The sequence below is a fragment of the Microtus pennsylvanicus genome, chromosome 20 (genome assembly GCF_037038515.1).
Source record: "Microtus pennsylvanicus isolate mMicPen1 chromosome 20, mMicPen1.hap1, whole genome shotgun sequence".
Lineage (NCBI taxonomy): Eukaryota > Metazoa > Chordata > Mammalia > Rodentia > Cricetidae > Microtus > Microtus pennsylvanicus.
Window position 1 is genome coordinate 18,415,501 of NC_134598.1, and position 144,179 is coordinate 18,559,679.

The 144,179-nt window shown below is 38.2% G+C and overlaps 1 pseudogene; it reads right to left on the minus strand.

Annotated features, from left to right (window-relative positions):
- Positions 1-46,965: 46,965 nt before the first annotated feature.
- On the minus strand, positions 46,966-97,685 carry LOC142839039 (centrosomal protein of 70 kDa-like; annotated as a pseudogene).
- Between the last annotated feature and the right edge of the window lie 46,494 nt (positions 97,686-144,179).

A 144,179-nucleotide genomic window follows, 5' to 3' on the forward strand; every position in this document is an offset into this window, starting at 1 on the left:
AATCCAGGCAAGAGACTGAAGTTTGGGCCAGGCTCATAAATGGAGTGGATGAGGTCAGGCGATTGTTGGATTCCAAGTCAATAGTCAAGGATGACTGACTGTTGTAATTGTTAATTTTATATTAACTTACTGAACTGTGAAGATTAATTAACTGATCAATACTACCATGAAAGTTATAAATGTGTGTGTGCGGGCTGGAGAGATGGCTCAGTGGTTAAGAGCATTGCCTGCTCTTCCAAAGGTCCTGAGTTCAATTCCCAGCAACCACATGGTGGCTCACAACCATCTGTAATGAGGTCTGGTGCCCTCTTCTGGCGTGTAGACATACACACAGACAGAATATTGTATACATAATAAATAAATAAATATAAAAAAATAAATGTGTGTGTGCATGCTCGTGCACATGTGTGTGTGTGTTTAAGACAAGATCAACATTTACAATCACATAAATACCTTTCGTATTATATGGAGTGGTTTTTATCCAGTCATAAGCTCTTAAGAGTAAGGATTAAAGTTAAAGGAAAAAGAAGGACTTTTTAACTTCTGAGTGGACTACAATGCCAAAAATAATGGAAGTCAGAGAATAGGTTCAGTCTGGAGGTAATGTTTGCTATGTTGAGTTTAAAATACGCAAGCAGACAGGTTGCATGAGCTGTATTAGGGAAAGGTCTCATCTGGACAACATGAAGTCAGGCTTTCTCTAGTCAAGGGGATCCGTAAAGCCAACTCTCAAAGGAAAGATAATGTCAAGTAATGAAAGATCCTCTATTGCATTATCTTTTTATCTCTGCCTCCAGCCTCATCTCATAGCTTGATTTTATAAACGAAAAGGTGAATTAAAATAAACAAAGAGTCGTCCTTGTTCCTCTGTCCTTTACTATGAAATATTGTGTCATCTTGGGAAAAAGGAAATTGGAAATAGCACCCCCATGGATTTGTCTAACCAAATTCTCCAAAAACCCAACCTAAGTGATTTTCCCAGGTAAGATTTCTGTTGTTTATTATTTGAAAATTTTGTTTCGTAACCAACATGTTAAGTGTTAAATAAATGACGCTACAGACACACTCTCAAGACACCAGATTTACTAAAGGCCATATGCATGGAGAAAACTTCTCAGACAGAGATGGAGAGCAAAGAAAGAGACATCTTGATTGAGAGAGCCATTTTGGAGCTAGCAAGAAACCTGGTACTAGGGAAATTCCTAGGAATCCACAAGGATGATCCCCAGCTAAGACCCTAAGCAACAGTGGAGAGGGTGCCTGGACTGGCCTTGCCCTGTTGTCACATTGAGGACTATCTTAAATGTGATCATAGAACCTTCATCCAGCAACTGCTGGAAGCAGGTACAGAGAGCCACAGCAGAGCACTGGGCTGAGTTCCCGAAGTCCAGTCTCAAAAAAAAGTGGGAGAAGTAAGAATATGAGAAAGAAGTCAAGTCCATGATGAATACCCACTGAAACAGCTTACCTGAGATAATGAGACCACACCAACTCCGGCCTGACAGCAAGGGAACCACCATAGGACCAAACTAGGCTAGGCCCTTTAAATGTGGCTGAGGCAGACTGTGGGGCCACTGGCAGTGAGACCAGGATTTGTCCCTATTGCTGTTCTGGCATTTTTGAACCCATTCCCTTTGGAGGGATGCCTTGCCCAACCTAGATATAGTTTGGAGGGCCTTGTTTCTGCCTCAAAGCAATGTGCTAGATTTTGTTGACTCCCCATGGGAAACCTTTTCTCTCTGAGGATGGATGGGAGGTGGGATGTTTGGGGGGGATGTGGAGGGAGCAGGAGAAGGGGAGGGAGTAAGAACTGGGATTGGTATGCAAAATGAGAAAAGATAGTTTTTCTAAATAAATGAATAAATAAATTGTAAAGCACTATGCCTGTTTTGTGCTCTATGCTCTGCAGTATGCTTTGCGAGTCTCAGGCAAGGGTGAGGAAACACAAACACACGGCGGGGGGGGGGGGGACAGAGAGAGACGTAGAGACAGAGACACAGGGACATGAGTCATCCTTGTACAAGAATGCCAACGTTATTGTGTTCAGGGGCAGCTTATATAACCCTCTGGTTACACCCCCAGCTCTTAGGATCTTTCAGCTGTGGCCATCAGAAACCACTCCCCTGCCCTGTCTCGTGCTCAGAGCAGGTGCAAACACAGGAAAACAAGTTGTTTTGCTCAGAGCAGCTGCAAGCAAGTTGTTTACAGGAAATTCAGGGTCTGGGAGTTCACAGCCCCCAACAAAGAATTTAAAAAATAAAAGAAATATAGGAAAGGACTAGAAGAAAGAAATAAATTAGCAAGCTCATATTGAAGATACACCATGAGAAGCAAGAAGTTAGCTAGTATGTCCACCCCTCCCACTCTATAGGGTGGTTTCTCAGATTTAAATAACATAGGACACACAGGAAGTTGATTTATAGCATATTAAAATTAAAAGCAGAAAAACGTATCATGGGTTAATGCTCTTGTGCCTATGCCCACTTCTTCTGTCTATATCCTTTATATTTATACTTAAGAATTGTTTAAATTTTACTTTTATTTTCAACTTTACAAAAAGAACACAGACTATACAAAATGCTGTTTGTGTTATTTTCTTGCAGTAATTTTCCACTTGAATTATAAGCCCCGGAAAACACAAAACCTTGAACACAGTTGAGAACTCTAACTTGTGAGCTAGCCAATAGCAGCTGTGTTTCTTTGATTGTTTATACACAATGTCTAACTTTGATCCTTTGAGCCTCAAACATGGTTATTGAGTAGCAATAGGAGAGAGATTAAGGCACACAAAGGAAAATCTGAACTAGGAGCATTCTTACAGGGTAGATGGGAGGGAAGTTCCAAGGAGAAATGGTTTGATTATGCCAGACACAATTCTGCTGTATAATTGGGAAGACTCCATCGTTTTTTTCTTTTGAAATTTGAAGTACTTGTAGATGTCCAGACAATCTCCATAGCTAGCAAAGAGAATTTATTTGTAGCCTTTATTTACAGCCCATAGCCATATTGTAATTATCAAAACCTAGAAATGAAAATTCCAGTGTGTTATTTCCCTTGGTTACGGCTATTCAAGGCATGTGATATAACCCAAAAATTTTTTCCACACAAATTATTCCCACATTGGCCCTGACTCAGATTTTGCCAGTAATAGATCCCAAAAATGCCACCTGGTATTCCACTTCCAATTTCATTACCATTTATCCATAGTATTTGTCTATATGTGACACTTCCTCTGTCCTGTGTGTCTCATGGAATGGTTCCCATAACATATGATTTTGATAATTTTTAATATTATCAATCTGCTCTTTTGTCGAGTGTTCTTTAACTTGTGGTTAACTGGAGTTTACTTAGGACTGAATTATATCAGGAGTTTCTGATTATGATGTTCACAGAAATGATGCAGTGTGTCCCATCATGAGTTTTTTTTCAATCTGTTCCATTAAGGATCCATGATGCTCATATGCTTTGTACCAGTGAGGTTGGCCGGGACCAATCGCTATGAGCAGTTTATGTTGACCCCCCTACTGTTAATTTGATTCCAGTCCCTCTGTAATTAATACACAGTGTTGGCAGCAATTTGTGAGATTGTGTCAGTCCATTTTCTCTGGAAGCATTCATCTACTGAATTCAGCATCTCTCTGTTGATTTTATCAGCTACGAAGTTTTCCAAGGAATCAGCTAATGGTAATTTGGTGTTTTCCTCTACCTTATTAACTAGAGTCTTGTACAGCAGAGCTGTTTCTTTTCCCTTATTCATTTGTTCAGCTGCTTATACAGAAAAGCATGAGTTTGTGGTTATTTATTATTTATGGATTACAAACTAATGCTATTTTTTCCCTCTCAATCCTAGCTCTTGTCATTATAAAGTCCTCTATGTTAGTGCCTGTGATTTTTGACAAAGTCTCTTCTATTTTATTTATTTATTTGTGTGTGTGTGTGCCTAATACCATATAATGGCCAAGTTTAGATTGCATTTCCACTGCTCCGGTCCTGCAATCAATTATTTCTCCAAGGATCCTTCCTCCTCTTTATTGGAGAATAGTGTTTAAAATCCAATATTTGGCTGCTGTTTGTGCTCAGTGCTACTGGGATGTCATTACACTGATCCCATTTTTATGAGTATATTGACCTTGTTAGTTTCAGGGTACACGGCAGTCAGGCCACGCCCACCTGCAGCAGCATCTTCCTTACAGCCATGGGATAGGAAATGACAATCACGCTCTAAGATTTGTTTAAATCTCTAACCCACTCCAGAAAGGCCTAGACTCTTCAGACTTCCCAATGGAGTTTATAGGCTCAGATCACCAGACCCAAGACATCAGAAAGATTCAGGTAGAAAAGGTGTTGTGGAATATTACTTTAACTTAAAAGATGTGTTAACATTTGTTTATGTTGCGGAATATTACATTAACTCTGCAAAGGTGTGTTGCACTTGTTAATGCTGCGTTTGTTTAACTATGTAAAGATGAGTTACATTTGTTTCAACTTGCATGCCTAGCACTCCTGGTTGGTCTCATTAAAAACTGAACGGCCAATAGGCAGGCAATAGAGGGATAGACAGGACTGGTGGGTAGAGAGAATAAGTAGGAGGAGGAATCCAGGCTTGGGAGGAAAGAATGTTGGAGAAAGAGGAGGAGACATCTTGGGTCAGCCAGCCAGGAAGACATGGAGTAGGACATAGAAAATATAAAAGAGATAAAAAGCCAGGAGGCAAAGTGTAGATGAAGAGAAGCAGTTTAGTTTACGTTGTAAGAATGAATGGGACAAGCATAAGATAAGGCCAAGTATTTACAATGAATAAGGAGTCTCCGTGTCAAGATGGGAGCTGTCTGGTGGTCCACAAAACGCCACTCAAACCCTCCGTTGGATGGGATCCTCTTTTCTCACTTCCCCCATATGCTGGAGTCTCATGCACCTGCTTTAGAATGCAGGAGCCTCTCCATGTGCGACCCAGGAATGAGGAGGGGCAGCCTGGCTGCAATCCAGTGCCCTGGACGGCTCGTTACCAGAGCAGACTAGAGCTCTCCCTTCTTCCAAAAGTGCCATTCTCTCTTACAAGCCTGGCCTCATCAGAGCCCCTATCCTGTTGCTGTCTACAGCAGACCTATCTGTCTGCAAAGTTAATAACCAATACCTCTATTTCCTAAAATGAAAGTTATTCTCAGTGTCTCCCTTGAATCTCAAAGTGGAAATCTTTCCATTTTTGATTTCTTTATACTCTCTATCTTAAATGAAAATTCTTGCTGAAAATTTTAATTAGAAATTTTCTTTTTCTTTCCAGTATTCTGGAATGCTTTATGTAAAACTGGAATTATTCTGTTTTTGGCAGTTAATAGAATTTTGTCATGAAACATCTACATCTGGCACCCTTTGTCTTTCTAATTTTTTAGATCAAGTCTCACTAGGAAGTCTTGGCTGGCCTGAAATTCACAATTTGGACCAGACTGGATTTGAACTCATAGAAACCCCCCTGCCTCTTCCTACTGAGTGCTGGGATTTAGGGTATGCTCAACCATGCCTAGTCCTTGGCACTATAAAATAATAATTTTTAGCTGAGATTGACTAGGAATTCTTTTATCCTAACACTCAGAAGGCAGAGGAAGCAGTATTGCCACAAATTCCAGATCAGTTATAGCTGCATGGCAAGACCCTGCCCTGAACATGTAAGTTTAAAAATAACTTTTTTCTGTTCTGTTTTAAAGAAATTTGTCATGAGTAGGGTTGGGAATTGTTTTATAAACTAAATCAAAATAGTATTTCTTTTTTTTCCAAAATAGTATTTCTAATAGATAAATGCTATGCTATTGTGTTTTCTCAAATAAACAAACACAATTAAAATTCTACCATACACCCACATTTCTACCCTCAGTGTAGTACTTAGACCCTGACTATATATAAAAAAAAGTCCTTTTTGCAGGATCATTAAACGACAGAAGGCCAGTGTTGGGACCATTTGAAGTCCTGGCCTCCAGCTGCTCTTCCCTGCTAGACATCTTTACTTTCCTTCTGATTTGAGTTACTGAAAGCTGTGTCCAAGTTGTTTACCAGCGCTGCTTCACGAGCACGTGTTGCCTTGGCCTTGAGGATCAGAGGATAAGGTTTTCACCTGTTGGCCCACCTGACTGTTGGGTATATAAGCCTCCAGGGTGCTATTGAATAAAGGGCTTCTTACCAGTGACTAGAGGTCTGTGTCTCTGTGTCTCTGTCTCTGTGTGTATTTGTGTGTTTCAACCCCCAGCCCCTTGCCTGAAGCTCAGACAGGTGTGTGCTGCAGGCCGATACTGTGGGTGTCACCCAATCTGACTGTATCATCCTTAGAAGAGAAGATCTGGACACACAGTGAGCCACAGGGGTGTGTGTGTGTGTGTGTGTGTGTGTGTGTGTGTGTGTGTGTGTGTGTGTGTGTGTGTGTGTGTGTGTGTGTGTCGTGTGTGTGTGTGTCGTGTGTGTGTCTGTGTCTGTGTGTCGTGTGTGTGTGTGTGTGTCGTGTGTGTGTGTGTGTGTGTGTGTGTGTGTAAAGGAAAACCAGTCTGTCTGGAGAGAGAAAAGTAATCTATGAGCCACACAGAGAAGCCTCAGGAAACATGACACACAGTGAGCCACAGGTGTGTGTGTGTGTGTGTGTGTGTGTGTGTGTGTGTGTGTGTAAAGGAAAACCAGTCTGTCTGGAGAGAGAAAAGTAATCTATGAGCCACACAGAGAAGCCTCAGGAAACATGAAACAGTGCTGATGCCTTAATCTTAGCTATCTAGCCTGTCAACTATTACTAATTGGTGGCATAACAATGTGGCCACTATAGCTAAAGCAGTGGACCTTGCAGGCGACCTGTGTCTATGCTATTTTTGGGGGGATAGGGGTGGGTGGGGGCTGTACTTCTTTATGTCACTTTCTTCCTCATAGCCATTCTTTTGCCTTTTTGAAGGACACTTAGGATCCTTTCATTTGTTTTTATTTTTGTTTTATCCGTCTGGGACATGTGCCCACTGTTGACATTATTGGACTTATTCTTTACAGGCTCTTGGCTATCAACGCACCCACAGTTTACTTACGCATTAGAATCTAAGCATTGAGGAGGCTTTCTTAAGAGAGATTCACAAAGTGGAATGTGCGATTCCTCACTCCCGGGGAACAGAAAAACTACACACCAACATGCCATCCTTCCTGTTTGTGTAAAAAAACAAGCATAGTGCAATCAGTGCCTGTGGGTAGAGAAGCACTAGAATGTACCAGTCAACCTGGTAGAAGTGTGCATTGTAGTAGGTGCAGAAAAATATTGATTCAGTAATAAATGGCTCATACACGGGCTGCAACTGAGAAACATCTTACCTTTGGGAAACCAACGAACAGAGTGAGATGCCAGGTCAGTTGCTACTGAGGTGGCTGGGGACTGCCACCATTAGAAGCACTTCCTGGATTTGCTACTCTGCCCATTCCTCTTTCTTATTTCTGCTCAATGTCCATGTGTTGTCCCCAAATGTCCCCTTGCAAATGGCAACCAAAGCTCTATAGATAAAAATCTAAGGTAAAGCCCAAGATTACTAAGCACGTAAGTGACTTGGGTTTAACCCACCTGGATTGTGCTGAATACCCGTTAGACACAGAATAAAACCTCATCAGCTGCTAAGGACTACAGTGTAGGATATCTTATAGATTTATTTATACCCCAAGGAAGGTAGAACAAATATCTCAGGAGAAAGGGGAGGAAGCAACCAAATCATTGCGAATTTTAAAGTCTATAGATTTCCTACTTTGTTTCTATAAAAGTATAACCACTTTCCAGTTTTAAATTTTCTCCTTCCAAATTGTTTGCTTACTTTATCCACTGCCTCCTGAGAAATAATGTATTTTTGGATATGTAACTGCTCTGTGCACCGAGATAATACATTGAAATATTGAACCCGAACTCCTTTGCATGTGATCTTCCCCCCTTAGAGAGTCGGGGGATGAACGTTACCTGGAGAATTAGACTGTTGTGGCAGAAACGCAAAGAGAAACAGACAAGGTTCATTTTTTGCCTTCCAAATTGGCTCTGCAAGCCTCCATCAGAAACAATGGCCAGTGCCAGGAGACTGTTGAATGTTGTCAGACCCTCTGCCAGGGAGAAGCACGGGAGACAAGCCAAGCCTGCAGCCCGTCCATGCCATTTGTGCAAGCTCATTGTGTTTCTCATGCTAGGGAGCCTCATTAGCAGCTCTTGTTATTGCCAGGTAATTTCCCTATTAAAACTTGCCTGAACGTGCCCAGGTAAGTCCCACCTGTGCTTGGAGCCCATACTGACACCCATTTCATTGCCCTTCTACCGAGCTTTTCTCCCCGCTGGTCTCCCCTCCCTTCTCACCCCCCCCCCCCGCTTTGAATCACCGTCAATCTTTAAAGGAAAATATTCAAAACAGAAAGCAGAGTGCAAGGAAATTGGAAAGAGTGAACCTTGCAAAGAGATTTAAGGGAATCCAGGATTGTATTATTTTTAATTTGTTTAGAGTGTACATGTGTGTGTGTTTGTAGTACATACGTATGCTTTTACCAGAGAGTATGTGCAAGTGTGTAAGTGCATGTGAACATGAATGTAAAAGTGTGTAGAAGCTGGAGACCACTATCAGGTCTTATTTGATCCTTCTCCACCTCATTATTATTATTAATATTGTCATTATTATTTATAATTACTAAGACTGCGTCTCACTGAACCTGGGCCTCACTGATTGTCTAGGCTGGCACTATAATGAACTTCAAGGATCTCCTTGTCTTCCCGTTATGAGGGATAGAGATGCATCCCACCCAACCTGAGTTTTGCATGAATGTCACAGATCAGAACGCAGATCACCATGTGTTCATGGTGGGCATGTTCTTGACCAAGCCATATCTCCGGCCTTGTCATCATTCTTAATAGGTTCACCAGAGTGGCTCTTCACATTCTCTTGTTTCTCAGAATAGAATCCAAAACCTTTACAATGAACTTCAGAGTGATCACCGAAAATGCTGCCCAACAGTACATAGCTTAGGAAAGGGATAAAATTCTCAACTTTTATATTGGAGGCACTCTTAATATTTTGCGGGTTGGGGGAGGGCCTTACAAACAATTAGTAGTGACACTTTTGAGTATAGATACATGATGGAAAGAAGGTGTAAGTATATAGATTGTCATAAACTTTTGTCAATGGATGGAAGAGGAGCAGTTTCATGAATTCTATACATCAGCAGTCTCTCGACTCAGACTAGGAGCTATAATCTTTCTACTAGTTTTTGTAGGCATAAACTGTGTGGCTACATGACTCTACTTGTGGGCCTTCATCTTAATATATCTGATCCCTTTTGCTCCTCCCTTCTCCTTTCTTCATTCCAGTCATGCTGACGTTCTCAGAACCCATCATTTGTCTCGTGTCACAAATTAGGAAAATGACTTGACACACACACACATACATGTGAATAGTTTGCTCTTTAGCTATTGGTTTCAGGCTCACAGCACTTCAAACACATCCAGGTTCTAGTCTTTGGAACCCGGAGTAATCAAAACAACAAAAGACGTTTGTAAGATGTAACTACATTTAAGATCTGCTCTGGGCATTGGTGGCTCATGTCTTTAACCCCAGCTCTTGGGAGGCAGAGGCAGGTGAATCTCTGTGAGTTTGAGGCGAGCCTGGTCTACAAAGCAAGTTTCAGGACAGCTATACAGAGAAACCCTGTCTCGAGATTTAAAAAGATTCTGAGACAAAGACATGTCACAGATTTTCCAGGTGGGCCCAGAAGATAGCCATTACTGTCCCTTTGCCTGGAAGACAGGGGATGATTTGATGCAGAAAGGTAGTAAGGTGACCAAAGAGGCACAAGGTCTACTGCTGTCTTTGAAAATGGAGGAAGGGACCAAAGAAGGTACTTCCCATGAAAACATCAATCTCCCTCAATTTCCAGAGCAAGAGCAGCCCAGCCTCCCTCTGCACAAGCTCCCAGTGAAACTCTCCTGACTTCTGCGATACTGGGCTCTAAAGGAGTAAACATTTGTTGTTTGAAGCCAACAAACTTCTGATAGTTTGTTGTTAATGCAGACACAGGAAATAAGCACAGCCATATTTGTTTTCAGTATGACTTGGTGATCTCGTCTCTCCCCACTACATGTAAAATCCCAACTCTCTCCACTCTCTGTCTTGCTTCTCTGTATCCAACCTTCTTCGCCACTCTTCAGTCACACAAAGTGATGACTTTTGCTCATTTCTGTCTCCACAAGAAAAGAGTTTGTTGAGTGAGGCTGTGTCTGTTTCCTTAGTGGATTGCAGGACACATAATTCAGTAACAAATTAGAGAAATGGATACCTTAACATGGGAAATACAGAAAAGAAAGTGTTTCTGATATGAACTCAAGAGTTTGGGAGTTTTGAATAGCCTGGGATTAATGGGTATGCCTGGAAGAGGAAGAAACAAACCTGCTGGCTGTGCTGAGTTGTGGTGCGGTGTGGGAAGATGCCAACAGCTCTGAACTGAAATTTTCTGCTGTTCCCTTTAATCTATTTTGTTGAGACTTCTGAAAGGAATAGGAGTTCAAGGACAAGGGAGATGAGGATGAATCCTTTGGGGCCAGAAGCCCTGAAGTAAAAATAACAAATCTTGATGTCCTCACTGTTTTCTTTCCATGAGAGTATAACAACGTAAACACATAATTTCCCGCATGGAGGGCCAAGCATACAAGCTTTATTGTGAAGTAGCAGAAGGAGGAAAAAATATATTACTTTAAGAGCTGGCACAGAATTCCTCCTAGGGAGAGAAGAGTCATGTTTGGTCATAAATATGAGAATGAGGCCCTTTGGGCATGAACAGATGGTTGATGATCAAACAAAGGACTAGCTAGCACTGTGCAGCAAAAATGATGTAAAACCTTGGGTGGGAGCTACGGGCACATGAGCTCAGTCTATTGAGACAGGCAGGGAGCATCATGCTACAAAGTTGGAATTCCTGTAGATTTAAGAAGAAAATCCAGAGAAGTTTTAAAAGCCAAGGATTTAAAACTTTAAGATATAAATATAAAACTAAATATAAGATCTTTTTTCTTGCTGTGCGGATAAGTGACTATATCTGTCCACCTCTGGTCTCCAAATGATTAAATAAAATATGAAACACGTATCAGTTACAGAGGCTTAAGACCTGCGAGTCTGAGACTTGGGGACAACTTGGCAGTACAGAAGAGCTCAGGAGTAGGACATGGTGTGGGGTGAAGAAGCTAAAGACGTGTAAATATGCCTGCCACATCGTGACTCAAATAGTCATAAAATATTCAACAAATTCAAGTCAAGTCCACGCAAGTATTGTGGATGTAACCACCAAGGCCAGCTGGAGAGACTAGGAATGTCAAAGAAGCAGATGTTTGGATTACAAGCTTAACTAGAAACATTCTGATCATATTTTTCAGGCTTCACAGAAGAAAAAGAGCCTATAGAGGAAGGCTCAAGCAGGGTGATAAAATGCTCATGAAATTTTTCCTTGACTACTCTGATTCCCATTTCCTTTGGATCTTTTTTTGCTGAAAAACCCCGTTCTGCTGCTTTTGTTCCAGAATATTCCCTTTGTCCTTCCTTTCTGCACCTACGTGTGTGTACCATGTGGTGTGCTCCCCAACACCTATGTCCATCCCAAACATCCTTTCCAAACAGTACAGAGCTGGGATGTGCTCCGGAGGTCCACACCACATCTTCCATTTGAGTTGGACTTGGGAATCAAACACGTGCAGACCATAGTGTTAATCAGAGCAGGCTCAAAGGAGATTTGCCTGGGAGCAGTGCAGAGAGCAGTAATGAAATTAAATAAATGCCTGGAGCTAGTTACTCGGGGAAAAAGAGGTTTCTTTTCTTGTAAGATGACAGATAAATGGAAAAGCACATTAGGCTTGAGAGCCTGTCTCAGAAAATCGCCAGCAGAGTGGCCATTTTCATGCTCTTTGCCAATGTGTCCTGTGCATCGGTGGCTCTTCTCCCAGGTCTGCCAGAGTCTGTCACTCAGAAACCACAAGATAAGCCAAGGCTCGACATCTCTTCTTTGTTTCAAGTTGCATATTAATTTTTTAAAGAAGAATTGTTTCACGAGCAGTAGTGCATTTCCCGTGGGATTTGGAATGGGCGGTCTTAAGTCTTTGAGTGTTCAACTGGGTCATTCATTTGTCCAACAAATTCCTGGTAGGGACATGCTACAGCACAAGATATACATGACATAGGTACATATCCCCACATAAAGAAACCTTTAATATAGCAGGGTCAAAAACATATGTCTACATGCTGATTCAAACCCAGAGAATTAATGCTGTAAGACTATTAGAGTCAGTATTGGGTTTTTTGTTTGTTTTTTGTTTTTTGACTGCTTCATTTCCATCATTGTTCTTCAGGGGCTATGACAGATCAGACTATAAATAAGAGGAAAGGTCTTCTTGCTTCCAAATTTTCACTACTTACTCTTTAACCCCTTGTAATCTGTTGCTCACTCTTGCCTGCCTATAGAAGGCCCTTTGGAAACAAGCTGGGCAGTGGTGGCACACACCTTTAATCCCTGTACTTGGAAGGCAGAGGCAGGTGGATCTCTGAGTTCGAGACTGGTCTGGTCTACAAAGTAATTTTCCAGGGATACACAGAAATACTCTGTTTTGAAAAAAATATTAATAATTATGATAATAATAAACATTTAGCATGAAGTTAGATTTTAAAGCTATAAAGAACTTAAAATTATTATATACATATAATCAAAATATCTCCCTAAATTTATATAAATGGGCTCATAAATAATTTTCCATAAATTCTCCAAAAAACAAACATATGACATAAAAATATAAATATCATATTCAGTTCCTTGACTCATGCTTTCTTGTTCTTACTATGAGAGCCTCATGGAAAGTAAGAGCTGCTGAGAGCTCACAGCCTCATCTTTTGTCACACATCCTGGTTACATCCGATTGCTAAAGGGAATGATGAGTGGGGACCCTTGAAATGTTCAAACCATTCTCTCTCTCTCTTCTTTGCCTCTGAAGGAATATCTAAAATTCTTTAGGGCCTCGGAGTATATCTCTTTTTAGAGTATTTAAGTAGCATGTAAAAGGGCCTGGGTTTATTTCCCAGAACTACACACACACACACACACACACACACACACACACACGTTTCCAAACATTTTAATATACATAGAATATAATCAGGCAAGATCATAACATTTCTGTTGAAATGAGTATTCAGAAAAGGTTGAAGGAAAAGACAGATAAATAGATGGATGGGTGAGAATGAATCTGTTCACTTATAGAGAAATACACAGTAGAAAGCCCCCTGAGTTTTGACTCTGTTTTATAGACCTGGAGTGTAGTCTCAGGTTTCGCATCACTTAAGATCAGTAGAACTCTCGAATCTCTTAAATATAAGTGTCTCTAAAGTGGAAAGAACACACTCTCACTCTAAGAGACATTGACTGGCACATACTAAGTCCCACCTGTGGGAACCATAGCTGTTTATACCCATATTGCTCAGCGATTCTGCCGGGAACATTGTTTATGCTTTGCTAATCCTTTTATGTTTCCACAGGAGAAAAGGGAAGTTCTTCGTGGGTAGAGATCGTTATGGACTGGGCTTTCTTGGTGTTGGGAAAGAGCTGCTTACTGAGCTCATGAATCATCAAAGGGGATTTGCTGTCTCTCCCCATTTTAGTTTCACAGGATAAAAATTCAACACGGAATTTATTTGTAAATGATTTGCAGGACTGGGGAACTAAGGGGTGTAAATGGTCTCCTAAAAGAAAGGATGACATCCCAACTGATGAAACAAGAAGTGAAATATATATATATATATATATATATATATATATATATATACACACATAATGTGTGTGTGTGTGTGTGTGTGTGTGTGTGTATTGAACCTACTGCCAACTTGGGTTGTGGATTTTAAAATGAGCTAAATTTTGTTCACATTTCCATGTAATTCCTGGCTAAATTCCACATGTTTTGACAGTATACATTACTTAATACAGATTTTAATTCAACTAATACACATCTTAAAGCTTCTCAACGTACTCTCCGAAAGTAACTGAAGGGTGTCATGTCTGTGATCTATTGAACATGTGTAAAAATATTGAACAAATGAATATGTGTGCATTTTTCCAAGTTTAGCTCTTCTGCATTAGTCTCATTCTATCAGTCAGTGCAAAATCATTTAAGAAACTTTTTTTTTTTTTGAGAGGGAGAGAGAGAGGCATGAAAACGTCTGTCAAGATATGTCAGTGCCTTGGGAAAAGGACTATGAGGCATAAAAACACCATATGTGCATTCAGAGGCCCCCTAATGAGTGGGAACATTCATTTCAAATGGTCAGGCATGTAGTAAACACAGCCACACTAGTTAGACTAAAGGTGCATTAGCTAAAATAACATTGCATGAATTACCTGATAAGGCTTGGGTTATTCTACCTGGAGAATGATGAATAATGGAGACATAACATCAAGCTACAAAATACAAACAAACAAAAACCTAGAGAGATGGTAAGTCAGTTCTGAGTTAGCACAAACGATGGAGGGCTGTGGGTAAATATCACAGTTCATCACACAAAGTATATGACCGTGCATGCTTTTGACGACGAGCCACGAGAAAAGTCTTTAGACAATTTGATTACCAGGAAAGAAAATTTCCACAAAAGATGAAAACCAAGCATTACATGTTTGTTGTAGGGTCTTTTGTTTACTTTCATCTATGTAAGAAATTCTTACTGGTTTGTAGTATGGTGAAACACTTGGTATTTATCATAAAACAATGTTATTTTCTTTTTAATATTTATTTATTTATTATGTGTACAGCATTTCTTCCATGTGTGCCCGCAAGCCAGAAGGGGGCACCAGGTCTCATTAGATATGGCTGTGAGCCATCATGTGGTTGCGGGGAATTGAACTCAGGACCTCTGGAAGAGCAGTCAGTGCTCTTTTTTTTATTTTTTGGTTTTTTGAGACAGGGTTTCTCTGTGGCTTTGGAGCCTGTCCTGGAACTTGCTCTGTAGACCAGGCTGGTCTTGAACTCACAGAGATCCGCCTGCCTCTGCCTCCCGAATGCTGGGATTAAAGGCATGCGCCACCATCACCCCGCAGTCAGTGCTCTTAACCATTGAGCCATCTCTCCAGCCCCAATGTTATTTTCTTAACAATATTCAGTAGGTAGCAGAAACTTTGTGAAATTTTTGTATCTGGTCCATCATTGCCATTGTGGTTATCAGATCTCTATTTATGAGCTCCATGTTCCTCACCAGGTTGTGAAATTTATGTACATCAAAATGCAAATTTATATGCAATGGCAATATATTAGCAGATTTAAATCTCAAGCAAAGTCTCTGTATAATATTTGCCACTAGAATGCTAGTGTTAGGGAAAAACTATTGAAGCTGGAAACAAATAATTTGCTTGCCTATTGCCTAATATGGCACACACTTAGCTCTGTGTGCTGGTGAACCCCAACTATCATGTTTCTAAAAGTGAATTTCCATTTCAGTTGTGAAAGATCACTAAGATAAAGAGACCGAAGAGAATCTCCTGCATTGATTCCTGCCTGAAAGCAGTAATTTCAGATGGTGTTTGTGCTGACTGGTTTTGTGTGTCAACTTGACACAAGCTGAGGTTATTCAAGAGAAAGGAGCCTCAGTTGAGCAAATGCCTCCATGAGGTACAACTGTAAGGCATTTACTTGGTGATCAATGGGGGAGGGTCCAGCCCATGGTAGATGGCATTATCTGGAAGTTGGATAGAAGTTTCTGTCCTGCCATTCAGTCTCAAAGAAACACAGAGGCTTATATTAATTATATCAGTTATAAACTGTTTGGTCTATTAGCTCAGGCTTATTATTAACTAGCTCTTACAACTTAAATTAACCCATAATTCTTGTCTATGTTTAGCCATGTGGCTTGGTATCTTTTCTCAGTAAGGCATTTTTGTCTTGCTTCCTCTGTATCTGGCTACTGACTGACTGACTTTTCTCTTCCCAGAATTATTTTAGTCTGGTCACCCTGCCTATACTTCCGGTCTGGCTACTGGCAAATCAGCATTTTATTAAACTAATAAAAGTGGCAAATCTTCATAGTGAACAAGAGCATTATCCCACAGCAGTCATCCCTGGGCTGGTGATTCTTGGTTCTATAAGAAAGTAGACTGAGCAAGCCAGGAGAAACAAATGGGTAAGCAGCAACCCTCTTTGGCTCTCTGCATTAGCTCCTGCTTCCAGGTTTCTGCCCTGTTTGAGTTACTGTCCTGACTTCCTTCATTGACGAACAGCAATGTGGAAATGTAAGCCAAATAAACCCTTTCCTCCCCAACTTCCTTTTTGGTCATAGTACTTTGTCACATCAATAGAAGCCTTAAGATAGTGTACACTATAAAAAACATATTAAAAATAACAATATTAAAATAACATTGTAATTCCACCCAATCTGGAAAACGTACATTGTAGCTTATCAGAACATCCTCAGAGAAAAAGATACAGGGAAAGGCATGGGAAACTGAGAGGTAGAGACTAAAAGGAAAAATGATGAAGAAAAAGACTGGGAAAAATAGAAAGAGGCAAGTCAGAGAACAGATGAAGTGCTCCACAGAACAGGAAGCCTTTTCTCCATCACCCTCCACCTACACACACACTGGTACAGAATGATGTGAAAATCTGTGGGGTGTTGAGAGCGTGCCCACGTTTGCTAATCATCTCTTCTGAGCTGCTTATTCAGAATTGTTCCAAGATTCAAGAAAATCATCGTCCTCCTGCGTACTTGTAGTTGTCGGCAGTTTCTTGTCTGTGGATTTCCATTTCCTACAAATTAAATCTCCATTTATTCATAAATTCTCCCAAATATAATTTGAAACTACAGTCTTGAGTTTTTGTTCTTATGTATTTTATCAATCTCGTGTCTGATTGATTATCTTGAAAGTGTATTCAAAGATGATCATGATGGTGCACACCTACAATTAATTGCACACTTTCCAGGAGGAGACAGGAGAATCAGGAGTTCAAGGTCATCCCCACATACACAGAGAGTTTGTGCACAGCCTCGGCTATATGAATTTTTTTTTATCTCAAAACCAAAATAAAACATAAATTACCAGTTTCAAATAAAAAAGAATTTGCATAGCTCAAAATGATAAATTGTTGATAATGTGATCATGTTTTCTTTTTTTTTCCCCTTTTAACACATGCAGAACTTTTACTATGCAGAACTGGCTCACCTGGAGCTTGGTATACAGACAGGCCTGGTCTTGAACTCAGAGAACCACCTGCCTCTGCCACCTTCCAAGTGCTGGGATTAAAGGAGTCTATTATTACCGAGATAATCTTATTTATTTATTTATTTTGTATACAGTTAGCCAGAAGAGGGCACCAGACCTCATTACAGATGGTTGTGGGCCACCATGTGGTTGCTGGGACTTGAACTCAGGACCTTTGAAAGTACAAGCACTGCTCTTAACCACTGAGTAATCTCTCCAGCCCCTAATCTTGTATTTTTAATTTAATTAAAAATTTAATTCTTAATGTTAGTAAGGAAAACCTTGAATTATTTTTTTTAAAAAATGCAAAGCATGACGCCTAGCTATTAGTAGCTGTGGTAGCCTCTCGGTTCTGATGCTTCCTGAGTCACTGTGCTAAGAATTTTAGGATATAATAAATTTCTCTCCTTTCCAAGCTAAGTGGACCAGTGGTCCCAGCTAAGGCGAACCATGTCTTCCACAGTCAGGCAGAGTTGATCGAAGTCTGCATTTAACAGTTGAGACCACAGCAGAGTCAGACAAGGGGGGTTCAGTTTTCCGATGTGAAACATACATACTTCAGCTTCGAGGGTAAAGTCTGAAGTATGCAGAATGAACAAAAAGGCTTTAGACAGCATGCAGTTCTATTAAGTGTGCTTTCTTACTCACATGGCCTGCTCACCTTCTGTTTAGTGCTTCAAGTCCAGAAAAACCTTTGAGAAACATCTACCATTTTCCTTCCAAATCTGTTGGTGCCTGCTGTTTTGGTGAAGTGTTGAGTGAAATTTCATATACAAGTCTACAAGCAAAGTCAGAATCAATTTCTCTTTTATGCTGCTCAGAAAGTGCCTTGCACAACCATGTTGCCCAGTATAAATGCATAACAAGTCGATTTGATGACCTGACAAAAAGACCTAGTTGTCTTAGCCCTCGAGGCAACTTCCTGTCTTAGCCACAGCTAGACGCAGTGATATGGTTTTCCATTTAAGCACCCAATAAATTAGTACAGTTATTACTGTAATCATAGCCTCACCTTTCACTTTTAGTTTGACTGAATATATTTCAGGTCCTTGGAAACAAAGGGAACATAATTAGAATACGCGTGAATTAGATGGGATGGGCAAGCAGAGAAAAGAGAGGTCAAAGGTTTAGGAAAAGGGAAATTGCATTTTGTGAAATAATAATAGATGTTCAATTCATTCATTGCTACATCTTCTTAAAACTAAATATAATTGTGATTCTGATGATAACACTTTAGCAAACTTATTATTTTGACCGGGATTGTTATAAGAATATCCATGGACACAATCTCCTTTTTAATAAATAGGAAAGTTCAAGTCAAAGAATGACAGTTTTTTTTTTTGCATTGTTATTTTTTTTCCAAACAAGAAATTTAAGGCTTTGTGAGGAATAGGTAAAGAAAGCCTTTATGAAATTATGTCATCGTGAAAAGTCCATTTGGATGACTGGCACACCCATAAGTACCTCCTGATAGAGGAAAATAATGGTTTGAAACTCTCTGTTCAGCCCATCAGCTCAAATGCAAATCTCCACTATAGTTGGTGAATTCATTTAGATGTAAATTACAAACAATAAAAATCATAAACAACTCACAGTGACAGACAGGGAATAAACAGGCTCCTGTCTAGCACTTTGAAAGCCGTGGTTGCCTAGGACAATTTAAGCTAAGAGATTGCCACATCATTGAGATCAGGCTTCACAGGTGACAGATGGCACAAAATCAATAGCTGATCAGAGAATAGCACTTGGCACTTTGTCCTGTGGGTGGGAGGAGATAAATATTTAAATTTTAGGGGGAAAAAAACAATTGCGCAAACAGTATCTGCATACAGACTGAAGCGAATGCCTAGCAAATGTTTAGCTTGTGTTGGTAAATCTGTAGAGAATGCTCGCTCTCCTAGCAAAGTTATATAATCTCCCCTGTTAGCAGGGCTCCTAGGAACTGCCTTAATTGTAAAACTTTACCCTATGTCTTGTTAAGATGGGAAACAGAAATCCCCTAAAGTTATCTAGAATTGTACAATATTTGGGATAAGGCCCTAAAGATGGAATTTAAAGTGAAATTCTCATGTATTTACATGTGGCCAAAAGTATCCTGGGTTCCTATGCCCATCAACTTTGCCCCCGTTGTCCTTCCCCAGATTTCAGTAGCTTCACCACAAAGGGTATGACTTCTTTACATTAAGAAGCTGGCTAGATTGAAGCACCAAAAATCTGCCAATCATCTTTGATAGCTCCTTATTCCTTATCATGTCATTTTATCTATCTTCCCTCTGCCAATTAACCTATGTATTCATCTCCATCATAGGCGCTTTGGTGTCCAGAGATCCTCTCCTAGTTGGAAGAGAGCAAACAATGACGCTTGGTAGACTTCCTCCAGTTCTGCCCTCAAATGATGTCTCCGCAATGCCCCAGAAGGGTTTATTAGAGGCAAATCCTCAATGATACCGCTGTTTCAAACCCACTGCTGTTGGGAGCTGTGAACCCCCCAGATCCTGAATTTCTTGTAAACAACTTGTTTTCCTCTGCTCTGAGACAGCCCGCAGCTGCTCTGAGCACGAGGCGACCCTCAGGAGTTCCTGATGGCAGGGGAGTGGTTTCTGGTGTGTTTGGCTGGGGCGTGGCTATCTCTATATAAGCTGCTCCTGAGCCCAACAAAGGGGGCATTCTTCCCGCATTCCTGTTTCAAGGAAGACTCATGTCTCTGTGAGTCTTTGTGTGTTTCAATCTCCAGCGCCTCGCCTGGTTCACGAACTGTATGGTGGCGCATAGAGCGCGGTGTGAACTGCAGTCTTTTCCTTCCCATAGGTCCTATCCATCAGCCGGTCCAGACTGACTTAGCATCATATGAAAAGTCAGGTTCTCACCTTCATTCCATTACACTGTGTGCTGCGTAGGACTTATTCCTGTGGCATATTAAACAAACACATGCATTGACTTTTGAAATTTACCGGCTGTATGACTGTGTCTTTCCTTTTTTCTCCTTGCCATGAATTCTATAATTTCCTTATAGGCAAGGAGTCCACCTTGAAACCTTTTGCACTTTATAAGGCATGTCTTAAAATCCCTACAGAGTCTGAACTGTATATTAGTGGGCTCTTCAAGCCAGACAGATATTTAGTGACATCACCAGCATAAAGCTAGACCATTGTATTTAGTGTGAAATAAATTTTCTTGAAGAGCAGTTTGGTAAGAATTAAGACATAATGGTAAGCACAAATAATGTATCAATAGGCATCTTTTCCTCTTCTGATAGCTCTTTTCTACTTAGTAACAGGGGACAAATTAAAACAGATTTAGCTTAGTAGAATCCAGCATCTCCTGGGCTTGCCACTGGATTGTGAAAGCAACCACTTGGGAACATTCAGAACTGTATGAGGAATCAAGCAGAAAATAGCCTCGTCTGAGAGGTTTTAGGTACACAGCTATATTAAACTCCTTTACCAATAACAGGAAAGTTTATTTTTTAAAAAATATGCTTCTTGTAAGGGCTATAGTAATATTGATCAAAGTTCATTAAAGCAGGTTATGAACATTTTCTGTGCCTGCATTTTGACACACAAATGATAGCTTTCTCCTCAAGATGAACAGTTAGCTAAAGCAAAATTTAAAGTATCTATCATCCATCAATCATCCATCTATCTGTCTATGTGTATGGATATTTTATGTGAGTGTTTGTCTGTATACATGTGTGTTTTGGTGCCTGCAGAGACCAGAAGAGGGCATTGATCCCATGTAACTGGAGTTACAGACAGTTCTGAGCAGCGATGTTGATGCTGGGAATTGAACCTGGGTCCTCTGGAAGAACAGCTGATGCTCTTAGCTACTGAACCATCTTTCTAGCCCCCGTCTAAATTTTTTCAAACAGGAAAGACATTAGAAATTTATTCTGCAATAGTTCTGGGGGACAGAAGTTTGAAATACTTCTTAAATGAAACCAATGACAATACTAGAATTGTTATGTCAAATGGCATGGATTAATGTGCTCATTTTCCTATACCCTCTCATTTTTGGTTTTTATTTGACTACCAGAGACATCAAGAAATACTATGTTTTCCATTCTGTCCCCACTGATTTATTTCCATTATTGTTATTACTATTAATATTTATGATTATATTGTGGGTACATGTGTCATGGTGCCCTTGTGAGGTCAGAGGACACCTTTTCAGAGTCTATTCTCTCCTTTTCCCTCTACACGAGGAGCTGGCTAATTTTATGTAAACTTGACACAAGGTAGAGGATGGAGGAGAGAGCCTAAATTGAGGAAATACATCTGTACAGTCAGGTTTCAGGCAAGCCTGTGAAGCGTTTCTTAATGAGTGATTGATAGGGGAGGGCCCAACCGATTGTGGGTGGTGCCACCCCGCGGTTGATGGTCTATACGGAAAAAAAGCAAGCTGAACAAACCAGTTATCAACATCCCTCACAGCCTCTCTGCCAAGTCCTGCCTCCAGCTTCCTGCCCTGACTTCCTTCAGTGACGAACACTGACGTGGAAACGTAAGTCAGATAAATTCTTTCTTCTCCAACTTCCTTTTGTTCACGGGTGCTTCATCACAGCAATAATAATCATAACTAAAGTCATTTAGAGTTCAGAAATCCAACTCGGGTCATCACGCTTGCAGAAGAAGCATCTTTAACTGCTAAGTCATCACACTGGCCCCGGTTTTCTTTTTCCCAGTATAAACATAGCAGAAACAGGAAGAAATCTTTAACTTCTGAGAACTTGTATGTGCTAAGACATGGCTAGGTAAAGATGCTTGCCAGAAAAGCATGCCTTTAACACGTGAACCTTGCATTCTCATGTTCAGCTGGAAGGTGATGAGTTAGACATTTAGGGGCATAAGCGACTCACAACTGGCAAAGAGTTTTCCATTCACTCCTATGCTGACAATTCCCTTGACAGTTACTTCCTGCAACATTTGCTTCTATGCTACATGACTGCATTTTTTTTTTCATGGTAAGCTGAATATGCCGTTGACTAGTTTTTCTGAGCACAAACCAGAAGAAGGTTCTTCTGCAAAAAAGTGTCTAAAGGCAGCAAAATCGTTAATTGGTGCTTATATTCAAGCAGCTGTCTCTGAAGCTAGGCTGGGCCCCAGAGAACCTGCCTAATGTTGTACTCTGATTCCTTAGAAGCAGCTCCCTGCTACCCTCCCTCTAGGGGTAAGAGTTGTATGTTTCCTTCAATTAACCTCCTCCTTTAAGCAAAACCGTGTGAAAAGCTCCTCATGTAGAATGCCATCTTGCTTGCAGAGCTGAAGGAGGGGCCTGGCTTAAATTCTCGCTCTTGCTTCTTAACCTGCAAGCTAATGGCAGACAGAGTTCAGCCCTTAAACCCAGCAGATTGCCGAGTGCACTGTGTTATTATCCCAGCCCCTATTTTCCCCGAAGAATGCTTTCAAAAAAAAAAAAAAAAGCTTTTACAGAATGCACTCCTTTTCTCTGCCTTTTGACAGGTAAAGAACACTCTGAGTAGTCTGTAAATCATGTCTCTGGGTGCTAAAGCACACCGATTTAGAAAAGGGTTTCAGGGAGTCAGCGGATTTGAAGAGTCCCTTCCATTCTCCTGTTCTAAAGTGCAATATTATTACTGCAGAGGCCTGATAAACCCTGTCTTGTTTTAAAGATAATTAGCAGAAGATTTGCTTCCAAACTGTCCTCCTCCTCTCTCACACAGCCTCTAGCAATGTACAATCTGGGGAGTAGCTCGGTGGGCATCACCTGAGAGATCTTTAGAGCCAGATTCTCTGACCCTGGACTGGAACACAGATTGCTTGAACCTCCCAGGCGAGTCTTATGTTGGCTGAAGCTTGCAAGGGGCTGATTTTTGCAAAAGAAGCTACTCGCCAGAGTGGGCTGTAAAGACTATCGACTATGGAGTCAGACTGGCCTGAGTTCAGATGTGTTGGGGAGACTGTCTTTGAGTAAGTTGCCCGTCTGGCTGAAGTTTTCTAAGAGCACTGGTAGACTTCAATATGGTACCAAATAAGGCAGTACACATGAAATACTGACAGTTACATTTTGTACCTAAGTTCTAATTTATGTTACCCTCTAGTATTTGAAGCTCCTGTTGAAAATATCTAGCAATATATCTGTGACCATGAGAATTTGTAAGTTATTTCAAGTACTAGCTTTCTAAGTACACAGCCAGAAGACGGTTCTTGTGCAAGAAAGTGTCTAAAAGCAGAAAAATCTTTAATTGGTGCTTAAATTCAAGCAGCTGTCTTTCTTTTGCTAGGCTGGGCCCCAGAGAACCTACCTAATGTAGAAAAATCAGAGGAAAGAACATTTCAAAGAAAATACAGTCTTTGAAAAATTCATTCGTATGTAGAATTCTTTGATTCCCCTCACCCTATCCTCACATTGCCGTCTCAACTCTGTCAACCCACTCCCCTTCCCTACAAGTCCCCGCCCCACGTTATATTCCTTGTTTTGTGTCCTACTGAGTGTTAATAAGGTCTGTCTGTATAATCATGGAGGTGGAACTAGCCATTGGATAATGGTAGGCTCACACATGGCTAGCTACACAAATGAAGACAAAGATTCCCTTGCCCCAGTATCCATCGGTAACCAATATCTAGAACAGGCATTATGAGATTTTTCCTTATCCATGACTGACTGTTGGCAGGTCCAGCATTGTGCAGGCCTATGCAGCCACCCATAGCTGCCGCGAGACGCTGATTGTAGTGTTTGTCCCTTGTCCAGAAGATACCATTTCCCAGCCCTCCTTCCTGTCATCTTAGCTCTTATATTTTCTCAGCCACCTCTCCTCTGATGTCCCCTGAGTCTAGAGGGAGGGATAAAAGGCTCTTACAGTCTCTCAGGCACCTCTTCTCTGAGCCTAGAGGGAGGGATAAGAGATGTCAGAGAACTCTTTGAAATACAAGTAATGTTCTGTCATTGTTTATTCTAACCAATAATTGCTTTGTGTCAGGATTTCTTAAAATACATATGGATTAAAAAAAGATCAGAAAATGAATGGGAGAGAAAACAAGTTAATGTTTTGGGCATTGCTCTAGGGGCCAGAGTAAGTTTGAATATGAATTTTGAAGCTACTACCATGTCCCTCTTTTCCCTTCATTCAGAGTCCTCTTTGTGTTCTTAGAAATATTATATGTGCTTACTTATTGTCTACATGGCAGAAATTTTCTTCTGTGTGTTCAAATAACATCAGTCATAGCCTCGTTTAGCTCTACAATCCACTTTGAGCCTAGTATTTGGCAGGAGATCATGCGGACTATGGTTCCTCTTTTTTCTCATGAGCATATAGTACTTTACCACACTCTTTCAATTTATCACAAAGTATCTTTTTCCCATTGAATATTTTACCTTAAGCCAACTATAGATGCTTCTTGGTCTCTGAATTTGTCTTCTGATCTTGTATATATTTACTCTTATAGGAGAGTTGTCCAGTCTTGATTATGTTGGCACATAGAGAACTCTAAAGTCTAGAAGCATGACTTCTCTAAGATTGTTCTTACTTTAATATGATTTTTGATGACCTATATACTTGATACTTTCCTATGAATTTTACAAACAACTTGTTATTTTTTTTCAAAAATAAGCAAAATTGAATCAGTTTTTTGTTGACGTTTTATTGTTTGTGGGCTCTCTGTGTTTGAAGCCAACCAGGTCTACAGATCTAGCTCCAGGACATCTAGGGCTGTTATACAGAGACACCCTGTCTCAAAAACAAACAGACAAGATATTAATTTGCTCCACATTGATCCTAGGTTGAAAATAAACCTGATTGAGCCAGTCAGTGGTGGCACATGCCTTTAATCCCAGCACCTGGGAGCAAATTAATATCTTATAAATATTACTTTTTTAATCTATAAGCATGGTGGAGAATACCAGACATATAGGCATTTTCTTAAATAATTTTAGTAATGTTGGTATTTATTAGTGCCTCTCACATATTTTATAAGTCTCCAAATATATAATATTTGAGCACTATATAAATGTAACTTGACATTTTTATTTTTTAGTTGTTTTTTTCCGATTTTACAAAAACAAAGCAAAAAACCAAACAAAACAAAAACAACAAACCAACCAGAAAAAAGTTGAATTCTTTTTAAATTTTTACTTTTAAAATTTTCCAATAAATATTTTTTCATTGTTCACTGGATTTTTCAAGACTTTTAGTACAGTGATCAGTAACAAAAAGCTATTCTGACTTTTCAGCATCCTTAGATTTAAGAAAAAGTCCACTATTAAGCAGAACATTAGATATAAATGTTGATTTATTTACTTTTAAAATATGTAATAGCATTTATTTATGCTGAATTTATTCTTCTGCCATAGGGCTTTGTTTCTTCATCTTGTTCTGGGGTATTTTTTCTTCTGGGAAGCTTGTTCTGTTGGTTTATGAACAACGTGTCCCTTCCCAGGAAGGATTACCTCTTTGCCGCAGGGGAGTTCATGCACGGGTTAATCTGACCATGAGCTCTGTAAATTTCACAGTGCACCTTAGCTCCTCAGGGGCTCTGTTCACCTGGATGTGTTGAATGACTAGAGAGAGACCCAGCACTTAAACCCTTAAGTTCATTGTGGCTTTCTACATTTTGAGCGGGTGCCATAAAAATTCAGCCTTTTGGGGACACTGAGCTTGTATCCTGCCCCATTGTAGCTTGCTTATCAAAGACTTAACAGTTAACACACACATATAACTGAATATTTAGCACATAATGTCTTTGTGGGTCGGGGGTACCTCACCTTTAGGTTCTTTCTAGCTTCTGGCTACTGTGAAAAGAGGGACATGGTTGAGCAAGTGCCTCTGTGGTGGGATGGCACATTCGGTTTCTGCCCGACAGTGGTGCAGCTGGGTCTTAAAGCAGATTCCTCAGTTCTGATCTTCCTGAGGAGCTGTCATGTTGAGTTCCGTAGCAGCAATACAAGTTTGTACCCGACCAGTAATGGATGAATGCTTCCCTCACTCTGTATCTTTGCCAGCGAGGTCTGTCCTTTGTTTTATCAATCTTAGCTATTCTGGTGGGTATAAAATAGATTCTCAAAGTCGTTTTGATTTGCATTTCTCTGATAGTTAAGGATACTGAACATTTTATAAAGTGTTTGTCAGCCCTTTGAGTTCCCTCTTTTAATAATGCTCTTTTTAGATCTGTACTTCATTTTAAAATTGGGTAGTTTGTTTTTTGATATCTAGTGATTTTTAATGGGTTTTGGATAATACACCTATCAGAGGTATAGCTGGTACGAATCTTCTCCCATTCTGTAGACTGCTATTTTGTCTAGATGATGGTGTCCTTTGTTATGCAGAAGTTTTTCGGTTTCATAAGATCGTTTTTCCTGGTATTCTGTTCAGAAAGACTTTTCCTGTACCAATAAGTTCAAGGCTATTACCCATCTCCTCTTCTGTCAGAGTCAGTGTCTCTGACCTTATGTTCAGGTCTTTGGATCATTTGTAGTTTTGTACAGGGTGAAATGTGGATCTATTTGGATTGTTCTACATGCAGCATTCCTGTTTGACGAGGACCATTTTTTTTTTTTGGAAGAGGCTGTCTTTTTCTCCTGTGTGTATTTCTGGCTTCTTTATTAGAAACCAGGTGTCATAGATTTGTGAACTATATTAATACCGCCGATTCATGAGGTTGGGAATCTTTTCATCTTCTCATATCTTCTTCAATTTCTCACTTCAGTATGAAGGCTACCAATTTTCCCATATTAATTTTGTACCTTTCTTTTTTGCTGAATGTGCTTGTTAGCTGTATGAGTTTCCTGGTAGAATTTTAGGATCAGTTACATATACAATCATATCATATTTATGTTGGATGGTTTTATGTCAACTTGACACAGGCTACAGTTATTTGAGAGGAGGGAGATTTGATTAAGAAAATGCCTTATGAATTATCAAGCTGTAAGAAGGCCTGCGGATCATTTTTTAAGGTGAATATTGATCATGAGACCTGAGTTCCATCTCTATAAAATCTTGTATTGACTTTTTGTTTTGTTTTGTTTTTTCCAAGACAGGGTTTCTCTATAGCGTTGGAGCCTGTCCTGGAACTAGCTCTTGTAGACCAGGTTGGCCTCAAACTTGCAGAGATCTTGCCTGTCTCTGCCTCCCAAGTGCTGGGATTAAAGGCATGAGCCACCACCGCCAGGCTGGATTGACTTTTTATTTTCCCTCCCTTCCTTCTTCCCATTTGCAATAGGGTCTCCAGTTTTATACGTTTACCTAAAACTAGTATAGAGGAAAAATAAGCTTGAATCTTGGACGTCTAATCTTCCTGTCTCTACTTCCCTAGTGCTGTGTTGACAGGCTTGTACCACCATATCTGGGCCTCAATGCGCACGAGGCACTCACTCTATAAAATGGGAATATTGCTCATTTACTGAAGCCCTTTTTGCTTATTTATTTTACTTATTTTAGGATTCTCTAGATAGTCTTCAGTTATCTCCAACTTTGAGAATCTTTGTTCCCTAGGTAGTTGTAGAAAGTCCTCGGAACTGTAAGCACGTCAGATACATAGACTTCAAATGCTGAGATGCTTTAGAAAAGCTCACAGAATCCATAAATTGTCTTATTATTTTTCCCCTAAAATGTAAGTTTCACATTACTTGGTCTGCACAAGGACACACATTTGCATTCGGGTTTAAGCATTATCTCCGCGGATGCAAGTGTTTTTCTCCTCTGAATAACTGGCGCCACCCACAATGTTTATCTTCCTTGAACACCACATCTTCTGTTTTCCATAGTAAATTGATTTACATATTTATCGGGATGCTTTCCCCTTCCTCTTCACATTTAGTTTCAATTCCTCTTGATTAGTTTAGCTAGCCTCCAGGCAAAGGCACCCTCCAAGGGGAAAATCGTGCTTGAGTTTGACAGAGCTTAGAAAATAAGATGAAAAGAGGAAAGGCATTCTCACAAAATGAAAGCTGCCGAGAAAGAAACATAACTATGGGAATAGGGAATATTACACAGACAATTATGGGATTAAAAAAACAAAACAAAGTTGGGCAGAAATGACAGGTTTAGGCCACAAAGATAGCCTTGAATTTTAAGCTGAGAAATTGGGTGATTATAGATGCAGAGATACGCAAATTCACATACACAGCAATGCCATGGAAACACAACACGGGAACCCATAATATATATAACAGACCTGCATGGTCATGTGAAGAGAAAAAAAAACCAAAAACCCTGACTCAACATTATGCATTCATGAGACAAAGAACCTCCAAAGATGCTATTGTGAGTTTGTTTTTTGTTGGCCATTTCCTGCTGTGCATAGCCCTTCCTTCAAGGTGGTTTATTTCCCCAGTGAGATCCCACTGAAGAAAACTAATTTTTGTTTGTTTTTTTGCTAGTGGTTATCAATTGGAGATAGCTTTAGTGTTAGGGATAAGGGCTTCTGTCCAATTCTCCTTTCGGCTCTAGGACCCCATCTGGTTCAGACCCATGCAGGCCTGTGCCTGCCGCCTCCGTCTATGGAGTTCACATGTGCACAGGTCCTGCTGTGTTTAGAAAACCTTATTTCTATGGTATCCCACATCTCCTCTGGCATCTAGGTTCTTTCCACGTTCTCTTCTGCTGTTCTCTGAGGCCTGCAAGGAGGTATTTGATGGAGATACCCCCATTTTCAGCTGAGTGTTCCAAGCTCTCTCAACTCTGCTTAGTTTCTGCCTGTGGATCTCTGTATTTGTCCCTATCTGCTCCTGGAAGAAGACTCTCTGATGATGACTTAGCAAGGCAGTGGTCTATGAGAAGAGCAGAAAGTCAATAGGAGTCTCTTTATTTCTACTTTAAGAACAGAGCCATACAAAACCCTCATCTGAAGTTGCTCGCCAATGTATTTCAGGTAGGACGCTGTAAAAGGGGGATATTGGAGACGGTGAGTAACAGAAAGTAGATGAACAGCTTTGTGTAAAATTCTGACCGAAATTCTAGGTGACAAGTGAACATCTTAAAGGATGATGAGGAAAAGGGACAAAAAGGAAGTCCTATGATGAGATCCATTACCTTTCAGATCTGAAGAAATGATACCCCTCACGAAGAGTGAGAAAGTCATGAAGGATAAAGGATAAGTCTGTATTGCGGGGACAGTGAAGGTAATCTGATAACTTGGACTGGCAACTCAGTTAAAGAGAAGATTCTCACTAGGATCAAGACATGCAGAACCACTATTTCATAGACTGAAGTATGGTCTGTTGTAATAGACTCTCTCTAGGACCAAGGCATCCAGAACCACAGCCTGAAGGATGGCCTGTTGTGACTTTTAGTTAACAAGTGACAGAAGCCAATCTTGAACTAGTTTAAAAAATAAAGGAAGGGTTTTTTTTTTTGTCTTTTTTGTTTGCTTGCTTTGTTTTTCTTTCATAACCATGGTATAGCTCAGACTTTGTCAATTCCCGGATCTTAAGGAAAAAGCAACTGTGGTTTGGTTGAAACCAGAACTTTCCCACCACTCTCTGTCTACCTCTTTGATCACCTATGTTCACTTGGATAAAAGACTTTATCCTCATCCTGAACGTGGCGATTTCTGCGTGCTTTGGAGTCCCAGCACTTGAGAGTTTCCTGAAGAGGAACAGAACTCCTAGTGAAGTGGAGTCCGAGGAAGAGCTCTCATTGGTCTGGTTTGGGTTAAAAATATATCTCTGAATCTTTCTCTGTGGCCATTGGAACACATCACGTTTGGGACTGATAGGTTTCAGTGTTGAAGGAGGTAGTCATCTTAGAATATGTGGATGTATTGAAGACCCAGACTCTGCCCTCAAATTTTCCTTTAGGAAAGTTGATTTACACAAGAGATCATATTTTAAGCCAGCCTTTTCTCTGAAAGTGCCAAGCTATCTATTCCTCAAAGGCCAGGACTCTGACTTTGAGTGGCAATGGGGACAATTTGCACACAAGCAGAATTGTAATAGTTCAGTACAATCTGGTGTTCGTTCAGTCGTACATGCCTAGCAACTATACTGCCTCTCCTCCTTGACATTTTTAGACTCAGAAAATCTTAGTTTTTCTTCTATGTAACAGGCTCTTTCCTTTTTATAACTTGTGAAAAATGTGATTAAATGGTGAGATTCCAGCTGAAGGAGATTCAGCGGCGATCATAAAATCCAGGATGTGGAGTTTCCCCTTTCAGACATTGTTGGGTGTCATTAGGAAGTGAGCCTGTCTACTGGGATCGCACTGGCCCTGACAGCTAAGTTTTAGTTCCCCTCCAGTGAACACAAATATAAATGTCAAATTCATGGAAAGGAAAAATGGAAATGTTCTAAGTTGTCGCATACATGAATTAAAATCTAAATTAAAATTCCGCAGAAATAAGGGCTGCATGTAGAGAAAATTTTTCTTGGTAATGATTAAACTGTAAGTAATTGCTACATTCCAGCAGAATAATGTAGGTATAAGCTGCTTCCCAGAAATTGTCTGGTATTTATTACAGAGAAAAACCACTAGAATGCATTTAAATTTTCCAAAGAACCAGTGGGAAAGGATTAAAAGTCATTTTATAAAAGACAATATGATTCTCACTTGCATTTTGTTTTGCTGATGAATTCAGGCTTCTAGTTCTTTGATGTGATTCATGGTATTTATTTTAGAAACATGCTCTTTTTAGACAGAATGCAAAGAATTTTCCTGAGCTCGTTCTTGCCAAGAACTTCCTTGTAACTGAAAATGATTGTGTGCCTGTAGAGAACCTGCATCTTCAGCGTGTCTAGACTTGCAGGTGCGTGCTACCCAAGGTCTAGGACTATTGTAGCCGAGGATATCTATGCATGCAGCACAACACAAAATCATACAATATTATGACGGCTTTGCATTTTTTTTTTTTTTGTAACTTGGCGGCACAGTTCTGGAGTTGGAGCTCTGCCGATGACTTTGTGTCTCAGTGACAAAAGGGAAAGATGTTTAGCGCTTGGACTTTAACCTTGAAAGCTTGAGAGAGTCTTTGTTTTAGAAAGATTGAAATAGAAACTTGCCTCATTTATGTGGTTTTTCAATTGCCAGGTGAGGCAATAGAATTAAAGAATACTGATTACTTTTCATTCTTGTTTTATCTGAATTCATTTAATTTTCTATGGGGAGAGACTCTTAAGGCCTAAAATAGAAGCCTGAAATAGTCAAGTGAATTATAAGCCCTTTGTTGGTATTCATTCATCCATCAAATACTTAATGATGAATTTTTATTATTTTTCTTTTTCTTTTTAAATTAATACGATCATTTTTTTCTTTGAGAATTTCCTATCTATAAAATGTATTTTAGCCATATCCACCCTGAAGTTTACCACCTTACCCCGAGCTGCTTCCATAAATTCTTCTAAATGTCTTTCCAAGTTTCTTCCTCCTTTATTTTTTTAAAGTGGCCCAGAGCATTCAATGAACATGGATATAGGACTATCCCCTGGAGCATGAACAACATACCAGGGATTACACTCTTGATGGGACACTGACTCTTCCTCCCTCAGCAACCATCAACTGTCAATAGCTCCTCCTTGGGACCTTGTGAGCCCTTCCCCATCCATGGTGGGTTGTTGATTGGCTTGATCTTGTGCAAGTTTTATGTAGGCAGGCATAGCTGCTATGAGTTCACGAGCGTATTGATGCTGTCTTGAGCAGAAGACACTGTTCTGAAGGAATCTTCTACAATATGTAGCTCTTAGACTTTTTCCAATGCTTTTCCATTACATTCCCTTACTCTTGGGGATCAGGAGGTGAGCACCTTACAGTCGTTTATTCTCTGTATTTGACCAGCTATCAATATCCATTTTACCTAGTATCCAGTGCATAAAGATGCTTCTCTGAAAGGACCAGAAAATTCTCTAATCCATTAGCTAGAGACTGTATTTAGCATAATAATAGTAGTAGATTATCCGTTAGGGCCATATGATGTTGGTTGGATTTGCAGTACCATACTGTAATCCATTAAAACATAAATTCTTTCCAGTGGAATGGGCCTTAAGTCCAAACAGAAAGTGGTTGTTTGCTCCCTTAACAGCCATGTCTCTCTTGTACCTGTAGACATACCTGACTAGGCTGGTTATTATGAATTTTTAAAGATAGAGTTGCAGAGTTAAAGGTCATAGTACCATAACTTTCTTATTAATAATCTGACTTAGATATATATTTCAGATATGTGGCTATAGCCCAGTTTCCCAGTATTTTTTCTTTTAGAATAAAATTTACATACTCAGGTGCACATTTCTCTTTACCAAATATCATTGTCTGTCTGTCTATCTATCTATCTATCTATCTATCTATCTATCTATCTATCTATCTATCTATCTATCTATCATCTACTGGAGAAAGGATACTGCTTAGAGCCCTAGGCTATCCTTAAGTGTATTATATATATCAAGTTGGGCTCAAACTCATGAACATTCTATCTGGGCCTCCAAATGCTTGAATCACAAACACGTTATACAAACATCCCTCCCAAAACTTGTTTTCAGGATGAGAGTTCTTACCTTTACAAAATGAACATGCACAGAGCCTGCCTTTCTAGTCAGAGGCTGTGCCGTGAGACATCGTGGTGGTTTGAACAAAATACAGGATGGTATCTTCAGGCTACCATCACTGCCCCTATTCATCAACACACAACTACTGTTCCTTTGGGAAGCAGAGGGGGGTCTTTATGCTCTTCCGTGCTTTCTTTCTTAGGATTTACATTGCCTTTCCTCAGTATGAAAAGTATAGCACAATGAACTTCTTCCCCCCTCTCTTCTTCTTGCTGTTCCTCCTCTGAGATGTATACAGGTAGAAAACTCTGTCCTGCTTGGGAAAGCTCTGCTCTGGAAGCAATGCTAAGTAGAATGGACTTGATACAAGGCCAAGTTGCCAGAAGAGAGGAAATAAATAATTCTTTCCAGTCCTTAACTGAGGATAAACACAGGAGAGAATCACTGTAAAATGAGTTTTTAAAGCCAAATAGGATTTTGTTAGGGTGATATATGGGAAAACATTAAGCAAGGAAAGAAAATGAGCAATGGAAAAATCAGAAAATAATGATAGTTGGCATAAAGGGGAAAATATGGATTATAGACTTCAAGATAAAAATAGGTATGGTGTGTTATACAAGAAAAATGGAGAATAATAAAAATAGTTTTACAAAGAAGACAGACTCCAAATACTAAAGAATTCCTCCTAAAATTTGAAGGCAAATTTTAGAGAACACTTAATCTTGCAGACTTATTTTGGGGGTTATATATATGCTTTTCCATGTAGAACCTACTTAGTACCCATGCTGAGTGTGCCCAATGTGTGAGCATGGGTTCAAGCCATGGAACAAAGGATGAAATGCAAGATTCCCTTCAAAATAACAGTTGATATGGAAGCAAGGATTCTCAACAACTTCGTATGGATTAGATTTAAAACATTAAAAAGTAATTGTTAGACAGGCTGGTAAATATCTAATCCTAACACTTTGAAGGTTAGAAAAAAGGAAGATCAAGGGTCAAGGTCAGTCAAGCTATATAGTGAGCTGCACACCATTCTGAGCCACACAGCAAGCAACTGTCTCTAGTTACCATACCCAACCCAAAGTGAACAAGACAACTGTCTTAAATAGATTGTCTTAAAAGGCAACTGTTCTTAAATAGAAGTCACAACATTCATTTCTTACAAGCTCCAAGAAAATCAGACTCTATAAAAATCTAAGTGGTGGCTGAGGAAAAGGAAGGAGAGGAGAAACGACACCATTTTAATGTCTTTCAGTATCTTAACATTTCGGCTCTGTTTCCATTGCCCAACTCCACTGATTCGTGCTCGCTAATCTTAATGTTTACTCTAGAAGCTCCCACCTACTCCATATGCCTTGAATCAAATGACAGCTTCTTTCAAAATCTCTTTCATATAATTTCAACAAAATAATTTCTCCTCTTTCTTATATATGCAATACTGTGCCTTCTCTCCCTGCCACCCCAGTGTACCAGTGAGATACTCATGAGATCATTCTCTTTATTTGCCAGATGTGTTAATGTTTTGTTTCCTCCACTAGAGGGGTGCTCTTTATTGATAGGCATCAGAGCTACTATAGTGTTATGCTACCTTACTTTTAGCATACGAAAGGATGTCTATGCATAAAGACATCATAAATAGATATTTATTGCTTCAGTTACAAATGGACCATTCTGCCTATTTGAAGAACATATATATATATAAGCAAAAAGGGATATATATATATATATATCCCTTTTTGCTTCCTGACTCATTCCCTTTTTTTTTTTTGATCAGAGAACTGCTACCCTCTCTACCCTCTCTATTTTCAGAGTGGACTTTCCTCTCTAGCAAGACAGTGCTGAAAACGTGAATAAAAACAAAAGAAAATCACAATGCTACAGAAACGAACAAACAAATCCTCATATCTCAAGCTTTCAAAAACTTTATCCTAGTATTCCGCTTCTCAAAATAGCTGCAGGAATGATCTAATACCTTCGTGATGCATTTAAGCTCATGTTATGTACCTTGAAGCCCTCTACTTTCAAGGCATTAATGCCATGACCATGAGAAGAACACACAGATTTAAAAACACTGACTCACCTGGTATTTTTGGCCCTTTGTTAGCCTCTCTGAATTGTACAACAGGCATTTGTTTTGTAAAGCCCGAATACCCAGACTCTGCCTAAGTGGGTCAAGTAGACTCACTGTCAGTTTCATGATGCTGCTAACACAGAAATGAGAAATTGAAGTCAATGATGGTGGGGCTGTAGCTGTAGGAGAAAAGCTCAAACGTTATCCGGAAACATTTACTCACAGTCCCAGTACAAACATGCAAGAATTGTGTATTAATGAATCCTGCTTTCAGGAAATATATAAAATAATAACTTTGATATTGAACTTTTTTTCAGAGGTCTGGGAATAAGCCTTATTTTTAAGGCTTTTGACAGAAGATTGTTGAACAGTTAATGTTTTTACCATAAAGTATACCCAGGTGATGAGCTGTCCTGATGTTCCACAATATGAATTCATATGTCTCATAAAACATTATCATGTCTGTATGGGATGGTTGCATAGGGAGGAGATAGATTAGAAAGAAGAAAATAAAACATTTTGATATTAAGATATGAATTAAATTTTGATCATGAAAACATTTGTTCTTAAATATGAGCGAATTAGAAGAAGACATGTGAAGTGTTTCAGAAGTCATCAAAGGCAATACAAGAAAAGATGTAAAATATGTTGCTGGTTACATGACATCATGATGTACTTATAGAAGCATAAGAGTTTATAATTGGACAGTAAGTGCAACTTCATTATTTAATAACTTTCTAGATTAAAAGGGAGAGTGGAGAAAGCATATGTTCAAAAGGAAGGGAATTTATTTCACTCACAGAAAGAACTAAGTTACAAAGTGTTTCTCAGTCTCAACTTACAGAAAATGACTGTCAGTTTTCTATTGTTCATACTTGATATCCACAATAATCTTCAGAATCAATTGGAATTGTAAATTTGTGAGCGATGTGGGCTTGCTGGAAATGTGATCGGGATGAAAAGTCTAGAAATCAGTGTGCTAGCATTAAACCGGGTCTCTTCTCTCTCCCTCAGATTTTCTATTTTTCTGGACTTAGTGTCTTGCTTGCCTCTTCTGTTTGCATAAAGGAGCAATCGTGTTATTAGGAAATGCATCTCTTTGCATGTCGAGTGTTCCCTGCTCTCTTTCACAGGCTTTAGGATGTCAGCCTAGTCTCTGTTCTCAAATTGTACGTTCTCACGGAATTGTTTCTACTCCAGAAGGAGCTGGGCACTAAAGTACAGCTCTAACATGCAAGATCTGATTGAGCTTATCATGAACCACAATACTTGCAATAATCGGAAAGAAACCAATGAAAAATATCTCAGAACTTAGCGGTAATATAGAAAAAGAAACAGATTTTTGATCATCAGCTTTACCAGTGAATTTCATTCATTGATGAAAAAAGGAACAGAGCTGGAAATGGTAAAGGGAAAAATAGAAAATGTTGCCCACAAAATTTTGACAGTGTAAGTCAGTACCATTCAATTTAGTAGGGCAATGATCTAATTTGCCCTATGTTTGCTATCCTTTTACAGCTCGTTATCATTGAATATTAAAGGGCTATAAAATAACAAAGGACAGCGGAGATCAACCAGTCAGCAGACAACCCATAATAATGACTATGGTATGACTGAGTTCAACAGAAGGTGGTGAGCCCAGGTCCAGAGACCAACACTGTTTATCACCACAACCAGGTTGGGTAGACAGACACTCTCCTTTTAAGGAAGTCAATTTTGAAACCTTCAAGTTCTCTGACAGAATGCAATGTAGATCATCTATTGTCAGTTTTCCAAATAATAAAAGAAAAGCAAGTTTGAGGAGAGTATGATTGAATCAAACATGTAGTAATGTTTCTTCTAAGTATCAGTCAACATTGCAAGAATATAGGGAACGTGGCAGAGTAATCATTACTTACTCAGCATGAAGGGCACACTCACAATTACTATGTGATCCTCACAATGTGAAAAGTTGCTCTCCACTTTTTCCCCGTCTCTATCGCTCCTCTCTAAACTCAATCTGCCTGAAAGCAATACAACTTGGTTTGCAGACCGCTTCCTTACACCAGTCCTTACTGAAAACAGAGAACAGAATTGCATGGTAATGTGATCCATATAATAGTTGAGAATTGCTTTAAAGGAAAACAATTTTAAAAATCTGTTCCCTTTGTAAAAGCCTTATAAGAAACACGTGTTTTCTTTCAGATGGAAATTATTCATAAATACCAGGAAATTGTCAAGAATTGAATGCCTTTCCCATAATAACACATATTTTCTGATATTTGACAGTGTTTTTTGAAGGCTTAGCTGATACTTTCTTTGTACATTTCTTACCAGATATCTCTCTTATTATTTTGTTCCTTTGTGGGGGGTCTTAAGTGTCAGCTGCCCTCACTATGTATCTAAAGATGACCTTAATTCTGATTCTCCTGCCTCCATTTCCCCAGTACTGAGATCCCAGGAGTGTCACTATTCCAAGAATGTCACTCTATGGGCAATGGTACTCAGGGTACCCCTGGTTAAATCCCAGCCTCATTATTTCTGCTGTCCTTATATAAAATCAGAAGAACATACTGCTGGAGAATTTAGGATTACACATATTTGGAATTTCCTTGATTTAGAATTTCTTTTTATAGTGCCTGCTTTGATACTTCCTTATGAATTCCATGAATAGATACCGTGCTACACAAAATGAATTATGTAACCAGTACTGTCAAAAAATATTCTAAAAGAATTAAATATAATAAAAATTGTTTTCAGCACTTATAATTTTTTTAGCTTATAAAATTTCGAAGCATCCACTTACTTATAAATAATTAACTTCCTAATTATAAGACCTTTCCCTGTTCTTATAAGTACTTCTCATTGCCTATAATAGAGAAATTAACTTTTTGTCCTTTTTGTCCTAATATTTCATCAGAAAATGCATATTTCGTACTTATTGTGAAGTTTTGTCAGGACAATGGGGTTCTGATGAGAACCCGAAACAAAAGCTGCCAGTGTAAGCTTATCTTGATTCCTCTTATGGGAATTTCTCACTTTCTGTAGCAGTGATGAATATATTGTCTGTTTAATGCTCTCACATGCTCGTCAGGTAATACGTATTATTTAACTCTAGCTCCTATATCTGTCTGTCTGTCTGTCTCTCTCTATCTATATAGATATAGATAGATATAGATATATATCATGTTAGGTAATACTCTACAACTCCAGGAAGTGGAGGCTAGATAGTCTGTTCCATAAATGAGAATTTGCAGTTTCTGGAACTATGCTCGTGTGCGATTCCACAAAGAGGAAGGGGAGGGCAGAAAAATAACCACTGACTTTAAACCCAAAGCTTCCCAGGTACAACGCGAATATCCACCAAGCAGAAGCAGCTTGGGTGGGTTTCATGGTGGGAAGTATTACTTAATCCATGGGTCGCCTTGGGATCACCAAGGATAAAGCTGGGCTGTACCAGCAAATTGCTTCCAGATAAAAATCGCTTTTACTAGAATACTTGACGGCAAGAGTTTCTGCTATTTTTTTTTCTTCCAAAGGCACCCTTTGTCTCTCTTCCAGTTTCCATGACAACTATTCAAATTGTTAGCTGAAATCCTGGGTGAAACTTATATAATTCACTAGCAAGAGTGCTAGTATCTTACAGATTCTGCCTGGAGCAACACAAAACTCAGCAGATGAATTATTGGTGAATAAAGGACAGCTCGCTGTAGTTGTAAAAGTCTTCACCGTAGCTTTCTTTAAATATTTTACTTCTCTAATGCAACTGAAATAATTCAATTAACTTACAAAAGACTTTGAGAAAAACATCCCTGTTTAGTTTTAATTAAGTCTTGTCATGTAGTTATTAGCAAAGTGGTAATGTTTTGAAATCCTGTTAAAATTGAATGAGAGCTATCCAAGTTCTTTCAATGTTTATTATCTTTGAGGGTGAGAAATTCCAAGGAAGTCCTCCAAAATGAGCATTCTACAAAGTAAAAGGCTATGACAGTTAAGGAAATATACCCAAATAGTTAATATCTATATAGTATTTCACAATTAAATATTATCTCCATATTCAGTAATTTGGCTTGGTGCTACAGAAATAGGTATAAAGACCAGTAATCAGAGTGACTAGATGGCAAATGATATTGAACACCAAAAGAGATATCTAGGGATTAGAAAAGTGAAACTAATTAACAACCATTCACTTTTGCATGCCACTAAAAACAAACCAGCAAAAATACAAACAACCAAAGATGAGCAAGTATAAGAAAAAAAGTCACTTCTTAAGCCAAGTACTGGACTGGGAAGATGACAACTCCATTGGCACAGTGCTGGCCACAAAAGCATGAAGATATTAATTCCAGACCCAGAACCCATGTAAAAACCAAAGCACGCCAAAGCACACCTTTAATCCTGGAGTTGGGGGTGTAACGGTGGGGTGCTTGCGGGTGGCAACAGACAGATGCCTTGATCTCTCTTACCAGGCAGTCTTGCCAAATCCATGAGCTACAGATTCAGTGAGGCACTCTCCCTTAATAAGTCAGCAAGGATTGGAGAAAGAAGCGTGCTGTCAGTTTTTTAGAATGCATTTGCTTACATGCATATGAACCCTCCATATACATATGTTATATATATCACACACACATAGATTTCTGTTCCCCAACATACATACAAGTACAAGTGGGGCTTTATGTTTATTTAAAAGTTATAAATTAGAGCTGGGTATGTAACTCAGTTGGTAGAGTGATCACCTAGCGTGAGGCTCTGATTGGAGACTCTGCACATCATAGAACAGGCATTATAACACATGCCTGCAATCCCAGCAGCCAGGAAGGAGGAACTAGATGAACAGAGGCACAAAATTTTCCACCACTCTACAACAAGAAAAAAGATTAATGTTGATTTTTTTGACAAATATTTGGATTAAATTACTGAAAGTGTTTTTTTTCCCCAACAAGTTGAGAAAGCATCTATAAGAGAGTACCTGACTATTAGGGTTGGAGAGATGGCTCAGCAGTTAGTAACAGTTATTTTCCAGTACCAATATAAGCTGCAGAAGATTCTTTAAATGTCCCTTATGCGTGTTCAGGTTTGTTTTTATTAGACTCTGGTGTCTCTGTTGTGAAAGAGTGAGGGGATTGGGATACTTGGTATTTAAAAAGCCACATGAACTCTCTGCCAAGGTTTGTAAGTGTGAGCAGGGATTAAGAAAAACTGTCCCAACTACTTCCAGCATTGTTATCTTAGGGAATTGTTTCCTCATTGGGAGGAAGCTTGACCCAGACAAGCTCTCCCAGTACGATTCTGAACATGGTTTATGCAACACCTGAAATGAGCTTGCAGGCAGAAATTATATGCCATTTTAATAAATTGAGAATACAATTTAGAGACAATGAATCTCAAATTGGACTTTAATCATGTAGAATCTTCATAATTGAATGAATGGTGATAAATATTTCAGCAGGAGCATACTTAGGATTCGTAGTTCATTGTCATGCAGTGTGTGGATTTCAGGTTTAGCTAGCCATTCTTTCCCAAGCTTCCAACTTGAGGAGGAGAAGCACCAAACTCAAGTTCCCCTTGCTGGTTGGTACTAAAACAAACAAACAAACAAAAAAAACAGTCATTATTGTCCTCATGTTAGTTTAGAATAACTAACATAAAAATTAGTTTAAAAATTTTCTCTTCTCTTGGTTCAAGGAAGCCATAAAACCTATCCCAAGTCTAACTAAAGTCATCTAAACCATCTCAAACTGCCAAATATCTAACAGTTTTTGGATGAGAAAGAAACACTTTAGTAATTTTGGAAAAAGCATCCCAACTTTTTTGGATCATCTGAGAGGCGTCAATACTATCTCAAGACATAAAATATATATCATGTGTTGCTATAGCAACTAATAAATGGCATGCAAGGACAGGATAGAGTGGTTAAATGGATATGTTGAAAACCCTAAAATTAATTTCCTTTGAACTTAGTCCTTTATGCCTCACAATCGGTTTAATCATGGTGGCTCCTAGTTCTATATAATGCTGCTTTGTTTGTAAGCAGAGGAAGTTATTGACCACAATTTTAACACAAAGATTGTGATACAAATCCATATGCCCATGTCAAAGAAAGGGAGACGAAATTATTTTGATATTTTGTGTGTATCCTGTGCAGTTTAGATTTTATTCCTAAGATTGTTCCCTTTTGAGCCAGTTAAATAGATTTTAGTATTTTTTTTATCACAAGCTGAAAATACTTTTAAGTTATCAAGTTACTTCTGTGCAAAACTTTTGCTCAAGAAGTGGAAGATTTGTCAAAAATGGTTACTCAGGACATAACCTTAGTGGAACATTTAATTTCATTGATTCACAGAGTCAAACATGTTTCTCTCTGCAGAAACACATTTTTTTTATTGATTTTTCTTCTTTTTTGAAAAGTTAAAAAATACAGCATGATAAAATAAATAATTTAACAAATATTAGTATAAACACTATATCAAATTATCCAGTATCAGTATGCTGAAGAAACGTGATTCTGGTTTGATTTATCCTTTTTTACAAATGTACATCCTGGTAACATCTGATTAATTTTGAAAATCTTACAGAATATTGCATTTATTGAAACTCAATACCTTAATAATATGTCAATACTTGTTTCACTTTTTAAATTATAGAAAATAATCACATATTTTACTATTAGAAATTATGGCCTATAGTGTTGACAGCATTACATTAGGCTAATATATTTGATTTCTATGGACTATTTTTATAAATAGCAGTTCTGTTGCCCAATTGACTATTGTGGTGTATCTTTGTCATATAATCTATTAAGTTAATAGAGCAATGTTTTATATTGAATGGCTCACTCAAAATACATTATTTCATCTGACATTTTGAATTTTTGAGTTTATTAAAAATCTATTTGCTTGAATAGACTCCTTTAGGCTTTGGTTTTTATTTTTCATCTTTTTAAAGGTTAGAGTTCACAATAATTTCATATAAGTATCATCTAATTTCTCATATGTGAAATGTAAGATTCATAAAGCCTAATATCAGACTAAATAGGGTAAAGATGATGGTTTTAGATAAAATTTTTTACTTTTTAAAATATTTTGAAATTGTTAGTATCATCCTATTTCTTATTGGTATCATGTACACAATTTTTCTTTATCAGTTTTTTTTTTAATTTGGAGGAATCAGGGCCTGAGCTGTCACACATGAAATTCTTCCAGACACAATTATTTCAGGAATGAAGACATACCACATATTACACAGTGTGTAATAATGGTGAATGGGAAAAGGTTTCCAAAAGGCTCTGGAATAAAGTCTCTTAATTTCCATTAAGAGAAACAAAAAGAAATGGCCTCTTCTCTCTCCTCATTTTTGAGTCCAGATTCATCATCTCCAAATACCTTATCTGCATTGTCCAAGTGAGAGGAAAATACCCCCAAAGAGAAAGAGTAATCCTCAGTGCAATGGAATTAAATCCAAGCTTAGATTAATTAAGTCAAATCTACCACTCAACTTTTAGAGACATGAACCAACAGCACCTTGTCTGGAAACATTTTGAGACAGTTTTTTCCACATTTAATTCTTGTTTGTTATATTTTCATTATCTCCATTCTTCTAGGTCTTTTAGGTTTATCCTTTTCTTCTTTCTCTGCCTTCTGTGGTAGGCTTTTATACAAAAGACATAAATCCAGAAGCTGGTCAGTAAAGAGTTTCCATGGGAATGAACAAAACAATCCCTGTTTTCTACCTTCCTAACCCTCTATACAATGTCTGTAATTCTGCCTCAGCATCTCTTGAAGCCACAGGCTGTCTAGGTACTACCATTAGAAACAGTGAGGTCATCATAGTCTCCAGTCAGGCTGTTGGTGACCTCACAGATCTCAGTCCCTGATCCTACAATAGTTGCACTCCCATTTGTTAGAGCATCCATACCTGTATCAGTTTTAAAACATACAGATCTACCTAGACCTCTTCTGCTAAAATATTTAAAGGCTGAGTTGTTGGGATTTGGCTGTGAATAAGAGAAACCTATGCAGGCTGACTTAAGCAGAATCACAGTTTATTGGGAGAGTGTATACAGTCCACACTAGGAAAATTAGGGGGAAAAAGAAGGAAAACATGTGTGGCTAAATCTGCCTAATGGAATTTTTAGCCCCTGTAGAGCCTAGCTTCAGGATGGGATGCATCTTGCTGCTTTTCATGAAAGACATTGTCAAAATGGCAAATTAATAGCGGCAGAAGTTCCCCATGTTCCCCACATAAATTGTGCAGAATGGCTGACTTTTAGAGAAGACATTGAAATGTCCATGCTATTTTCTCTCTTAAAATGTCGTTCTGTCTAGCTCTCCCTCACTTCCATGATTTAAGCTCAGAGCTCGCTCCTCTTGGAGACTCCCTCTCTACCTCCTATCCAGATTAGATATTCTTCTGTGTTTTCATATGACACACTGCACTTCGATTGTTAATTTTTCACTTATTACTCAATTTCTTTTGCCAGACAAATTCTGTTGTATCTCTACTTTGCTTTATTCTTTGTATATAAATAAGGCATGCCCCCAAGAAGATGTCCAATGAACGTGTACTGAAGAAAAAAATGTGTGAATATTCACTGATAATTCTTAAATATAAGTAGTTCATTGCCATCTTTTTTCCTCTTCTTATCTCCATTAATAAAGTAGAGTTTTATTTTCAGTCGGTGACAAGGAATGGTTTCTGAAGCACAGAAGGTGAATTAAGGGTAGGCACTGTGTATTCTTTGGTAAAGACCATTCTTCTTCTACAATAATAATTGTCTCTCTGTAATGATGCTTAGGCTTTCATTTCCCTTGCAGAATCACTGATGTGGGCCTTGGTTAGCTGGTATTCTACTTTCATTTCTGATGCGGTATAAAAAGACCCGGACAATGAGCACCTTAGGGCAGACAGGCTATCTCAGGAGATAGTTCATCCTAATGGAGGAGTCACAGTGGCATCTTGCAGCATCTAGTCACATTATACCCACAATTAAGTTCAGAGGGAAAGCAATGTGTGCAGGTCTGCTTGCCTTCCTCTTATAAAATTCAGGACCCCTTGCTTAGGAAATGGTGCCATTCATTTTGGCCATGGCCTTTCGACATCACTTAACCAACCAACCAACCAACCAACCAACCAACCAACCAACCAAATAAACAAACAAACAAAATCCCCCATAGACATGCATATACATCAACCCAATTCAGACAATTCCTTCATTAAGACTCTGTTCTCAGCTGATTGTATCAAGCTTGACAGTTAGAAACTGTCTATCACTTCTGGGATACTTGATATTCTATTCAATGCTACAGTCTTTATTCTTGGGGAACCACATTCCTACCTTGGGTGTTGCTTAAGAGGTATCATGCAAACTGTGTACCAGCCCCCTTTGATTGACGATTTTGACATTAAAATGTCTCATCTAATAAGTTTGTGAACAACACATTCTTTTTAATTGTGTCAAAGTTTATTGTTGTAAATTCTCTTTAGGAAATAGATTGAGAGTTTTTAAAGACTCAAAGTCTACTCTCTTTACATGTAATTTTAGAACTTTGAATGGAGGGCTCTGAGTCAGTGGTTCCCACCCTGCTGCAACTCTTTAATATAGTTCCTCATGTTGTGATGACCCCCCAGCATAAAATAAGTAAAATAATAAAAATATTTAAATAAACAAACTAGATTAATTTATTCTGTTTCTACCTCATAACTTTAATTTTACTACTGTTAAGAACCTTAATGTAAATATCTGATGTTCAGGATATCTGCATGCTATGACTGAAGGGGTCATGACCCATGGATTAGGAACCACTGCTCTAGGCTAAAATTCATACACTTTAGCCAATTTTGACTTAGAATGATGATATTGGATAGGTATTAGGTTTTAGAGAGAGTATCCTATTAGAGTGATAATAGGAATGAAATCCAACCCCACTTTGAAGTAAGTAGGCACACATGTCAGTCATTCTAAATAAAACTACTCATAAGATATGAGTAAAGGTGGGGAGTTTCTCAAGAACAAGAAGAAAACATAGCCCGTGTTCTCCACACTCAAGGATGTGTGTTAAGAAGTAGCAATTGAAACAGAAAAACATCCCCATGTTTCCTCTAGTGGTAGAGGGATCACATGAAGCATTGATGAAAAATAAAGGTCATTTTTTTTTCTACCAGAAGAAATCAGGCCATCACTGTAAAGGCATTACTCATGGGTGCCTATAACAACACCTTATAACTTTATCCTAAAATAATTTGAGTAATTACAAATACTGCTTCAGAACCCATTCGTCATCCCATTGAAATTTATGACTCTCCAAAAAACCTCAGTGATCTTTCTCATAGGCATCAGGTGTTTTATGGCAGCTTGGTAGGAAGATAGCCTCATTTCAGATAGCAGGATGTGGTTCTCTGCTCTTTGTTGGCTATAGAGCCTCTCCATTTCCTTGCCACGTGGTTCTTTGGATTTGAGGATGCAACATTGACTTCCTTCTGTTACAAGTGAGATAAAGAGCAAGATAGAACGAGCTTCCAAGGTAGAGATTGAAGGTGTCTTTAGAGGTGGGAATCAGAATCATTCTCCCTCAGTTTCTCTGTGCTCTACTTGTTAGAAATGACTCCCTAAGCCTTCCTCACACTGAGGGAAGCAACACAAGAAAGCATGTACCAGGAAGCAGGAAGTTGGCAGCTATCTTGCAGGATGTCTCCTGCAGGTTAGAAACATCTTTAAAGAGGATGTCAAAGATGCTAGTATTGTGAATAGGAACAAGAGTCTTCTGTGACTTATATAAGGACTGTTTGATGGGCCTGTGGCAGCAGGCCCCTAGCCTGCACTGTTGAGGAATATTATTTTAAGGTGTGCGACTTTTGTTTATGTTGCGCTTTTTAACTGTGAAGCTGTGGTTCTTTGACTATCTAAAACACCTGATGGTCCTAATAAACAGCTGAATAGCCAATAGCAAGGCAAGAGCAAGGATAGGTTGGGCTGGGAAGCAGAGACGATAACTAGGAAGAGAAATCTGGATGAGAAGGAGAAGCAATGACATAACAAGAGGAGAAAGATGGCAGGAGCCAGCCACCCAGCCAGTCATGGGGTAAGAGTAAAAGTAAGCTATACAGAATTAAGAAAAAGAAAAAGCCCAGAGGCCAAAGGTAGTTGGGAAAATTTAAGTTAAGAAAAGCTGGTAAGAGACAAGCCAACTAAGTCTGGGCATTGATAAGCAACAATGAACCTCTGTGTGTGATTTATTTGGGAGCTGGTTGGTGGGAACCTCAAAAAGCTAAGAGTAAAACGTCACACTACACTGGGTTTGTGATTGTATTTCTGAAGTATCTTTAAAAGGATGTGATTATCTTTAAGTCCTTATATCAGTGATTTTTCCACAGAAGGTTAAAACCATTCCTGTGATATTAAATACTGCTGAAGTTCCTAGTTTTTGAAAACATGAGGACATATGTCCTACTGCCACCAAGAAGTTGGGTCATGTGATACTGAAAAACAGAAAAACTTCATGATGAATGAAATTTCATCATTTGAAGGCTTTTAGATAGTTAAATTAAAATGTTTAACCATTGAAATAATAAAATCTTTATCATTTGCACTTTAGATGTGTATATTATTTAGACATTTTTCTTTTGCATTAGATATGAGGGAAAGGATAGCCTTTGAAAGAAAAGCAATTCTGGCTAATACATGATATTATACTCTACTAGATAGTTCATTGACTGAGTTGTCTTATGATTGAGTACCTCTGTATTTCAAAAATATTTTTTTCCTCAATAAATAATTTCCTATTTGTATTCTGATAAATCATTTCCAAGTTTATGGCGATGTTCTCGAAGCATTTGAATGACATGGAAATTTTCTATGAATTGTAAATGGGTAAGCTCTGTATCTAGCTATCCATGCCTCAATGCATAGAAATAGTTATATTTTTCAAATGATTGATGACATTGTGAAGTTAGATTTTTTTTCCTTGCTAGTATAAAATCAAGTTTCAAACTAGAGCAACCTATGACTATAATGAGTTTGTGGGAGGAAAAAAAGTCTTCTCTGGCTTCACACTGAGATTCCATTAGCTGCGTTTTGAGGTGGTTGCATGCACAGATTCCTGGATCCTGTGCAGTGCTCTTATCTCTTATTGCCCCGAACCACTCCGTGACATAAACTTTGAATGGGTAACCTAAAACCATAGCCTTTGGAGAGCTTTAAAAGTCTGGGAACAAATGTTACAGTGTCAATTAATGGTGATGTCTTCAAATCTGTGAGCTTATTTCTCCAGAGTAAATGTTTTGCTCCGGGAACTTCTAGAAATAACGGGCTTCTCAGAGCCAGTGAACTCTCCACATAAAATGTCCCCGTGCTGGCTGTGCTGAGAGTGAAGAAGCCCGTGCTGGGCTTTCGGAGATAATCAACAACATTGGGTCAAAACACAAAATAGTAGCCTATTTTACAAAGCGAAAAAGATAAGAGTATCACGTTTTAATTTATTAAGTTATATCAGCAATAAGAATCGGACTAACTTTGCAGTGTTCTTTAATATGAAATAGTTTATTTTATAATATCTGAATTTCAATCAATAAGGGATGTTGTAACCAGGCGGTGGTGGCACATGCCTTTAATCCCAGGACTTGGGATGCAGAGGCAGGCAGATCTCTGTGAGTTCGAGGCCAGCCTGGTCTATAAGAGCTAGTTCCAGGACAGGTACCAAAGCTATAGAGAAACCTTGTCTCTAAAACACCCCCACCAAAAAAAATAAGGGACATTGTAGTGGTAGCCAACAATCTCTATAATTCCCCTGAGTGAAAACATAGAGTAAAAATTTCAAATTTCCAATCATTTAAATAATTCTCGTTTCCCCTTTACTGAATTTTTACTGCATTTGTTTGATAATTGTACATATTAATATGAAAAAATCTATTTGGTCAGCTAATCCCCTTGTTAATTTAGTAGTAATCCCATTGTATTTTATTTTATTTTTTTTTACAAAAAAGTGTTCTTAAAATCACCTGAACTCTGCATCCCATGTATTTAGACTGAGAGTGTTCAAAGAATTCTTCTAAAGCTGACAAAAGGGGAGTCGGTTAGTGCCTCCAGGGGAAAAAATAAATCCAGTGCAAAGCATGCGAGATGAAGGGAAACTTGTGAAGAAATGATGTTAAAATATCCAGAGGTGAGAGCAGAGAGGGAATTGGATGTGACCTTGCATTATCCATCCAACTGTAGCTACACGGCACAAAGGCCACCAAGAGTTCCCTCTGGATACAGCCCTATCATATTACCTATTAGGGAGCTGGTGGACTTTCTACTGACGTTGCCCTTGCGAGAACACCTCTGGAGTATTAAATCCAGTCTTGCGCAACTCAATAGCAAAGGAGGAGAAAGACTGAAGGGGGTTTTACGAAAAAGAGCACTCTGTAGGAAATAATAGAGGATCGCCCGGCTGAAAGGGAACTGGAAAGGTCGCTTAATCTCCCAGCCTGCCTCTAGACATGATTGCTTTGAACCACTATGTGAGAAAAGGAATTGTACAGCATTTCTGCCGTGTTACTGGGGTGGTTGTGTGTGTGTGTGTGTGCGCGCGCGCGTGTGCATGTATGTGTGACTTGTGTGTGGTGTGTATTGTAGTTTTGGGATACAGGGTCTCTTTTCTCCAGGATTTCCTTGAACTAACCAGACAGCTGAGCATGTCCTCTTCCATTAGAATGCTATAATATCAAACTTGTACCATCATGCCCAGTTTTATACAGTGCTAGGGACTGAATCAAGGGCTTAAGTGTGTACTAAACAATAATGAACCGGCTAAGCTACCTTCCTAGCCCTCAGATACATATTTGGATGTTTAACCTAAAGATAAATAGATGCTGATAATACCATGGTACTTTTTAAAAATATAAACAAATCCTTGTATTAGGATTATAGCTTGAATGAAAATATGTATCACCTCATCATTCCAGAACCTTCCATCTGTTCTCTGGAAGTAATGATCCTCTTCTCCCATGTCCCATGGCACACATTAAAGATAACTGTTGTTCTTTTTTCTACACCTGTTTGCGTTTTCTCTAGTTTGAGAAATATATTAATGAAATCATTTGATAGCCTTTTAGGGAGATTCTTTCTTCAATATTTTATCATTTTATAATCCTAGAATGAAAGAGTTTAATTGAGTTCACTGTTCGTTGTGATTCTATCATGAATATCGTGATACAATTTCCTCATTTGACTACATAGAGACACTTTCCCCATTTTGATTTTCAACAATAGTGTTGTTTTGAGTCTTCTTGCCCAGCACTTGGAAACATGAAGATTGCTCTTGTTTGGGAAAATATCTCCAGTGGAGTTGCTAGAGCACAGATAGTGTTCATGGTTGTCTCTAGAGAATCAACTCCCTTCGTTAGTTCCTCTATTCCCAGGTGTCAGTGTTGGAGGGCAAGAAATTTTGTTGATTCATAGCCTGACCATACTCAGCAGCGCGATTTCTAACATGCCTAGAATGGTCTTTTCATTAAAGTTCTAACTTGCATTTTCTTGATGACTAAGAAAGTTGACTGCCCTTTTACATATACTTATTAGATGTTTACACATCCCTTTTCTTTTCTTCTTTTTTTTTTTGCTGTAATGCTTTTTTCTGACTTAACCGTCTAAAAATGTCCATTAAGAAAATCATAGCCGTTTGTGTGTGAGTATTTCAGATGAGTCCATCTTTGAGAGGAAGCATCAGAGATGGTTTGAGGTCACTTCCCTGGCAAAAGAAATTAAATGGAGACTTCCTTGAGGATAAATTCACAGGGAAGGTTTGAAATTGATGTATATGACTTCTAACCACAATCTACTGGTTAAAAGTTAATTAGCTACAGGAGTGTCGTTAGCTATTGGAAACGGCCTCGCTGCTGATAAATGAGGAAGTAGAAAAGAGAGGTCTTGTTTAATATCCATCACACTAAAACTTCTTCTTTAGAAATGAGTTTTAAATACGAATCGTCTCAGTGTCTTAATGAAATCTGCCTGCCATGCGGACATGTACTTCGACCCTGTCTCTAGTGGAATCTACAAGGGTAGCGTTCCTTTTTACGTTTGATTCCATGTGAATATTTTTAATCAGTGTCTTCCACCTAACTTTTTGTTAAATTAAATTCATTTAATATAAGTTCTTGTCGTATTGATTTCTCAGTGTCTCACACAATTTCAGAGTTCAGAAAGACCACCGAGGTCATCTGTTTCAATACTTATCCAAAGCATAAATCCCCTCCAGCTGGTTAAACTCATTTTTAATTCCAAAGCTATTCTCCAAGCTTCTAGTCATTTCATCAGCAAACTTAATTAACAGAGACTCTATTCAATCTATTGACTCATGAGGCCAGCTTAACAAAATTAATAAATACATAATTTGGCTGACTGCACATGAGGTGAAAGACTTGGGGGTGATGCACATTACCTCCATGTCTGCAATTCCTACTGTAATATTAACAAGCTATATTAGATCATCCTAAATTCGCTTTTCTGTCAGAAAGGATATTACAATCACAGGCTCCTGAGAGGTGAAAAGTAGAGTCCTGTACTTGTTAAGTTAAAATGTGCTAGGTATATGGATTAACACCTCACATGAAAGACAGGAACAAAGAGACAGTTAATGCAATAACTTTGAGTGTTTCCTTACTTGTGCATGAGTTGTCGAAAAAGCTATGGCACCTGTATCCCGCCCATCTTTATGGTATAGTTCATCCAAACTGCACCTCATGAAGGGCCTTCTCTAAGCTTGAGTGGGTCTCAGACTTTTGGTTCTTACAAGAAAAACTATGTGTTATGCAAAGTTTGAAATTGAAATATAGTAACAAAGATACCATTGAAAATATCTGGTCTACATTTGTCAGTAAAATGAATAAATTTCTCCTGGTATGTTCTTTTATCATTACCACAATGGCAATTTAATAGGTTGTGCCACATCTACTGAAGATTAGCTGGAGATCAGTAGTACATGAAGACTTCGTTCTCAAGACATAAAACAATAATAACCTCTTCGTAATTAATTACTTTTGTTGCAAGTTATCGCTCTGTATTGTGAATTATAATTATGATAAAAACTCACCAGCTCCTAAATTTTGTGCTGCTTAAGTGAGTTTTCAGTGGCCTCCAAAATGGCATTTGCAGAAGCAGGAGAGCATTTAACTTTAATTAGCTAAGTAAAAAAGTTGGCAAGGTCAACTTTCATTTATAACAGTTGTAGTTGATTTAAAATATTAGTTGGATTTTTAATATTTTAAGTTCAGCTTATAAATATTATCTGATTGTATATTAAACAAAACCATTCATTTGGATGCAAATTTTGATTAGCATTTGTTCCCTGTCACAGACTCGATAAATTAAATGCCTTTAAGTATATTGAACTGAAGTCAAGTTCCTTCTCTGTATATTTAACTTATCTAAGAGACAAACCAAATATGTTTTATTGAGTTCAGAAGCCTCTGCATAAGAATGGCTTTTAGGACTACCTTCCTAGGTGAATATGCTAGTCAAGTTCATACTATAATAACAGATTATTTAAGATCATTTACAAAGAAGAACGGTTCATTTTGATGTTTTGTGTATGTATGTGTGTGTGTGTGTGTGTGTGTTTTCTGATAGTTTTTGAGATAGTCTCTACTATAGCCCAGGCTGGCCTATAATTCTCTATAAAGCCAAATATGACCTTGAACGCCTGATTTTCCTTTTGGGACTAGAGGCACATACTGTCACGTCTGATCTATGCCATGCTGGTGGTCAAACCAAAGACTTCCCCAGGGTTTCTTGCCTTGGGCCTTTAATTGGAGTACTCTAGAAGCAGAAGCAGGTGAATCTCTCTCAGTTGAAGGCTGTTCTGGTCTCATGGCCAAATTCTAAGCCAACCAAGGCTATATAGATAAAGCCTGTCTCAAAACCCAAAATGAACAAATAAATAAATCAAGACTGTATGTCCTACAAATAGAATTTGGGGGGAAATAGAGGATGGCCCCACAATTAGGAGCACTAACTTACCTTCTTGAGGACCCAGGTTTGATTCCCAGCACCCATATGACACCCTTTCCCGTTCTAGATCTCCTCTTCCTCCTCATCCTTTTGTATCTTCCTGGTTTCTGTGGTTACTCTATAGTAGATGCTCGTGTCTATGGACTCAGTGCTAAGAGTCACTAAAGAGAGAACACGCAATGTTTGCATTTCTGGGTCTGTATCACCTCACTTAGAGTATAGTATATTCTAGTTCTCTCCATTTACTTCCAACTTTTCATGATTTTAATTTTCTTTACAGCTGAATAGAACAGTATTGTGTATAGGCACCCCATTTTCGTTATCCACTCATCAGTAAATGACATTTAGGTTGTTTCTATTTCCTAGCTATTGTGAAAAGGGCAGCATTGAACATGTTGAGCAAGTATCTGTACAGTAGGATGTCGAACAAGTCCTTTGGGCATGTGCTAAGCTGCATAAAATTGGGTCATAAGATAGATTTATTTTTAGCTTTAGATAATTCCCCACCCTGATTTCTACTGTGGCTTCATTGGTTTGCAGTCCCACCCACGGTGAATGAGAACCCCCCCCCCCCCTTTCCCTGCAACCTCGCTGACTTTGCTGTCCATTGTTTTCTTGACCTTAGCTACACTGACTGGTATGAGATGAAATCCCCAAGCTTTCTCCGTTTACATTGTCCTAATTGCGAAGGATGTTGAACATCCTTTGAGATACTCCTTTTGTCATTTTTATGTATTCTTTTGAGAACAGTCTGCTAAGATCCATTTGCTCGTTTTCAAAAATGGTGGTTTTGTTTTTGTGTTTTGAGCTCTGTATATAGTCTGGATACTGTTTCTCTATCACATGTATAGCTGTCAAAGATGCTCTACACTTTTAGATTCCTCATAAGGGCCGAAAAATGCACTGATTTGTGTATATAAAGTAAGTCATTAGTTACTATGTTCATTGACAAAAATAACTATGTTCATTGACCAAAATAACAATAAGTTCTTATCTAAGGCCTATGACCTGCCTAGCCAGAACGTTTTGGCCTTTTAGCAGTGCCAAGTACAGATTCCATCTCAGGCCTTAGATCCAATCAGGAAATTTTTGATTACTCCAATAACATTTGTGCCATTAGTGCAAAACTGGGCTTATTTCAGAGTTCACATTTGGAAACCACTGAAGTCCATTTAGTGGTTCATCTATCACTAATGATCTAGCAAACACTGCAAGAACAAAAAAGATGTACCAGTAGTCACAATAAACTTATATAACTTACTTTGAAATCTTGGCTATATGTTTGCTTGTTCACTAATTATAAACATATATGCATTATATACCAGCATTTAAAGTTGCTATTTGATGGAAAAGTTGGTTTCATAGAACTATCCCATTATAGCCAGACTTAAAACTGACACTCTTACCTCTTCACTTGTAGAAACCTTCAAGGAGTATTTCTACAAGACAATCAACATGAGTAACTAAAAGGTCTTAAGCATTCTTAGCAGTTAAATTTCTCAAGAAAAGATCAAAATTTCTTACTGTGTTTACATGTGTTACATCAAATTTTCTGACAGAATTCTGGGCATATCTCTTCTGTTGCCATCTGAACCTGCTCATCAAATGGTACAAAGCTCTTGCTTTCTCAATATAATAAAATCATGTCAAAGGTGATGATTTTAAGACACATGATGCTATATAATTCAAAGTAAAGAAAAATGTTACCTTTTATAATTTCAGGTAAATTCCTATTTTTAAAAAATGACAATAACTATAAATAAGAATATAGCTTACTATAGTGTGTTTATTTAGCATGATCGAGACCCTCAACAGCATACACACAAAATGCCCATATTTAATAATGTAAAAGTACATGAAATATGAAACTATGTAGAATAAAATTCCATGTTTTTTTTGAAATTATATTGGATGTCTCAAATCTTTTGTGTATACTTCTCTGGAAGAGACAAAGCTATTGCTCTTTTGAGGCAAAATAGTTGTGATCACTCATATGAGTCTTTAGGAGACAAGGGGTCATTAACAGTCCTCCGTAGAGTAAGGAAGAAGGATCTGAAGACATCACGAGGCTTTCAGGTGAGCGTCATAAGAACCTTCCCTCTGAAAATGTCCAGTTTTCACTAGAAAATATAGGAATGTTTGTTGGGAATAAGGGCTTTCGGCAGTACAAGGGGCTGGGCTTTTTCATGGTGTAACTGCGTAAGACTTATCAGATAATTCCCAAGTGTTGTGATAACCCGTGAGTTGACAATGCTCTTGCAACTAACGCACAATAAATCTATGTGTTTACCAACTGGACTTGGGCAGAATTCTTTATTTGGTTTCCTGGTACCCTCCCTATCAACAGTGGGTAGACATTTCTTTATGTATACCCAGGTAAAGTCCTGTAACATCAAATGTCAGAAAGGAAAGAACATTTCTGCACCATAATTTTGCAATAAATGTATGTTCTTAATTTAGTCATATTTATGGAGCTATTAGACATACTGAAAAATATGCCAGCTCAGAAATTAAATTTTTATGGTAGTATAAAATCATTGTGTTTTGAAGCACATTCATGCATGCATGCATATTGTGCAGCTATGCACAAGACATGCCAAAAGTTTATCTGTAACATATGGATAATTATGAGGAATGGGTAAATCTGGCATGTTATGTAAATTCTTCAAAGTAGTAGTCCTTCAGAATCTACTGAATGCTGACTCGTTAAAGTTGTTTTTATGACACAAGGAAATTTGGGTGAATTAGGAGAGGACACAAATTTTCAAGTTTCATTCATCTAACAAATATTTAGCATCCCCGTGCCAATCTTCATAGCGAACACTCTCATTAGATATCATGCTACACTACCTAGCATTGATGGTACGTAAGTCATGATTCTTGCTTTCCGGGCGTTTCCACATACTAATGAAGGAACCACAAGAGCTAATGTGCTATTGCAAAGTAATAAAGTGAATGGTAAAAAGAACAAGATAAGAAGATTATTAAGTTGAAGGTTATTGATTCACTCTTGGAGGTAAATACCCCTTGATGGTGGAATTTAGCGTATCTAGGAGCAGTAGATAGCAAATCAGATATAATTTTGCTCTCATAATTTTCCATTCATCCTCAGTTTCATCAAGATGCTGCTCATTTCCAGTATGTTTTATGTGTATTAGCTACCTCTGTGTTCTCTATCACAATGCAATAAAGCACCTCCCTCCTTCAAGTGCTGCTCAACAGAGGAGGAAATAGGAGTTGAAAGCTTGAATAATTTGCTGACATTCACATAATCAGGGAACAAGACAGATGGGATTGAGTAGGTAAAGCAAGAGACAGGATGGGGCACCTAGGCTTTGAGTGAGCTCTTGCTACTCAAGGAGAAGCCACTAAATCAAGACAGCAACATCATATGGAAGCATGGGAAATCTCAGGGTCTGTCTATCCAGACTTGATTTTTAGCATCTTCTGGTGATTGATAGGTACAGGTAAGTATAAGCATTCCTGCACACTGTTGATGTATCCAAAGTGTTTGGGGGAGACTGATTCTGGATGAAACGTCTAGACAAAATAGTTTCTGTTCTCTGATCTTACTTGTAGGGTTTCACTCATGGGTATCAGAGACAAACGTATATGGTATCACTTAATCCAGATAAAAATGAGACAATTCACTTTGTATTTTGTCTGCATGGCAGAAGGCTTGTTATGTGTTATGATTTCAAACAGATGCATGAGAAGCGGATGCTGATCAGTCGACAGGATGCACCGTGGGGACATAATACAGCTGTGGTTCCTAATGATGTGTCACTGGGTTGGGGCAAGGTCTTTCAGAGAGTACATGCACACTGTCACAAAGCAATGCCTGAGAATAGAACTTTATTTTTAGTTCTTTCCCGGTCTTCTGACCAACCAGAGGCAAGCATCTTATACGGTTATATTCTTGATTTCTTTAACTCTTTCCATCACTCCATTTAAAATTAAAAAAACAGCTTTGTGGTCATCAATAGTAACCAAATTTTACTACTGCTTTGAATGTGTTGTGTTTTAAATTGTTTAAATTTATACAGTATGATAAATTATTGCTGGGTGGTGGTGATGCATGCATGTAATTCCAGTACTCAGGGGTAAAAGCAGGCAGATCAATGAGTTTGAGTTCAGCATGATCTGCTTAGCAAATTCCTTTCCAGGACAGTCAGGGTTATACAGAGAAACCCTGTCTTGAAAAATCAAAACTAAACCAAACTAAGACAAAAAACAAACAAGCAAAAAAGAACAGAAAATATTTACTAATCTTGTTCTTTGACAATTCCATATAGGCATACAATGCATTCTCATGATTTTTACCCCAAACTTTCCTTCTTTTCTACAAGTCTTTTGTCCTGTTCTATGACTCAGTGACTTTAGCAGGACCATCTGTTTGACCGTGGGTGTGGAACTATCCATTGCAGCCTGCTGAGCTCACAAGTGGGTACATAATTAAACACAATGGTGAACAATCCTTTGCAATATAATGCATCAGTAGCTAAAAGTTTAGCATGTGTTCGTAGTACCCCACAAGCCCCTAGCCTGTCCGTGCTTCACAGTTCAGACTCAATCTTGTGCTGCCCAGTGTAGCTGCTGTGAGATTGATTGCATGGCTGTGCCACGCCCAGCAGGTTAGACATTTGCAATCCTTCTCCTCTTTAGGCTCTTACATTCTTTCTGTTTCCTCTTCTGTGACTGTCTCTTAGCCTTAGTGGCATGGCATAATACATCTAGAATAGGGCTGGGCACCTATTGTCACGTTCTTATCCTCTATATTATAGTTTAAAAAGGTATTTAAGTAAAGGAACTAATAAAAAATGGTATAATTGATACATAGATATAGAAAAAACATCTGTGAGAGATACTTGCTAATGCTGAAGATTTACCAAATAATCGGTTTTAAAAAAAAACATAGAAAGCTAAGTACATAAATCCACTACACGATTGTGCCAAGATTTATGCACATTTAAGAAACTTTTTCAATATACAGTGTCTTTGACTCTACCATGCTTACAGGAAGCTACTAGTTAGCTGAGCTGAATGCCCTTCCAAGAGGGTACAAGGACTGGGTCATTTTGTGACTCACCCTTCTTTCCTCTAGCCACCGAGACACCTGGCAAGAAGGGGAACAGGATGCAGTACTTAGAGATGAAGACATATATTTCCTTCTGACAGGAGCATGGGTTTTTTTTTCCTCTCTGGGATATCTAAAGACAGTCACTTCTGCCTGCTCAGGATCTCCTCCAACAGTTTTGTGACCTTGTCCCTTTTTTTAAAAAAGCACTAACAAATTTCAAAATGAAAACAGAAGTATAGGGCACATTAGCTGAAGATATTTATTATAGAAGAGTTGTTATGCAATTTTACATGCCATGCACAGGTATCAACATTTTAAGCCAAACATACTATCTCTATGTAAGAATCAAGAAGAGTAATGGGAGATGACAGTTTATAATCCTTTGATTTTGTTTTAATGCAAAGCACATTTAAAGAACCAGGAACTCTTTCTTAGTACCAAGAAAATCTGTAAATCACTTTAGTTTTTAAATGCTGAAGAAAAGAAAAGATTGCCTCTAAGTGCTTCAAATCCCAGCAGTGTTTTTAATGAACCACGTTTGTTTTTAATCAATACTTAAGCTACTGAGGTTTTGATTTTCTTTTTCTTATGGTGTTGCTTTTAGATTTCTGAGCTTTCAAAGAGATAATAGCGTATGTCACGCTTGGAAAAAAAAGGAACCGACTTTGATGCCACAAATCAATAGGAAGTATTGTTCAGCTAAGTATGACAGATAAAAGTGAAAACACATGCCACTTTCCCATCTTAGAAAAATCATCACTCTGAGGTGTCCTCTGTAGGTGGACGCAAGACACCTAGCCTCTAAGCCTGGAGCTTGGAGATGTTTCCAGAAATCTTTTCAGGCTAATGTGAGTTGAATATAATACATTTCAGAACATTAAACCTGTCTTTAATTGTTAATCTCTTTTTTGTTGATGATTTTGTTGGGTACAAAGAGATTTTGCCTCTCACTATAATATTTAAATCACATAACAATCCTGACAGGCAAACAAAGTGTTTTTTTTTATTCTCATTCTACAAATAATAAAATAATTGGAGACTCAAAAATATTGGCCAGTGAGCACAAGGTCAGGCAGAACAGTGGCCCATAAAGCTGGAGTTGAAAGTGACTGCGAACCCTCTGTTGTGGTTCAGGGACCCTAACTTTTGTCATCTGCAGCAGCAGTCTATACTCTTAAATGCTATGCTACCTCTCCAGCCCCAAAGTTGATTTTAATATGCAATTAACTCCATGCAAATTAGGTCCTTTACATTTTTTGTTATCAATATTAATTTCTTCAACTAATATTTATTGTGTGATGACTGCATGGCCGTTATAGATGCACCTTTGAGACTTTGGAACAGATGCAGACCACAGCAGTCTCTGAGTTTGAGAAATTTGCAGCCTAATAGATTGGCCTGGAACATTTATAGCTGGGCTTCCAGTTCAATGATTTGGCATTGTATGTTCATTGTTAAAATATACAAATTTGATACAACAATTCTACCTTTAACAATTTATCATAAAAGTCATAAACCATATACAGAAGGGCATACACTGAATGTCTTGAAACTTTTAGAGTAACAAAAATAGTAAATACCATATGTACATTAGTATCAAATTAAGTATGTTGTATATAATTATATAAAATAATACGGTTAAACTACTATAAATATGTAGAATATTAATTATGGACATATAAACATACCTGTATATTTTCTAAGTATTAGAAAATGTATCCATTTTGTATGTGCATGTATTTGGACATCTTGTGTGTGCAGGCAGGTGTGCAGGTGAAGGCCTGAGATCAAGATTGGATGTCTTTCTCAGTTGCTCTCCTCCTTGCTTTTTGAGACTCAGTCTCACTAAATCTGGAGTTCTGATGGGGTAGAAAGGCTGGTCAGCAAATTCAAATATCCTCACATCCCTGCTGCCTCAGCATTGAGATTAGGGGAGAACTGATATTTACGTGAATAATGGAGATCCCACCTCAAACCCACATACTTTTTAGGGGGCAACTGAGAAGTTTCTCAAGTTCCAAGAACTTTTCTTAATCTTAAATTTGATGTGCCTGTATGTGTATGGTGTGTGTACACATCTGTATGCAGATGTGTACATCTATGTGCATGCAGAGAGAGGGCAGAGGAAGGCTCTGGAGTCTTCCTGTATCATTTACACTTTATTTTTTGAGACAAGGTTTTTCACCAAACCTGAAATCTTTCTTTTGGCTGGCCAGTGAGCTTCTGTGTTACTCTTGGGTCTCTCGCCTCCAATACTGTTATTATAGGCACATACAACCATGCCTGGCTTTATGAGTGTACTTAGGGTTTGAACCCAGGTCCTTTTGCTTTCTCAGTAAATTTTTATCACCACTAAGGCATCTCTCCAGGCAAAGAACTTATCTTGTATTGATTAGATTCACCTAACATATTAGTCTATAAGTTGTGATGGTAGTTAGCTGATATTAATAAACTATTGGCTGTTTTATGGAGATTAGATTTCACCTTTTGCTTTTTTTATATTTTTTGTATTGACTTTGTGATAATTGCTTTTTATTTTATGCCCACAGAGATCATTTTTCATCAAAATTGTTCATTAGCGATCGGTTGTTTAAGCAAATCTACAGTTGTGATGAAGCATGTTTTTAGAGAAATTTGGGGATGTATCATCATGAGTTGAGCATACAGGACTTCTGATTTCCTAGATGAGAAAGAAGCTGCTCTATTTGGAGTCTGGTTGCAGCATTAGTTTGTGTCTTAGACATTTATGTTGTTATCATTCTTTCTCTTCAAATTGGTTTTCCCACAGACCAAATTCTATTCTCCTCTGACAGTTAGCTTATGATAAATAAAATAAAGCAGCTTCACCTTTTCCCACCACAGATCCACACTAAGACTGCTAGAAAGTCTTTGGACTTTGAGTTTAAGGTAGTTTATTCTTCTTTGCAGTTGGACTCTTTTAGCAGCTAGCAATTATTCTCAAATTTCAGAAAGGTACAGTTTTTTTTCTGACTTTGGATGCCCTATTTAACTTAGACAACAAAAAACAAATGACATCTTTTACCTGTCCAAGGCGAAAGTAGGAGGGAAGATATTTGTTTATGTAATGTCTTGGACTATGTTCTTCATATTGCCAGAAAATTTTATTCTCTTCTTGAGAATCTAGTGCAAGAAAGAAAGATTAAATTCTATTCTGTGGAAAGATTGGCAAATTTTCATGTGCGGTCATTTACCTGTCAAAGGTGAAGGCTGCACCATTCCCATTGTAAGTGAGAAAATACCTATCACGGACCTGGTAAAATAGATCATCAAAGATTGTCTATTTTATCCAGACCCAGGGCTGGGAATGGGGATAGATAAAAAAATTGAGGAAAACCATAAATTTGACCTTTCCATTTCAGAACTCGGGTTAAGGAGAAGCATGATATTGGTAATGGGAAAATAAATGTCTGAATCAGGGGGTCATGTTCATGGCATGTTGACTTAGTCTGGAGTATTTATGTGTAATTTGTTTGTTCAATTATGTGCTTGATTATCAATTGATCTTTGTTTAAAGATAGTTCTCATATAGCCCAGTCAGGCCTCTAACTCGTAAATTAACTGAAGATGACCTTAAATTCTTAATCCTCCTGCCTCTACTTCCCTAGTGGGTTTGCAGGATTTTACCACCATGCTCTGATTATGAGTTCTACAGATTGAATCAAGGTCTTCAGACACGGTGGCAAACATTCCAAGAGCTACATACCTGGCCCTGGAAGATCTCTGTTTGGAGACTGACTCCTCCACTCACTGTGTATGCTTTAAATGGGACTTGGCAATCATCCCTTGCCCTTATAGGACTGTTTAATCTGACATACACATATGTTCATTTGGTTTGCAATGATATTGCCAAGTAGTTCTACAAAGAGATGGTGACATTGGCTCGTTGACAGTCACTGCTGTAGCCATGATAAGAAACCTTACAAGGGTCATGGCGACTCATTAGCAAAATACTGAATCCCATCAGTGACATCTGCCTTGTGCACCACCATGGTGCTAAGGCATCCCTACTTGGCCTTTCTATAAACACTGCCAACTTATCTTCATTCAGGAATGGAAAATAAACCAGGTTTCTTCAGCTTCTTTGTAAGATACAACCTTCATGGATAAACAGTAGATGAAAATTTTGTTCTCAGGGCAAAGGAACAGTAGACTGTGTGTTAATAAAAGGATAAGACTTAACCCCCGATCTTTCTCATCAGTGTGACCTGAGCACAGAGTTAGAGTTCTCTTGGTTGGTGAAATGGGATGTTCCATGTCTTTCCTTAGAAGATGGCTCTAATGCTGTCTGCAACCTTTGACTCTGAGAAAAGTACTTGGCTACACATTAGATTTCATCATCAGTAGGAAATACCAGCCTTGTAAGGGAGGCAGATGATTTTTTGTCTCAAGGCCACATTTATAAATCCTTGTTATCTTGAATGCAAGTAATATGGATATTGCCATGTTAACAACAAAGAACACAAACAGGATGAAGACCTTGACCACTAGAGCTCTTTGAATAAAAGAAAAATTCTAGAACTGGGTCAGAGACTATTGAGAGTAAGCCTGAAGTATGTTGTCATTTCAGAAAATCCAAGACAGATACATGCACAATGTGTTAGAGGCATGTTAGAGTAACTCATGCATCAGCTGTAAGAGCTCCCAAGTGCCGTTGATGGACCCGTTTGATCAAGTACGATGAGGTTTCCTTTCATACAAAATATAAAATTCATATCTGCATTCTATATTGGTATAAATAGTTAAACAGATGAGCAAATGGAATGGAGTAGACAAATTCTTCATGTAGAAAAATATTTAATAATGTATGCATGTGCTGTGCCCTCAAAGACGTGAAACAAGCATGTCAGGCCTCTGGGTGTCAATTGAGGTTTCCTTCTAAGCTGAACTGGAGAAAAGCAGAGAAGAGAAGGATTTCATAGTCAAGGCAAGTGACAGCTCAGCTGGATCATGCCCAGCTGAGGATATGTAGTTTTGAGATAAGAGGGTAGCAATGATCTTTAAAACCAATGACTCAGCCTTACCTGTTCAGTCTTTTCTTCCAATACTATAACAGACATAGGACCAGACACATTGAAAAAAAAATTACTTGTCAGAACTTTTCAAAGCTACAAAGATATTTAAAGATGAAGTCTGGAAGGCTGTCCCAACAAAGAGGGACTTGAAGAGACATGAGAGTTACATAGAATGTATGATGCATGATCCTTCAGAGAAAACAAAAGAAGCATGAGTCAACTGTGGTCTTTAGATGATAATAAATATACCATTATTGGTGCACTAATTATACAACTGTTATCATAATAGTGGAAGATATGAATATGGAAGCAACAAGTTTATGAGTACTCTTTCTGAAATTTTTCTGTGACTTGGAACTGATCAAATATGCAAACTTATTTGAAGTGGTAGTAACAGGAAGAAACCCCTTGCCATCTGTATTTAAAAGGGCTCTTCACTACAAATTATTTCTCAGGGGGTAAGCTATGTGCTCCTTAGAACTTCTTAGAGCAGTGGTTCTCAACTTGTAAGTTGTAACCCGCTGGGTATCAAATGACCCTTTCCTTGGGGCCACCTGAGACAATTGGAAATATCAGTTATTTACATTATGATTCATAACAGTAGCAAAGATATAGTTATAAAGTAGCAATAAAAATAATTTTACAGTTGAGGGTCACCACATCATGAAGAACTGTATTAAAGAGTCACAGTATTAGGAAGGTTGAGAACCAATGCCTTGGAAAAGTCAGTCATAGCCAAATGTAAAAATCCTCTATTATCTGGCAATCCAGAGAGGAATTTATTTCCTTTGCTTAGAGATTAGGGAAAGACTGGAAAGAAAACAGCTACCTTGGCCGGGCGGTGGTGGCGCACGCCTTTAATCCCAGCACTTGGGAGGCAGAGGCAGGTGGATCTCTGTGAGTTCGAGGCCAGCCTGGTCTACAAGAGCTAGTGTCAGGACAGGCTCCAAAGCTACAGAGAAACCCTGTCTCAGAAAAACTAAAAAAAAAAAAAAAAAAAGAAAAAAGAAAACAGCTACCTTCAGCTTTTGGACAGACAGAAATTAGTACTGACATTAACCAAATAGTTAAGGTTGAAATAATTTCAGGCAACGATGACTGAGACTGACTTCTTTCTTTGGTCTTGAGGAATGGCCTATGTACACAGGAGGGAAGCAGTAATGAGAACTTTGGCAAGTAAGTGTTCATGCAGAATAAGGAAACACATGTAAACAATGCCACAGGATACCTATCTAAATAGTGAAGCCTACCCAGCATATGTTCTATTTTCCTTTACTAAATCCCCAAGACTGAGGACACCTACCAGTGGTGCTTGAGTGGGAATGGACCCCATAGGCTAAAATGTTTGAATGCTTGGTCCACAGTTGCTGGAATTGTTTGGGAAGAATCAGGAGGTATAGATTTGTTGGAGGACCTGCCTCACTGGAGGTGAGCTCCGAGGCTTCAGAAGTCTACCCATTCCCATTAGTTCTTCCCTCCTCCTCTACCTTTTGTTTGGGGATCACATGTAATATTTCGGCTACTATTCTAGTGCCTTGCCTGCCTTCCTTCTGCCATACTTCCTGTCATGATGGTCATGGACTCACTCTGTAAAAATGTAAGCCAATAAATGGCTCTATACTTGTCTTAATCATTGTGCATTGACCATAGCAATAGAAAAATAACTATGTCACTACCTAAGCTCTTTTTTCCTTAAAGATTTATTTATTTTATGCATATGGTATTCTGTCTATCTATATACCTGCATACCAGAAGAGGGCATCAGATTCCATTATAGATGACTGTGAGCCACCATGTGGTTTCTGGGAATTAAACTCAGAACATCTGGTAGAGTTGCTAAGACTCTTAACTGGGGAATCATCTGTTCAGCCCCCCACCTAAGTTTTTAAGTAAAGAGCTGCAACAACCTCTTGTTGCGACCCAGAAAAGATAAAAATGGTAGTGACTTTTGAAATAGCAGCTCTGCTGACTTGAACCCATTCATGTGATTGACATCAGTCTTATGGTTGGCCTTGATAGGCAGTGAGATACTAGTTCTAAAACAGGGCAACTGAAGACATTGCAAGTTCGAATCCCAGTCCTCTGTTTATAATCAGTAGCATCCTAAGGGTCAGAGAAGAGAAGGTCTCTCAGACAGTTTCTAGCATCTCTCAGAGGGAAGGCAGCAAACTCCTTGGTGCCCTTGTGAATACCTCAGCAGGACCTTGTCCCTCTAAACTACAGCCAGTTTTCATAGTGACAGTAAAAGTGAGCTGATTGTTTAGGAGCCAGCACTGACCCAAAGCTCTGCATGCACAAGGACAAGAAACCCTTGGAAGTATGAGCAGCCAGCCACCAGGACAGCAGGGGGTTCAATCAGTGACCTAGCACAGCGGTGGTTTAGCAGATCTTGGCATGGAGGGAAGCAAGGCAGACAAAGAGATATGATGTTCAACATTTTAATGAGTGGTCGAATCTCCCTCCTCTCTCTCTCTCTCTCTCTCTCTCTCTCTCTCTCTCTCTCTCTCTCTCTCTCTCTCTCTCTCCCTCTCTCTCTCTCTCTCAGAGACCTAGGTGGCCCTTTTGTGTTTTCTCCCTTTAGGTTAGAGAAGAATACATACAGAATGGGAGCTTAATATAATGATGGCCAGAAGAAAAGGGCATCTGGAGAAGGAAAAAGCAGGACATACTTTGTAGCTGGGCCTTCTGTGCACTGGAACTTCATCTGGAAGGTGGAGTGTTGCTCTTGGATATTCACTGCTGCCTCAGGACCTGGAATTTTAGCTCTGCCATTCTATGCTTTAGATGCCTTTTTTCCCCCTCTATGACTCTTCTTGCAAGCAACAAATTCTTGTCTACTGCTCAGAACTCACTTCTAATGTTTTTCTGAGCTTCTGCTTTCTTGCTGTTGTTGTTTTATCTCTATCATCAAAAACTTGCCTCAAATTGCATCAAATTGCCTGATGCAATTAAATTGTGATCAACTTCTACAACTGTGGGGCCAGCACACAGTAATGCTCCTCTTACGTAGCTATGTCAGTGGACACAGCCTATAACTGTTAGAATCTGTACAGTGATGGCTCGTTACACAAAATGCCACAACAGTGGAAGTTCATGTCAATTTCAGTCCCCACGAGAAACATTTAGAGGTAGTTGTGGATGAGAAATTGAAGCAGTCTATTAGGAATAGTCATTTCCAGTCAAGGGGGAGACAGAAGTCTGAATTCTTAGATACCATTTGTCTAAGTCACCGTCCTCATAGAATGCAGCATTGGACTGGACACTTGCATCTAAATTGCTTGTGTTGTGGTGGAAATTTGAGATATTTATTGTTGTCCTATCCTTAATTATCCTTTTATAAAATAAAACTAACTCAGTAATGGAGTGATGAAATGTATGAAGTATATATCGCAATGTATAAGTGGGTTTCGTGGCATTATACAAGTAAGCTGGGCAGTCACAAGTCCTAGGGAAATGGTGGTAGTCAAAGAACTGGCGGGGCCGATAGGCTGGCAACACGTGCAGTTAGGAAAATTACAGGTTGATTTTTCTGCCTTTTCCTCAACAGGACTTGTCTACGCTCATCAACTGCCCCCCACCTCTCTCTCTCTCTCTCTCTCTCTCTCTCTCTCTCTCTCTCTCTCTCTCTCTCTCTCTCTCTCTCTCACACACACACACACACACACACACACACACACACACACACACACATACATCCCCATTCTTGTTTATCATTGTATTTCATTACTCATCTTCTTCAGCTTCTATCCCAGGTCTTACACAAACTTTCAGTGTTCTAAGAATAGTATTGCACTTTGATTTTATCATGTACATTTGGCAATTATTATACCAGCATTTTTGTAATGGCAACTTTTTTCTTTCATGCCTTTCTTTCTGTACAAGTTTGATTGCTTCTGGCTAAACGTGTGACTAACGCTATTTGGTTTGCACTGTTGGGTTTCTTGATGTTTTAATTAAAAATACAGGAATATCAAAAGCGATTTCCACTCCATTGCATTGTTATAGACATTGAGGTTATGGTAAACTCTATTACACAAATTTATTTTCCAAAGAAGTTCCCTCAGATACGGCCTGGTTTCCCTTATAGGTTTTGGCAAAGAAAATAAATATAAAACCTTGAATTTGAAAGGAACTCATAAAAGGCTAGACGGACTTTGTAATTCTTCACTGGTTCTAGCACATACTCTGGAAAATAAAGCAGTAAAGGCAATGGCTATGGGATGGTTATTAAATTCTATAGATTTTTTTTAAGGTTTGGGGGGGATAGTTAATTTTCTAGAAGAGATTTCATGTTTATATGTGTTTGTGTTGGAATGTGGCTTAAGTGTAATTTCCTGTGAAGGCTAAAGGAGGGTGTCAGATCTCCTGTCACTTGGGTTACAGGGGGATTGCACACGGTTCAGCACGGGTGCTGGTAATCAAACTCAGGTCCTCTTTATGAGCAGAATGTGCTCTTTACCACTGAGCTGTTTCTGCAGCCCTGGTTGTTTTTTGTTTTCAGTCAAAATTCTAATGCCACAACATACTTGTATACATTGTTATTTACGAGGTACAGTGTGAACTTTTATGCCATTTAATGGTAAATTTTTAATTCTCATCACGATCTATTTATAAAGACATAAATCTCTTTAATTTTTCTCTAAGTAAGACTCTATTTCGGCAAAGCTTAAAGATAAGGACCCCCAGGCGTTTCAGAACTTACTACCATATTTCTATAAGTGAAGAATGAGCAATATTTTACATAGTGTGTGTGTGTGTGTGTGTGTGTGTGTAATTTCATTTGTATTTAAGATCTTTTTAAAAGGACAGGCTCCAGCACATGCAATTGTGTGGTTGACAGTCATTGTAATAGATCATTGGCTTCAGCAGTATAACTTTAAAAATGGTACTTAGAGCAGTACTAGTAATATAGTTTAGAACATACAAAGAGTATTTGAAAAGTCTTATCAGATGTAGTTTGTGCTTTGACTAGATAGAATATGTAAGTGTGGTGGATTTAAATGGATGAACTACTTGACTGCCCTGCTTCCAGGCTTCCCTGGAACTGTTTAAACTCGTTTCTTAATATCATTGACAGTTAATCTTTACTACACACCCCTAAGCACTTGGCGAGCGATAGAAATATATTCCAGGCTCAAGTCCATAAGACCTCTGCTTCCAAAATAGGACAGTTGCCCAGTTGTTCCCATTTGCACTTGGTGATCTCATCCTCTTTGTTCCCAGGGCCACCAAGCTAGTTTAGAATGGCACACTTCCCTCGGGGGTTTTAATGACTTTCAGCCGCTTTGCACAAGATTTTTTACATGAAGATTTTTTTCCCTTTTTTTATTGATTTTTTTTGAGCTCTACATTTTTTTCTGATCCCCTCCCTGCCTCTCCCCTCCCCACTTCAACCCTTCCCCAAGGTCCCCATGCTCTCAATTTACTCAGGAGATCTTGCCTTTTTCTCCTTTCCATGTAGATTAGATCTATGTAAGTCTCTCTTACTGTCTTCATTGTTGTCTAAGTTCTCTGGGATTGTGGTTTGTAGGCTGGCTTTCTTTGCTTTATGTTTACATGAAGTTTTTAAACTAATAGCTTTCAGAACATACTGATCATGTAATCTTCTTACATATATACATGAATCATTTACAGTGTATGTAGGTGGGGTGTGTATGTGTGTTTGTGTGTGTATGCATACGGGTGTGCCCATCAGTGGTGACATCTATAGGGACTAAAGAAAGATAGTCTGCCTTATCCACCTGACTCAGTCTTTCACTGGACACTAAACTCATTGTTTTTCTGCTACCCTGGCAGTCAATAACCCCCAGTGATCTTACTCTCTCACTGCTCTCTATGAATCGACACAGCCATGTTTGAGATTTTATATGGGTTCTGAGGATCTGAATGCAAGTCCTAATGCTGTTATTCATACATGGACCCATCCCTGTCAGCTACAAAATATTTGAAAACATAAATATTCAGTAATTTCTAGAAGATCGTTTTCTGCTGCTGATATAAAAATGAATAAAACAGGCCTTTACCCATTTTGTAGTTTCCTAGAGGAAGAATTATGTCGTACCCACACAGAGAGATTTTACTAGAAATTAAATGGATAATTTAATGGCTGAACAGATGTCATTTCTTTATGTGACACACATATTAGATGATCATAGAGACAGACCTTGGATGTGTATCTGTAAACCTAAGTTGCTAATTGGTATGGAAAATACAATTTTGTTTCATAGAAAAATGTGATATTCAGTCTGTGCTTTCATTATAGTCTCATAACAAGAATGAGCTAATAATTTGGACTCTCTCTCCTTTTATTCATGTTGTGGCTATATTCTGGCAGCTCACACACATCCCTATGGAGAGAGGGCAGATGGCTCATGTGTTGCCTTAGGTGTACAGGCCTTTCCTAAGTGACTGTCATCCTGTCTGGTCAATGTAGGTCTCTGGCCAAAAAAAAAAACATGTTTCATTTTTATTTACCAGGCAGCTTTCTGAATTTTTGATTATTACTCCTAATTCTAGGGCATGCTTACCTGGTTGACCCTATATTTCTCAAACCGTTTGTTTATCCTTAAATTCTTATGCTTTTTCTTTTTCAAGGATGCCTAAGGGGTTTTATAAATTCAAGGTGACCGACCTCCACGTGCCTCCATTCCCACTATATAGCAGGCATAGGAGACGGTGTGTGAAGAAGGAACCGAGCTTGGCAGGCAAAAGGAAATTTGAAGACCGAACATTGTTCATTATTTCCACAGCGTATTTTGTCCCTATATGTGTGTGATGGTTACTAGGCATATACATATACATAACATATGTAATATAAAATATAATATATGTATATATTTTGGTTATCTCCCCATAAGCTGTTCCATCTACATTATAGCCGAAGCAATGTTCCAGCTTTAGTTCTTTCTTTGGAACGGATGGGCACCAATAGCATATGCGACAATGTAGACAGGCCCTTAGGCAGACACGCAAATGTCAAACATTAAGTCATTATGTCTGTTGGTCTAATTACCTTAAACAGTTCACTTTGTACAGGGCTAGTTACACCTCCTTCCTAAGTGGCTTTGAAGAAGCCCATAGTCATATATACAGAACTACTTAAGCCAATGTTGATCCGGGTACATTCTAAACTATTTGTCAGTTCAATCTTAATGTTCAATGTTGATACCCAATCAGCCATGTAAAATAGTGATACTAAATATTCATTTAATTTAGTCACTGAAAATTTGCTTTAATGAGAACTTTTCAATTTTTATAGGGCTGGGCATCTACTCACAGCTTCACTTATGCATGGTTAGCATTCGGATGTGTTGTTGAAGTTTCACAGTGATATTAGGTTATACTCCATTTGTTATATGCACGTTGGAGGTAGGGAATGATGCTATAGAGAGCAAAATAAGTTATCCAGATGGACTCAGCAAGCTGTATCTCACTACTGGACATTGGCTGTATTCTCAACATGGTTAAAGGTCAGAAGGAAGGAAAGTGGGAATGAATGATATAGAGAAAGGGAGAGAGCAGAGCAGTGTGCGTGCCTTCATCCCTCTTGGTTTCCTGATTAAGGATGGGATACACCTGTATTGGCCCCTACAACCTTGACTTTCCTGTCACGACACACCGTTCCCTTGAATCCTGAGTCGAAATGAATCCTTTATCCCTTCAGTTTCATTGGTCTGAATATTTTAATCAAACTTTCAGGAGAAGGAAGACAACGTTTACCCTACAAATGTCCACAGAAGCGAATTATCAGCAAGCTAAATACCTTTTTGGGTTCCTAGTATTGATTTTGCCATATGCATATCTGTAGACTCCAAAGGATGCAGCTACAGTCAGGAAATCATATCAATCCATAAGAATATCCTAGGGAGAAAGCCTTTGTGACTTCTTTCTTTCCTTTGTTTGCCTGTTTGTAGGCGTGCTTTACTGACCAACTCGAAAATCTGTAGAGAAGCTTAAGGAAACCATAATTACTACCCGAGAATTCTGTTTTTATTTTTGGTGATAGCAAAACAAGTTTAAAATCTGACTTATAAAGAAGGACTCTGAATACCAGTTGATTAATATTTCACAAAACAAAGAATAAACTGAGAAGCAAAGGAATTCATTATCCTTACTAAGATGAATAATGTGTGAATATGGGAAAGGTCATTGTATTTGATACTTGTATTATGCATAGAGAAATGAGGCTTTTTTTGAAGTGTTTATTAAAGTGATTTGCTATGAGACTGAGCTATGAAATCACTGCATATAATTAAAATTCAAAGTCTCTGAGCCCCATAGTAACACATTGAGCTAAACAAGATAAAACACACCTTGTTTTTGTGTGAACACGTTCATGTTCAGAGAAGAAAAAAAGGAAATTGACTGTCTATACCTATAAGGAATCTCATTGTGTAATTGTGGTGAGACAATGGATGTGAGACTTATTGATTGTGTATGTAAAAATCATAAGCTCTTCAATATTATATGTAAACTCTCCACAGGAATGTGGGCATTCATTATGTTAGAACCGTCATTTTATACATTCTAACATGGCCAACCTTATTGTTCTTGAGATGCTTTAGTCAAAAGAATTTCTTCTATTTCTCTTCTGTATGCCTTGTCAATACATCTCTCAACATCCGTTGTTCTTTTGTTTTTCCCTTTCGAGTTCTCTTAAGCTTAGCGGCTGGTGCTTTTCAATAAAATATACTATCATCTCTCCATGTCTATCTCACGGATTTCCTGATTGTGAAAAATTCGATAGCATTCAATCAAAAGCATTATTTGTTCAGTTTGTACACTCAACTTGCACAACATTTGTGAGATTCCCTCCCCCTTTTCCTAAGTCTCCCTGCTGATAGTTGCACATTATCTTTCTTTATTTGCACTGTTTTATTAGTCTTGCAACTCCTTCACTCTCAGTTCATCCCAATGCACCCCTCGTTTTTACCGTTAAAGCAATCGTTTTGAAACGCCACTTCTCCACCTCTGTTTTCCCATGGCTTGGGACTTTTGATGGCTTCCTGTACTTTATAGAACAAAGTACCAACTCCAAATTATAGCAAATTGTTTTCATGCTGCTTTCCCAGATGTACCTCATACACAGGCTTGGTGGGATTTCCCAAAATAGAACCCAAAATCCAAAACGCTGTCCCTTTGTACACATTCTTTCCTTGATGCATTTGCCCCCGCTTCGCCCCTTTATCGCCTAGAAAATGCTCTCCACAATTGTGACTTCTCTGGAGTTGTACTGTGCCTGTTTGAGGCCCACACTGGAGAGTGATTTTAGAGAATCCATTACATTCCAGAATTGCATACTTTAACGTTCTATGGTAGTAACTTTTCTCATCTTTGCTTTCACCACTAGATGAGCTTATGTTTCTATTTTTTTCCTTCTAAACAAACATTGTACAGTATTACTGAAAGATTAAATTAATGGTGGTTCCAGTTAGCTTTCCCTTCTTAGCTAGATCATAAGAGAAGGAGGAGACAGCTGGGAAGGAAGGTCAGACTATTGACAACAGCTTGCCATTTTCCTGTCCTGACAGAAATTTCTCACCTTTTGGTTTTGTGCTTCAAAGAGCTTCCTTTTGACCCTGTGATCTGTGACAAGTCAAGGCTTGTCCTCTGCTTTTTTTCTATTTCTTCTTCTTCTTTTTTTTTTTTTTAAAAAAAATGATTTAAGAGCATAATTATGGTCACTACAATCTGATGAATTAAAAGTATATCCTTGTGAATATTTCAAATTAGAAAATTGTTTGTCTGTAGAATTATAAAAACTTAGCAGTCTGACAAGTTTTAATTCTTAGTTTTTTTCCCCTTTCCCCTGTAATTCTTAGTTTTAAGCAATTCCTTTTGAATAATTTCTCATCTCTCTATCCTAAAGATTGTGCTGTCGAGTTCATTGTTATTGTCAACATTTTCTAAAAGCCTATTTTCAAAGACATGCTTTTGAAACTTTATTGCATTGTTTGCCTAAGACTTACCTAAATTAAAGACTAAAAGAAAATGTCGAAGTAGTAAGGTTTAAAAGCACCTTGCCGTTATCACAGAACCTGATATACAATGGTGTGATCCTATCCCGGAGCTTGTGATTCATCCTGTCAGGGAACTGGCAGATCATATTGTCATGGCAACGGGATGGCTTCTTGGGTTTAAATTTGTTTGTGCTGCAGATCCATAACTTTAAAAGCTTATCTAGTGCATTTAGAGAACAACTTGTGTTGCTCCGGAGGCGCGGGCTGTATGCTAAAAATTCAGGGCTATTTTGCAAATGGTAATTTCAGTGTTCTTTGCTTTTGTTCTTTTTTGTCTACAAAGTGAGCAGTTATAAGACTAAAATTGTTGTGCCTGAGTGTTTTGTTTGTCACTTTGTTTGGCTTCAATATAGAACGGCAGAGGTAAAAATTGCTTTCCCCATATTCACTGTATGGAAACTGTGAATTTATGTTTTGGGGATATAAATATATACATTCTTTCACCAAGACGGTAAGAATGAAATGCATTGAGTAGCTTTAGCAAGCTAACTATTCAGAACTTAATAAGCCTAAATAATGTTGTTCTGCAAAGAAAAAGACCTTCCAGCACTTTCAGTTCTTTCTGCATGAAAAAGACCCTTCCTTTTACCTAGACATGCTCTGTAAACAACGCAGAAAAACAATGATCAGTGCTCCTTGTTCCTTGCCCAGCATAATGTCCTTGACACCTCTTACTGCAGCACAGTCCTGACAGCTGGGTTCTCATTTGGAAGCAGAGAAGAGAGAGCCAGGGGAATGGGAACCAGAGAGAGAGAGAGAGAGAGTGGGGAGAGAGGAGAATAAGAAGGGAGGACGAAGAGGGAAAAGGGAAACAGCAAGAGACAATTGTTGTCTTGCAGTGTTTAACCCCTCAATCTTAAAGATGACCAGAAATTCTCTTCCAGATTAACATGAACCATATTAACCCATCCAATGGAACCAAAGATATGAATGAATTAGTTATGTTTTTAAAGAGACCAATAGATGAAGGGTAAAGAGGAATTATGAAATAAAGAAGGCATTTTAATGATGATAGTCCTGAATTAAGAAGACCGTTCTCCCCCCCCGCCCCCCAGGAAACTGAAAGAATAATAGAGTAGCTAAGGTAGAACTCAGTTCTACTACCCACCCTCTTCTTCTCTGGCCAAGTACTGGTCTCATGGTAAACAGGCTTGGGTGACTAAAAACAATGACAAGGATAAGCCATTTGTTAGACTTTGGAGCGGCCCCTGTGCCTTTATTGTGTGACCATTTGTGCTATTTGCTTCTGTTTTTCTGCCTCTCTGGCCTGTGAAGAGAACTCCTGGAGAGGAGCTGTGTCTGCAGAGACAGACTGACTGATTAGAGCAGCCTACTGCGGAGAGATTGGAAGGCTGCAGGTCCGGAGGCTAATTACCTCCTCTTGGGCTAGCTTTAGCCCTGGGAACAGCCATCCCTTGCCCGCTTCTGTGCCAGAACTCACATCCTGTGACAAATAGATCAAAACCTTTTGGTATCTATGAACTTATTTAGACTCCTTGCTTCCACCAACCCCAAGGCTAAGAATATCATCAGATAGCATCTTAGGCCTACAGGAATGCTTCCTCCATTTGTTATAAGCCTTTCCTATCTGATGTACCTAGCAGTATATTTTAAATTTGCCTTGATTTATGGCTTTTTCCCTTCTATATAATTATTAAACCATGAAACTGTTTTCACAATGGAACATATAATTAGGGGTCAGCAACATCTGTTCCCAGGTCATGGCCCCAGAATAAATGTCTTTATACACTTTGTGATGAGAGAAGTCTTTTTGTGTTTGTGTCTACACAGGGTATGGTATACACTATAAGAGTTAATCTTTGAGTTTGCTTGCTCAATTGTCTACTTTTAGCTTTCGGAGAAGCATTGACTTTTATAGTTGGCATCATTATTCTGTAATTTGATTTTGGAAAACTCGACTTTGTGGGTCTAACTAGAATTAGTTTCTGAAACTGCTTCTCGAGTTCTTAGTTGTCTGTATTTAAGATAACAAATGGGTTGTTTGCAGGACCCAGACATGACAAGGTCAATAGAGGCCTGAGTCTCAGTAGTTTACCTTGGTTCCAAGAAAGACCAGAAACTGGGACTACCCAGGCACCACCCAGGAACAGACCATCCAAAGGAAATTCCTAATCTTCCAACCATTTTGGATAGGATCACCTGCCAGTATACACCCATTGCTTTTCGTCGTCAGGACACTCCTAGACAAATGTCAGCCAATCAGGGGTCCTGAACCTCAAATCCCTTACCCCCACCTTTGCTACCCTGCTGAGCTCGGGGAGCTCCTATCACTTCAATACGTTGAACACGTGGAGAGATGGAGTTTGCAAGCTTGTGTAAGAATAAAGCCTCTTTGTTTTTCCATACAAAATTTGGTCTCCTAGTTGGTTTTGGGAGGGACTCCAGGATCTGGGTATAACATTGTTTAGTTGAGAGAGCAATAAAAATGCAACTGTATGTTGGGTCAGTCAAAAATTAGTCCTCCTTGTCCATGAAAAGAAAATGAAGCTAGCCGTTTATTCTCTAGTGATGATACAGTGTGCGTGTAAGCTAGGGGACACTAAAGAAACCACCTAAAGGGTTATTCTGTCATTAGTTGGAAGGTTTTGATTGCGTCTAAAAAGACAGAGCATCCAGAGGCATACAGAAGAGTCCAGAACACAGAGAAAAGAAAGCAAGCTGGACAAGGCCAGTGACGGGGAAGCATGGCATGGAAAAATCATGGGGATTATAAAAACATAGGTCACTGAGAGGAGGGGAGCCCTTGAACTGGAGCATACAGGGAGTTGAGGGTAGAGGAGGGGGTGAGAATGTCCCGGATGCTACCTTTGTGAACTTTGAGCTGTATAAGAAGTATGTGTAGCTATGGACAGGAGGAGTCTGGAGGCTAGCATTGACCTTGGTATGCACCAGACTTGTACAGCCATAAGGAGCCAGAGGGAAAGGCAGAAGGAAAGGGAGATAAGGAAGTAACTCTCCCTAGGAGACAGAAACCCCTATCTCTGGTTCCTGGAGAATAATGAAATTGTTCTCCAGCAATCCCAGAGTCCAGCACATGCTGAGTCAAGACTGTCATTTAGGACCAAATCAGTGGGTCTGCCAATTTGGAGGAGAGAATATGGTTGGTACCTTTTTGACCTGACAGTGCCTACTGCAGAAAGGCAAAGGTGTTTTAGTGTCGCTTCTCACCAGATGCTCCAGCAAACCAGTTTCTCAGGTTCTGGGAGCAGACTAAACACATTTTCTTTCGGTTCATTCAAGCATGCAAGTATTTGTGAGTATTAGAATCCTTTACTCTATCCCCAGTGGTCTGAGAAAGAGAATATTTTCTCTAAATAACCAATTTATCCTCAGAAAAATCTTTCATGATAATAGAAATTTATATCTATGTTTCCATTGGTTTTAAAGATCATGCTACTGAGAATACACACTATAATATCATTCAGTGAGCCAGGATTATATTGAGGATGAGCTAGTGTTATGGGGAGCCCCCTAGAGATGACCACTTAGCAACAGTTTATAGCCAATTGAAAGTCTTTATTCTGGTGGGACTACATTAAGGTATTTGGGGACACAAGTGGAGTCTTGAGTGTTTAGAACAAGGGGCTTTTAAAAGTACAAAAATCATCTTGTTATCTCGCTCAGCAGCTACAGAGGAAGGTTTACATAAGCAAGCAGTTTAACTGGAGTCTAAGATAAGCAACTAACTAGAGGGGAGAGGTTCGCACAAGCAGGAAATTTGATAGAAGCTAAGTAAGCTTGGGCATCTTGACCTTGGCTTCCTAGAGTAGAGTTGGGTAGGTTTCCAGAGATTCTCCAGCCAAGAGATCAAATTCTAGTTACAATCTGAAAGGACCCCAGGAAGAATATAAGATGGAGGAACCTCTGCATTGTCTTGCCCTGTCACACTAGAGAAAAGATGACATCCTGGTAGAGTACAGCTGAGTTCCTTTCTTACCTTTTCTCTTGGGTCCTGTTTATTCAGCAGTAAGACAAGCTCATCTCATCTGAATGAAGGAAGATCACAACCTGAAATGCGATGTTTCTCTGAATCCGAGATAGTCTTGGGAGAAGCAAGTGATGACTAAGAAAGTTGAATTGCAGACCTTCAAGTGGCATTTCTGTTTGTCTAATGTAGGCAAGCATAAGGAGTGGCTTAGCAATCTGAGCTAATACTTGTTTTGCACTATATGCATAAACTTCTTATAGTAATGCTCCTAGCAGCCCGTTGGTGACCCTCACATTTGCATCAAAACATTAGGCTTCTTGTGAACCTGAAGATAAATCAATGACTCTACTTAGTATCCTCTTAATGACAGCACATTTTTTTTATTAAATATGTGTTGGCCCGTATTTCCACATGGTATGGCAGCCAGGCTCTAGAGCCATAATTAGCACCTGAGGAGGTCACTTAGCCTTCCAGTGTTGCTACCTTAACAGGATCAGAATATTGTTTTGCTCCTTCTTTGTAACTTGGAGGATTCATGGGATTGAGATGTTAATTCAGCTTACCTTATAGAGCAGGTGTAAGCAGATGTGGACTTCACTAAAGGTATTCACCTGGTTACCTAGGAAACAGAATGCTAATGAACTTCCCCCTCAGTTTACCTTTTGGTATAAAGGCTGTTTGGATGATAAACAAGAGGAATTTTCAGGATGTGAACTCAGGATTTCCTAAGGGATCACCGAGAGTCTCCCTCCTGATAAAGCCATTTATTCCTGGCACCTCCACGCTGGTTCAGAGAGAGGGTTTATGTTGGAGCTAGCACCAGACCTGGACAAATATGTCCCAGAGAAATCCCTGGAATGGAGGAAGATGGAGTGATCTGGGCTAAAATAGTTTTGGATGCCTGTGCATCAGGACAGACTGAGACTTCTCAGTGAGGTTTTAGAAGTGGAGGGGAAGCTCTTTTCAACGCCATATAGGAGTGCATAATTGGGCATTCATATGACCCAAATCAAACTCATACACAAAGGCTTAAATAATCCAAGCCTGTCAATCAAAGTCAAGAACCACCTCCGTCACACCTCTTAACATCTGAACTCCTCTTTCTCCTGAACCTCATAATAGGATGCCCCAAATGATAACTGGGGCCCTTGGTTATGCACCAGTCATGTGACCAGCTCTCAAGAGTGACACCATTTTTCGGAAATGTACTGTTGCTTTGTTTTCGAATGAAGTTTCTTTACTGACTTACAATTTTCATGTTCCTTTATATTGTTCTTCAGAAACAATATAAAGAAACCAGAAAGTGGAAATATCTGGCCTAGATATTAACTATTAATAAGTTCTCTGGAACCTGTTAGTTTTATCATATTTGATTAAAAAAAAAGGAAATCCTTGCAAATATTATTGAATGGTGGATCCAAAGGTGTCATCATCCTGAATTGTCCAGGTGGACTCAGATCCTAATAACTGCTTATGAGCAAAAGAGGGAGACCTGAGACCAACAGTGTAAGGTGGAAGGGTGACCAGCACCAGAAGCTAGAAGAAAAATGTAGCATTACCTAGAGTCTTTGTTTTATTTACTTATTAAAGATTTCTGCCTCCTCCCCACCACCGCCTCCCATTTCCCTCCCCTTCCCCCGATCAAGTCCCCCTCCGTCGTCAGCCCAAATAGCAATCAGGGTTCCCTGCCCTGTGGGAAGTCCAAGGACCACCCACCTCCATCCAGGTCTAGTAGGTGAGCATCCAAACTGCCTAGGCTCCCCCAAAGCCAGTACATGCAGTAGGATCAAAAACCCACTGCGATTGTTCTTGAGTTCTCAGTAGTCCTCATTGTCCGCTATGATCAGCGAGTCCGGTTTTATCCCATGATTTTTCAGACCTGGGCCTGCTGGCCTTGGTGAGTTCCTATCCTGAGTGAGGTAAGCCAGACCCAAAAAGAGGAACATGGGATGTACTCACTCATATTTGGTTTCTAGCCATAAATAAAGAACATTGAGCCTATAATTCGTGATCCTAGAAAAGCTAAATAAGAAGGTGAACCCAAAGAAAAACATATAGGCACCCTCCTGAATATTAACCTTTATCAGGCGATGAAAAGAGACTGAGACAGAGACCCACATTGGAGCACTGGACTGAAATCTCAAGGTCCAAATCAGGAGCAGAAGGAGAGAGAGCACGAGCAAGGAACTCAGGAGTGCGAGGGGTACATCCACACACTGAGACAATGGGGATGTTCTATCGGGAACTTACCTAGAGTCTTTGAAGGGTGCACACCAGCCTATCTTCTGAATTTCCCGTGTGACCTTCATCACCGTCAGATTACAAGTTTACCTTATTGGCAGAAATCCGTCACAGCAGCCACAAGGAACTAATACACAAGAGAGCAGAGTCAGACCCACAAGGATATCTGTGGTTCTTCTTCCTCACAGCCTATCCAGAGTCATAGGAGATAGAAAATAGCTGGGCATTTTACGAAGTCACCATGGTGGCTTTCAACCATTTTTGCTTTCTATTTAGATAATCTTCCTTGGGTTTTCTCTACCATCTTGCTCAAATTTCAGCTTCTTTCATGTCTTCCCTTCTTCATTTTTTTTAGTTTTTTTTTTAAATTTATTTATTTATTAAGGATTTCTGCCTCCTCCCCGCAACCGCCTCCCATTTCCCTCCCCCTCCCCCGATCAAGTCACCCTCCCTCATCTGCTCGAAGAGCAATCAGGGTTCCCTGACCTGTGGGAAGCCCAAGGACCGCCCACCTCTATCCAGGTCTCCTAAGGTGAGCATCCAAACTTCCTAGGCTCCCCCAAAGCCAGTACGTGCAGTAGGATCAAAAACCCACTGCGATTGTTCTTGAGATCTCAGTATTCCTCATTGTCCTCTATGTTCAGCTAGTCCGGATTTATCCCATGCTTTTTCAGACCCAGGCCAGCTGGCCTTGGTGAGTTCCCAATAGAACATCCCCATTGTCTCAGTGTGTGGGTGCACCCCTCGCGGTCCTGAGTTCCTTGCTCGTGCTCCGTCTCCTTCTGCTCCTGATTTGGACCTTGAGATTTCTGTCCCGTGCTCCTCTGTCTCTGTCTCCTTTCATCGCCTGATGAAGGTTAATATTCATGAGGATGCTTATGTGTTTGTCTCTGGGTTCACCTTCTTATTAAGCTTCTCTTGCATCGTTTCTTTGTTTGTTTTTGCAGCACTTGGAATCAAACTCAGGGTCTTTGCCCAGACTGGCCAGAATTTTCTCCATATCCTATATCCCTGTCTTCCCATTTTCGATCTCATAATTAATCCTCTATTTTTATATGGACAAAATTTATTTTATTTCCCACAAAGCATTTGTTTGTATATTGTAGTACTTCTGGGACTTTTTTGAGTTGAATAGTTTGCAATGTCTGGCTTCATTTCAAATTCTGAGTTTTATAAGGAACAAATCATTGAGGAATTCCAATCAAATAGGATTTTTAGTTTAAGGGCTAGCTATGTAACATGCTCTCTTTCCGTGCTTATGTTTCTAGGGCTCTGTGTATCCCAAAATAATTGCTGATATTATGACTGGAATTGTTATATTCCAAAATATCATAGCTTGACTGAATGGTAACTAAAGGATTTGTTTCTATTTTTTTTTAAATAACAAGTCAAAATTTGTTAAGAAAGATTTGCATCATGGAAAATAGAAGCTTGTGGCTCGTCTTAATACCAACAAACATAATTAACAAGGCATCATACGAGGTAATTGACTTAGAATAAATGAATTGCTTGCTCATGTTTGCTTCTGGCCAGGCACACAGAGGCAGCATTGTGATCACAGTGTTGTAAAGTGAGGCAGAGCTGTAAATAATCACTGCTTCATGCTTTGCTATGATACAGCACAGAAAAGTACAGTGGCAGAGATTAGTCCTTAGTAGGGACCACCTGACTTCATGTTTATGTATTGTGCATACAGAGTATGGAACTTTTTCAAGAGGATGGAAAAGAAAGCTGAGAAAATAAAGATGGCTCCATAGCAGATAATAATGAAAACATTTCATTGCTATGGCTTCTTTGCTAACACCAGGCACAAACGTCACTTAGCATTGATGCTAGTCTCTTAAAACTGCTCTCATATGTAGTGATTGGAAATTGGGTTAGCAGTCCAAATCCAGGCTAGCTTAAAAAATAAATCTGCATAGTAATTGTATTCATGAACCTCAAGATCAAATAAACAGGGTTAAAAAATCATATTTGTAGATACATGGCTGTGTGTGTGTCTATATATGACAGATATGTGACTCATTTTCTTTGCTATTATTGGTATGGTAATATTTTCCACCTAAAACAGTTATGGAAAATGTAAGGAAGCAGTGTAAAACAAACAGCCATGTCAAGTAGTAATTCCTCAACGAGTGTGCATTATTATTATATTAGTATCTGGCTCTAGAAATACTCAGTTGTACACTTCCGAATAGACCCCAAGAGGATGAATTAGAGCATGTAGCTTGGTGTGAGGCAAGCATAATCCTGCCTGCATTGCTAAGATTGTGATATTTTTGACAAGCCACATATTTATGAACTGGGGATTAGGACATAGAGGAAAAACATTTTCATAGAGTGATACCCTATTGAAACTATAATAAACAAAAAGGCATGTTAAAATCAACTGATTGAAAGAGTTCAGAATGAACAGATGCCTTGAGTTTAGAAGAATTATACGAAAAGTGGACTGAGCAAAAAAAAAAAAAAAAAAGACACCTTAGTGTAGGGTTAAGACAGCCCCCTTTAGAGGGCGGGGTTTGCCTCAGGCGAATGCCTGCCAATAAATGGACGCGCGGGGAGGCCGCTCGCTCTCTCATTTCCTCCCTACCTGTACTACGCTGGAACTTTGGTTCTGTAAGTTTATCATTAAAGTGGTAAATATTCTTTGATATCTGCATTGCATTTATTTTGCGCGGGTACAGCTTAGTTCAAGAATTAATTTTTCCATGCAAGCGATGAATACAAACCAGAAGAAGGTCACTTTCAAAGAAGCATGTAGAAGTTGACTTAGAAACAAAATTCGAGCCTTCACTGGTAGGCATTGTCTCCCCCAGAAACGTATTGCAGGGAACTCAGATGAAACGCATAAGGATGGAAATGAAAAGAGGTGCCTATATGCCCATTGAAATGTAGTCAGTAACAAATTCTCGGGACTTCAGAGCTTGATGCTCATCCTGCATCTCAGCTTAGAAGTCCCCGTTCCTGACATGTAATATACCTGGATCTGCCAACACCCACCCCCAGCCCTGCCATGAGCTTGGATGGTGTCTGCTGCCTGATGTTAATATTGTTTGGCCTTAATGTGCTCAGCCATTTCTCTGTCACTTCGCCTAGTGTGGATATGCACCTGAGCCTCATTTTCCATTGCTCTGAGAAAATGTTGTTTGAAGCATTCTTATTTCGATCAATCAGCTCCCACCAGGGAATGGGGCTCTGGGAAATCAATGCTGACTCACTGCAGCATCTGAGAGGAGTGATGCAGGGCTGGTGATGGGATGTATAATGTCACAGAAGAAGTAATGAAATAGGGTTGAGTAGAACTAGCCCAGCGGCTGGAGGTCTAATCTAAGCCCCCCACTTTCCAGATGAGAAAACATACCCAGGAAGAAAGTCGGTGAGTGAGGCATGGTCATACACTCGCAATAGGAATATAAACCCCTATTTCCGACTTCTTAGACTCAGAAAATACTGTCCTGTCAACCGTGGGTGGCATCTTTGTGTCCCACCTGTAAAGACCATATATGCTGTCCCAGCATCTATCTGCCAATGTCACGCGAGAAGTGAGCAGCTATGACCAAGCAGCCTATGGAGCGAGAAATGTATAATTATTCATTTTGCCCACCTCAGTCTTTGGAATGGTTGGTCAACAAATGACGAGAAACACCATGTTATGGATAAAAAAGATGAAGAGAAAATAAATACAGCAACTTTCAGAAGTCATAGTAATATATAGTGCTCAAATCTTAGGATTTGGAGTCAAATTATTTTATATAATACTGGTCTTGCTATATTTTTCCTTCATCCCACTGTAAACTTATCAGGTACTTGCTATATGCCATTGATCATCTTTATCAGTGAGATTATAAGCATACTTAGCATGTATGTTTCCTTATGTGAGTGTGCTTATGTAAAGGTAATGGATTTGCCCTATATTGTATAACTAGAAAACGCACAGGCAGAAATTGAACACACAACATTTTTCTCCATAAATTTGAGAGTTCCTAAATACTGCACATTATTGCTTCCTAAAACCTATAAGATTCTCTTTGTGCCTTCCCCTCTGATGTATTTTAGACTTTCCTTGATTTATGACTTTCTTTGTTCCGCAAAACTACGACACTCATGGAACTAATCTAAGTCCCCAACTTTCCAGCTTCCACGCTGTAATATAAAATTGAGGGAAAACAGATTGTATGTCCTGAGTCACCGTAATCACTCAAAATGGCCCCAGAACAGACTTTCTTATTACTTTCTCCTTAAAAATACAAACAAAACAAACCACTAACTACACTCTATTCTTTTAGGAAACTTTATAAACTTCATCATTTAAAAGTGTGATCATGTACATAAAGAAGAAATTCCTAGAGTACTGCTGGGAAATGATTAAACCATCCAGACTACAAAGAGAAGGTCAGCATAGGCAATCCACCTCTCTTCCACTCCTTTTCTATAACAACTTTACTGAGATACTAGAAAATTCACCCTGTGAAAAGATATAATTCAATATATGTTTTAGAGGAAAGTGTTTGGAAAAGGTATATCTTTCAAGGCCAATCTCATAAACCTTCGTTGTCCCAAAGAAACTGTGTATATATTAGTTATCACATCCTATTCCCTCTTTCGCCTTTAGCTTCCATTTTACATTGGAAGAAAAAGCAAAGAAAGTGTTATCTTTTCACTTTTTCCTAAAATAGAAAAATTATTTAAGATCTGTTAGTGTATTAGGTCACTTCAATACACATACTGAATATCATTAAGCTATACTTGTGCCTGCTATAGGTAACCTAAGAATAATAAAGCAGACATTTATAATTTTCTAGAATAAGAATATCTGCTGAATGTTGAGTTAAAAAGAGGACTTCTCTCCTGAGATGCATACTGGGACCATTCAAACCACCACTTCACTCCTCAAGCCAATGGCATCAATAGTTACTATCTCATTGATAAAGTTTTCTTCTTTCTTACCAGTAAAGCTATATTGAGATATTGGTGATGGTAGACAGAGAAAATGATAAGCATCAACCCTAGAGTTTATCAGGGACCTGTAACCCTATCTCCAAAGATGCTGGGAGGTGCCTTATCTGCCAATATCTGTGGAAATATTCAGGTTGCAACCTCATCCTTTAGCCTGAAGTCAGAATTGAAGTAGTCCTTGTGTTTTACACCAGAAAGATCACATATTTTTCTCCTTAAGAGTCTGTTGTTTCATGTGACTTAACAGGACATAATTACAATTGTTGTAGGAGGCTGCTTTGCCAATTGTTTTTTCCTGGCTGCTCAGCCCCCAAATAATCATACAGAAACTGTATTATTTGCGATACTGTTTGGCCAATAGCTTAAGCATATTTCTGAACTTGCTCTTATATCCTAAACTAACCCATCTCCACTAATCTGTGTATCACCACGAGGCTGTGGCTTACCAGGTAAAGTTTCGGCATCTGTCTCCAGTGGAGCTGCATGGCTTCTCTTTTACCTAGCCTTCTTTCTCCCAGCATTCAGTTCAGTTTTCAATGCCTAGCTAAGGTCTGCCTTGCTATAGGTCAAAACAGTTTCTTTATTCATTAACCAATAAAGCAACATAGATAGTAGGACCTCTTACACCATATGTTATTTAATTATTAATAAATACACCATATGAATGTTAATTATTTAAAATGTGTTTCATTTAACATACATTTCAGAACACATTATTGATCAAGAATATTTAATGCATAACCTGGAGAAGTTGTATATAGCCCTGCATACTGAGACACTATTACAATTTTATTTTTAATGACAGAGCCAAATTTTTTATGTTAAGTGATAATGAATTTAAAACTTCCCCAGAAAAGTCAGCACAGATTGTGAATGAAATATATCTTCCTTCTAACAGAAATTTTAGAACACTTTGAAGCAAGTTCTCTCAGTATCCCTTATAATCATCCACAATGCCCAGGGGTATATAATGAAAGTGAAGGCTATAAGAACATGATATGCAAAGGAGCAAAGCGAGAGACAGAAACTCCCAGTTTACAGCAGAGATTAGAACAGGATTATGATGAGTGGGTACCACATTTTGATCTTTGTATCTGTCAGTGTTTCAACATTTAATGCATTATTTTTAGGAAAGCACATACAACAAATTTTTTTAAATAAAAACTATAAAGGCCACGGTTTGCCTACAGATCTATAATTCTAGAGTGAGCAGGATGGAAAATAACAGCTTTTGTGTACTTTTTCTAATGCTTGTCAGCTTTCAGAGGTGTGATGCATGCTAACGATGCCTTTGCTTAAGTTTCCTGCAGTAAAGTTTTACAAAAGTTGGAAATTAATGCTATGAATTCCTTTTTCTGGTAGGCAATTCTAGCAAGAAGCTAGGGTGGAGATACAGGGTGATAGATTTTATTGTGAACCTTGTCTTACAAGGAGATATCCTAAACCTAATTTTCAGATAAGAAAATAAATCAGTGTTACTGGCCTTGACAATATTCACCCAATAATAAGAAATAAAGACCACAATCCTGGTTATCTCTGTCTTATCCTAAAGCAAGAGTAGTTTCCTCTAAGACCTGTTGGACCGTTTCTAATTTCCCTACGAAGATTATAATCACAAGAACCAAAATCCAGTTATTATATTTATAAACAATGTAACAATGATACAACCACATAAGCCTGGTGGCATGCCCAGGATATTTGTATGTTTACTGGGTATAATTAAGTCATCGCAGAATTTCTGAGTAGAACAAACATAGCAAGTAATGAACTTGCTTCTTAATCTGCTTGATGTTAGAATTAAAGAGAAACACCAAAGCATACAAGGAAAGCATAATGTGCTCCTGTGAGTGGTGACAGTGTAGTCCTGTAAACCAACTAGGAGAAAACAAAATCAACACATTTGCTTGGCATGCTGAAAGTGCACTAAGACCAAAATGGAAACTGTGACACATTTAACTGGAGAGTTATGAGTCTCTATCTCTCCTTTTCTTGCCAGAATAGTGGGATTATAATTTGGACTCTCCAAGAACAGTATGCCCTTTTAACCACTGATCCATCTCCACAGCCTCTTGGTCTTCCTTTGTAAGGTGTGAAGCCAATTGGTGCACTTTGGGCCATTAGAGTAAAAGGAGATGCTTATTGGGTAGGGTTGATGAGAAATAGATTTCCTGATGATAAGTCTTAAACTGATATGTACCATTTGACCTCTTCTAGGACATGACAACTGCTGGCAACCATTAGGGTGATGATACACACTATGGATGAGAAGACAAACAATCTTGCGTTGTGCTGTGTGTCTGCGAACCTTGATTTGTACCTTAATTTCTCTTCTAAGAGTCTATGGTTGAAAGTTTTGCTGGGTATAGTAGTCTGAGCTGATGTCCATGGTCTCCCAGTATCTGCAAAATGTCTGTCTAAAATCTTCTGGCTTTTAGAGTTTCTATTGAGAAGCTGGGTATAATTCTTATAGGTCTGCCTTTGTATGTTACTTGGCCTTTTTCTTTCGCAGTTCTTAATACTATTTTTTTATTCTGTACATTTAGTGTTTTGATTATTATGTAGCAAGGAGACTTTTTTTTTTGGCCAGTGTATTGGTGCTCTGTAAGTTTCTTGTACTTTTTTATACGTATGTCCTTCTTTAGGCTAGAAAAATTTTCTTCTATGATTTTGTTGAATATATTTTCTGTGCCTTTGAGCTGAAGTTCTTTTCTTTCTTCTATTTCTATTATTCTTAGGTTTGGTCTTTTCATAGTGTCCCAGATTTTCTGCATGTTTTATGTTAGGACTTTTTAGGGATTTGACATTTTCTTTGACCCATGAATCTATTTCTTCTATTGTATCTTCAACATCTGAGATTCTTTCCCAAAAATCCACAAGGATGACCCCAGCTAAGGCTCCTAGCAGTAGTGGAAATAGTGCCTGAACTGGCCATCTCCTGTAACCAGATTGGTGACTCCCCTAATTGTCATCAGAAAGCCTTTGTCTAGTAACTGATGAAAGGCAGATATAGAAAACCACAGCAATGCACTGAACCAAGCTCAAGGAATTCTGTTGAAGAGAGGAGGGAGGACTGTATGAGCCACTGGTGGATGGTCAAGGTCATTACAAAAGAACTTGATCTTGCAGGAATGAATTCGTCGCTGCTCTAATCAGGCAATTTATTTTCCCATGTTTTATGTTTCTGGAGGCTTCTGATCATCTCACTCACAGATATTCCTGTCACATGATGACATCTGTCCTTTTATAACTCAGCAGGAGACCCTTGTCAGATGTGCCCCTCCACTCCTTCGCTCTGCTTCCAAAGCGTGTGAGCTGAATATTTACTTCTTTGTTTACAGCCCATCCAGTTTCAAGTAGTTCATAACCAAAGAAATTAGTCCAGAGTAACCAGACTAAGACAAAATCTAATTATCAGGTGAGAAAAATAGAACTCATTTGGTGAGAGCAGATTTTATTGCAACTCTACTGTAGTAATAAGGAGCGGCGGCAGGGTTGCGTCCCCAAACACCCCAAGCCGCCTGGCTCGGCTAGCTTATGCCCCGAAATAATTACACGGAAACTGTATTCTTTTAAACACTGCTTGGCCCTTAGCTCTAGCCCTTACTGGCTAATTCTGATATCCCTATCAACCCATCTCTAACAATCTGTGAGCACCGGTCTTACCGGGAAGATTCTAGCCTAAGTCCATCCTGGGTCGGAGCTGGGGCATGGTGTGCGTCTTCCCTGGAGCAGGTAGCATGGCGTTTCTCTGAAGCGTCTGCTCTGGAGAGCAGAGCTGTCGAGTCTGAGCTCACTTCCTCTTCCTCCCAGCGTTCTGTTCTGTCTACTCCTCCCACCTATCTTCTAACCAATGAGATGGGCCAAGGCAGTTCCTTTATTGCTTAGCCAATGAAATCAACAGATTGACATGACACTCCCACATCACTCTACACTGTATAGATGCTCAAGATCAGATGTTAATGATACGACTGAATCAACCTGGACATATTAGATGATTGTTCAATGGATATTTTCTTATTCATGTAGAAATTTTATTGCTAAACTGGCCTTCAGTATGATGGATTAAGATCCAAGTATGATATATATATATAAATAGTTATAAAAATAATATAGTTACATGAACATAGTAAAATTCACAATTGGAAGAAACACCAGTGATCAACACACAAATAGTAAAGTTGGTTGTTTACAGTAGCCCAGAATAATTAGACGAAGAATGAAGTTTTCATAGACTATGAGGGAAATGTTATGTTGACTCTGAGGTTACAAGTAGCTAACATCACCAAGCTTTTAGATTCAAGATGCTTGGGCCCTTTGTGTAGAGATTGAACGCTTTCTGTGCAGTTAATGTTCACATGTGATCATTATAGTCTAAAGAAATGCCGAGAAGCTACACACCATCCAGACAAGAATGACAGTGATACACTGATTAAAGGGCTGAAAAGTCTGTCTGCCTCGGAAAGGTTGAAAGAATTGGCATTTAGTTTCTGGCTGAGCAATGCAACTGTTTTCCTCAAATAGATGAAGTTCTTTTGATGGTGTGAGACTATGTGAGACTGAAAAAAAAACCTGGCAAGTTTTTGGAGAAAATAATATCAGACATCTACACAATATAAATTTACCTTCTAACACTATCTGGAGTCATGCCTTAGACTAGACTAATTATCATTTGTTTGAGCATGTTAGACTTGGCATGGGATAAAGATGCTTAGATGGTTTCGTGTTAAATATGTTATATTTGCTGCTTTAGTGTTATACAAATATAATAGAACTGATTTTTATGGCAATTTCACTTAATAATCAAGCCCATCACGGTGGATGAGGTAGACCTGCTCTCAGCAATGTTAGGTAGGCACTTCCTTCCTACAGGATCTCCTGTCTTCAAGTATAGTGCTTGATATTGTAGAGTGAGCTCTGACCCATGAAAACTGGTGAGGAACATACTGCTTGGAAAGTCAGTTTCATTTTATAGACCAGAGGAAGTTGTCATTAGTCTGCTATTCTGTTGTGAATTCAACCATTAGCCACAGCTTGGTTTTTGGGGAAGGCTTGCGAATAACACCATCTCTCAGGGGAGGATGATTCTGAGTTCTAATCATTTATTTTATTAAAGAAGAGATGTTAGGATAAGACTAACAACTTCTCATCTCTGTGGACTACATTAGCATGGATACCAGCATATCAGCATTTCCATTTTTAAAAAATTATCAGCAGAGCAGCTAACAACCCTATTGGAGCTAGGGCTTTGCTTCCACAATAGTTCAGTGTACAGTTATTCATTTCTAATACCTTTCCTTAGAATCATTTTGACTTTTAACTATTTCTACCTCTAGAAATGCAGAGTTTCCAAAAGTTAAGTTCTTTAGGGGAATTTAAGACTGAAATTGATCTTGGGTCTCTGTATTCTTCATCTCTTTACACTAAAGCTTCTTCTTCCTCTTCCTCTTCCTCTTCCTCTTCCTCTTCCTCTTCCTCTTCCTCTTCCTCTTCCTCTTCTTCTTCTTCTTCTTCTTCTTCTTCTTCTTCTTCTTCTTCTTCTTCTTCTGATTTGTTTTGAGTATGAAAGTACTTTTAATTTTTTTTTCTGCAGGTACAATGGCATTCAACTCATCAATTTCTAAGATTTCAAGAAGATCATTAGCAAAAGCTTGAAATGCTAGAAAAAATTCCTCATGTTCTTCCAATTTGTTAATAATGCTTTGTAGGTCTTCAGTTCCTAACCTGTTCATTCACATCCTCATTAATCATCTTACACAGTTTTCCAACTGTGCTGACCACAACACACAATGAGGATGGACTGTCTAGTCCTAAGAGCTCCCGCAGGTCTCTGACCACATTGTTTTTTTCGCCAAGCCTGGTATACCCTTTATTCATCTGGGGGTATACTTCCTTTAAAGACTAAACATCAAGTAGCTTTTGGCAGTGAGAAACAATAGCTCCCAACGTTTGAAAGTTTGGCATGTCGGGGCTCTCCTTCTTGTTCTCAGCCTCTTCCAACATGGTATCTACTATAAACAACAGATCTTCTAGTTTGACACCTTCATTTTCATCCGGTTTCTTTAAATTATGCCAAGGTACCAGTGTTGCACACAATATTTTTAAGGACTTATACAAATCCTTTACTAGCACATTTTTATGGTTCTCATCTTTTCAGAGTGGTGCAACGTACCACCACTGTCCAATTTCAGAACCTATCCATCTTCCAAGAACTCCCACACCCAGGGCAGGAGAGATGGCTTAGCAGGAAGAACCATTGTTGGTCTTCAGAAGACCCAGGTTAAGTTCCCAGTATCCACATGATGGTTCAAAACCATAACTCCAGTTCCAAAGGATCTGACAACCTCTTCTGACCTTTAAAGATGTCAGTCCATCTGCCCACATTTTTACCATAGGAACTAGATGTTCAAATCCACAATCTTGAACAATATCTTTATTGAAGTTTTTGGCTCCTCCCTTGCTCTGTTTATAAATAATCGCTGGAGCTTGAGGATTGTGAATATCTGAAATGATACTACACAGGAACTGAAAGTATCTCTGGTCAGTTAGGGCCAGCTGATGGCTGTGTCTGCTGGGCTTGTCTTTTTTCTCCAGACCATCAGTCTTTTTTTGATCAATAAGCTCTTGTAATCTACAGCAGCATCACCAGCAGGTCTGGAACACTCGGGCTTCTTATCCTAGGAAAACATCTTCCTCTGCCACAGACGGCTCCATCCTGTGATTCTGTTAATCTTCTCACAGGCAAAGCAACTGAATTCTATGCTGTTATGACACGGAATGAAACTTAAGCAAAGAAGTTGACTGAATTCGGTTGAAATCTCCCAACGATGTATATTCTTCATGGAAGGTTTTTATATTTAGTTTAAATGAATATTTCCTGCAGCATTCTATCTGATTCTGACATCCTAAGCAATCCATTGGCAAGGTCTCATCTAATTAAATAATGTTGTCAGGCTTGGAATGAATTTAGTTCAATCTTACAGTTCAAATTCCATAAGCATTGTAACAAACAACTTTATAATACATGACAAGACTATTAAAATAATCAATCTAAAAACCAGACTCTCAAAAGCCCTTCTAATGAAATTGTTTGTAATTTATTCATGAGTAAATATAATTTCAAACAGAACAAATCACATGCTGTATCATTCTGAGAGGTTTAATTTTTTTTCTAGCTGATATATGTGTCCTTCAAGTAACTCCTTCTTATGGTAATGACTTGAGATAGGAATTCTTTGAAAAAGAACCACAAATACTCATTGTTGCATTAAATAAATAAATAATACCAGATCATTTAGATTTAATTAGCAAATCTAATTTTGTCCATCTCTATGATATGGAGATTTAGAAAGTAATTATATTCACATAATAAACTCTTTTGCATGAAATGATCAATTAATGTAGCCAAACAATGTTTTTAAAGAGCAAAATTCCAGTATGTTCAAACAAAATCACTTTGGGTGAGTTTTGTACTGATTAACTTGCTGACTATTGGTTTAAGCCAAGGTGTTCATACTGACCATATGTGTCATTAAGCTTGTGTTTCTTATTGTCCTAAAACCACAACATCATTCTAATGTCATAATTTTTACAGTTTCACTATCTTGAGAGTTAAATTATATAGTATGAAATAATTTTAGTTAATAAGATTTATATGGCTAAAATATGGCCTCCTTCAACTTTATAAGCTCATTAACTATAGACTTAGCACTTGCAAGACTTTTTGACATACTCACAGAAAAGATAAATTAATGTCCCTAATATTGCTGAGACTCTGCCTATAGAAAATCTAACCTGTATTTTTATGCATAATTGAAGTGATTCTTTACCAATCTATGTAGTTATTTTTAAGGCACCTATAACAAATTTCTAAACAACTGCCTCAGATCTGTCGTTACAATAGCCAGAATATCTGATTGCAGCCCAGGTTTTCCTTATTGTTCTGACCTCCTCATAATTGCTTAGATTAATGCTAGTAAGCCTGGAGTAAGTGTCAGTCAGCATTTCAATGCTGGTTTTCACTATGAACTTTGTAATGGCTGCTTTACTGTATTTTTCATACTCTGCTTAATGTGAATTTGAAGCAGCTACTACATCTGAACTAGGGTAGGCCATGGAGGAAGCTGTTTATCATAAAACTTAATGTTCAGCTCAGCATCAGCTCAGGTAAGAGCTCACATGATTCAAAATTAATTATAACCATTATTAATTAGAAATGTCTAGTTTTGTGCTATTCTATATAATTATGATATTCACCTGAGGGCATTTATATAACCATATTCACAAAATTCAAAGTGATATGAAATATCAATTTAAAAAATCAATGTAAAAATCCACTGTATTTTGACAGTAAGATGTCAAAATGGCTTAGGAGATATGGGGCTAAAACCATTAACTCAGTCTTACATTTTTTTCTTCCGGTATCACTCTTCTCCCATCCCACAAAAAGAATAAAGGGATAATAGAGATAAGGTGCAGAACCAGTAATTGACACAAAAGAAACAAAAAGCAAAATGGAAATGGAAATTTTCCAAGCTAATGAAAGTACAGTGTATCAGCTCAGGGTGGACAGAATTGTTTTCTACTTTCATCGGTCCATTTGTGACTAGATATTTAATTTTTATATGATTAAGCATATAATAGCTCAAACATCGGGTATGTTTGTGTTCAAAACTGAGCATTTGGCAGAAAGGCAAATTCCTCCTTGCAGGAATTAGACTAAATGTACTATACATGGTTCCAAGAGCATAAACAGGAAACTAAAATAAGATAGGGTAGCCTTAATTTAATAGAGAACTTTGTGACCTAATTTTCCTGTCTCAGTAGAGTATGAGCCACTAAAAAGTCATCCTGATATTCAAGGAATAAGCTTGGTCATCATAAGTCAAGTGTAGCAGTTCAAGGGTTTAACAACTAAGAATACAATCAAATAAAGTGATGTATGATGTCCTTTCTCTGGATATTAACTCAGATAATACATATAGAAATACTTTGAAAAAAGTATGTTTTGTGTGGTGATTATCTTAGGTATGACCTCTGAATTAGGACTATGACTATGTATTGGAGCCTAGTGGGGCCACCAATGGATACAGCACCGAAGGCAGTGATAACCTCTTTCCTGAATCAACCAGGAGACATTAGTTTACCAGTGATGGATAGAGCCCCTGAGAACTTCTTCCTCTCGTGTACAGATGTTTATGGACCTGTTCTCATGCAGACTCAGTATTGTCATTCTCAGATATGAAAAGTTCATGATATAGCCATGGCTATGCCTTGCTTACAAAATGTCTCTCCTTTTTGCAAATCTTCTGGTTCTTACATTCTTTCTTCCTCTTATGCAATGCTCCCTAAGTGCTGGAGAGGGTGGTATAAGTGTGTGTGTGTGTGTGTTTTATTTTGGTCATGAAACAGTAGGTTCCCATATGGGGTTTTGAATATGCCATCCTTTTTAGATATCTTCTCCACATATTTTACCACCACCCCCATTGTTAAACTGTCCATCTCTACCATTCTTCTGCTTTGATATTACCTATATCCCACTATATCCCTCTCTTAAGTCAGCCTCGTAATGATCTCTTTCTAGATTTGTGGCCTCTACAGGCATTCTGCATTGATCATTCAGACTTAGAGTCCTCATAAAACAGAGAACAAACAGATAATGTTTGTTTTACTTTGCCTGGGTTACTTCATCAAAATTATTTCCATCAATTTCATATATTTACCTAAAAGCGTTATAATTTAGGTTTTTTTCCTGAAAAAATTCTCTTGTGTATATGTATTACATCTTCATTACCCATTTATTAGGTGTTCTGTATCTAGGTGGGCTATGGTACAGCTATTACAGTCCTGGGTATATACCCAAAGGACTCTGCATCCCCTTACCAAGAGGCTTTCTCAACCATGTGTATTGTCACTCTGTGTACAATTCTAAATTTAATAACTTAACTAGATTACCTAGGATCAATGCAATATGAAAATAAATTTTAGGAAAAGTAGGTGAAATTTGAGTTTGTCTCAACACTGTGAGACAACTTTTTTTTTAGTTTCCTACTAGAATACAACCTTGAAAATGCTGCTTATGTATTCTGTATTTCATGAATTTGCTACATTCTTTTAATGAAGTGCAATTAAATGAAAATACTACAGAAAAATAAGCACTTATCCTGCATACAAGCAATGCATCTATTTTATATAGAGTGTTTATAAAATGCTATAAGACATATTTTTCAATTCTTGAACTTAAGGAATTTTAAAATGCAAATACAAAATAATTGTGTGCATATGATTACTTTCTAGAAATTAAATAACTCCCCTTTAAACTAATTTTAGACTGTTTATTTCTGTGCCTACTCAATTAAAAATATTATGAAAAGGGTACATTCAGACTATTTGAAGGAATTGTAAACTAACTTCAAAACATTGGTGTGACTTTTTAACAATACTATTATTATTGTTTTGCTTTGATGAACAATTTTCCTTAAAATTCTTTCTTCTACATCTTTAGTAAGCAGAGCTCCAATGATTTTTAATCTAGATAAATCTTTCCAGGAATATCTTTAGAAAATGGTCTTGAGACATAGAGAGTCTGAGTCCTATATAATCCAATGTGTCTTTTCAAGTCAAGAGGGGTACATGATTATTGCCAGTTAGAAAGCATGGACTCCTATTATCAGGGCTTCTATCTTGTATTGCAGGCCACCGTCTATACAGGGATCCTCTTCACTATTGCCTGTGTTGTTTGAATAAGTGACAATGCTGTTCCACGGCTATTGTGACTTCCTGAGCAGCATCCTCCTCTTTGAATGTCACGAAGATCTTCTCTCTGTCACTATCTGTAAAACCCCAGCAGACCTAGCTGTATTCTGCAGAAATGTATCACTGAGAGTGGGCATTTGTATCCTGAAGGAACAAAAATTTTAGAATTAGATCATTTGATCAAACTCGGTCTCCTCCTCTTTGTGATCATAGCTACATGAGTGTTGAAGGTACTCTGAGTTCATGTTCTCATCTTCATGGTGGAAGAAAATAATGTGTAACTTGTACTATTCATGACACCAATTAGGGAAAATGTCAGTAATGAGTGACACTTTGCAGGCCACATGCAATACAAGAGATGCTTACCTTTGACATTCTCTTCCCCTCCCTTTTTCCTCTCTGAGAAATCCATCTCATGGGAATTCAGTCTTAGAATCAGTAAGTGGAAGACAATTATTTTGTCTTATGGCATTTTTCATTTATGGCACATTTTAGTCTTTCTCAGTTGATGCAAAGGTCAGCCTGGGTTTGTACTGAACTGTTAGCCACTGGGAATTTTGCCTCTTCATCTAATTTGCATACCAACTATGAGTCAAGTTCTGACACATTCCTGTACAGCTCCTGTATGGTTGGATGGCAGGTGCCTAGAGAATTACCTAAAGCTTGTCAGTTCTACAAGCTGCCATCATATTAAATGTACCTCGTGAAGGTTAAACACTTACGGAGGACTTATTGGCTTCCTTGCTTTCTCATCAGCTTCTGCCAAACCTCCTCAGATTTCTGACATTGCTTCCCAAATCATCAGAGGCCAATTTCTCTGCAGAAATCTGTGAAGCACACATCTTTGTTGCTTGCTCTGTCACTATTTCTGGAATACCTGGATATGAGTCAACTGATTCTTCCATCTGTTTCTTCTCCTAATCCATGACCTCAATCCTTCCTTTGAGTTCTATGCCCTTGAAAAGTAATCATTGCTTGGGACCTGAGTCAATGCCCCTTCCCTCATTTTGACTTAATGCTCTGCTGGATCCTTTTCAAGGCAAGGGAATTCATGTGAATTCTCTTCAGACAGTCTTAGATAACGTCTTGTGTCTCATTTTGGGTCTTGATCTCAAATTTCCATGTGGTTATAGGCTAGATATCTTCCCTTTGTATAACAAAACTGAGGTGTATAAATGTGAGAACAAAGTTAAAATATGAAAGATTTATTCACAAAGATGTATTTAACTCAAATATTAAATATTTGAAATATGGCCCTGTTGATAATTGTAGATTTATTATGTGTATATATTTTTAGTCTTCTACTATTATATTTATAATAAAATGTGGTGATGAATGGTTTTCTGTATATGTTATCTTCTATACAAGCTTGCATCTTTTTAGACTGAATGATTCTTTTATGGAGAGTCAATGCATTTCCAATTGAAGGCTCATTATTATATACATTAGTAATATATATATATACTATATATGATAGTATATATATATATATACTATTTCTTACAAATGTGACAACAAAATGTGGTTGCATATTTTAGATCTTTAATATATGTGTAACATATGTATAAGAGGTTAAATATTCATGTCACTGGCAGTGATTAACACTTTATATAATATCCTTTTATTCTGATTTTGCTTATATATATTGGAGAGATGTTTTCCTTTTAATCCACAAATGATAGCATCCTTTAGTGTGTAACTAAATTGAAAGAAAATTTAATACCTTTCTCTTTTTTTTAGTGAAAATAGGTGTTTGCCTTATGTAATATATCCCGATTATACTCCCCCACTTTTCACCTCTCAGTTCCTTCCCACCTCCCTTTCCATCCAAATACACCCCCATCTGTCATTAGAAAACAAACAGGCTTCCAAGGGATAAAAATAATCTTTTTAAAAAAATATAGTGCAATAAGGTAAAATAAAAACATGCTGGGATAGGATTTAAAAAAATTGAAGGAAAAGAGCCTAAGAGAAGGCTCAAGAAACACATATGTTCAGAGACCAACTCATTGGCACACTCAGGAATGAAATAAAACAGTGAACTGGAAGACATAATATATATATACAAATGACATATACGGTAAAAAGAGAGAAAATATAAATAAAATAAGAATTGAGATAAAGATTTTTAGAAAAGTGCTGACACAGCAAGAAGACAAAAATCATCCAAAAATGCCCTTGCGTTCATTTTCTGTTGGACATGTACTGTGGGCATGAGGCCTACCTTTAAGAGAGTTTGTATCCTTCAATAAGACTCCCTTGGCAAAACTAAATTTTTATTTGCAAGTGGTTTAAACCAGAGATAACTTCTGAGTTAGGGATGGAGGCATGTGTCTACCTCACCTTTCAGTTCCAGTACTCCATTTGTTAAGAGACTCATGCAGACCTTGTGTATGCTGCCACAGTCTCTGTGAGTTTATAAATGTGTCATTCTTGTTTATTTTGATGGCTTTGTTTCTTCGGTGTCTTCTCTCCTAGCTTTTACACCCTTTCTACCAGCTCTTCCCTAGGGTTCTCGGCACCCTGAAGAGAAGGAATTGGTGGAGATACCAATTTAGAGCTAGGTGGTCCAAGGTCTCTCATTCTGCTTATTATCTGCCTATGCATCGCTGTATTTTTTCCCATCTGCAGCAGGATGGAGCTTCCCAGATGATGAATGAGCAATTTACTGATCTATGAACAGAGCAGAATGTCATTAGGAGTCATTTTATTGCTACTTTTTTCAGTAGAACCGTAACATTTGGTTTTACCCTTGGTTCCTGGGCTATCAAGTCTTAAGTTCTTGGTTACTAATGTCAAGTATGGGTTCCATCTCATGGAGTGGGTCTTAAGTCAAATCAGATATTGGTTGGTTACTTCCAAAAGCTCCGTGCCACCAAAGAAACCAGTGTAGACCAAAGAGCTTGCATTTCCTGTTTGGTAGAGCACAAAGGATAGGTACTAGCTCTACTTATCCACGTTCATTGAGTTATGCGGGTGCTGTCTTCAGCAATGGACATTTGCTGTCAGTTTGGGGACAGCAGCCTTTAGCCTTGAAACCGCCTGGGTTGTTTGGGGTTCCCATGAGATGCATTTGTCCAGTATCTCAGTCAGATGTAACCTATTCCCAGTATGGGAAGTTTCATTTGGTGATGAGAGATGTACAGGGAAGTCTCAGTTTCTCCCATTTTTTTGGCAAACATATATATTTAGATCACATTCAAATATGTATGTGTTTTAGGAAGTTTCTACTCTATAGGGTTTCAATACCACCCCTGAATTGGCATTTAATGTTAGCACTTTCTCCCATTAATTGCTTCCTCATGCCCCCCTTTCCTCCTCCTCTTCTTCACTTGATCCTTTGGTTCCAGCCCCTGAATCCATACATAACTATGAATTTTATTCCACTTCCCCTTGGATCTCTATCTGTTCCCTTGTAGTTCCTTAAACTATACACAACCTCTTTCAATCTATGCATTGTGTCTTACTTATCATTGATTTAACAATTACTCTCCACATGTAAGTGACTACATACTGTACTGTTTTCTCTTTATCTTTGAATACCTCAGGATGATTTTCCCCTAGTTTTATGCATTTACCAATGAAGTTCATTATTTCCTTAATTTTAACAGGTGAGTAATATTCTACAGTGTAAATATACCACAATGTCTTTAACTATGAGTCTGTTGAAGGATATTTATGTTGTTTCCAATTTCTGTCTATTAGAAAAATACCAGGAATCAACATGGTTGAACAAGCATTTCTGTGTTGGTATGAAACGTCCTTTGGGTATATAACAAAGAGTAGCATAATTGGATCTTGCGGTAGATGAAGTCACATCTTCCTAAGGATCTACCATACTGTTTTCCATAGTGGCTGTATTAGTTTGTACTACCATAAGCAAGGGATGAGTGTTCCCCTTACTCCATGTCCTTGCCAGCATGTGCTGTCATTTGTGTTGGCGATCTTAGCCATTCTGACAGGTGTTAGATGAATTCTCCAAGTAGTTTTGATTTGTATTTCACTGATAGCTTGGATGTTGACCGTTTCTTTAACTGATTCTTAGCCATTTGCATCTCCTCTGTTGAGAATGCTCTGTGTAGATTTGTGCCTTATTTTAAAATTGGATTACTTGGTTTTGTGATACCTAGTTCATTTATATATTTTTGGTTTCAACCCTGTATCGGATATGGAGTTTGTGAAAATCTTTTCCCATTTGTAGCTGTCATTTTGTCCTATTGACGATGTCCTTTGCCTTACAGAAGCTTTTCAGTTTCATGCACTCTCTTTTATTAGTTACTAATCTTAGTGCCTGTGCTGATGGTGTTCTGCTCAGAAAGTTGTCTACTGCACCAATACAGCCAAGGCTATTCCTGACTTCCTGGTCTTCCAGGTTCATGGTATCTTGTTTTATGTTGAGACCTTTAATCCGCTTGGACTTAAATATTGGTCAGGATGATAGGTATGGGTCTATTTGCATTCTTTTACATGCACCCATTCAGTTTGTGGAGCACCATTTGTTAAAGGCATTGCTTTTTTTTTCTCCAGTGTGCATTTCTGGCTTCTTTATAACAAAAATGTGTCCATAGGTGTGTAGATTTATGTCTGGGTCTTCCGTTTGATTCCACTGATGAACATGTGTGTTTTTATACCAATACTATGCTTTTTTTATTACTAAAACCTGAAATTGGCAATGATGAGACCTCCAGCACCATTTTTATTGTTTTGGATTTTTTTCAGCTATTCTGTTTTTGTTTGTTTGTTTTCTCATATGAAATTGAGTATTGTTTTTCTCAAAGTCTGTAAAGAATTGTATTGGAATTTTGATGGGGATCTCATTGAACCTATAGATTGATTTTGGCAAGATGACCATTTTTACTATGTTAATCCTACCAATCCATAAGCATGGTAACTTTTTTCCATCTTCTGGTATTTTCTTCAAAGACTTGAAGTTGTTATCATACAAGTCTTTCACCTGCTTTGTTAGGATTATCCCAAGATATTTTATATTATTTGAGGTTATTGTAAAAGGTGTTGCTTCCCTTTCTCAGTCTGTCATTCATGTATAGGAGAGCTACTGATTTTGTGAGTTAATGTATCTACTCTGCTAAGTGTTTATCAGCTGTAGGAGTTCTCTGGTGGAATTTTTAGAGTATGTATATTATAATATCATCTGCAAATAACAACACTTTTGGCTTCTTCCTTTCTAATTTTTATCCTTTTGATATTCTTCATTTGTTTAATTTCTCTAGCCAAGACTTCAAGTACTATATTGAATAGGTATGTAGATAGTGGAAAATCTTGTCTTGTTTCTGATTTTCTTAGAAATGCTTTGAGTGTTTTTCCTTTTAAGTCGATGTTGACTATTGGCCTGCTATAAAGAGCCTTAATTTTATTTAGGTATATTCCTTACATTCTCATTCTCTCTAGATTTTTTATTATGAAGTTGAATTGGATTTTGTGAAAGGCCTTTTCTGTATATAATAAAATGATCACTTTTTTCAGTTTATTTATGTGATGGATTACATTTATCAATTTACATATGTTGAATCATCCCTGAATCTCTGGGTTGAAGCAGACTTGATCATGGTGGGTAATCTTTTCGTTGTGTTCTTGTATATGATTTGAAAGTATTTTACTGAGATTTTTGCATATGTAGTTTTAAGGGAAATTTGTCTGTAATTGTTTTGTTGTTGTTAGGTTTTTATGTTGGGTATCAGGGTAACGGTGGCCTAATAAAATGAATTGGGCAAGGTTCCTTCTGTTTTTGTTTTGTGGAATAATTTGAGCAATTATCTCTTCTTTTAAAGTCTGGTAGAATTTTACGATAAAACCATCTGGCCCTGAGCTTTTCTTATTTGTTTGTTTGGCAGACTTAATGACTGCTTCTATTTTTCTAGGGATTTTAGAGCTGTTTAAATTGTTTATCTGATCTTCCATTAACTTTGCTAAGTGGGATGTGTCAAGAAAAGTGTCAATTTGTTTTTGTTTTTGTTTTTCAAATTTGGTGGCATACAGGTTTCTAAAGTGTACCTTTATAATTTCCTATATTTCTTTAGCATTTGTCATTTTTCCCTTTTAATCTCTAATTTAGTTAATTTGGATAATCTATCCTCACTGTTTAATTAATTTGAATAAGTGTTTGTCTATCTTATTGACTCTTCAAAGCATCAGCTCTTTATTTCATTGATTCTTTTTACTGTTTTTTGTTGTTGCCTGTTTCTATTTTATTGATTTCAGTCGTGAAGTTTGATTACTTTTGTATTCTACTACGTTTGTGTATTATTCCTTCTTTTTGTTCTAAAACTTTCAGGTTGCTGTTAAATGAATTGTATGAGATGTCTTTGATATTTTCATGGAGGTATTTAATGCTATGAACTTGCTTCGTAGAACTGTTTTCATTGTATTCCATAAGTTTGGGGATGCTGTATATTTATTTTCATTCAATTCTAGAAACTCTTTGTTGTCTTGATCCATTTTTCATTTAGTAGTGAATTGTTCAGTTTCCAGGAATTTGTAAGCTTTCTGTTGCTTCTGTCATTGTTGAGGTCCAACATTAGTCCATAGTGTTCTGATAGGATGCAGAGTGTTATTTCAAATTCTTTTGTCTTTTGAAACTTGATTTTTGTCTAAGTATGTGGTCAGTTTTGGAGAATGTTCCATGAAGTTCTCATAAGAAGGTATACTTTTCTATATTTGGGTGAAATGTTCTATACATATCTGCTAGGTCCATTTGGTCTATTATGTCATTTAGTTCCAGTATTATGTTTAGTTGTCTAGATCACCAATCTATTGGAGACAGTGTCATACAGAAGACTCCCACTTCAGAATCTGGAGTCAATACGTGATTTAAGCTGTATTAACATGGGTGCCCATTAAGCCTATCAACATGGGTGCCCATTGTGTTTGGTGCTTAGATTTAAGAACTGCAGTGATCTCTTGAGGAATTTTTCTTTGAGTATGTTGTGTCCTTCCATTTCTCTTTGGGTAAGTTTTGGGTGTTTTAATTATTATACGCCAAGGGGAATTTCTTCATTTCTTTTCTAATTGAATCCATTTGGTATTGCATCATGTTTTGGCTGTATGTTGCCTGATAGGAACTCTAGTGTGATCTTGCGAGGTGAGACCACTGTGGGTGCCCGGTAAAATGTGCTTCTAGGTATTGAGTCCTGACATTGAGGAATGAAGATGGGCTAGGAATGGCTAAGAAGAACCACAGGATACCACGGTGTTCCAACAAGATCTGCTTACTACCCTGGGAAAGGGGAAGAGAATGAGGAGAGGCCTTTTAGATGATCTGCTACGGAGCTGGGGGAATTGAAGTTGGAGGAAAGAAGGGAGAGTGACGATCTAAAGGCTGCCTACTTTGAAGTCTCGGAGATCTAAAGACCTGCTTCGCTGGCAGACTTTGCTGCTGGGTTCTCAGGGAATGCCTGATGGAATTGGGGGCTGAAATAAAGTGATGAATTAGGGGAAGGTAGATTGATGGGGAAGATGTGTATGATCCACTGGAGATAAGGCACAGCACACAGGGAGGGGATAATGCCACAGGCAGCCTTATTGGAGCTGGGAGTAAGTCTAGGGCATTGGATTTGGAGATCAGGAGGGAGAAGTGAAGATCTCCATCTAGCCTACCTGCCTTCTGGGCCTTAGTGCAGGGGTTGAATTTTCAATTTTCATTCCTAGGAGCTTTTAATATATTCTTTCCATGATATATACACTGGAATATAATTTTAAATTTGCTTTTGCTTGTCATTAAACAGCCTAAATGTTTTGTAGATTCATATATCTCGACTTATATTTATATGAGAATTTGCACCTATAAATTAATGAATTACAACTTACTAAATGGATTTAAGGTTCTAGGTTGGAAGGCCTTCCTACTCTCAGACTGTAACAATGCACAGTCATGTGATCTGCCACAAGAATGGGCTTATATTGTTTAAACTGGGTTAGCATCCCTTCTATTGGTCTGCAGTGATGTGCTAATGCCCCTTCCCCTCAGGATTTTTTTAAATCTTAATAGCATTTAACATTATCAAATAAAATTGATAATTTCATGATTTCAAAGTTTTTTAAATTTTGTGTGTGTTTATGGAGGTCAGAAGTCCATGTCGGGTTTCTTCTGCTACCATTCTCTACCTTGTTATATTAAGACAAGGTAGAACTATATTTGGAGCTCACCAACTGGCTAGGCCACTTGGCCAGTGAACTCGAAGGATCTCTTTCCTTTATTTTCTACCTCTAATGCCAGAGTTTCGGGTCCTTACCATCCTACTTGGTATTTACTTGGGTGCTGGGGACTCACACTCGGGTCTTCATGCTTATACTTTACTAGTTAATTTTTTTAAATTTATTTATTTATTAAAGATTTCTGTCTCTTCTCCGCCACCGCCTCCCATTCCCCGCCCCCCCAAACAAGTCCCCCTCCCTCGTCAGCCCAAAGAGCAATCAGGGTTTCCTGCCCTGTGGAAAGTCCAAGGAACCCCCACCTCCATCCAGGTCTAGTAAGGTGAGTATCCAAACTGCCTAGGCTCCCACAAAGCCAGTACGCACAGTAGGATCAAAAACCCATTGCCATTGTTCTTGAGTATTTGGTTTCTAGCCATAAACAAAGGACATTGAGCCTATAGTTAGTGATCCTAGAGAAGCTAAATAAGGAGAACCCAAAGAAGAACATATAGGCATCCTCCTGAATATTAACCTTCATCAGGCAATGAAAGGAGGCAGAGACAGAGACCCACATTGGAGCACCGGACTGAAATCTCAAGGTCCAAATCAGGAGCAGAAGGAGAGAGAGCACGAGCAAGGAACTCAGGACCGCGAGGGGTGCACCCACACACTGAGTCAGTGGGATGTTCTATCGGGAACTCACCAAGGCCAGCTGGCCTGGATCTGAAAAAGCCTGGGATAAAACCGGACTCGCTGAACAAAGCAGACAATGAGGTTTACTAGTTAATTTTAAATTAACTAATAATAGTGGGGGAAAGATGACTCTATCATTTTATAAATGATATAAATTCTTTCTAGAAAATAATTTCTGGATAATTGAGATTAAAATACAGGCTATTTTAGAAACTAATAGTCCCTTCCTCTGATATCTTCACAATTGCCATTTTCTATGGAAGTTACGGAAGTGTATTTTCAGACAGGAAGGAGCAGAATGTTTTTAGCTGGGTCGAGGCTTATGCCTCTCTCCACACTCAGAATAGTTGAGTCATAGCATTCCTGCAAGACACCATTACCATTTTCTGAGTTATTTTGGGAGGAGTATTTACCTTTCAAGTTTAATTTGTTTCTTTGTGGTAAAGTAAGAAACTAATGTCTCTTCCCAGCTAGAACTCTAAGCAAGAGTAGAAAGGGTAGGGCTGGAGAGATGGCTCAGAGGTTAAGAGCACTGGCTGCTCTTCCGAAGGTCCTGAGTTCAATTCCCAGCAACCACATGGTGGCTCACAACCATCTGTAATAAGGTCTGGTGCCCTCTTCTGGCTTGCAGGCATACACACAGACAGAATATTGTATACATAATAAACACATATTTTTTTTAAAAAAAAAAAAAGAGTAGAAAGGGTACTTCAACTGGCCTTCCCTTGTAATCAGATTGGTGACGACCGCAACTATCATCAGAGAGCCTTTATCCAGCAACTGACTTTGCAGAGATTCATAGCCAAGCGCCAGACTGAGGTCCTGCAATTCAGATGAAGAGAGGGAGGATGGATTACCTGAGCAGGGGTGGGGGGCAAGATCATGATGAAGAAACTCACAGAGACAGCTGACCAGAGCTAGCGGGAGCTCAGGGATTCTAGACCAACAGCTGGAGAGCCTGTATGGGACAAAACTAGGCCCCCTGTATGAGGTCAGCAGTTTTGTAGCTTGATCTGTATGAGGGACACCTGGCAGTGGGACCAGGCTCTATCCCTGGTACAAGAGCTAGCTTCTTGGAGCCCATTTCCTATAGTGAGATGCCTTGCTCAGCCTTGATACAGGGAGGAGGGGCTTGGTCCTTCCTCAACTTAATTTGGCAGGCTATGTTGACTCCCCATGGGAGGACTCACCCTTTCTGAAGAAGAGATAGGGTAAAGGTGGGGGGGGGACGCATGAGAAGGAAAGGGAGGGGGAACTCGGTTGGTATGTAAAATGAATAAAAAATTAAAATAAAAAATGAAAACAGTAGTAATTGCTGAGTATAAATCACAGTGTCTATCATATAGTTGAATTCAATTAATCACTTGCTTTAGTTACTGAAGTTTGACTTCATTTATGTGACCTTTTAGGTTTGAAAAGATTGAAACATGTAAGAATATATACATTTATATTATACAACAGAAAGATAGCGTGGAAATTGGATAATATGAATCTTCTAATGTAAGGTGATGTGATAGAACAAAAAGGCAACTTGGAGCAAGGAAAGGAAGCTTTGGGGGATGCTCTTTCCTCAAACATTGGGGGAATAACCTTGGAAAATTCATTGACTGATGAAGGTGAGCTGGTTGCTAGTGGAATATAAAGTAAACTATGGAACACTCAACCCACACCCTGTGAAAAAGGGCCTGGTATGGCTGCATCATGCATTCCAAAGGCCATGACATTTCTCTGGAGAGAAGCTGAGGCTGACATTTGGCGTGTGGTGCCAGAGTTCTGTCCTCCTTTATCATGATTTCGTCTCTTCGTTCTTATACTTCAGCAGCTTGGAAGATTTTTGCTTTTTCCAAGTGCTCAAATATCTCTTAGCAGTAATTTTAGGCATGAAATGCCGTTGTCACTCTGTGAATGCATTTGGAAGAAATAACACAAGTCAGCAAGTTCATGTGGAAGTGTGTTTTGGTTAAATTATCCTTAATGACTTGTTAGAAAACCAAATGGCAAGGGAAAATCAAATGACATTATCTAGCTTTTCCCTCATTGTCACCTTAGTAAAACTGCAGGAAATGATATAGAAACCGATCAATTGTTCCTGTCTATGAATAGTAATGTACTTTTGTGTGGTTTTCAGAATTTGGCTTAGTGCAAGTTATTGTTGGTGAGAGTTATAGAATACAAGTGGTACAATAAGGAATTAACAATGCATTCTTTAACACCTTGTATAGTAGTTGTTTTTTTCTTGATTGAGCCATTGTTTCAATGGACTAGTTAAAATGTTGAATGTCGATAAAATTGCATTCTAAATATTGCAATATAAAGATAGTGTGATAGTTGTTACTACTAGGCATGACAGGAATATAGCATTCAGGTTTAAAAATTATGAGCTGGGTAAAATACAGGAAAGGAATTGCCGTGTCCTCAGTTACCTAAAATGTGCCAACTGCAGATGTAAGTACCTGAGGAGATAATTATGAGGGCAAATAATAAAGTGTGCATAAAGCCATTAATATAATATTTATCGCATGGAATGCACATGGTTCTAGTTAGTAAAGATGGAAAAATCTGACATCAGCTTCTATCATATACTTCCACATGTTTGCTTCCACGTGAATTTAGAAATGAAACTTACTGACATATATCTATGTATAGAAAGAATAAGGATGATTTAACCAATATCATCTATGACATATAAATTCGTATTTATGGTGTATGTTTTGTTCTAAAAGCCTGTTAATAAACCTTGCATAATTTCCAGATCTACATTTAGGGTTTAAGTTTAAGATTTAGTAAACACAAGAATACGTGTATATGTATTTTTGGCACTTTTAAGAAGTTTTGTACTTTCTGTCTTGAACATATGATGTTGTAGCTGGTATGATTATTTAAAATAAGCAATTCCCTTTTTCAATTTTGAAAATCTGTGGATCAGGTAATGCTCTAATTTCTTTTCTGGCATTAATTTGCAACTGCATTATCCAAGAAGATTAGCATTTGTGGTATTTAAAATGTAAATAAATACAAATTATTTTAAAATTGCTATCACAGTAATTTAATGTGGCATCACATATTAAAGACTCTTACTAGAAAATGACTTGTTACACTGCACTTGCTGTGACTCAACAGTCTACCGAAGTCACACAGGGGGAGAAGTCGCACTGTTGGACAATAACTATAGGGTATCTCCATCATGGCATGGTCTCCTGACCAGTACTGTCTTACAGAATCCTAGGAACCATGCCTGTTCTTGAGGACTATTCTAATTTGGCTCACTGTCTTGGTTTGAATATGAAAAGACCCCATAAGTCATGTGTTTTCATATTTGGCCCCCGCATGGTGGTGCTGATTCTAGTAGTTATCTATTCTCTCAGAGAAGCAGCCTCGCTGGCAAAAGTCTCTGTAGGTGTGGGCATTGACCAACAGTGCCTTATACATCATGGTGCTGGTAGAATGGAGCCATTCTAGCTGTGAGTTCCCACCCCATTGCCATACCTTTCCCAGTGAGCTGCACCCCATACAGCCCATTAAAATAAACCCTCTGTTAAATTGCATAGGAGAGAAAAAAGGAACTAAAATACCCCTGAAGCTTGAAATAGTTTTTGCAATTAGATTTACTTTACAATCAAGTTTAAGGCTTGAATAATTCAGCTGTTAACTTTCTTTAGTTTCCGTTAAAATAAAATTACATTATTTTCTCCTTTCCCTTTCTGCCCTCCATCTCTCTTCTGACTCCAATTTCTCCTACTCCCTCCTCTCTTTATTATTGTATTTTAATACATGCATGTACAAACACACAAACTTATCTATAATGCATAAATATATAGATACAACCTTCCGATTCTATTTAGTGATGCTTATATATACATGATTTTTAGGGATGACCACTTGGTATTGGATAACCTAGCTCATCTCGAAAGATGGCAGCTGTTATTTCTTGTAGGTCTCTGTCTAGGAATGGAGTCCCTTAAAATTTCCCTTTCATATCTGCGTGTCCATTAGTGTTGCCATTGTTGGTGTCCGTTTTGGTAACCACAAAATTGTGGTATTGTGGATACGGGTCCCTGTGGTTTCTAGGAAACACGATGTTATACTTCTCAATCCATCTTTCCTCCTCATCTTCTACATTGTTCCCTAAACCTCAGGTGCAGGAGCTGTATTGTAGTTTGACTAGAGTGGTTTTCTGTGGTTTCCATCTTCTGACAGGAGAAGCTTTTCTTGATTAGGGGTGAATCTATACTTATTACTGAGTGTAAGGATAAATATTTAGGATACAGTTAGCAAATATGAGTGGTGAAATCATTTTATCTAAGACACATGACCTTACTAGTCCCAGGTAGTTGGCTAGGTTTACAATACCAGGAATTATTTTCCTTTTGTTGAGCATGCCTTACATTCAAACAGCTGTGGTTACTACCGAGATGTGGATGTCATTATAGCATCCTTAAGGATATCTTGCCTTATTGGTCATTGTTGTGATTCACAGGCATCACAGTTGGGGGGGGACTCTAAAGCCCCTCCTCCCCTATTCACTTTCTGGTACAGACCTTACAGGCCCTGTGCATACTGCCTCAGTCTCTGAAGTTCGTATGTATCTTATCATGCTGATTTAGAGGGCCTTATTTTATGGATATACTCCATCTCCTCTGGCTCTTATACTCTTCCCATCTCCTCTTCTGTGGGATCCTCTGATCCCTGAAGAGAGGAATTTGATGGAAACATCCCATTTAGGGCTTTGTGTTCCACATTCTCTCATTCTTCAAATAGTGTCTGGCTCCGTTTGTTCTCATCTGCTTCAGGAGGAGACTCCGCTGATGATGGCTGAGCAAGGCACTAGTCTATGAGTAGAGAAGAATATCATTAGAAGTGGTTTTATTGCAACATTTTTGTGAATTTTGTTTTGTTTTAGAATAGTCTTTGATTTCCCCTACATCATCTGGGCTGTCCAGTCTCAGGATCGTGGTCACCCAAGCAGTGCCAAGTATTGTTGACAAAGGTTTCTGTCCCACCAGGTCCCACAGCCATTCAGTCCCAAAGAAAACACACAGAGGTCTACATTAATTGTAAACTGATTGGCCTATTAGCTCAGGCTTCTTATTAATGCTTATAAGTTATATTAGCCCATAATTCTTGTCTGCATTAGCCACATGGCTTGGTACCATTTTTAGCGAGGCAATCACATCTTGCTTGCTCTGTGTCTGGCTTCTGACTGGGTCTGGGTGACAACCGCAGAAGGACTCTTTTTTCCTCCCAGAATTCTCATCGCCCCACCTCTACTTTTTGCCTAATCACCCCTCCTATATTTCCTGCCTGGCTACTGGTCAATCAGCATTTATTTAAAATACGAGTGACAGGGTACAGACCATTGTCCCACAGCAAGGTATAGTTCCCATCTCATGGAGTAGGCTGCAAGTCCGATCAGATACTGATTGGTTACTCCCATAAGCTTTATGCTACTACTACACTGGCATACATTCTAAAAATTTGTGGGCTGGTTGGTGTTTGTTTCTCTATTGGTAGCATGAAGAGTAACTTCCTGTACCAAAAATGTTAAAATATAGGGGTGAAGTTTCTCTGTACTCATTAGCTCTACTTCTCCATATTGAATGAGTTGTATAGGTGTTGTCTTGCAATAGGCTTTTGCCATCAGCTTATGGAGAATGTAAGAGTCAAATTTTTAGTGTTTTCCCAGTGGTTGCATTATTAAAAAAAAACTGGGAAAGAATTTACCTGGCAACAGAAATCTGAATTTTCAGTGTCCCAAATTGAGGTTTCCCTTGTCACTGTTTGTCCAATATCATGTAGGTAAAAGGACTTGCCGTGTTTCACATGGTTTACTCTCTTTTTTCTTTTTTTAAAAAATATTTATTTATTTGTTATGTATACAATATTCTGTCTGTGTGTATGTCTGCAGGCCAGAAGAGGGCACCAGACTTCATTACAGGTGATTGTGAGCCACCTGTGGTTGCCGGGAATTGAACTTAGGACCTTTGGAAGAGCAGGCAATGCTCTTAATCACTGAGGCATCTCTCCAGCCCCCTGTTATAAATCTTTTTTTGTTTTTTTTAATTAATTAATTTATTTATTAATGATTTCTGCCTCCTCCCCGCCACCTCCTCCCATTTCCCTTCCCCTCATCCGATCCATGGAATAAAACCCGACTTGCTGAACATAGTGGACAATGAGGACTACTGATAACTCAAGAACAATGGCAATGGGTTTTTGATCCTACTGCACGTACTGGCTTTGGGGGAGCCTAGGCAGTTTGGATGCTCACCTTACTAGACCTGGATGGAGGTGGGTGGTCCTTGGACTTCCCATAGGTCAGGGAACCCTGATTGCTCTTCGAGCACATGGTTTACTCTTTAGGCTGATGCTCCCTACTGCTATTTTCCCCTTTTCCCTATTTTTAAAATTGAAAATAGATTTTTTTCATATAATATATTATGGTTTACCCATGTCCAACTCTTCCCAGATCTCCCCCTCCTTCCCTTCCAAAAACAGGCATCTAAAAAAATAATGAAATATTTCTGTGTACCTCTGTAGCATCGCCCCCTGAATGGTTGCCTAATTTCCTTGTCTTCATTCCAAATTGCATTGCCTGTTTTCATCCTCGCTGCTTTCAAGTTTCTCATTCTTGTTGCTTTGCAATGACCATGCTACAGTTACACATGTTTGCAAAATACCGCAAATCTAATGATAGAGGAAAAAACAAACGCCTAACCCCCAAATCTCAGAAGAACCATGAAATGACAGAAAATAAAATGACCGTCTCCCGCTCTCATCCCAAAGCTTGTGAAGGTGGTGATACTCAGGGGTGGTCAGGAGCACAGCCTGCTGAAAATTATCTTCCCTTAAGTGTTTATAGATGTCAGAGATTTTGTGCTGATTGCCTTCCACCAGACATGATTTTCTAAGAAAAAAATTTTAAACTGCTCAGTTATTTTGGGAAAGTTTGTAGTGTAAAAAAAAAGTTATATTAGGAACTTTAGGCAAATGCTAGCATTTTCTTAAAATAACAGGTGGGGAAAATCTGTAGGCTTTGACAATCAAGAACAGCAATTTGTTAAACAATATTTTAAGCTCCTATGTCTACTGAAATTATAGTTTTCTTCAAGACCATCCAATATTACTTAGAATGCTATATAATGCCTATTGCTACTCTCCATGATATTTTTGAAAATAATGTCATGTCATGTTTATTTGAACATAATAAAGTATTTAAAGAAGGCAGGCATGGTGGCACATACTCTATTTTAGTATTTGGGAGGTAGATGCAAGCAGTCTTTGTGAGTTCAAGGTCAGCCAGGGTTGCACACTGAGACCTTGCATTGAAACAAAACTAAAATGCAAACAAGGCATTGACAGGACCAGATATCACATGGGAAGAGGGTGATTACTAAATTATTATGGAATTGAGTAAAATATTAATTTGTGTGTTTCTCTGCTCTCTAGTAGAGAACAAAGGTGCCAGTGGTTCAATCAATCTGGCGTTAATCAATCTGCACAGGAAAGTCTATGGATTAGGTCCAAACTAGTATAATAATTCCATTATGATTAAATATATAAGGTATTTCTAATTTGTTTCCTTTTAATATTCAAAGCTTCCAAATGTGCCTGGTGATGTAATGGTGTCTTGGGAAGTCAAATGCAACAATAGAAATAGAAAACTAAAGGTACATTTCTGTCCTTTAATGCCATGAATTGGAAACGAGACACGATAGTCTCAACCATTTCCCACTGGCCTGAACAACGCCGTAGCTATTTTCAAACGTCAGGAAATGTGAAGAATTAAACAATCCTTTTTCCAAAAAATAAAATAAAATCTCTTATTATGGAATCACAAAAGAACACAGCTGGGGAGACTAAAATATCTGTCTCCCCAAGAAGGCACTCAGATATTTAAATAAATATTATTTCTTTTACCCTAACATGCTCTAGTTGTTCTCAAACAAAACAAGCATATATGAAATCAAACTCAAAATCTAGGATTTGTAGATAATAGACAGTCATCCTCTTCAGAATTCATATTAAAATGTTTAAAATGTAAAGTTATATTTTCATATGACTTTTGTCATGGCCAGCCTCAGAACTTTGCCAGCAGCCTGTACAGAGTTGATCAGAAAGAAGAAAGCCTTGGAGCTTGCTCTTTAGACATTCCCAAATATCATTTTGCTTGAGACATTTTTTTCTTTTTCCCATTCTTTTTTAAAGCCAGGAGTGTGTGGTCCAGGTTGGTCTCCACCTCATTATATTTTCTGTTCCTTCTGTACCACTATGCCCAGTTTGTGTGGTACCAGGGATTGCTTAAATTTAGGGCTTCCTGTATGCTAGAAAACTGCATGTTCATCCCCCATCATTTTTTTTCCAATAAACAACTATAGCGTAAGTTCCAAGAGGGAGATCATTCAGTGTATCAGGCTAGACTATTACTTGTAACAAACAGTTATTCAGTAGATATTTATTGGGTGGATGGATGGGTAGATGGATGGAAGGATAGATGGAGGGAGGGAGGGAGGGATGGATGAAGGGAGGGAAGGATGGATGAAGGGAGGGAGGGATGGGCGGATGGATAGATGAATGGATTTGGATGCATGGGCAAATTAGTGAATGTGACTACTCTAGTATTGGTACAGAGGCTGTGCATGAGGTGGTCAATCAGTGTTAATTTTTGTATCCTTGTATTCTTGTTTAAGAATCCTACCTAGACCATGCCAATCATCACAAGTTGACAGACATTTCAGTCTGCTTTTAATAGGTGTTGAGTGCATTTAAATATGAAAGAGAAAGCAAAATCTATAACACATAAAAATATATAGGAGAGTTAAAGAGGATGAAAATAGCAGAAAGGGAGAGAGAAAGTCACCCTTGTGCTACTCTGAGCATCATCCTAGTGTGGGGCATGGGACCAAGGGACTGGTAATCCACTAGCCTTCTATTGATCTAGTATCCCTCACTAGGCTGATGAACAGTATTGTTTTCTGAATCAGCATATACAGTGGAAGCAAAAGCCTCACTAAACTCTCAGTACTGCACAATACACTGAGGGCTTTTCTCTCAGCAATTATGCCTGCTTCACAGTCATATGAAGAAACACAACGTACTCTATTCTTTCAAATAATGATGTGCTGATTTTTATTATGGCTCTCTATTCTTTCCAGAAGGTAGCAAATCAATACATAATTCTTCCTTTATTTCTACCTTATAGATATTCTGGTTTTTATGTTATTCCTCTTTTACTCGTGATAGAAATCTTGTCATATTTGGGCTCAAAAGACATACATTTTAGGGTCCCAGGAAGATGGTTCAGTACATAAAACACACTTTCAGTTCAATTAAGAGGACCAGAATTCAGATCCCTAGGATCTATATAAAAAAGTCAGGAGGGCATAGTGACAGCCTGTAATCCCATGCTTGAGGGGGCAAAAACAGAGAATCCGTGAACAATCTTGCCAGCCAGATTAGCTAATTGGCAAGCTCTGGGTTCAATCGAGAGACGATGCCACAATAACTTAAGGGAAGAATTATCACTAAAGATACTTGATGTCAACTTTGAACGTCCACATGCATGTGCACTTCTTTGTACATCCTGGTCTTTCAATTCTGGCCTGGACATCAGTGACCCATGGTACCCACTTAGACACATATCAACACACAGACATGCATTCATATATCTAACCACATATATACCCACATTGACATGAAAAATGAAATTAAAGAGAGATATAATTACTTATCATGTGTATACGTATGATCATTGAATTGTTATAGAAATAAATACACAGGTGTTTGGTGGTTATTGTGTATGCTGATTCCTAGTCAGGTTCCTAAAAGTCTAAAATAAAGACAAATGTATAGTAAGATTCCATTCATTTATTGGATCACAGCAGCTATTGTTGGGAGGTGGCATGTATGTGCCACATCATGAATGTGGAGGTCATAATACAGCCTGCAAATTGGGGAGGGGAATCAGCTTCCTTCTTCCTCCTTGTTTTAGGTAGCAAACCTACATCCTGAGGCTTGAAAGCAAAAAGAAGCTTTACTCTTTAAGTAGTGGTTCTCAACCTCCCTAGTGCTGCAACCCTTTAATATGGTTCCTCATACTGTGGAGACCTCCAACCATAAAATTACTTTTGTTACTACTTTATTACTGTAATTTTGCTATTGTTATTAATCATAATGTAAGTATCTGTGTTTTCCAATGAACTTTAGACAGCCCCTGTGAAAGGGCCATTTAACCCCCAAAAGGGTCATGACCCACAGGTTGAGAACAATGTTGTTCTAAGGTATCTCACTATGCCCCACATTTGGTTTTAGGTTTTACTAAGCTTACAATATTTTAGATATGTGAAGAACCTTAAAATATTCATGACACACAATGTTCTAGGCACGGTTAGACACACTGTATGCTGGGGACGAAGAAACTGTTATCTATGTGTTTATCCAAGTGATGCGATTTGGGGCATTTATTATTATGAAATGAATAGGTGTGTAAGCACAAAAACCCAAGGACCTAAAAATATTAAACAGCGATCTGCTGAAACGGGTGGCATTGGGCTTTATGATCTGTGCCTTAGCTGTCTCTTCATGTCTCTTGTCCTTCTAGGTTTTCGTTTCCTATTTTAATAATTTGTTGGTTCTCTCTGTGCATACCATTGCCTTCCTCTTCTGTCTTTATCAAAAGTGCTAGAAGAACCTTTCTCTATGACTGTATATAAACACACACAGACAGCCCCAGATGGTGGTTTGACTTGTGACTTTTCAAATTTATAATGGCACAAAAGCAGTACATGCTCTGTAGGAGCTACACTTTAATTTTTCCTGTTTAAAAATATTTATTTTCATCTTATGGGTATGATTGGCTTTTTTTCGTGTATGTATGTTGACCATGTACATGCCAGTGGCTTGTGTAGGGCAAAGAAAAAAGGGCCTTAGATCCTGTGGAAATGGAATTACAGACAGTGAGCTTCCATGTGGTGCATGTGCTGGGAACTGAACAGAGATTCTCTGACAGAAAGTCTAGTGCCCTTCCCCGTTGGAGTATCTCCTCAGCATCCACACCCACTTTTTTTCTAGATAGGGTCTTCCTTGTGCAGCTTAGACCAGCTTCACACACAAGCAACCCTCATGTCTCAGTCTTCCAAGTGCTACAAATGTGTGTCACACCTGGCTACAAATTTTGAATTTGGGTCTTTTCAAAGGTAGCAGGACAATCATTTGTGATTCAGAGCAAGGGCAGTGAACTAGCAGTCTTTAAACTAGCAACTCTGGGGGTAAATAACCAAATGTGCACAGCATCCTGTTGCTACAGCAGGGTGTATTGTAATAGATAATTTTCAACAGACTGTATTTTCCATTTATAATGGACTTGTTGGGACATAATCCCATCATGAATCAAAGATCATTTGCATACCAAATAAATAACCTTGGTGCGTGTCCTACAAGGCGTCATCCCACAGCACAGAATTGAAAGTGCTCTGCCTGGACATCACTGGGACTCATATATCTTGTCGGTACTCCACCTTCAAATCCTTAAAACAGCATTTTTTTTATTAAATGCCTCTTTATTCCTAGGAGTAAACCTGCAATATTAAACAATTTTATTCACTTTAGAATATAAATGACCCACACAAACCATATTTCTCCATCAAAGAGTAATAAGAACTTTTATAATATGTAATATGAAATATACAGGCTGGTTGAAATTATTTTGAAATATTTAACAGTTAACAGTATGGTGAGGAATTTTATGGCACAGCTCTTACTAATTCAATTTCTGTTTCAAAATTTCTCCCTATCATACATCATAGTTTCAGCTTACTTTTCTCCCCTCAACTTTTATCTGCATTATGATTCCCTGAAAATCAGTTGTTGATAAGTTCCACTCTTTACAATGCTAGAAAAGCAAAATGCTTTATAAAGCATCCATGGGTATAACATTGACATGACCTTAACATTTTTTATTTACAGACATGGTTTCATGTTGGGCAGGCTAGCCTATAGTTCAATGTGTAGCCATTGAACTGTATTTGAACTCAGAATCTTTCTGCTTCAGTCTCCTGAATGCTAGAATTAGAGGCAGGTCCCAACACACCCAGCTAAGCTATTTTTAGGCCTCTGGTTTTGTTTGTTTTCATTTCTATTAGCCTATAAGGTATCAGATATCACTATAGCATTATTAACCAAAGTATATTTTAGTAGAATCGCTTCATCTTCCCCATCCCAGGCCCTTTTGTTCTGATTCACTTTTGTAACTCTCTTCCACCATCTCCTCTCTCTCTTCATGTCTCATGTGTACTAGTGACCATATATGAACCTTCTTCAGCACCTAATTTTGACCTTTTGGTATCCTTTGTAATATTTTAGGCTTTATTCCATTCTGCACACATATATACATTTTCCATGGTATACATTTCATTATAAACTAGAATCCATCCATAAGATAGAACATGAGCATTTTCCTTTTTTGCTGTTTGCATCACCTCTCTGAACACTGTTCCTTCATATCTTTTCTCTGGTAAATCTAATTTTTCCCTACAGATAAGTAAGATTCTTTAGTGTATGTCTGACACATCATAATTATCCATTCATCTGCTGAAGGACATCTAATCTGGTTCTACTTTTTGATAGTGTTATTACTACATTAGCAGTAATAAACATGGACATGCAAGTATCTCTGTGGTAAGATATAGAGTCTTTTGGGTATGTGCCCAGGAGCAATGTAGCTGGATAATATGAAGTTCTATTTTTAATATTTGAGAACCCTCCATGCTGATTTACATAATAGCTGCTCAAGTTTTCACTCCTCCCAGCAGTGGGAAAGAATTCCTTTTTGCCCACATCTTTGCCAGTATTTACTGTTAGACTTATTGGTAATAGCTATTCTGACTTAGGGGAGCTACACATCTAAGTAATTTTAATTTTCATTTCCCTCATGAATAGTCATGTTGATCTCTTTTTGAAAAATACTGGCCATCTGTGTGTCTTCTCTTGAGAACTGTCTGTTTATTTTCTTAACCCCTTTGTTAACAGGCCGTTGAGTTTTGGCATTTAATCATTACCGTTCTTTGTATATCCTGGGTATTGACCTCCTGTCAGAAGTATAGGTGGTAAAGATTTTATGCCAACCTGTGAGATGACTGTTGACTCTCCTTATAGCTTCATTTTCTCTGTGGTAACTTCTTAATTTTATATAGTTTCCTTCGTTGCATCTCTGGGATATTTCTGGTGCTTTGGGTATTCTCTTCAGAAAGTTTTGGCTAGGGCTGGTGAGATGGGCTAGAGAACAAGATGCTGACCACTGAGACAAATAATCTGAGTTCTGTATCCAGGGCCCACATGGTAGAAGGAGAGGACCAACTACACAGCTCGCACACGCACACATACACACACACACACGCATGCGTGCACGCATGTGCACCCCCACATAGAGTCGAATATTTTGCCCCATTTCTTCCGTGTAACATGAGGGGCCTGCTTGTGGGGGTTTCTGTCCTCTCCAGTTCCCATAGCTGGTAAGCCCCATAGAAAATCATACAGAGAGTCTGCGTTGATCATAAACTGATTGGCCCATTAGCTAAGGCTTCTTGTTAATGCTAGGAACTCATATTAACCCATTGTTTTTATCTATGTTGGCCACATGGCTCAGTACCTTCTTCAGTGGGGCAGGTCACATCCTGCTTCCTCGGTGGTCTGGGCAGGACTTCCAAGGGAGCTTCCTGCTTCCCAGAATTCTCCTATTCTCCTTGCTCTGCCTCTGCTTCCTGTCTGCTTGTCCCATCTATACATCCTGCCTGGCCAATCAGCATTCATTTAAAACATGATTGACAGAATACAGACAATTCTCCTGTACCACTGCTGACACTTACTAATGCGTTAAAGCTCATTCTTTGACTTTTCTCAAGCAGTTTCAGCATCTCTATTTGGATCCTCCTTGGGCTGATTTTTGTGCAACGTGAAAGGTGAATCTAATTTCATTTTCTGTAGGTGTTTATCCAGTTTCATGAGATTCCGCTGTTGAACAGACTGTCTCTTTTCCACCACATGGCTGTAGTTCTGTGAGTTATTCTGGAGTCCTCTTTTGTGTCACATTGATCTATGTTCCATTTTACATGACACTACAAGGCTGTCTTTGTCACTATAGCGTCACAGTGTAATCTGAGGTCAGGTATTGCTATATTTGCAGTTCTAATCTTTCTCTTTTGGGGTGACTCTGGCTATTTGTGGTGTTTGTGTTTCCAAATGAATTCTTCATTTGGTTTTTCCAGATCTGTAAAGAATTATATCATTTTGGTGAGGATTGCTTTGAATCTCCTTACTGCTTCTCAGAAAATACTCGTCTTTGTGATATTAATTCTGTCAACGCAGGAGCATATAATTTCTTCCTATTGACTAACACCTTCTTTGATTTCCCTTTTCAATATCTTTAAGTTTTCATTGAAGAGATCTTTCACTTTCTTGGCTAGGTTTATTTCTGGATACTCTATATATTTTGGAGCTAACTATCCATAAGGTAGTTTTTTTAAATTTATTTCTTGCTCTGTAAGTTAATTGTTCATAGGCATGAAGGGTAATGGTTTTTGTATATTGATTTTGTAGCCTGCAACTTTATTATAAATTTTTATTAAGTGCTTGTTCTCATAGATTCTGTAGGGTCTCTTAGTATAGAATCATGTTGTCTCTAAATAGGGATAGTTTGATTTCTTTTACCCCCTTTATGCCTATCTCTTGTCTTATTGCTCCAAGAACTATATTGAACAAGAGATGTGAGAGCAAGCATTTCTATCTCATTCTTAACTTTTGAAGAAATCCTTTTATATTCCCCTTTAGTATGATGTTACCTATATCTTTGTTGAATATATACTTTATTATTTTGAGGTATGTTCACTGTTCACTGTTTTCTTAATGCCTTTAGAACTTTTATCATGAAGACATATTGTAATGTTTCAAATAGTTTTCATCATCAATTGGGATGAGGTTTCTGTCTTTAAATTTTTTAGGTGTATTATATTTAATTGATTTATATATGTTGCTCTTCTTGGATGAAGTCCACTAAGGCATGATTTATGATCTTGCTGTGTTCCTGAATTCAACTTGTTAATATTTTGTTGAAAAGTTTTGCTTCAGTGTTCATCAGGAAAAATGGTCTTTATTTTTCTTCCTCTGCCTGCTTTTGCTTCTTCTAGGTTTTGATAATAGAATGATATTGGCTTCAAAGAATGAATTTAATAGTATTCTTTCCCTTTTTGTTTTGTGGAACAATTTGATAAGTTTTAGGATTAAATTTTCCTTAAAAGTGTGATAAGGATGTCGAGAGAGATGACTCAGCAGTTAAGAGCAATTAGTGCTTTTGGAAAAGACCGAGAATTCTGTTCCTAGCACTGACATCAGATGGCTCACAGTTGCCTCTGAGTCTAGCTCTAGTGAATCCTATGCCCCCTTTTATCTTCCTTTGCAACTCATACCCACGTGCTCAATTACATAATTAAAAATAAAATTAGTCTTTAAAATATATCTTAAAAATTACCTGTGAATTCATCTAGCACTGAGCTTTTTGCTATGTAGACTTTTGATTATAGATTTGTTCTGTTTGCCTACTATTGATCTATTTAAACTGTATATATTTCCCGCCTTTAATTTTAGTAGATCCTGTGCATTTTACAAACTCATTCATTTCTTCTATGATTTCTAGATTTTGGAGTGGAAGTTTTTAAAGTCATCACAATTGATGTTCTAAATCTGTTGAAATCTGCTGTAACAATAGTTTATCTCTAATTCTGTTGAGTTTTCTTTCTTAGTTTGCCAGTTTAGCTAAGGATATACAAAACTTAATAACTTTTTCAAAGAACCAACTTTTTGTTTGATTAATTACGTGCATTGTTCTATTACTCTCTATTACTCTGATTTCTTCCCTAATCTATATTATTTTCTTGGCATTTACTGGTTTTAGGATTGGCTTCTTGCTCTTTTACTAGACCCTTAAAAACAACAATAGTTTATTTGATTCCTCGAATTTTTGTGTGCATGTTTAGAGAAGCAAACTTCTTAGAGTCCCATACCTCTTCAGATTGTCTTGGCTGTGGGCCTTTGCTTCTGGTAGGTTGTGTTCTCATTTTCATATGGGAATTCTTTTCATTTCTTGTTGAATTGCTCCAATGACTCATTTCTCTTTCTAAAATATATTTGTTCAGCCTTCAATTATTTTGTAGTTCTTGTAGATTTTTTTGTTGGTCTCTAGTTTTTGCTTCCCTGTGATTAGTCAAGATATGAGTCATCATTTCACTTCTTTATATATTTTTGTCTGTTAAGGTTTCTTTGTGACTTATGATAAGATCAGTATTGGGAAGGTTCCATGTGCCATGAAGAAAAATGTGTATTCCTTGCCTATAGGACAGAATTTTCTACATACCTATATCTGTTAAGTCCAGTTGATCTATGATATATGAAAGTTTGATTTTTTTGCTTATATTTAGGTTTGATGAATTATGGATATATAGGAGGGAGTATTGAAGTTTCCAGCCATTAGCATGCCAGCACCCATTTGCTTTTATTAACTTTAATGTTTCTTTTATAAAGTTGGGGGCTCCAGTAACTGATAATGGTATTATTCCATTCATTTGTGTGTTATAGCCTTTTTTAAAATTTTTCCTTTGAAGTCTATTTTATTAGATAAATGTCCAGCTATACATGTTTGTTTATAGCCTCTCTTTGCCAGGTGTTCGATTTTACCCTTTAATATTCAGCTTTTGAATATATTTGCTAGAGAAGTGTGTTTCTTAGAGTTAACATAGAGCTGGTTTGGGAGCATTAATGCAGTAGATTTTTCTATCTATCTATCTATCTATCTATCTATCTATCTATCTATCTATCATCTATCTATCTATCTATCTATCTATCTATCTATCTATCTATCTACCTATCTATCTACCTATCTATCAATCATCTATCTATCTATACATATATTTTACTGGAGAGTTAAAGCCATTTATGTCCATGGTTACTACTGAAAGTGGTTTTCTATTTTCTAAGTATTTGTTACATGATGCTTTGGTTTGCTTCTCCCCTATTAGTTTTAAAGGTTTCTTTGTTGCATCAGACATGATTGGTTCTTTCCCAGCTCTTCTTTGTTGATGTGTTCTCTCCCTAGAATATATGCTTTCATCTGTTCTTATAGAAGAAGCTCTCTTCTTCTCTACTCCCAATATTTCATTGCTTTCATTATTTTTGATGTGATAGTTCAATTATTCTAAATTACCTTGTCTTTTGCTTGTCATAAATATATTTAGTCATCAACTTTGAAAGATAATTTTAATGGGTATTGCTTTCTTGATTCATAGTTATTTACTTTCAGAGCTTGAAATATATCATTCTCTGTTTTTCTGGTTTGGGGAGTTGCTAATCAAAGGACTGAGGTCTTTTAAACACTTTTTATGAGTTGGCTTTTTTTTCTCATTCTGCTTTTGGTATTGTTTTATTACTTTATATTTAGGACATACTTACTACCGTGTGTTTGAGAGAGATTTCTCTTTCTCTATGTCTATTTGGGGTAACCCTACTGTTTCAATGTCTATCTCTTTTCTTTGATAAAACTTGATAAAATTTCTGCCATAATTTCACTAGTTTGTCATCTTTTTCCTGTTATCTCTATACCTCATACTATCTTATAGCTTCTCAAATTAAGCTTCTTGAATGTACCCAAGGCTTCATGACAATGGTCATGATTACTAACTTGCTGTTCATAGGTATATATGAATATATGTATGGATATATGGTGTATGTGTGTGTGCACTATTGTCTCAGTTTTGTCCCGTATGGTTTAAAAAAATTCTACTGCATGCTGACCCATTGGTAGGCTTTCTGATGGTATCTGTATTTGCCTTAACATTTATTTTAAAGATTTCTATTTGATTCTTTTACTGTTTTTCAATTTCCTTACTGAATTTCCCTACGTATTTTGGATTTTGCTTGTATTTTACTGTTTTGTCCACTTTAGATACTGTCTTGATGAAGTCTTGTATCAGTTTAATTAGTTCTTGCACTTCATTGAATTTTCTATAAATGGGGTCTTTTGGTGTATCAACTCTTCAGACCCCTTCATGGTCCAGCTAAGCTGGCGAGGGAAATATCTAAGTATAAAAGAAATGAATCCATTCAGACATGACTTATCCTTAGCACCTCTCTTTATTGTTCTACAAAAAGTTTCTTTATTCTGCCTACTATTCTATTTCTTCTGTCTAATTCAGAATTAACTTTAATTCTTTATCTCAATTCTAATTCTGATTTCAATTCTTGCATTCTTTTCTTTTTCTCCTCTTCTTCATTTTCCTATATTCTTTATCCTCTTTATATTCTGCTAATTTCTGCCAGCTTCTCTTCCAGCTTCTGCTAACCCTCTTTGTTCTACCCAGCTTGTAAGGACCCACAAAATCATGCAGGTGTTAATCTGAAAGACAAGTAACATTTCTTAAGTAAATGATAAGAAACAAAGTCATTCCAACAACTCACAGTGCAGTAAACCCAGATAAGAAGAAAGAACACTTTCTTTCAACTAACCCCCTACAAATACCAGCTGTGAAAGGAGAAGTCTCTTTTTTTATCTTATTTATAGAGGTAGCCTTATAGAACTAAACTAAAAAGAGAAAGAAGGGAAAATTGTGTGTTATATCCTATAGTTTTGAGTGTATAAAACATCTTTTTTGGTTTTTTAATTATATTTTAAGACAATTCTATTTTATATACTGATTCCATTTCCCTCTCTCTCCAGTCCTCCAGCTCTCCCCAACCCAACCCCATCCACTCCTCAGAGAGGGTTAACCCTCCCATGGGGAGTCAACAAAGTCTCTCACCTCACTTGAGGCAGGACCAAGGCCCTCCCTGCTGTATCTAGGCTAAGCAAGGTATCCCTCCATAGTGAATGGGCTCCAAAGAGCCAATTCATGCACTAGGGTTAAGTTTTGTTTCCACTGCTAGTGGCCCCACAAACTGCCCATGCCACACAACTGTTGCCCACATTCAGAGGACCTAGCTCGGTCTTAGGTAGATACCCCAGCTCAAGCATTTAAGGTTAGTGATCTTAAAGGCCAGGCTTTCTCAGACTGGAGACTTGTTTGTTTACAAATGAAAACAGACAGTGTGGGAGCAGCAGCAGGAGCTGCAGGGTCAAGGGGCAGCAGAGCCCATTCAGCACTTACTGAGGCACAGTGACATTAAACGCATCTTAAATCTTAAGATGTACTTCTCTGTCTAGCATGTAACCCTGACATAGATATATGATATAACTAAGCTAATTAAATATTGCTTCTGTTTTGGGCATCCGTATATGCCTTTCAATTTTTACTCATTTTCTATTCAGCCTGACTAGAAATCAGCGCAGCTCTCCATTGTCACCATTTTCTCCCAGAGATCTAATTTTGAATTTTGAATGCCTCGGTTCAATGTGGTATTAAGCCATGTTAAATTTTAATTCACAGATATTAAGGCCTTTGTAACGAGGAGCCAGAAATGAGAGAAAACATGACGTTTGTCTACGTTTGACCTACTTCACTTCAGATAATGATCTCCAGTCATACACATTTTCCCTGCCCAGGGTGTAATTCCATTCTTAGTTATGACTGAATAAAACTCACTGTATTATTAAAATTGAGTCGCAGCTTCTGGTAGAAATACTTAATTGTTTATGGAAACAGTTCGATTCTAGAATACTGTCTGTAGTATGAGGTTGCTGGTTCATTTCCCAGCTGCCCAGACTCCTGAAATAATCACAAAGAAACTGTATTAATTAAATCAGTACTTGACCAATCTCTTAAGCATATTGCTAGGTAGCTGTCACATCTAGTGTTAACATGTTATTTTATTTCCAGCTGTCAGCTCATGTCTTTCTGCTCTGGTAGCTATATGGAATCTCCCTGACTCTGCCTTCTTTCTCCCAACATTCAGTTTAGTTTTCCCTGTCTAGCTCTGTTCTGCCCTACTATAGGCCATTTTTAACAGTTTCGTTATTCATTAACCATTAAAAGCACCACATATACAGAAGGACTTCCCACATCAACTGTCAGTCCCCTTCAGCTGGAAAACAACAGATGACCTCCCAGGTAATAGCCTGGAACTATATCCATGCAGATCATACAAGCTGACTTTCTAGCATCACCTGTCACTGGTCTTGAGGACCAAGAAAGACTATGGATGCTAAATGGCTTCATAAAGTCTCAGATACTACTTGCATTCAGAGTCATTGTTAATACAAGGAGCTGGAGAGCTCCTTGTGCCACTATAAGACCGTGATGTTTTTGATTTAAACAAATCCACTAACAATTGATGTCTAAATGAATTTTTGCCTGTTCAAATAACATTTGAGAAGTCATCCACTTTTTAATCAATGCTGCTGTTGTCTAAACCTGAATTGGAGACATTTAAAAAGTCAAGGATCATTAACAAATCCCCAAAACATGTTGGGAATTTTTTTTTAAAGAAAACTAATTGGCATGCTAGTATACATTAAAGCTAATGTAATGCCAAATATGTGTTTAGACAAATAGAAATTTAATAAAGAATTAGGTAAAGATATACAATGTCACAAAAAGATGGACTGACATTTAAAAGTCTTATTTTTACTTATGTGATATACAATTCATATAGTATAACTTGTGAGAAACTTTGAACCTGAGACTGAACAGCATCAAAATTTAAATCTTGAAGGTTATTCAGAGGACAGATTGGTAATCCATGGTGATGAAGTCACTTAAATAAAGAATTTAGAAAATTTAGAAATATTTAGAAAATATAAATAGGCAACCTATTTATTTTACACTGCTAAGACATTAGAAGAAAGGTTGCATTTGGGGTGTGGGGGGCTTTTTTAGATTAGAACAGATTTAGGAGGCTCATCAACAATATGTCTAGCTTTTCTGAATTCTAACTTAAATATCAGTCATTGAAAGACATTTATGAAAAATTTCACACAGTTGAACACTATGAAATAAAATAAATTTTATAAATTATTTTTTCTTTAATATAAATATGACAGTGGTTTTCTGGCTACATTTCAGAATTCTCTTTGAATACTTAACAGAATATGCCAAAATGTTTAATAGTGAATGTTGTTATATATAGGATTTGCTTTCATAATTTCTAATTATTTCAAGCAGAGTAAAATATGGTAGGATAAAACGTAAAGCAGATATCATTAATCCCAATACTTGGCAGAGTCAGGTGGCTCTCTATGAGTTCTAAGACAGCGTGGCCTACAAAGGAAGTTCTAGGACATCTAGGGCTCTTACACAGAGAAGCCCTGTCTCAAAAAACGTGAAGCAGAAATGACAGAATATTGCTGTTAATGAAGTTAAATTATTAGTAAATTGGTGTTAATTATACTATTTCTTCTAATTTTGTGCATGACTGATTTTTTTGCAATAAGTATTTTAAATCAGAGAATAGAGTGGATGTTTAAACAGAAATAAGATGATTGAGAACATTCTGAGCCTCCTAGTACCCCAGGGTGTTGATAGCCCAGTGATATCTTTCTCTTGGGTTCTGCAAAATAGCCTCAGCCTCCTCTTCCTGTAAATTAAATTTGCACTGAGATTCTATTTGTAACCAAGATCTCTAATACAAAGAGTCAGCCAAGAGAATGCTAATGAGCTTCCCCAGTGCATACATTTGAGAACTAAAAGTGTCTAAAACTATGTTATAAATATCCTGCAAGAATTATGCCTTATATAGATATCATGGCTTCCATTCAAATGACAATCATTGTCTCAGACGAGATTTTATGGACTCCATGTAGGTCCTACTCCTAGTCTAAAATAAAATTACATTAGAGTGAAACAATGAAGGACTCTCATCTGGGAAAGCTGGAAGGAAGAGAAATTTAAGAAAACTTTTATTTAAATCAATGCTTTGACTCAATTTAATTAAGATTGAACTTAAATCAGTGATAATTTGATCCCCCATGTCCCCTGGCAGTGTCTATAGATACTTTGGTAGGGTTAGAATAGTTTAGAAAATGTTGGTCCATAGCTATCTGCTACCATCTTAAATACATGGGCCAGCTTCCTATCCTTCTTCTTTGTCAAGAATTCTGTATTTTAGCATATCCAAAAGGTTGGGCTAGGAGATAGCTCAGTGGATAAGGCACTTTCTGTGCAATTGTGAAGATAATTTTAGATCCTAGAATCCATGTAATGCCAGATGTCTTAGTTACTTTTCCATGGCTGTGATAAAACACCATAACCAAAGCAACTTATTGAAGAGAAAGGTTTACTTTCTTTTTATACATCCCAGGGGCTTAGAGTCTGTTACAGCAGAGCAGAGTTACCAGGCAGCAGTCATGTGAAACAGCTTTTGAAAGTCCACACTTCAAACCACAAACAGGAAACAGAAAGGGCTATCTCAAAATGTCAAGAGCCAACTCCCAATGATATACTTCCTCCCACAAGAACACACCTCTAATCCTCAGCAAACAGCCATCGACTGGCAGCCCAGTATTCAAATGACTGAGATTCATGGGGGCATCTCCTTCAAAGCCAAACACCAGAAGTGGTAGCATACAATCCCAGTACTCATGTGGCAAGATGGGAGGCAGAGAAAGGAGAGGCTCTGAACACTCATGGGTATCATGAATTCATTGCATTGAACCCCAAGACACTAGGTAAAGACTGACAACTGAGGTTATTCTCCAGTCTTTTTGCATCGATCATGGCAAACATTTACCATTGAGTATAGACTCAACCGTATACACAAGTGTACCCCCATAATGCTAAGGTAGAGAAATTCTAGATTTAACCACATAAAACTAATATGCATGCTGTCTCTGTTCTGAGTGAGTTCATGGTTACCTCTGATTTTCCTGAAAGCCTGCAATAAGTTTGCTGTGAATCCATTACTTAATATAAAACAGTAACAATATATAATTCTGCATTGGCTAAAGCATGTCTCAATTACATAGATGATGTAGTTTACATATGAAAATATAGAAAATATTCATTTGTGGATTAAATTTTGGGAAATTGGTACAGCATATCCCTAAAGAGATTAACCAATAGTGAATGCTTCTCTAGCAAGCTAAAACTGTTATTTTTTTTTTAGTATTAAAATTACTCTTTTTGCTCAATTGGAGTCACTCATTCTTTGTTAGTTATCTCTCAACATTAATAGCAATTACTATACTAGTTTTCAGCTGGGCTGTAACATGATTTATCCAAAAAGTGTGAGAATGTTTATATTGGATGTTCCTAACTGAAGTTTTATATATAATTCCCCATCCCCAGAAAAGTGTATAAGAATGATTTCATAAAGCAGATAAGACCCACGGAAAGGGTTTTTCTACTATGAATGCCGTGATATATTCATTCATACAAAGACTAAAAAAATCTACCATTCAGAAAGTATAAGTTTTTAGATTTTATTTTATGGGCCCCCAGTATTTCAATTTAGAACAGTAAACTTACTTAAAACCCAAGATATTTTACATTTGTCTTTTGTGAATGCCTCCAAGAATTGGCAATCCTCAGTATCTTTTTAACTGCTGTACTTGGTTCATTTAGAAAGTGATGCATTGTGATAAAATGAAGCTTAGAGATAGGAAACAAGGCTCAGGCAACGGAGATGTTATCTAAAAATAGCATGTCATGTGACTACCTAGCAAGTGGGTTAAAAAAATGTCTATGACACCAACTGGGTGCAAGAAGCATGGCTGACCGAAATGACCACTAAATGATTCGTTGTAATGTCATCTCCTGATTTTCAGTATTGAAAAATGACCTGTTTTGCCGAAATAAACACGTCCCCAATCTTTGCGACCTCCTAAACCTTTTCCAGAAGCATTGTTGCTTCTGGGCCATTTCTGCTTCTTGTTAGGACCCTCTCGTTTTGGATGACGTTGCATTCCAATGTGCTCCCTTTTCTCTTGATTAATTCTGTAAAAACCCTTTCTCTAAATGAAGCACAAGAGATTAGGGCCAAGATGCTGGAAGGATATATTTCATCTCTCATCACTCTGCAAATTAGATATGATCTTGACAAATATTACTGTTTATTGTCAACATCTGTTTAATTCATTCATGTTAACCATTTTTGTGACAGAAATGAAACCTATATTCTAAATTATTTCTATCTGTCGGAGATGTAATCCGGTTGGTTGAATGCTTGCCTGGCATTCTAGAAGCCCTAGGACTAGTCTCTAGCACTGCATGAATCAGGCATGATAACGGAGGCCTATAATCCCAGCATGAGGGAGGTGGAAGGAAAAGAACCAGAAGTTCAAGGCCACCTTTAATTCCATAGTTCAAGAGCAGCTGGGGACACTTGAGACACATTATTTTTCTTTTCTGGATTTGATGGCTTTTCAAAATTTTTGCATGTGCTCATTTTGATAAACAATCTGTCCTTATATGAGCATCTGATTTCTGAACTTTGCTCAGGAGTTTGGGTTTGAATTGTGTTTTCTTAGTTTAGCATTGGATTTGCTGAGGAACCTGAAACTGAGAAATCATCTCTGGTTACTCTTATGTTCTTTAAGTTTCAAGCATTTTCCTTCAAAACAAGTTGATTCCACGTATTTCCCTATTCTCCTCTTTAAATTGAAAGACATTTCTAATTGTCTACCTTGTATCTTTTAGTCTCTTTTATGCATTTCATCTATTTTGTATTTTTCCTCTGACTGAAGTTATTCCCTGTGTTCTTGTGGACTCTACCCTGCATCTTTAAAGTATATGTTGAATCTTACTTCATATTCCAGTTGTATTTGGTTCTTTTTCCTACACAGTGACATTTCCCCTGAAGCTCTATTCCCCATTTCATTTCATGACTCTGAATTGTCTGCACATAAAGATCTGCACATATTAAATACGTAGTTAAACATTGTCAATTGAGAGATATATCTAATATCTGTCTTCCCATCTTCCACTTAGACGTTCATAACACTGTGGAAAGTCAACTTCAAATTTAAAAGTCTTGGGCTTTTCATGTATGCATACTTGAATAAAGGAAAACAAAAAAAAAATGTTTCCCCCAGTTGAGTTCCAGGGTCCATTTTGACTGATTTTTTCTACCCACCGTGTTTCTATCCCATACTATAAAGGATTCTTTCACTTGTGTGTTGATATTACCTCCATTCACCTGAGTGCTATGTTTGTCTATAAAATGCAGTCCCTTGTTACACCATTGGCCTAGATTTGTTTAAAAAAAATTTCTCAGACTGACCAACGAGGGAAAAGCTACAAACCAGCCTTGGAATGGGCCAAGATTATACATGCGGGAAACTGGGGCTCATATATACCAGGAACATACTCAAAAAGAGGTGCAGACACAATTCTCAGTTCTTCATGGAGTCATAATCATTGCCCTATGAAGATGAGGGTAGCACTCCAAGATGCAGGTTTGGACCTGGGCCTCAGATGCTGAGCTTATTCTATTATCACTGTTGATTATTTTTTGGAAAAAAAAAAGATACTCATCTGTTCTGTGTGCAGTGACTTTTCCTGAGCTCATTATTATAAGAAGATATATGTGTGTGCTTGTCTGTATGTGCGCGTGTGTGTGGTAGCAATCCAGTAGCATCTCTTGGCTTTATCCATTTCTGTCCATTCTTATCATTTCTAATTCAATCAACTTGTTTTTTCCGGACCATTGCTACTGCAGAAGCTACAGTAGCCAATCTTCCTCTCCATCCTTAGAAAACATTCCCATGTTCTTCAGTGTTATCAACATGAGATACAAATATTTCAGGTATGGTATCACTGGCCATCTTTCTTACCTTACCATTCTGTCAGCCCCTCTTACACTCATCCATTTCCACTCTGATCCTCCTCCTTTTCTTTTTCTTGCAGTAGCTGCATTTCTCTGTGTGTCTTGTTCTATGAAGACTCTCTGCCAAACTGGTCAACTTCTTTGTGCCCGTTATTTCATTATACAGTGAGGCAGTATTTGAGCATAAACCAACCCATTCTATAGCCCTTATTACATGTTTGTCGCCCCCTGCTGGCCCATAAAGCGTCTGTTGGTATTGTAAACCTTTAAGGCTAGCATTCATCTGAGCTATGCACAAGCTGGCACAAACTCTCATTAACTTGTTTTGGAATAAGTAAGCAAAGAAAACCAGTCTACAAATCTCAATCCCAGAGAACTTAGACAACAATGAGGACACTAAGAGATACATCTAATCTACATGGGAAATGGAAAAAGACAAGATCTTCTGAGTAAATTGGGAGCATGGGGAACTTGGGGGAAGGGTTGAAGGGGAGAGGAGAGGCAGGGAGGGGAGCAGAGAAAAATGTAGAGCTCAATACAAATCAATAAAAAATAAAAAAGAGGTCTATCTTGTTGATCAGTCCTACAGCAGTGCATCACTGTCTGTTAAATTCTTTCTTATGGGACAGTGTAGGATAATGCAAAGTGTAAGACCAACTCATTCCAAGTACAGTTGAATTCTTTAGGACTTCTAACATAAAGAATAAGGAATGACTTTGTAATGAAACCCGTCCCTATGAACTCCTTTTGAGGAATAATTTTAAGGAATGTGCTTTTTTGGGGGGCGATATTTTGTTTTTCCCCCAAATTATCCCTCTTTGATGCTAAAATGTAAAAGCAAAATAACAACAAAAGCAAATTATTCTCATCTATTAGAATAACAACAACAACAACAAATCATTCTGATCTATTAGAATAACAACAACAACAACAAATTGTTTTGACATATTAGAATAACAACAATAACAACAACAAATTGTTCTGACATATTAGAATACTCACAGTGACACCCTTTATGGCCTGGCTCACAGAATGTCCTAGGCAGAGCTACCCCAGAAGGAAATTAGTTTTCTTGAATTCACACCCTTTCCAAAGACAGGGAACCAAAGGATTACTTTTACAATGTACATCCTTTTTAAGTTTGTAGGATAAATAATATGTAACTATTTGAACATTTTTTTCCTCGATGGCCCACAAAATTTTGGTACAAATGTTTTTCTTATAAATTAAAGTTTTTCCTGTAAGAAAATCAAATATTTCTTGGTCCGCTGTTGAATTTTTGTTGGAGAGATACCTTGACCATGGTAACCCTTATGAAAAAAAGCATTTAATTGGGGCTTGCTTACAGTTTCAGAGGGTTAGTGCATTTCATTATGGGTTGGGGACATTGTTGAATGCCTGAAAGATATGGTGATAGAGAAGTAACTGAGAGGTTTACTTCTGGATCCATAGGCATCAGAAAGAGAGAGCCCCCGGCCTGGCTTAGGCTTTTAAAACTTCCATTTCCTCTATCAAGGTCAGACCTCCTATTCTGTCTTAAGTATTGGCACTCCTTGGTGACTAAGCATTCAGACACATGAGCCTATTGGGGGTCATTCTTATTCAAACTACCACAATACCCTTTGAAAATATTCAATAAAATGAATCTTCATAAAAGCTTAAAATAACAGTTAATTCATCTGTTACTTTCCCATTATATGTTATATATCCATATAAATTCAATACCCAGCTAAATTACTTATTCATTTATGTATTTATTTATTTGTGAGTGTTTATATTTGGATGTGTGATGTGTTTTCAAATCTATGCCTGCAGTTGCTTATACCAGTATTCAAGCACGTGGAGTGAGGCCAAAATAGGACATTGGGTATTTTGTTCTAATTCTCTGTTTCTTACTTATTTATTGCTTGTTTGTTTATTATTTAATTTATTTACTCATATTTCCTAAGTGGTTGAAATATTCATTTATTAAATAACCACATGGTAATAGGATATTCACAAGTTAATTTTTAATTGTTTGAGACTAATTTGACACCAAGGGAAAAAGATTAACAAGGCTACTTTTGAATTAAAATAACTTTTCGTAGATTTTGTTCTCATCATGACCTCCCTTCCCTAGCCTCCTCCCAGATCTTCCCCCATTTCCCTTCTATCCAACTCCATGCCTTCATTCTCTCTTTCCTGGCCAATAAACAAACAAAGAAATAGACAATTAAAGGAAGAAATGCATGAGAGACATAAACACACAGAGACACAGAGGCACATGAGAAAATCCATAAAAGCACAAAATCAGAAACCTTAAGCAATAAGGAGAACACTAGTAAGATTTTAAAAAAAAACACAAATACCACTGAGTTCATTTTACATTGGCCATCTGCTGCTGAGCATGGGGCTTTCTGAAGTGTGGTTTGTATATCCAGTGAAATTCCACTGGAGAAAACTAAAAGTTCCTTTGCAAGTAGCTATCAGTTGGAAATAGCTTCTGGGTTAGGGATGGGAGTTCAAATCCACATTCCCTTTCAGTGCTAGGATCCTATCTGGCTCATGCAGGCCTTGTACATGCCGCCATGTTTTCTGGGAGCCCATATATGTGTCAGTTCTGCTGTATCTAGAAGCCCTTGTTTTCTTTGTGTCTTCCGTGACCACTGGTTCTTGCGATCTTTCTGCCTCCTTAACCTTAAGAATTCCCTGAGACCTTGGTTGGGGGCAGTTCATAAAACCATCCTTATTAGGACTGTTCTGAAACCTCTCCTTTGCTGCATGTTGTTCAGTTGTGGGTCTCAGTGTTAGTTCCAACCTACTGCAAGAAGATGCCTCTCTGCTAATGGCTGAGTGAGGCATTGATCTATGCATGTAGCAGAATGTCAATAGTACTCATTTTATTGCTGTGTCTATCTAGCAGAACAATAGCATTTCTTCCCTGGCCTGTCTACTTTCAGGTTGTTGGACACCCGAGCAGTATCCTGCATGGGTTTCATCTCAAGGAGTAGGACTTAAATACAATCAGATAATCATTGGTTGCTCCCACAACTTTTGTGTCTCTATTGCACTGATGCGTCACGCAGACAGGTCTCCATTGTACATCGCAAGGTTTGTAGCTGGGTTAGTAGGGATGAAGGGTCTAGTTAAGCATCATCTGACTACCTCCGTGTTCAGTGATGTATGTAGATGTTTCTTCATCAATATTTCCTTACCATGAGTTTGGGCAGAGCAACTAATATACTTGGCAATAGCCTGAGTTGTTTTGGGTTTCCATTAGGTTCTTTGGCCATCAGTTCAATTAAATACAACCCATTTTTGGCACTAAAGGTTTCACTTGGTGGAAGAAGAGGTGTCATTGGTGCTTTGTCTCCACGGTTATTTGATGATTCCATTTAGATTTCCTTTATATATGCATATATTTTAAAAAGAATCTCCTTAGCACATTTCCAGATTGTGTCTCATTCTCTTGAGACAAAGTTTAACTAAACTCTGTCTTCTAGAAAGCCACAGAAATCCTCCCATCTTTATTTTGACAATGATAAGGTTATAGGCACATGGTCATAACCAGCTTTGTGGGTACTAGGGATTTGAACTCAAGTCCTCCTTCTTGCCCAATATGCATTCTTACTTGCTGAGCCATCTCCCCATCCCTATGTTGGCATATTTTTGTCAGAACAGAAATGACTATTCTGATGATTTCCTCTATACCACTTTTGGAGGCTCAATTTTGGTTTGTCCTAGAAGATTTTTTTTTTTTGGTGGTTTGGAAGGTAGACAATCAGTCATATCAACCTTTAGGCTCAACTACTACAGATGCTTCAATGTTTAGACCACAGAAGAGACATTATATAACTTGATTTAGGATAAAAATCTGATGTCTGTTAGTTGGCTCAGGCAAGATCACAGACTGTTAACTGAGAGAATGAAAATGTTTACCCAGATCATTGCTTCTATATCTTATAAATATGGTTGCAGTTGCATCCAAATCAACTGAAAGTTTGGAAACCATCCACGAGTCAGAATTACAAGATGCGAATGTTTAATGGGTACTGTCCTGAGGCACAGTTAGTTCTGTATCTCCCCATTCATAGCCACTGACCTCTCTCTGTTCCCCCTGGTCTTGCTCTCCAGCTCGGCATTCAGGCTGTCCTCAGCCCTTTCCTCTGTATATCTTTATGTATTCATCTAAGAAGACTTTATTAAGGAGTTATTTTGGCTGACGTTATTTTAGACATTGGAGTAAACAAAATGAGCAAAATGAGTTCTTGAGATTTGCATGGTCTAAAAGATAGCACACATAGGCAAAGAAGCAATAATTGTATATGGGCTAAACCTAAACATGAGATTTTTAAAGGAACTTAAAGGAGGGAGATGGTGGGTGCTGCTAACACAAAGAGACTCGTTCCAGATAAAGCAGATGCTGCGAACAGAAGCTTGAATTGGAGCCACATAATATTTAGGTTGACTGAGCATTGCTCAGGGTTACTAGTTCAGGATAAAGAGGGCTGGGATTTGCAGTTAACAGCCCCACATATTGGTGGCAATACTCTGGGTCCCTCCACATATTGTGTGAACCAAACAGCCCCCCAGGTCAGCTTGACTCCTCTCAGTGGTGGCTAAAGGAAGCCTTGGTAGTATCAAGAGGAGGGGGTCATAAAGGGAAACATGACTCTGAAATATGACCTTCTGAATGCCATCTGCTTGCAAGTGCTCTTTGTTTTTTAGTAGAAAAACAGGTATTTATGTAAAAAATACCTAATAATCAGTAGAAAATTTGTTTCTGGATATTAATACTCTTATGTGAAAATACTGGAGATGTTGGACTAGGCAGTTGTCAGTTACAGCGTGACTGAACTCAAGTGGAATAAAAAGTGACAAGTATGTTAAATGAAGCCAGTGTTACAGAAGAAGTTGTTGGGGATGGATGGAGGTTCTTTGTTAGCTTGTCAGAATATGCACAATACTAGGTTATTACTCTGGAATGGATGTGCTATTTTACAACTTCTATGGAAACACCTATGAGATGCTCAGTTATTTCTAAAATTAAAATATCTTAGAGCAGAAGCTAATTTATAGGAAATACATATAGATGTGTGTATGTAAATATACACATATATAAATTTACTTACATGTGTATAAATTTACACATGTATGTATTTATATGCGTGTATGCATTTATTTACATCTATATGTATTTATACATACACACATATATATTTACATCATATATAAAACATCAAAGGTTAGTCTCCACACCTTCTCCAAAGATTTAGCACATTAATTCTAGTCTTTCTTCAAAATGAGTCTTGTTTTTGAGCAAACACTTATAAAACCTCATTGCCTGTTGGAAATTTTTATCCACTGAGAATCTCAAGTTATTTTTCTTCAGGTTCCTAGTAATTCCAATACTGAAATTTTGAAAAGAAAAAAAAAGCCAAGCAAACAAGAAAGGGGAATAATTTGTTCTTTGAAATCTTCAGTGGTATTGTGCTCTCTGGGTCTTCCTCACTTTCTCCCTCCCCTCTCCTCCCCTCCCCTCGCCTCCCCTCCCCTCCCCTCCCCTCCCCTCCTGTCTCTCTCTCTCTCTGCCTTTTTTAAACCCTGCCTCCCACTCCTTCTCTTTCTCTTTCCTTTTCTGAAAGCATGTGCTGTACACCGTTAGACCTCTGATAAGACAAGACACCAATTTCCAGACCCTTGTCATGTGCAGGGTATAAATCAAGTCCAGACAGGCTGTGGGTGTGAGCCCAGGAGGATGAATGGATATGATATCTACTAATAAAGGTATGTTATTTATTTTGAATAGCAAGAGTGGTAAACTGTGCCAACCCTGCAGGGTGAGACAACTCCTAAACCCCACTGATAGCCCCATGAAACCACCTCCAGCAATGGCACCTCTCAGCCTTTTTTTCTCTAATTATCAAGGATTTCTTCCCCCAGTAAAAGACTTATAGGAGAGGTTTGTTTTGCTTTTCCTTCCCTCTCTTTTTGTTGTGGTTTCGTCTTATGTCTCAGAGTAGGTTTGTTTTTCACTCCTATAGACAGAACTAGGCTGAAGGGTGTGTTGCTCAGACCTGACTTTTTCCTTCCCTGGACACAAGTTCTAGTCCCATGGGGGATTTCAATCCCATAGTGTTAATACATTCATAAGGAAATCAATTATTTGTGTGACTTTGTTCATCAGCTTTGGTAGTCTAGACTTCAATAGAAAATGATGGAAAGTAAAATAAAATATGTTTTACGGTCTTATATTTTTTCTTTAAGTCCCCCAAAATTTAAATTTTAAAAATGCTGGAGGTTTTCCCATTGAAAGTCTCTTCTCTTTTTTTTTTAAAGTACGTAGTGCATGTTTCCTACATTTCCCGCCATTCCCTAGCCTTGTGGCCATGTGACTTCCTTCTGGAGAGGAATGTGGACAGAGGGAGGTGTGTTACACTGGGGCTACAAGAAATTTGTTTTCCCCGTTCTCCTAACTACTGTTCTAGCTCAAATTCAGACATACTGTAGGAATCTGAGGTAGCCATTTGTACCAGAGTATATGCCACAGTTTGAAAATGGCAGGGCAAGGTAATTGAATGAACCTGGTGTTTTAGAGACTGTAGCAGCTCCATGTCATCCATGGCCCTCCAGCTGACTTCCAATTAATAGTCAGATAGCTTTCTTGGTTAAAATTCTGTTCATTTGGACTCTCTGTGATGATGTTGAATGGAGAAATAGCAGCAACATCTGCCTAGTCTGTTGCCTTAGTTACGAGAAAGCAGGGGATGAAGACAGCTTATGGGTACTAGAAAGCCTTTGACCTTAAGTATATTGTGGTATAATACTAGCCTATGTTGTCTTGAAGAGAATATACATAAAACCATTTTCCAACGAAAATAATATTCTCATATCATTGTTGCCTATAGACTGATTTTTTAAATTATTATTTCTTTACCATGATAAGCACACATAGTTTTACCAAAGAAATACAGTCAACTCAGAACCAGCCTCCAGAGAGCAGAATAGGAAGAGAATATGGTTCTGGCAAGGCAGGCTTGCTGTTTCTTCTGCTTCTGAATCAAATTGACTGAGAGTCTTATAATTCAAGGCCACAGTAAATCAGTCCTGACAGAAACCGAAGACTCAGTGCCCAAACAGAGGCAGTGATAAAATGAGTCTCTACATCAAGAAGCAGTCTTAGGAAGAGATAAGACTGGGCAAAGCCATTAAGACTACCAGACAAGGAGAGTCAGCCGACTGGGAGACATTAGATTAAGGATGTTGCCTTCCTCCTGAAGCCAATTGTTTTATTTCTCCTGAAGGGAGTCACTATTAAATTGAGCAAGAGGGTGATCGAAAGAGCACAGAAGAAAGTAAACAAAAGACCAGAGTTTCCAGGCTAAAAGGGGACATAGAGTTGAGAACTTTGCTTTTATTTGTTTGTATCCAGAACTGATAGAACTAGAGCCCACAGGCCTACTAAAATGTTTGTTAAGACATCGTATTGCTAAACACACTGTGCACCAAGCTTCTCAAAGCCAGCCATAGTTGTCTCTTTGTGAAGTAGGACAAGACATGAAGAAGCAGTGTGCCAATATTCTGAAGCTTCCAATTTTGTAATGTTCGCCAAAGTCGATTTCATCTGTGCCCATGGAGGTAATGATCATGTGAAATCTTTCCTGAAGGATTATGGCCAAGGAGGTGTACCCCATAGAGTATACTCCAGAGCCCCCAAGTCACTTGACAGAATTACCTACTCTTGGGCAGTGACAATGACAAGTTACTGCCGTGTTTTTCTACTCTTTTTGCATTATTGTACTGTCCACTGTTTCTACCCTGTTCCTCTTCATCCTCTATATTAGGCTGGGAAGTGAGAGGCAAAAACTTGTCCTTGATTTCTAAATTTCTGATCCCATATGATCCATTTTTTATTGATCAAAATTTGTAGCATAGACAAATGAGAGACTCTTTGGAGAACCTGAACAAAATTGGAAAATGCCTGTCATGGAATGAAGGTGAGCAGGGTTATATCTTGACTGTGGATGAGAAAAAAAGTGTCACTTAAATAGACAATGGTCCCAAAGACAGAAGACGACTTGCACGTCTGTTCTAATTCTCAGCTGTGGATAACAGGAACTTTCCACAAAACTTGTCATAGCATTCACAGCACAGAGTGATCCTGAAAAGAAGATGTTGCTGCAGGGATTATAGTTTCTATTTTCTTCCTCCCAATATGTGGGATCAGATAACTCCTTTCAACAAATGTGCATGAGACTGACACATTAAAACTCTATCTTTAACCAGTGTTTTAAGAAACAGAGATACCTCTCAACCTCTTTTCGTCATATTCACATCTTTTGAAGAGAGGATTGATGGAGGAAGGTCATTGGCTAATAAAGGAACTGCCTTGGCCCATTTTATTGGTTAGAACATAGGTAGGTGGAGTAAACAGAACAGAACGCTGGGAGGAAGAGGAAGTGAGCTCAGACTCGACAGCTCTCCTCTCGGGAGCAGACGCTCTGGAGCAGATGCCTCAGAGAGACGCTATGCTCCCAGCTCCAGGGAAGATGCACGTGATGAAGCAAGCCGCCAGGTCAGACATGCTGAATCTTTCCCGGTAAGACAGGTGCTCACAGATTATTAGAGATGGGTTGATTGGGATATCAGAATTAGCCAGTAAGGGCTAGAGCTAAAGGGCCAAGCAATGATTAAATGAATATAGTTTGTGTGTTGTTATTTCAGGGCAAAAGCTAGCCGAGCAGGCAGCCGGGGTGCTGAGGACACAGCCCCGCCGCTCCTATTACTACAGAGGATGGTCTCTGTCCCTTCATAACAATGGGAGGTATGTGGTATGTATAGAGATGCCAACATCCATCCAAGTACCTAAATGAATACCAAACTTCTCAGATAGAATGCTTTACTTTATTTAACTTATTTTGCATTTTGCAGACCTTTCTAAAATAATCAGAGCTATTGTTTCTCTCACTGTCACAGCATTTTATTTAGAATAGAAAATCAATGCATCGTGTGGCTATTCAGCTATGCTTCCCAGTGTCTGTTGCATCTGAATGGGACTTCATGTTAGGTCTTGCTAATGGACTATGAACTGAACTGTTGTAAATAACAATTTCTGTTGACTGTGCTTCAAGAGAAGTTTGTATTTCTCTTCCTTTTTTCCCCATTCATTGAGTGCGGGTGAAGTGCTGAGAGGTTGTGTAGCCATCTTGCACAAAAAAAAAAAAGGTGGCTTGAAGATACCACTAAATACAAAATCTATCCAGGATTCCAGGCCTTTTACTGTGAACATGAGAAGAGAGACATGACCTCCTTTTTTTAAAAATTATCATTATTTCATGTCTCACTGTTTATAAAACCAGATAGCTTAATTTGTGAATATATATATATATATATATATATATATATATATATTATTAGCAAATTTATTATTTGCTATAAGAAGTAATTCTTAAAACTTTAAAGAGACTATTCTGCTACACTTACTCTAATTCTAGCAATTTAATTTAAATCAAATGTCTATTGTTCTCTTAACTGTTTTATTTGTCATGAGGCCATGATTAGTTTTCATGATGCCTAAGTGGGTGCAAAGGTCCAGAACTCAGCGTCTCTATATAACAATTGTACTGTCATTCACGCTTCATTGGAAATGTTGTCTGTGGGTACTTACTCCAAATGGAATCACTCCCTTCAGACCTTCTGTCTTGCAGATTCCCAAAGCTCTAGTGAGTACAGTATCCTGGGCCCAAATGATTAAATAAACACCAGGAAGCTATTTCCTAGATACTTGGGAATTTCATTAATTAGAAGTTATTTGGGACTTCTAATTTTAGTGCAGGTAATGACTTCATTCTAGTTCATATCACTAAATTGTCTAATATTTTTAGAATGGAAATGCTATATAATAGTAATACAAAGGTTCATGAATGAAGGGTGCTGGATATGGTAGCATTCCTCTATATGGTGGAATTGGGAGGTTCATGGTAATCATGCGTTCAAGCATAGCCTGTGCTACATAGCAAGTTCAAGGCCGACTTACCCTACATATGACCCTATCTGTCTTTAGTGACCGAGGGCTGGGAGTGTAGCTCAGTTGTAAAGCACACGCAAGCACAAACTTCTGGGTTTGCTTCCTGGCACCAGACAAAAATGGGATGTTATTGTTTGCCTACAGCAAATCTATCAAAATATCAGAAAAGCAACCCTCAACGTGTTTGCCAATGTGATGCAGCCTGTCTTGGTAAATTATGACTTAATTCTAACTCCCATATGACACAGTGATTAGTTAAATTAATGTGAGGTCAAATTAATGTGAATTAGAATTTACATCTTACAGTGATATTTACTTACTTACTATTTTTTCCAACTTCTGTTTGGACTTTGTGAGAGAAATATTAAAAGACTGAAAGAATGTACTGAACTCTAACGTAAGAACAGAAATCAATTGGTTCCACTTAGTTTCCCACCTTAATATCTTATTTATTTGCCGTCCACCAGAGGAACGTTTGTAATAGGATCTGAAAACCTGTGATGCTGTTGACTCACTTGTATGCGTGTTTTTCTCTGAGCCGACTGGGTGAATTGGTGTTAGAAGGTAGGGATGTGCTTTTGTTGTTCCATAGATGGGAGCTGGGTTTTGCAGAAGAGAATATACACTGAGGAAAATGAGAAACTGTGACTCTTGCTGAGCCTCTAACAGCCTTTGTGATAGAGAAGACTGTAGAAATATCCGGTCATCCATTTTTCCTTTTCACAATGAGGCCCGATAGTAAATGAGCCCTGAAGTTTCTTCAGGCTCAGATCATAACTTAAAGAAAATAACAATCAACAATAAAAGAAAGTGATCTGTTCTCACAAGGAAAGCGTGTGTGTGTGTGTGTGTGTGTGTGTGTGTGTGTGTGTGTTGGCTTTATTGAAATGACCCAAGGTCTTGTGCAGAATTTCACACTGTATCTTCCAAACAGTCCCGTTGCTTGTGGCTTCTTCTGATTCCTGGAATCCTGCCCTCCATTTCAGCCGACAGCAAATGTATTGTTAAAATTTCATCCCCAGATGGCAGTGCAGCATTCCAAGTTTCGAATGTTCTGGTCCAGTGTTCTTGAGAATGGCCGTGTAGGCTTGTCTCTGGCACATTGGAGTGTCATGGCTCTTTCTTTTGGAGAAAATACGCTTCAATACTAATGTAACAAGACTTGAGTAATCAGCAACAAATAGTCCATACTAAAATGAACACAGCAGCGGGCCACTGCTGCTTGCTCGTGCAGCAAGACATCTAATTAATAGCAATTACTGCAGCCATTGGAAGTGAACTAACAAAACTTTAGGAGTTCTTTTAAAAGGACAGGGTAAGACCTTGCCCCTGTTTTTAATTCTTGTTTTATATGTGATTTCATTGGACTTTAAAAATATTTACAACATGGAAGAAAATAAAGTAACTGGTAACAAATCATTTTTATTTTATAAAATAATTTTATAAAATAATAAAATTATAAAATAAAAATGACATGGACAGCATTCAGCAAAAACTTCATTTAAAGAATTGCAGACTATTGATGCCAACAGGCACGCTAAGGCTTTCATATGAGACATGTAAAAATGAGTAAACAACATACTCTCCTGCTGTGAGCATGGAGACAAACCAAAGATGAGGTCACATCTCTGTCTAGCATACAAATCCTAGACTAAAACAATATCTATTTGGCTGGATGATGGTCAAAGAAATTGGAGGAAAACTTTAATTTTCCACTGCATGCTACACAAAGTACATAGTTAATATACTAAGGGACAAACATAGTTATTACACTGAGATGGTAATTATTTTTAGTGAAATCAGTATAGTAAAAATAAAAGTAGGAAAACAAAAAATTTTAAAAGCTATGAGAAACCATGTTGAAAGTATGGAATATTTCATTTTGACAAGTTTTAGAATGTACATTATTTTATGCTCTAAAGAATCCTTTATATTCAGATCTATTAAAATATTTTCTTTCAGGGCCCAACTCCCCCACAATTTCACATGGAGAAATTTATTTCATAGAAATAATAGCAAAAGAAGTTTTCAACTTCAAAATGAAAGATTTGCATTATTTGATTGGATCTGATGTTTACAAATTGGTGGCCACCTGTACTAGAGATAACCAGATGTGTATTCCATCGCAGCCTAAAATCTGTATTCTTCTGTAAGTTACTGTTGAGAAGCCATGCCACTGTTCTTTAGCCAGTTCTGTTAAAGGGTATCTATGCGCTGGAATCCATAACCACTGCTTGGGAGACAAAGACAACTAAGTTGGATTTGCTTTCCGTGAATATGTACTATAGGAGACAAAATCAACTGAATTGACCATGGATGACAGAAGTCATTAAAGCATGCATCATGGGAAGGGCAAAAGGCTTTGAAGTCAAGGAGACATGATGAAAGTCATGGCAATAGGTTCTAATATTTCAGTTGCTTTTGGGTAGATCACTTTCTGAGTTTCTTTAAAAAAAAACAAAGAAACTAACAACGACTCACCTCATAGAGGTTTGGGTTTTCATTCTGTTTTCTTTTTAAAACAGAATCAGCTAGTTAATTAAAGTACTAGACTTATTGTAAATTCATTAACACACAACAAAACAAAAAGTGAACATACCAGGGTTCAGAAATGAAAAGTCCAATAAGAGAAGAAACACTGGAGACAGCCTTTAAAGATCCTTTTTAAAGATTATCAATGATTTATAAAGGAAGGTAGATAGAAAGGGCACTTTGAACTCACAAAAACAACACATCACATTTTAAGGAAGGATGCAGGAACTCACTGTGATTGCACACAGAAGAAAAAGAAAAGAAAACGTAGGTTCAAATATTTATGTAAATGAAGCTTCCACTGGACCGATAAAGACGCATTACTTAAGAAAATATGGAAAGCCACTGGATATATTTTACTCTCGGGATAGACAGTCAGATTTATGTTGTCAACATATTATTCTGGTAGCGCTGTGAAAGAAGAATTGAGTGGAGGGGAAACAGAGACAGGGAGATTAAAGATGAGATAGGAAACACAATCCAAAACAAATGGGGATAATTGATCATTGCTCAAAAATGATCAGTTGGCTTGCCAACCCATTTTAAAAATGTATTATATACATAAAAGGCTTTTCGGCAGGCCTACAAATTTTTATTTAGTTTTCCTATCTGCATACAGATTCTCACTCCATCTCCATATATACATGCACACAATTTCAGACAGCTGAAAACTTCTGCACAAAATTAGCCACATTAATCCACAAATTCTTTCCCTATTTCTTTCAATACCTCAGGAACAAACTCCCTCTTTCTTACAGCTATAAAATGCATTGAGTACCATAAGTTCCTGGAGGTCACCAGGGCAAGATGTATTCCATTTTGTTCTATAGGACTTGCCTCATAGCAGTGCTAAGATTGGTCAGCCCAATCTTTTGTCCCATGTATTTTTCTCCCATTTCCTGCTCCTAATCTGCTCCTTGTCAACTAGTATTTGTTTCTTTCTCCCTTCTTTCATAATTTCTTACTATTTTGAATCCTAATGCTCCAACTTTTTTTTGTCCTCCCTTCCCTTTAATCAAAGTCAGAGAGGTCTCTGGTTAGCTAAAAGCTGTCGGTTCTGTAGAATGTGTATCATAACAGCAAGCAACATGCTGAGAAACTGGGATAGCAACTCTTCCACCCACTTGCAGTTTGGGAGATCACCATTGGTTACTGGACAGACACAGTAAGATTGGACCTCGTCAGTCTTAGCTAGAAGAAGCATAATTTTAATTTCATGCAACAAAAGCAATAAATAACTTCGGTTTAAGATCCATTCTCAGAACTTTCCCAAAACCTAGAAAAACCAGTAAGATGATATATATATATATATTTTTTAAAAATACTTTTCATTGCTTGAAACTTTCACACATAAATAAAATACATCTTGGTCATATCCGACTCTTATAACCCCAATTGCTCACATGAACTTTCTCCAATACAGCTTTTCATCTTCCTACTTGAATTTATTTTTTGTTTTTCTTTACTTTTCAGTTGAACGAGTTCAACCAGCACTGCTTGTATCCTCCTGGGTGTGGAGTTCCTCCTCGGCAGGATGGATGACTTACAAGCAGCTACACCTACCAAAAAATAAAAAATAAAAAAAACTCTCTCTTATCCAGAGCAATCAACTACTCGGTTTCTCTGCTGGGAGAAGATCCTGGTGTCCTCCCATGCTGGAGTTTTTAAAGGGCTTAATTTTGAATGGGTGGGCCTTGTGTAGGTAACCACAGCTGCTATGAGTCATATATTTGATAACCATAAAATGTCCAGAAGACAGCATTTCAAAACAGTACTCTATCCTCTGGCCCTTGTATTTTCCTGTGATATTCCTTGAGTCTTAGCAAGTGATGGGGCAACAGGTTGATATAGATGTCCCATGTATGGCTTAGTACTCCCAATTGCCTGGAAATTTTGTTCTGGGTAGCTTGTAAAACTCAATGGAACTGCTGGAAAAAGAAAATAGAAACAGAATAAAGGCAGAGAGAGAGAGAGGCAGAGAGAGACAGAGACAGAGAGAGAAGGGGAGGTTAGGTGAGATTAAATGGTAAAAACAAACAAAACATAATAAAACAAAACAGAAAACTGAAAATAAACTAGAAAAAAAGCATTTGTGATTTCTTTCTGGGATGGCTAACTAGGTGTTTACTTCTATGGCATTTTATCTCCTTCTGCATACAACCAGATACGCTCCAAACACAAACCTGGCATCCATAGTTACAGAGGTTGGGGTCAACGGGGGCTTTTATTCAGGCCATTAGCACATGGCCCACCAAAAGTGAACAATTAACTTCATATAATTAAGTTGGACCCTACCATCACATGGCTCTAGGGACTATTGATCATAGAGTACTCACATGAAAGGCTTTTTTAAAGGTGTGACTTTGGAGTTTTGGTTTATCTTGTGGTGTCAGAATTACTCAATGAGTCTTCTTCAACGGTCATAGAGTGGAGAGAGACAACAAGGTAGAGAAGCCCTTGGAGGGGTCTTGAGGACTTGGTTTAGAAGTGGCACTGAGCACTTCGATGCCCGTTCTATTTCTTATTATCTCACTGGGCGTATTGAACTTTATGAGGGAGGCTGGGAGATTTGTTCTATCCAGAACCCAAGAGTAAAATAAATGGAGTGATCTTTGTCACAGGACCCCATTCTGGTCGGTCAGCAGGGACATTGTTAAAAGAAGTGTCTCATGCCGGGCAGATAGCATAATGATGTCTCGTATGGGAGACAAGCTCACCTTGCTTTGCTTTGATTGTTACTTCTGGAGGCTCAGTTTGAATTGCTTGTTTCATCTAAATGAGATTATTTTCTGACAGCATTCAGGAGATGTACAAAAACTGACTTTCTTGCACTGTTACTCACCTAGCTTCTCAGATTGTTTATCAGTAACCTGTACAGCTTTTGAATACCATTTCTTCGGTAGAGAATCCTTCTTCAGTCAAGATGTATCATTCTGCAATTACATCACCAAGCATCCCATTATAAAGAAGACAGTGACTTTGAATTTCTTTCAACTTCAATTTAAGCAGATGGAAAACTATAGAATATATAGCGTAAGCAACCATCATTTAAAAGCCTAGCAACCAGGAGCATTTTAGCTCTCTGCGTCGGCTAACAAGCTTGGACCAGTTTGTCACTCCTCTGCCTGAATAGTTGAGCAAATAAACACTTTGTTCCTGAAACGTGCAATGGTTAATGATGTTTCAGACAGGGGAGAACAGAGCTGTCTCTCAAGAAGTGGATTCATTGTTTCAACACATCATGTTTTTTCTTTCTCTGTCTTCTCAAATGTTCTGGCAAGGCTCGCTGTAATTGCTCTGTGGGCCAAACTTTCAAAAATCCATAATAATAA